The sequence below is a fragment of the Spea bombifrons genome, chromosome 13, assembly GCF_027358695.1.
Source record: "Spea bombifrons isolate aSpeBom1 chromosome 13, aSpeBom1.2.pri, whole genome shotgun sequence".
Taxonomy (NCBI): Eukaryota; Metazoa; Chordata; class Amphibia; order Anura; family Pelobatidae; genus Spea; species Spea bombifrons.
The window spans coordinates 20273077-20409825 of NC_071099.1; the positions used below are offsets into that span (position 1 = coordinate 20273077).

Consider the following 136749-nt stretch of genomic DNA (forward strand, 5'->3'; position numbering starts at 1 on the left):
TACACATCATCTCTCTCCCTCACACACCAGACATGTCTTCTCTCTGCCTGATACACCAGACACACTTCTTCTTGCTTCCTCATACACCAGACATGTCTTCTCGCTCCCTCATACACCAGACACATCTTCCCTCTCCCTTATACACCAGACACGTCTTCCCTCTCCCTCATACACCAGACACGGCTTCTCAGTCCTTCATACACCAGACACGTCTCCTGTCCCCCTCATACACCAGACAAGTCTTCTCTCCCCCTCATACAGCAGACATGTCTTCTCCCTCCCTTATACAATAGACTCGTAATCTCGCACCCTCATACATCAGTCACGTAATCTCGCTCCCTCATACACCAGACATCCCTTCTCCCTCTCTTATACAACACGTCATCCCACTCCCTCATACACCAGACGTGTCTTCTCTCTCCCTCATACACTAGACATGTCTTCTTGCTCTGTCATACACCAGACATGTCATCCCATTCCCTCATACACCAGAGATGTCTTCTCGCTTCCTCATACACCAGACACATCATCTCTCTCCCTCATACAGCAGACACGTCTTCTTGCTCCGTCATACACCAGACACGTCTTCTCTCTCCCTCATACACCAAACACATCTTTTCTCTCCCTCATACACCAGACACGTCTTCTCCCTCTCTTATACACCAGACATGTCTACTTCCTCTCTTATACAACATGTCCTCTCACTCTGTCATTTATCAGACACATCTATCTATCTATCCATCCACCTGAATGATCAAAGTCTGACATCTCAAACGCTTGTCATGACATAGAGTATTCCAATTTACCTCTGGATTGATGAATAAATATCCGTGAACTTCTCTGAGACCTCTTTAAGCAACTGGTCAGCCGCCGGCCGACATGGTCAACCTATAACCCATTGCGTGTCAATAGTGAAGTGCATTAATGACCGTGAAATGCGTGTGTTATTCGAGCAAATACTCACCTGGGTATTTTAGAGACGGCGGAATAGTGTTTTGTATCCCATTCATCTTCATCCAGCACAGCGACCTTCCCAATCTCTGCTGATGACCACCCGGCTGTTTTAAACAAGAAAAAATGGTAAGACATTCATAAGTATGTCTGCATTCGTGCCCATCTGTATTTTTAATAATTTGTCCTACATTCTGCTGTCAGGAACTGTACTATATACGATCAGCATGCCCTGCCGGAGAATTAACGAGGACTAATTTCCAATACGTCCCTCCTGTTTAGCTCAGTTAACCGCGGAATGAAAATAACTGACAGCCATTAACGTTGGCTAAAGATCATTCGTTCACTGTTGCTGCTCACTTTCACTTGGCGGCGTTTGCCAGGAGGGATATTTGGATGTAAATTCATTGTGCAGATTTAAAGCGATCTAATAAATATCAACTCTTATATTTTACATGTCATTAGCCTACTTAAAAAATGTAAAAAAAATAAGAGTGGGCCTGCGTGTCTGTCCTTGACAAGGAGATTCATTATTTTTTCCTTTGTTTCGATCTCTCGTATGCTTAAATTATTCATTCATTTTATGTACAAATATAAAATTCATATTTATAAATCTTCTAGCAAAAAATGACGTGTCTAGAACGACCTTTATCTTACAGCCACCATTCGCCGTGGGTCTCTATAATCAATTTAAAAACAAACATTATTCCTGCCTCTTTATCAAGAGAACGTACGTATAACCAAACTGATGTTCGGGGGGGGGATAGGAAGGGTTATTAAAGACTTGGAGCCAAAACATGTAAAATAATGCATCTGGGACAGAGAACGTAAAGATATAATTAATAGCTACAATACTGGTCACAACAGCAGAGAAGAGACTATTGAGGCTACTCACTTACAATGTTTTCCCAAACAATAGGTTTGTACAGAGCAGCCAATGCTGGCCCGTTGTCGTTAACATCCAGAAGGTCTAGAATGACAGTTGCGCTTCCTGTTTGAACTGGGATACCCCGGTCTGAAGCTACAATGACCAGGAGGTATTGGGAAGTCACCTCCCGGTCTAGGGCTTTCACCACTTTGACAGCCCCACTTTGGTCAACATAAAACTGACCGAAGACATCAGACTCCGCGTGAATGCCATAAACAAACTGTCCATTTAATTCGGATCAGGGAGTGGGAAACTGAAGAAAAATCACAGTCCCGGACCTCGATGGTAAGGTTAAATCTCCGTTCCTCAGGGATCTCATAATCCAGCTTCTTATTAAGTTTAATTATCGCGTGTTTCTCCTTTTGGTTGCTTTCAATAGTGAATGCGTGGCCTGGGTCTCCTCCAACGATGCTAAATGACAATAAAGCGTTTTCTCCGTCATCTTCATCTACTGCCACCACCTGAAGGACGTTATAGTTGATTTCACTTGTCTCCCAGACGGTAGCATGCCACGTATCCTGGGTGATCGTTTATATCTAGAACATGAATAGTTGCCGTACCGGTGGAACTCATTCCTCCGCCATCTTCAACTTCAATAAGAAGAAAGTAAGTATCTGTCTCTTCACCGTCTGGGTTCCCGAGGGCTGTGTAAATAACACCGGTGGTGGAGTCTATGCCGAAGATGCTTCGGTTAAGCAAATCCAGGGGATTGTTAACGATGGAGTAAGTCAGAATAGCATTGGAACCCTTGGTTCAACTGCACTCATCTCCATGACGGACGCGTTGGCAGGAGCGTTTTCCAGCACATCTCCACTGCAGGTGTTTCTCTCGCAGATGAAATGCGGTACGTGGTCATTCACATCATCTACATAAATGATCACATCGGCAAATCCTGTGAGGCTATCTCCTTCTTCATCTGTGGCAAGAACCACAAACCTCCAGAGAACGTGTTCCTCGCGATCCAGAGGCTTTTGGGCAAATATTCCTCCTGTCCTTTCATTTATGGTAAAAACATTACCTGCTCCGCTTCCATGCAGAGAATACTTCATGGTTCCTTGTTCTCGGTCATCTGGGTCTACAGCAGAAACCTTGACATACGTCAAAGAGTAAACACAGTAGTATTGTTATTATTGGCCAAGAACATTTGAAGAATACCCCTAACCCCCTTGTTCTGAGAGTTATAAGGAAGATGAAGTCAAACAAATTCTGGAAACATGTTCAAAGTACCAGTACCAAAACCGGTAAGTGTGACAGTTCTTCCATTATGTGACGTTGGTACTCGTTCTGCGAGAAAACCGGAGCCTCATCATTTTTGTTCAACACGTTGATCATGACCGTGGTATAATCTTCCCAATTCCCGTCCGACGCCAGCACAGTGAGTTCATAGACCGGCACCTCCTCGTAATTCAGTGGCTGGAAAATGAAGACAGCGCCGGTTTCTGGGTCTACATCCAGGGCTCCCCCGTTATTCCCAGCTGTGATCTGATAGCGGATCTTTGCATTCATCCCTGTAACATAAACAAACATTCCGAGAGCTTCTTCCAAACCAAACAGCTTCCCTTTAAACGGAATGACTTGTATGTCGAGTCAAATGAATGATCCGCGTTACTGATAAGCACAGGAATGAGATATTACTAGTTACTGATAATTCCTTTGCTCACCAAACTTCCGTAACATGGACTTTATGTAGATTAGCAATTTCTTCTTGGTGCAAAAAATCAGTTTATTACCATTCTTTCCTCTTTTGAGAACTAGGGGTGGAAACCCCTGGTCTAGGGGTATCAGTTGAACTATCCTTGGTCACATTCCTAGACCCAGTTGAACTATCCTTGGTCACATTCCTAGACCCAGCTGAACTATACTTGGTCACATTTCTACATTTATAACTCTTTGGGGGCAGAGCTCTGTAACTCTCTTACAACTCGGTCACACTTATTTCACCTTCGTCAAGATCAGTGGCACTGACAAGGGCAGCAATGGATCCCACGTCCTGGTCTTCCTGCACGTTAACGTGGTAAGCACGCTGAGCGAAGGCCGGCTGGTTATCATTAACATCGCTGATGAAAACGCGCACGTACGCCGAGTCTGCAGAGACGAGAGGCAGGAGATTAAAATACTTCACAGAGGCGCTTCTGTCAGCCGCAATTCCTTAAACTGTCCGCCCGCATGTTAAATATAAACTAATATGCAGACAATCTGCGGACAGACCCTGCGGCTCGGAAACAACTTATACAGCCGCGTTATTCCAAAGCTCTTGAAGATGAGATGAATGTGGACGGGAATTCAATGGATAACACGAGTATAACTGATGCCCCATGTCAATGGCTCATTTAAAAAAAAAAAATATTTCTGGCCCAATCGCCCCAATAACGCATTTTATTGGGGTTAATTTGTTCTCATTTGCAAACCGTGCTGCTCTTCAGAAGAGCGTTAGGACGTAGATCCTCCTGAACACCATTATAAATTCATGATATTAGTGAATTTCATTAGCATTGCATAAAAGAATACATTTCATTTTTTGCGCATAACTTAATTTAAATACACAAAAAGTGACATGATTTGCATAAGCTTTTGGCAGCTTAAAGTCATTTTATACGAACAGAACTGCATGAGTTAATCCCGGGGGTTTCTTTACATGTTGAAAGGTGTGCCCAACCCTAAATATTTAAAAGGTGAGGAGGTAACAGGGCTGAGTTACCAACGTAACAATTGACCATCCCTCTGGCACTGCAGCAGGATCAGACTTTGGGGTATCGCAGCAGGATCAGATGTTGGGGTAAAGAGGGTCATGGGCATCTCAGCAGGATCGGACCTTGGGGTATGGAGGGGTATGGGTATCTCAGCAGGATCAGACGTTGGGCTATGGAGGGGTATGGGTATCTCAGCAGGATCAGACGTTGGGGTATGAAGGGGTATAGGTATCTCAGCAGGATCAGACGTTGGGGTATGAAGGGCTATGGGCATCTCAGCAGGATCAGACGTTGGGGTATGGAGGGGTATGGATATCTCAGCAGGATCAGACGTTGGGGTATGAAGGGCTATGGGCATCTCAGCAGGATGAGGCATTGAGGTTTTATGGGCTATGGGCTATGGGCACTGCTTTGTGAACATACATTGGGGTGGTTTGTGGGCAACTTCGCAGGATCAGACCTTGGGGTAGGGAGGGCTATGGGTATCTCGGCAGGACCTTGGGGTGGGGATGGTTGTGGGCAACTATTTAGGAATAGATCTTGGGATGTATGCTGCATTTCGGTTGAGCAGTAAGGCCACTGTGCCAAAATAAACCCCATATTAGCCTCACCAGAATTGGAAAACCACTAATGCTCTTTGTTGCAAAGGCCTGGAAGCTTTTACTGAACATGCTCTGCCAGGACTACATATATTATTAACGTAACAGTAATGCCGGTGCGCAGGAAATGCTGCGATCCGATGAGCAAAAGGTCTGTCTGCTCTGCCGCGAACCAATTTAATTTCTCTTTATTATTTATTTGTGGCTTTAACTGACACGTGACCCCTCGACAATCAACAATCTGGCCCTAATACCAGACAGTGTTATCAGGCGAGAAAACCCCCCTATGTGGCATCAGTAACTCTAATTAACGTGCTGACCCCCTGATCTAGTGTAGATATTGGTATGGCCGTGTCCCACGGATCCGTATGGCCCTGTACTATGAACTGGTATACACCCCTCTCCTATGGATCGGTATGGTCCTGTGCTATGAATTGGTATACACCCCTGTCCTTTGAACCAGTATGGCCTGATCCTATGAATCAGTATTGCCCTGTCCCATGAATCGTAATGGCCCTGTGCTATAAACTGGTATGCACCCCTGTCCTCTTGATAGGTATGGCACTATGCTATGAAATGTTATGGCCTTGTCCCATGGATCGGTATGGCCCTGTCCTGCTGATTGGTATGGCCCTGTCCTGCTGATTGGTATGACCCTGTCCTGCTGATTGGTATGGCCCTGTCTTACAGCTTGGTATGCCCCTGTCCTACAGATTGGTATGGCCCTGTCTTACAGACTGGTATGGTCCTGTTTTACAGATTGGTATGGCCCTGTCTTACAGATTGATATGCCCCTCTCCTACAGATTGATATGCCCCTCTCCTACAGATTGATATGCCCCTCTCCTACAGATTGATATGCCCCTGTCCTACGGATTGGTATGGTCCTGTCCTACGGATTGGTATGGCCCTGCCCTACGGATTGGTATGGCCATAAAGCACATTGTTTTACATGTGCAAATTACAGGAATATATGCTATGGCTAGAAGGACCAGGGATATCTGAAGAACATGCGTCAATGGGTGCAGATTTTATAAGTTGGTACCGCATTTAGTATACCCAGGAGCACAGAGCTATAGGAGTCAGAGTGTGCGTGTGATGAGGTTTCACGTATGAACTCACCTCTCCATTCAGTCCGAGATCTTGGTCAGATGCAGACACCCGGAGCACAAATGTTCCCAATTCAAGGCCTTCTGTAACGGTGGCCTCATATATGGACGACGTAAAGAAGGGCACATTGTCATTCACATCTGCAATATAAACAAGTCCGGCTTCACATTTGCTCTTCTAGCAGCGCAGGCACAGAATCGATATCCGGAGATTCTACCTGTAATGTTAATGTACACCATAGTGAAGGCAGCCAATGGCACAGCAGCAACGGTCTGAGCTTGGATCCTCAGGATAAAAGTCCTGGTTGTTTCATGATCTAAAGGTTCAGCTACAAGAACGGAGGCAGAGCCTTCTTCTCGATTTACCGTCAGGTAGAAACGAACGGGCATGTTAGTCTCCGGTACCAATCCTTCCTCTAAATTGTACGTCACACGAGGGTCTCCCAGCAGTGAGGAAGCTTTAACGGTCTGTAGGAATGGCAGAACATTGTGTAATTAACAGTAAATTACAGTAAAAAGAAGCCCTCAACAGCAGGAAGTCCACTCGGAAATGACAGACATTAGAAGGGTGATTAAGGCTCCTTAGAGGTGATGTCTCCATACCCCGTTCCCTCTCACTAGCTTCATATCAGGCCTAACGGGAAGCAGATGTCTAGATGGTCACGACGTCAGAGGTCACGTCTTACCACAACAGGCGTATCTCTCATGGTATTTTCGGAATCACCAGGTCATATCTTTCTTTTTCCCAGACCGGATGCTGATTCTGAGCATCTTCGAACGGCTACTTCCACCTGCGTGCTTCTATTTCCTCCGTCCGCGGCCGTGACCTCTAGTGTTATTAATGATTTCTGATGGGAAAAAAAGGTTAAGACAAAAAAATTAATTACATTCACTTAAACCGTCTCCATTCAGCAACCTCCCCGACAAAAAAACAAACCCAAAAATGCTCTCCCAATTGATTTAAAAGCTGTGAGTGACAGATGGTTGAGGAGTTTCATGCACCACTCACATACTCTGGTACTCAAAGTGTTAATTAGTTGTATGGTACTTGTCCTAGAGGGTTTTTCATTCTATCACCCAACCGATTTCCAATTACAGAGCTAACCAGAGGCACGTAAAAAAAAAAAAGACAGTGGACGACTCCCAGCAAACAGCTGGCATTCTGCAATGGAGAGTCTCATTTAGCGGTAACCTCGGGGACTCACACGGGGGCCTTCCAATCAGTGTCCAGATGTCATCGTCTGGCCGTAGAGACTTTTGATTTCAGAAAAAGCAAACATGACAGCTTGACAATGCCTTAAAACTATCCAAAAAGCCCCGTTACGTCCCCACTTAAAAAGCCACCAGCTGTGTTTGCAAAGCAGAAAGTTGAAATATCCAAACACAAAGCTACTCGCTGTCATAAGAGATACATTGTAGTTTTGCAATATGTACATTAAACCGGTTACTTAATATTAGGAACAAAAGAGAGATACAAGTGCGCCATATCTTATTATTGCATTATATATATAGTGGCTTACAATCCTACTATAAGTCATATTGTATGAAGGGGTCTGGGGTCAGAAGGTGACCCCACGATATTTCCGCTTGTTGAAATGTAAGTTGGTTCTCTAAACACAGCATGTAAACGCTTGCTACGTTACCCGAGATATTGGCTGGCGAACATAAAGCCACCCCGTAGAGGTGTTAATGCTGAAGGCCACTGGTTCCTCTCCAGACACGGAGTACGTGATCGTTCCATTCACGCCATAATCGTCATCACGGGCCGCAACGCGGAGGAAGCAGCTTCCCACGGCAGCATCTTCTCTCAGGAAATCTGGGACAAGAATGGAAACATTTGAATTCTATGTTGTTCACTGGGGTCCCAAATACCCCATGGGCGTGCTGGCCAAGCTCTTGTGGACCAGCAGATCTAGGAAGACTCTTAACGCTGAATTCCACTTAAAGCTATAATTAGAAGAGGACAGAAGAACATGATGGGGACTTGGTGCTTGTAGACATCTCATACTCTACCCACGGAGACTCAATTACATTCGTAGTGGTTGTTCTCAAAGCTGGGGTCGTTGTCATTTTGGTCCTGGATCTGTAGGTTGATCTGGCACAGCCCTATGAGAGGCTCGGCCGCCTGGTCTGTGGCTTTGATGGCGACGGGGAACTCTTTCTGCTTCTCCCCATCAGAGCTCTTAAGGGTTGTCAGGACTCCTGCGTGGGAAACATGTTAAAGAAAGCACGGAGGCGATGTGACTGGCAATTCCTGCTATAACACGTGAAGAACATTTTCTCATAAGCTTTTGAGAAAAAAAGCTTGGCTGATTAACATGACCTACAACCATGGTTAAAACCTGCATCACCGAGCCTATCTGACCCACTGGTTTTAACAGAATCAAATGAAGCTCCATGATGTCACCTCTGTTGACCCTGGGGTAGAAGGCTAGAAGCGTATACACCAATCCAGCAAAAAGCATATTAAAAACCTGGAACACAAATACACCGGGAGGAAAGTGTGTCCTCGGTCTCCGTGCCGCAGCCCTTCTCTCCATGAAATGTTTAAAGGGCTTTAAGGTATAGGAGGCGGTGGCACCTGTGTGCGGATGGATGCTGAATGCAGGAAGAGAGCCCTCGCAATGAACGACCCCGTACTTCACTTGACCGTTGACGCCAACGTCTGCGTCTTTCGCCTCCACCTGCAGCACAAACGTTCCTGGGGGCTGCTTCTCCAGGACTACGGCGTGGTGACGGTACTGGGCACACTGGAAATAATGTTAAATCCACACATTTCTTTTAGGATCTGGCTACATCTTGGAGCCAAGGACAGTTCTAACACGGCTTTAGTTCGTTGGCGTTGAGTAAGGGATTATTCTCCTAAGTGGTTTTCTGGAGTTAATGTATGAGGTACCTGATGGAAGACGGGCTTGTTCTGGTTGACGTCATCGACTCTCACGGCGACCGTAGTCGTGCTGGTGAGGCTGTGAGGACCCCCCGAAGCATTGTCATCTGTGGTGGTCACATACAGAACATACTCGGCTCCATGATGCTTTGGAAGCAGGTTAGAACCAAGACGGATTATTCCTGTTAAATGGTTTGAGGATAAATCAGTTCCATTGTTACAAATCCTTAACCCAGGGTAAGCGATCCCCCTACTCAACTATTTAGGAACTTCAAGTTATAGTTACTGTGACGGAATTCTGGTGAGGAACTCGATTTTATCTCGATGACTAATTTTCTTCTTTATGTAGCAGAATATTTGAGAAATCGTCAGGTCTCTGTAAAAAGCATCGGTGGCATTGGGGGGGTAGTTATGGATGTATACAAAATATAGCTCTACGTACCTTTCTCGGAATCAATAATAAAGCTCCCTTCTTTATTTCCTTCCGGAATGCTGTAAGTCACATGATCTCCATCTGGATCAAAGGCATGTACGGTGGCAACCAGGGTGTTGGGAGCCGCTTCCTCCGATACAAACGTTCTGTATCTGGAAAACAGAGAAACGCTGCCAAGAGACCCATTCAGTGCTACCTCCTACCCCGAGGCTCGGCCAACACCAAACCTACTGGTCTTCTCACCGGCCCTGGCAAAGAAGTTATAGAATGAAGTCTATGCAGTCGCCTTTCATTTATGGATTGGGACAAACTCTCAAGCCTTCGTTGGGAGAGACCTGATGAACCGCAATGTATTACAATGTATTATAGGAACCTTTGGAAACATTAGCAGATATTTCTACGCAGAAACCTACTGGACACAACATTTTTTCCATTAAAATTATCAAAGGAAAGATCTGGAGGCCGGCTCTTAAAACTGTCAGTGTGAGAGATTCCGAGGAAGAGTGACATAGCCCGTCTGCTTCTATAGGAGCTTAACAAGATCTGTGAGCGTTTGGCTAAATAATGTGTGGCAAACGTAATGACTCGTAGAGCCGGAAGCCGCTTACGATGTCATTTGTACGATGCAGTCTTTGGTGTATGATACCCCGGGGAGTTATTCTCAAGCACTATTTATTGAGGGGCATTACAGTTTATTACCTCTCCGAATGGGCTACACATTGAGATTGGCTGCCAGCTTTTAGACCACAAATCAGGCTTTAGATAACCCTCATCTTTCCTCTGCGTGCAAATAGATCCGATGATATCTACGGCAATGAAATCTACAATCCCACTCGGCGAGGTCAACGTGGGGTATCCATGAAGACCTCAGAGCTCATGAAAACTCAAGCAGAACTGTCCGTCATCAACCATCCTCTTTGTAAAGCTCATAACTGCTGCAAATCCTGAGAAACCCGACTTGTAGTCCACTGCCGCCATCAACATCTTAGCTTCCAAAGAAGATCTGCAGCAGCTGTAGGGTTTGTCTGGTACAGCATTACAAACTCAACAGCCAGCAGGATAAATGCTTTAGAACCCAACATGTATGCGGTGGAACAATAGGAACCCTTAAGAACCCAAACTCGTAGCCCACTGCTGCCATCAACCTCTTCGCTTCCAAAGAAGATCTGCAGCAGCTTTAGGGGTTGTCTGGTTTGTGTAAACCATCACAGCGGGCCGGCATGCAGGGGCAGCGGCCCTGCAGGCAGGGGGACCGCGGGTAGGCGCGCAGGGGCAGCGGATCCGCGGGTAGGCGCGCAGGGGCAGCGGATCCGCGGGTAGGCGCGCAGGGTCCGCGGGATGGCGCGCAGGGGCGGCGGGTCCGCGGGTAGGCGCGCATGGGCGGCGGGTAGGCGCGCAGGGGCGGCGGGTAGGCGCGCAGGGGCGGCGGGTCCGCGGGCAGGCGCGCAGGGGCGGCGGGTCCGCGGGCAGGCGCGCAGGGGCGGCGGGTCCGCGGGCAGGCGCGCAGGGGCGGCGGGTCCGCGGGCAGGCGCGCAGGGGCGGCGGGTCCGCGGGTAGGCGCGCAGGGGCGGCGGGTCCGCGGGTCCGCGGGTAGGCGCGCAGGGGCGGCGGGTCCGCGGGTAGGCGCGCTGGGTAGGCGCGCAGGGGCGGCGGGTAGGCGCGCAGGGGCGGCGGGTCCGCGGGTAGGCGCGCAGGGGCGGCGGGTCCGCGGGTAGGCGCGCAGGGGCGGCGGGTCCGCGGGTAGGCGCGCATGGGCGGCGGGTCCGCGGGTAGGCGCGCAGGGGCGGCGGGTAGGCGCGCAGCAGGCGCGCAGGGGCAGCGGATCCGTGGGCAGCGAGTTGGCGCGCAGGGGCAGCGGGTTGGCAGGCGCGCAGGGGCAGCGGGTCGGCAGGCATGCACGCAATGGCAGTGGGTACGCGGGCAGGCGCGCAATGGCAGCGGGTACGCGGGCAGGCGCGCAATGGCAGCGGGTACGCGGGCAGGCGCGCAATGGCAGCGGGTACGCGGGCAGGCGGACCCCTTGTACGCTCCCAGTTTTTCCTCCCCGGTCCCTTTCCCTCCAATTACTCAATCAATTTATCAACATTCCAATGCGGATTTCTTGCATCCAGTATCGGCGCATTATTATACAGATCTGCAGATACAAAGTTATAATATAAAGAAACAGATCTGCAGATATAAAGTTATAATATAAAGACACAGATCTGCAGATATAAAGTTATAATATAAAGACGCAGATCTGCAGATATAAAGTTATAATATAAAGAAACAGATCTGCAGATATAAAGTTATAATATAAAGACACGGATCTGCAGATATAAAGTTATAATATAAAGACACAGATCTGCAGATATAAAGTTATAATATAAAGACACGGATCTGCAGATATAAAGTTATAATATAAAGACGCAGATCTGCAGATATAAAGTTATAATATAAAGACACGGATCTGCAGATATAAAGTTATAATATAAAGACACAGATCTGCAGATATAAAGTTATAATATAAAGACGCAGATCTGCAGATATAAAGTTACGATATAAAGAGCCACATCCAGTGAAAGTAACGCGTGGCCGAGCCAACTACCCACAGCCATTAATATCACATTCGTTGCACGAAGTCAGAATTATCCGGGCAATTAAACACGGAACGTCCAGAACACGGCAGAGAAACGAGGGGCATCTAGGGGCGTGTGGGAGGCTTTAAATAACACATAGCAAACAAAAATGGCAGACGGCGTTATTACTATTATTATTATTACTTATATACACAATATAAACAACGTATCAGCACCAAGAACTTGGAACGATCAGCTTTACACACATGAGAGGGTAACCGGCACGCCACGGCCCAGCGAGCGAATCAAACCCCAGAACATGGACATAAACTCTGCACAAAGAGTAAACAGCGCTACAGTATTAACCCTCTGTGTGCCACAGCGACGTGCGTCCCATCGCCAGGCAAACACAATCGTATCGTTAAAGACATATAAGCGAGCGGCAAACATCTCAGATGCTACATCACAACAGCATAAAACACAGGGTTTAACCCTTTCGGCCCAGTTTGTAAAAAAAAACAAAAAACTATTTATTGATAAATAAAACCACATGCTTGTCTTATAAACAAGCCACTAACCGGCCCTCCGTGTCCTTACTGTAACAGTTCAGCCGGAGTCCAAACAATCCCTCCAGGGGGTAGATTTTGGTGTAATAATCCAGACCCCAGAGCTCCGCCGATCTGCAACCAATATTATATTCCAGGGCCTTGGCCTGCTGCTTGATTGAGCAGATAATTCCCCAATTCACCCCAAACAGGCTTTTCTTGGGGGGGCAGAAAGTTGACAGCAGCCCCCCACGCAAACTTGTGGGGTCTTTTGGGTTTCCATTTCTTAATAGAAAGAGTGGATTAAGCGGAAACATCAAAGCAGCTCTTTGGAAATCACTGAACAGCCCAGCACTCCTGACCCAGGTGGATCAATCAGGGCCGCCCTCTACCTGCAAGATCCACCTCCATTCCTACCAGGAGATCCTGACAGCCTGCAGGGGGCAGACCTCGCAGTAACAATACGTGAATAAACCGTGATATTCATCGGAGGACAGCTACAGGAGCTGTAACAGGGCACCTACCGCATCGCAATATCTGCACTTTATGCTATAAGATTGGACTATAGTATGTGCTATATAAGGTTTCAGATATGGCGTCTGTTCATCCTCACCCCAGCCTCAGGGGGCACCGGAAAAATTATTATTATCGCCGCGGCCCAGCGAGCGAATCAAACCCCAGAACATGGACACTCTCTGATGCCATCTTCCTGTCTCCCGGCTCTCTGATGCCATCTTCTTGTCTCCCCAGACTCAACTGCCATTTTTCGATGCCTTCTGCCAGTCTCCCCACAGAAAGAGCGTGATAGAAATAAATATATAAAAAATATAGAGGAAATTCTCATTGTTTTCCCACAAATTACTGCTGCAAAAGGACTTAATTACTAATCCACCGGGGTATATGTGACCCTACTTATGTTAGGTATAGTGCGCTAACCCTGTATTATGAATAGTTTAGTCAGTAGGCAAGCACGGCCTTTTCCCCGTCTTTGTTTGGGGAAGCGAATGCATATTAAATTACTAAACTGCTCCTTTAAAAAATAACCCAGAGTGGGAAGTGTTAATGTGTTTAACCATTGCATTGTGTATTATTTCTGTGTAATCAGCTTTGGTCATTGTGGGGACTCCCTGATCCAGACGCCGTGCTAGATCACTGGAGACAGATCTGTTATCGCTCCTGATCGCGTGCGTTGCTGCGTAACTAGAAAATTCCTGGTTAAACTAAGCAGGTGAGCTCTTTATTGGGCAGACATGGCATGTTTGCTTTCCCGGGGTCTTGTAAACTAAGAGCTATTTCTCTACTCTCATGCTCTGCTGTCTCTGCTGCCATCTCTCAGTCTCCCCCTAGTCTCTGCTGCCATCTTCTAGTCTACCCCCAGTCTCTGCTGCCATCTCCCACTCTCTGCTGCCATCTCCCACTCTCTGCTGCCATCTCCCACTCTCCCCCCAGTCTCTGCTGCCGTCTCCCTAGACTTCTCTGCCATTTGCTTGTCTCCGCTGACGCCTGACAGTTTCCCAGGAGTTGCTGCCGCTTGACAGCCCCCTGTATCACCAGGACTGGCTTTTAAGTGTTCAAGCTACCTGTGCCATCCCCCTCAGTCCTTTTGTCCCCTCCATCACAGTGACGCACCTCTCTTTTCCTCCACCATATATTTGCAGGTATAAAGTCAGTAAATATCCCAAGGAAACACAGCATTGGAGGTACAGATCAACTGAAAAATCACACGCAGACGCAGTATTCAAGGTAAAGCTCAAAAAAATGTGCACTGCAGGCTGTATGTGTGATATGCTGTCACCCTGTGGACAAAAAGCAGAACCGACTGAGCGCGATATCAATCAGTAAATATAAAATTATAGAGGAATTTTTTGTTTTTGCACAAATTGTACCCTGTATGATGTATATTTCAATTACCCTAACCCTTTTTTCACACAAATTACTTTGCACAAAGGCTTTAATATGAATTCACTTGGGCCTATGTGTTTTATTTAATTTTCTAAACAAATTGTATGTGCGAGGTAATAAAATACACAAACACTTACACACATTGACACTTCCCTCTCTGGCAAGTGGCGGCCGAGCATGGGGGAGACTGGCGGCCGAGCGTGGGGGAGACTGGCGGCCGAGCGTGGGGGAGACTGGCGGCCGAGCGCGGGGGAGACTGGTGAGACTGGCGGCTGAGCGCGGGGGAGACTGGTGAGACTGGCGGCCGAGCGCGGGGGAGACTGGCGCTCGGCCGCCAGTCTCCCCCGCGCTCGGCCGCCAGTCTCCCCCAATCTCCCTCACGCTGTGTTTCCTGTCTCGGAGTGTACAGCGATGCGGAATGTTATGCAGATGAGTCCGCGACGTGCGTTTTGTAAATGCCAGCAGGTTGCTTCCGGGAGGATCAGGTTTACCTGGATGGAATTTTGCGCATCCTGCGGCATGGGCGCACCATTCATTTCCACCTTTTTGCTGATCTTGGAAAGGTAAGTGTTCTCAAGCTCAGTAAGCCTGGCCTCGCTCCTTGGTGTGTGAGAAGAGACTCGGAGCAGGCGCTCGGCTTCATTATGGAAATGTGTTCCACGCATGTCCTCCTACTTTAGGTGTCATACGAAGATGTAGAAGTTCTCAGGAAGTTTGCCGCCTTGGAGAACGTTCACATTGCCTCCTTCACACAGGACCTGCTTCGACACATCATGACCAACCGACCGAGTGAAGAGGGGCTGCAGCAAGTGATCCCAGCCTGAGTCGGAGGGAACGCTAGTAACAGCCTACGCCTGTGCTACCTGCACTGCGCCAACTACAAAATTGTTTGGATTGCTTGATGGAATAGGCACCGGGGCAGCCAATGAAAACTCGGACGGACACCAAAGAATCCTTCCTCTGCTGACAGCGTCGTCTCACACCACAATAATTACAATTAGCTGTTAATTAGCTTAGTGGCCCCAACTTAATTTCTAGGGGCTCGTGGCCCGCACCATGCAGTATTCATCAACGGATACTGGCGTAAAGTCCAACCACAGCAGGACTTGTTTCCAATGCCGTCTCGTGTCCCAAGCCTCAGCTTGCTGGCTGCCCAGTCCCATGTTTGCTGTGGACCACCCAGGGCATTTCCGTGCGCTGATCCTGCTGCACGTTCGTGTGGCCAATTCAGAAAGGGGTGGAGATTTTGCCTGTTTTTGTGTGTTTTTTTACAGAAATACTTTGATACATTGAATGGTCTCTTCGGTGTTTGTTGCCATCCCAAAATCCTCATCTAGAAGTTCTAAAACAAATCTTTTCCAACCTGATGACTTGTTTGCTCCGTTAGTGAGCTTTTTACACATTGAAGCCAAACCGTTTATTTCCACATAAAGAATGTTCACATTTCTGTCTGGCATTAAATAAATCATAAATATTATATGTAACTGTATGTCGTGAAAATGCTGACCCCTGCTGGTCACTGGTGCGCATGATGGTTCCATTAACAATATTAAGTAGGAATTTGCTGTACTTTGGCGCCGTCCTGTGGACATACTCTGTAATTGCATGTCAGGTTACATGGTGTGAAGTTAGGATTTGTTATCCTTTGGCATCATCATGTGGACTGAGCGTGAGTGAAGTACATGTCAGATATGATATTACACCATATACTGCATGATAACCTATGAATACATTGATATTTATTGGGTTCTGATTTACCCCGTGACGTCATTATTTCCATAATCTGTATGCTGCATGAAGAACACTCACTATTTATTTCATTTAGCAGCAGCTTCTCTAGGTGCAATGATCATCCATCCCCACCAGAGGGCAGCAAGGCCCAAATATATCTTATATAACTGTATGTCGTGAAAATGCTGACCCCTGCTGGTCACTTGTGCGCATGACAGTTCCATTTACAATATTAAGTTGGAATTTGTTATACTTTGGCGCCGTCCTGTGGACATACTATGTAATTACATGTCAGCTTTAATGGTGTGACTGTGATTTATCATTTGGCGTCATCGTGTGAAGTAAGTGTGAGTGAAGGGCAGTGAGTGGTACCCTTAAGAAGATGCTGAGTGCATGTAACAAAATCAACATGACAACAGGAGGGAGGAGTTTTGTGTGAGTGACATCACAATGTTGCAGGTGCGTGTGTGTAAATTATTCTTCATATTTTACGTTGTTTCCTAGCGGATCGCAATGTTTTGGTGAATCTAATTCTTTTTAGACCGTTTTTTCCTCATTCATTTTCCATCAAACCTGGATCTACCCCAACAGGGAGCAGCTGGACACCGGCAAGAACAGCTGCTAAATATCACACCATTTCCATTATCTGAATTTTGAGGGATTTCATCCCGTTTTGGGATATATAGGACGATGGCTTATGAGTCGGTAGCTGATAACCTGAAACCACGGCAACGCCGAGCGTGGTATTTAGCGGAGAATTTAGTGTGTGTGAAGATTGCCAATATTTCCATCTAGTAATAATATCCGGATAATCTGGAAATGTCGTGTCTTTATTAATTGCCGTTACTAGTAACATTAGAACGGACTAGTACAGGCCGTTTTTGGCTTCATTATTGCTGAGTAAGCGTTTGGTGAGTACACGTGGTGATGTCATTTTGAGGACATGTTTCTGCGCTGTGATGTAATGCTTGGAGCCATAAGCCAGCGATTTCTAGCTGATACTCGATGAATAATAGCCGGATTATGGGATCTTTTCATGTTGAGAAGGTAAATGCACATTTTCACTATAAAATCTCTCTCCATTACCTTCCGCCGTGATGTCATTTATCGGCTGGATTTTGGGGTGATTTGAAAGAAAGGAGATGTGGCACGCCAAAACCATTCCATTCCCTCTCACTGTCTTCATCCCTCCCTAACTAGATGCACAAGAGAACGTTGGAGCGGCTGCAGCGAGGAGGAGCAGGAGAGACGACGCAGAGTGACGGCGAAAGAGAGCGCACTTTGTCTGCAGAGCTGCCACAGCCTGGTGAATCCCGCGTGGTCTCTAAAACGTGGCTCGTATCCGAATGGCACTCTCCCCGCTGATGTGATGGCTCTTCCTAAAACCCTCTTTGGGAACTCTGCTCTCTTCTGGTTCTCCTCCCCTCTCTCTGATCTCCCCTTCAGACGGGGGCCCCAACGCTCAGTTCTAGGGCCCCTTCCCCCCTTACATGGCCTACCTGGTCAGACTCCTCTCATCCTTTGGCTTTCAGTCCCACCTGTAAGCTGATGAGGCTCTCACCCCTCGCTCTGTGCCTGCGGTCGGTGATCTTTACGTCATCAGTATTTACTCATACACTCGTGCACCCTAAATATTTGTACTCTTGTGTAATATCCCCTCACCTCCTTCTAGATTGTCAGCTCTTGTGCACAGGGCCCTCCTCACCGTTTGTTTATGGCTTATGAGCAGTTTACCCCATTGTACCAAATCCGAGGCTGACCTTTTCCGCACTGTATGTCTCTCCTGTGTTTGAGTCTCTACTCGAGTGCGCTCGCCTCAGCACTTGGAGGCGCATAACTACCTCTTTGGTGACTTGTAAGCGTTGCTGCTTTTCCATAAAAATAGTTTAGTATATGTTTTCTCGTAAATACATTAAACGTACGCACAGCCGCTATAACACTTACTAGAGAGTCACCCAGGATCAAACCAGCAGCGCTTCACATGGCAAGTCACGCAGCTACCCATTAGGCCAACAGAGAGATGGCTGCTTTCTCTCCCCATAGATATATAATGCCTGCCACTGCGTATATGTGAGTCAGGAACAGGCATTAAATAACCATGGTGAAGAACTCTATCTGTCTATCTCGTGGCGTAGAGGTTAGGTGCCTAACCTACAAACCGAATGGTTGCTGGTTCGGTCCCCGTGTCGGTTTGTAGCACTATAGGGGCTATGCGTGTTTTAGGTTTTAGAACTGCAGATTTGAGGATATCTATCACGGACGAGCTCATTCATGTTGCTGCTCTTGTGGCTCGGTGCTAGGCGCTTTGCCTACCATATAGTTGCTCCCTGGTTCTAATCTCCATGAGTCCTGGTGGGTAGGTAGGTGGGTAGATAGGCAGGTAGAGTAGGTGCGGGTCGGGGTGAATGGGACTTAGAACCAGGAAGTGGAGCACCTAGTTTTTTGTCCCCGAATGTAAATATAATTAATGTAAAAATATAACGTTTCAGTGTTTATTTATTTTAGGTAGCAGGTAAGGTGTTTCTAGTGGGAATCGAACCTGTGCTCCGCAGCACCATAGGTATCACAGGTACCCACTACGCCACCAGGTAGCTTGACCGTGTGGTTTCCCGCGTACATATTATGCCTGACCCGCGAAGACTTTAACTATACAGATAGCCTTTATAACGGCATCCAGCACTCAGCAGGAAATAGAGCCAACAACCTGCTGGATGTTAATTAACACAATTACCCTCTACGCCACCAGATAGCTAGACTGTGTGGTGCTGCTCAGGGGCGTAACTAGAAACCTCACGGCCCCGGTGCGAGAATCTGTGTTTTCAGTATTTGGCATCGTGTGATCTCCTTGAGCCGGACTTTGGAGACAGAACTCTTATCGCTCCTGATCGCTTGCGTTGCGCGAGTAAAAAATCCCTGGATAAACTGAGCTGATGAGCTCCTTCTCTGGCAGACTCGACCTGTTTGCTCTCTGAAAAACCCTAACCTTACATCCTTACATGGTGAAACTGTGCAAATACTAAAGATTACTCACCACAGAACCTGCACCGATGCCTTCAGAAGATGACGTCGCTGGTGACATCCACCTTGCCTACAGAATTTGATTTTCATCTAAAGAATGAAGATACGATGCTGCTGTCGGCTTTTTTTTCAAAGCACAAAATAATTGAAATTCTTAAACAAGTTTTAGGAAATTTTTATTTCATTTTGGGCCAAAATTTAAAACAATTCCAAACTCCCCATAATGTTTTAAATATCCAAAACCTTCATGAAATATTTCCTCCTGACCCCAAACAGCATCCTGGTAAACCCAAGCGGTACTGAAGGCCAGCTTTGGAAGCTACTTGGGGGACCGGTTTGGCTGAAACCTCGAAGAATGTAGGCTGCGGACATCGTTTCCGAAGCCCAAATAACACCTCTGATAAAGAACTGATTTGGCTGAAATTCCACCCGAAAAGATGATAACATCCCAGTTAAAAGGAAGGGTATGGGAGGCCTGCTTTAGAAGACACTTTCATCTTGAAAAAATACTTGGAAAATTCTAGACCGCAGACTTTACGATTTGACCCAAAAAACACTTTAGCATTCAGAGATTTGCAAATCCTCGTAAGAGTAGCATCTGCTGGCTGAAGGAGTTTTCTTACACAGAGTGCGAGATCGCCTGGGGCTCGGCTTCTTTTAACCCAGTTGCCCCATGGTGACGTTACAGTTTCAGAAGAAAAATATACATTTTATTTGTAAATGTTTTTTGTATTATTACATGTACAAGTATTTAAGGTTGAAATTATTAACCCTGCATTACATCTCATCTGCATTCGCTGCAAATGCTGTTCTGATTCCTTTACACAACGCAAAAAGATCATAACAAGTAAGTAAAAGAGCTATGGATGAAGGTGAACCCATCACACGGCTAACTCAATACCCCAGAAATCCACTAACCCATTAATCCACTAACCAATTACCCCATTAATCCATTACCCTATAACACAGCTAACCCACTACCTCAGTAATCCACTAACCCATTATCCCAGTAATCCACTAACCAATTACCCCATTACACCGCTAACCCACTACCCCATTACACCGCTAACCCACTACCCCGCTAACCCACTACCCCATTAATCCACTAACCAATTACCCCATCACACGTCTAACCCACTACCCCAGTAATCCACTAACCAATTACCCCATTAATCCATTACCCTATCACACAGCTAACCCACTACCTCAGTAATCCACTAACCCATTATCCCAGTAATCCACTAACCAATTACCCCATTACACCGCTAACCCACTACCCCATTACACCGCTAACCCACTACCCCATTAATCCACTAACCAATTACCCCATCACACGGCTAACCCACTACCCCAGTAATCCACTAACCAATTGCCCCATTAATCCATTACCCTATCACACGGCTAACCCACTACCCCAGTAATCCACTAACCAATTACCCCATTACACCGCTAACCCACTACCCCATTACACCGCTAACCCACTACCCCATTAATCCACTAACCCATTAATCCACTAACCAATTACCCCATCACACGGCTAACCCACTACCCCAGTAATCCATTAACCAATTACCCCATTAATCCATTACCCTATCACACGGCTAACCCACTACCTCTGTAATCCACTAACCCATTACCCCAGTAATCCACTAACCAATTACCCCATTACACCGCTAACCCACTACCGCATTACACCGCTAACCCACTACCCCATTAATCCACTAACTAATTACCCCATCACACGGCTAACCCACTACCCCAGTAATCCACTAACCAATTACCCCATTAATCCATTACCCAATCACACGGCTAACCCACTACCTCTGTAATCCAGTAACCCATTACCCCAGTAATCCACTAACCAATTACCCCATTACACCGCTAACCCACTACCCCATTACCCCATCACACGGCTAACCCACTACCCCAGTAATCCACTAACCAATTACCCCATTAATCCACTACCCCATCACACGGCTAACCCACTACCTCAGTAATCCACTACCCCAGAAATCCACTACCCCATTAATCCACTACCCCATTAATCCACTAACCAATTACCCCATCACCCCATTAATCCACTAGCCCCATTTATCCAGTAAGCCATTAGCCCAGTGTAAATCCCATTGAGAAGGCTGCACAGAGGACTCAGCTGGGGGAAGAAAGCACTAAACAAAGAGCCCACCGGAGGCTTAGACTGCACCCCGAAAAGCATTAATTGCAGCCAGATTAATTCTGCCGAATTCTGGCAAATTCTTCACATCATGGCAACCCATGGGACAATAACCACCCCACTTGCCCTAGTTGCCCTGTAGTTTTGGGAGCAAAACCATATTTTCCCACCATCAGGAACCAACTGGGACTTCATAGATCATGAAAGATCCGGGCACGTTCCAGGCAAACTCTCACAATGGATGTAAGCTCTTCGCGCCTGGGACCTCCTCTCGTCTATACCGCCCCATAATCTAAATGACCATCGACACCGCCGGCCTGAGCTGTAACAAACCACGTCACATACCGGAGAATGGCGTCTGGAGTCACTTGCGAGGTTATAAGCAGGTCGAGCCTCCGGTCTGAGCTACTCAACCCTGCAATACACGGGGCGCTGGGGGGGGGTGTCTGGGCGCTAAGGGGACCGGGACGGGGGGGGGCGATACGGGGACCGGGACGCGGACCCGACAAACCCAAAGACCTGTCTGCAGACTGGGGGAATCCAAGCCGGCTCCGGCTCGTCCACATCTGCCCACCCTGCGCAATCATTCATTTAAGGGGGTAACGGAGAGGGTCGTGTTGCTGGAAAACACCCAGAAAGCGGGATAAAGCGGCTCTGCGAATTGGGCGCGGAACCGGTAAATCTCGCGGAATTCGTCTGCGACAGAGAAAAAAGCGAGGAAGCCTTCGTCGTAATGGAGTAAGACGCCGACTCGGTGAATGTTGGCAGCGGCGAGGTCAGTCTGTCTATCAGCGTGCCAGGCCTGCAACTTCCCATTAAACCACTCAATGCACCAGGACTCCTTGTTCCGCCCCAGACGGCTTTCTACTCCGGTCCTGGCTATGTTCCTGTAGGCGACGCCAATTCCACTGAAGTTGCCGCCATGGACGCCGACCTCCCAGTAATGGATGCCGTGCGAGAGGCCGCGGGTGCACAGAACCTGGGAACAATGAGTGAAGCGCTCTGATGTCATGGCGTAGTCCTGCGGTTTGTCGCTGACCGTTACCGTGGTGAATCTGTCGGACAGGAGAACTCTCTTGTGCGCGGTGTTGATATCCAGGACCAGTCTTTCAGCATCTAAGAAAACAGAAACCGAATTGGAGAGTCTGCCACAGATCAGCCCCATCTAGGCTGTAATGACTCAAACCTCAAGCAGTCCTGGATTCGCCTCGCCCTCTACCACTTATGCTGGGAGGCTGTTCCACTCATCTACCACCAATCGCGCTAAAGGAAACCTCCTTCCATTCCACCTCAGCCTCTGATCCTCTAGTGCATCAATCTCTCTCTTCTTTCCCCCAAGCCGGACATATCGAGACCTCTCAGCCTTTTCTCATCATTTGTATCGCTTCCTCTGAACTCTCTCGGGAATGTCGATATCCTCCTGCAGATGGGTCCTCCAGAACTGTACCCACTACTCAAGGTGAGGGCTGACCTCCCTGTTCCTGCTGTCAATGCACCTCACTATACACCCAACACCCACTTTGTTTTTCCACCCCTCTGCTGCATTAATTTCCTTTACTTCTCTCTCGTGCCGCTCATACTATCTCCATAGCCATTTGGCCGATGTCATTAGCCCTGCAGGCTTTTGGGACATGCGCAGCTGCTGTATCGGGACTGCATGAGGAAACCCGGGGATATTTTCCGTGCAGGTGGTAAACGCCACTTACATTTCAGAAGCTCTTCTCTAGACCGGTTTGCAGCCGCCGCGGTGGGTGCCGACGGATGCTTTTTGGGCATCGCTATGGAAAAGGCAAGCGTGTTACTGAAGAGCTGACATTCTATCAGTGAAGAACAAAGACATTCCCACGAAGAACATTTCAATCCTAATCATGATTGTCATACTCTCCCGGGCCCTTTCCACAGACGCCGAGGGTCCCTAATCCGCCAACACCACCAAAGGTAACAATGAATCTGCTCATACACAGCCACCATATCACTGAATGCACGCTCCACGACAGCAATTTAACCATATGGGGAGGAATAAGGAACAGGAAGTTAGGACGGCAGCTCCCAGGAAAACACAAGAGTGGAGTTTCTTGTTTTAAGCTGTAAACTGCGTGATTTTGGTGCATTTAATGCGAGGAAACATTCACTCCAAAGCCCGTCTGCTCTTTTCTGGGGAATTTCAGGACCCGGCAGAGCGTGTGCCGGCAGAGCGTGTGCCGAGGGGTATCGGTCCCGTGTAATCATGGAACTTACTTTTGGGGGGCTGTTTCTTTTTTTCTCTTGGGGTCTTCTTTGGCATTTGAGGTTTCCTTTCAGACGATTCATCTATAAAGAAAGTGCGTTGTGAGAAGCCGCGGAAAGTGCTGGCGCCACCGAGACGGATCCAGGGGCAAGAGAGGCACCAGCTGCTGCAGGGGGCGCTTGCTTGGGGGTTACACCTCTGAACTTGCCCCAAGATCCCTGGTTACGGAGCTGCTGCGTGGGCGACCAGGAGCCGCATCTTCTATTACGTTTTAAAACGGTTTGTTTGTGGCCTTTTTGGGGCTTTAATGTGATATCCATGGTGCAGGGCAGAGTTTGGGGGGGGGGCAGCTTACCCTGTCGGTGTTCTTTTTCCGGAGATTCCTGCGGCACGGGGTGCGGACACTTCAGCTCCGATGGATCATCTGCAGGGGGATCAGCATCATAATTACTAGAACACGGACCTCGTTCCTCCACTGCGCCCCGCTGACCCCATTACCCCTCCATCTTGGCTCTCGTGGCCGGGGGCACTGCCGCCTTAGACGGGAGATTTCATTGCCCCAGGTACTTTAAGGCCAGTGGCGGATAAATGAAGAATGGCCGCTCACCACTCCCTTGTGCATGGATGTGAGAATCCAGCCGGTGGCCAGATGTGCCGCACAAGTGGCATTAAAGGTAAGTGCGCAGTGGCGCCAGGCATTTGCGGGTTTATCAGATGCCAGCAAACCTGCGCGGTGCCCCCTTACCCATCATCTGCATTGTAGGAAGGAGTGGAGCTGTTCATTCCCATTGAAGAGCACCTCGATATGATATCATAGCTCTGCCAACGGCAACAGCACGCGGGTGCCAGGTGCTAAGCGGCCCTCTGGTGGTGCTGCCCTAGGCCTAAATACCCCACTGCCCCTGGCACCATCTCCCCCTCCCGTGTCAGAGCTCACCTGGCTGCTGGAGGTTATGGCTGATTGAGTTCTTAAGCGATGCTGCCCTCCTGTAGATCTGGTGCAGAAGTTTCTCGTTGAACTCGATCTTGGGCTTGTAGGGCTCTTTCGACGGCACGTCCTGCATTTCCGCCGAGCGCTGCATTCCAGAAACAGAGAAACCGCATTAAAAACGGGTCCAAGGGGGGAGGGGCGGCCTCTACCGGTCAACAGCGGGTTACAGCATCAGAGCGTCAGCCTCTGGACCCGCTGGGGAATGGAGGATAGGAGCCTCCTTGCCTAAACAACATGGTGGTGTCAGGGTGCGAATTACCCAAACCCCCGCCCCCCCCCCGCTCTGGGGTGACAGGAGATCTCTCTATTACCCGTCGAGCGCTTTCCTCACCTTCAGGAACTGGAGCTCGTCCTCCTCCTGCAGCAGAGACTCCACTCTGACCTTTAACGCCTGGAACTCGCGCTGCTTCTTGCCCAGGACTTGGTGGGTGAAGCTGAACTTTCTGACGACCTTCTTCTCCTCCTCCTCGATGCTGCGCATGGCTTTCGCTTTTTCTCCCTCGATTAGAGCCTGAATTTCATTAAACTCTCCGAGCACCAGATCCTTCTTCTTCTGTGTAATATCCTAAGCAACGCACATCACACAAGAACAACATCACAATGAGGGTCCCTGCCACGTGCCATAAAGGACCCCCCAATGTGCCCATAAAGTTGTTGTAAGAGATCGAGTTCTGAACCTCAATACATCCCTAACCGGCCATCATCCATTCATAACGCCCACAACAGGGGTTCAGCTGGAACTTTCTTTCCACTCATTATATATAATTATATATATATGATATGTGTATGTGTATGTGTGTCCGTGCCTGTATTTGTGTGTGTGTGTATATATTTATATATGTATATACAGTATATGTGTGTGAGATTTTATTTATATATGATATATGATATACCGGTATGTGTGTGTAATTATATATATTGTGTATGTATGTGTGTGTATATATATGCATATATTTATATTATAGTGTATACGCACATATATATTATGTGTGTGTCTATATATATATTATATACGTGTATAAACATGTATAATACACACTTTTTTGTTATTAAACTTACCATGACTTTTCTCTGTTCAGTTATGACATCATCAGCTTTATTCGATGAGCTCTTTATTTTCTGCGTTAGCGACTGCAGCAGATTCCGGACCTCGAGCTGAAATCACATAAAGAGCAGAAATTGCGATTTTAGCGTTGGCAGCTCGATAGCGCGCCGCCTCAGTCAGTCATTCCGCCGCCTCAGTCAGTCATTCCGCCGCCTCAGTCAGTCATTCCGCCACGTGATGCTAAGCTGGGTCTATAAACCAAGGTCTGTAGGTGTAGATAAAGGGCAGTAAACACATCAGGGGGCAGCATTCCGCATCAGGGGCAGCCAAGTGGCACATGTAAAAAGCAGCCCAAAGATCTTTCGGCAGATAGGCTCGGTGCTCACCACCCAGAAAGCCTCTGCAGGGAGCAGGACATTTAACCCATAGGGGGGGCTCCCTGGGCCGAGGGGGGAAATTGGTGCGGAGTGTCCAAGGGGCGCAGCAGCTCACCTCTCTCCGCCGCTTCCCCTCCCGCAGGCTCAGGGTCTGGCACTGCCTATGGCCGGGGAGGCAGCTGCAGCACAGGCACCGGCCGTGCCCCCAACAGTAATAGTCCAGGAGTTTGCCGTGATCGGAGCACTTCCTGCGGGTCAGATCCTTCACAGGCTCCGTGAGCTCGTGGTCCTTGAATGCCGGACTCTCGTGGTGGGGCTGCAGGTGCTCGGGGCAGAAGGAGGCCATGCAGGTGAGGCAGGTCCGGGCAGCGGCTGCCTTCATGCAGTGATCACACAGCACGCATCCGGCAGGCAGCGGGTCCCCCCCGAGCAGATCCCGGGAGGGCAGCGGGTCCCCCCCGAGCAGATCTCGGGCAGGCAGCGGGTCCAGGGCAGGCAGCAGGTCCCCCCCGAGCAAATCCCCCCCGAGCAGGTCCCCCCCGAGCAGGTCCCCCCCGAGCAGGTCCTCCTGCTGCCCGGGGAAAGGGTTGCCTTTGGCCTCCATGATCCGATCCACCAGGCTGCTCAGCAGGGTGTTCTTCCTGAGCTCGGGCTTCTCAGGGAAAGGGTATCTGCACTGGGGGCAGGTGAAGCCCCTGTTATTTGCCCCCTTCCACGTCAGCCCCAGGCACTCGCTGCAGAAGTTGTGACCGCAAGGGGTGCTCACCGGGCTCTGGAAGGGGCCCAAGCAGATGGAACAACTGAGGTCCTCGGCTATGTCCCCCAGACACCCGGCCATGTTCCCCGGACACACGGCCGAAACTTCTCCGGACACCCAGCCGACAGTCCCTCGGACACCCAGCCGAAACGTCTCCGGACACCCAACCGAAACGTCTCCGGACACTCAGCCGACAGTCCCCCCGGGCACTCAGCCCCAAGCCCCGGTCGCCTCACTTTCGTTTCTCCGATCTGATGACGCGGGGGGGGGGGCGGGGCGGCCTGGACTTTTGACATCTTTCGTTTGCCTGACAGCCTTTGCATACCTCCCAAGTGTCACTGTTTAGCCAGGCCAGTCCCTCTTTCCTTCCATTATGTCCCCTTTTTTTTAGGACCTCGAAATGTTTGCTGCTCTGAATGTCCACAATACATACCAACCATCCCTGTTTAGTTTATTCGTTCCTTTTCCCAAATACTTAGTTCCCTGCAACTGATACTCTCATGATCCAGCCATGATCACATGTAATACGTCAAGGGACTCGAGACGGACGGAGATGGAGAGAAACGATCAGCAATTAACCGAGAGATTCCCCCAGGGAGAGAGCGTCGACGGGAAATACTGGACTAATAATCAGAGACGTCACCGCGTGTCACCATGAAGAACCCGCAGCGCAGAAGTCCAGCAGATCGAGTATTAATCAGGCCCTGCAGGCCCCCGACTGTGGGGGGCTTCCACATCGTTTCCGGGAACCTGCCCACCATCATCTTAATCCCTCCGTAGTAACAGAACATGCACAGATATGCGTTCCTCAGACGTTCTACGGAGGATCATCTTCAATACAGAAGCCTCAAACCTTAGGCGTTGGTCTCGTCTTGCCTATCCCATCCATGTTTACATTCCCTCACTGTATTAGCCTCTACCACTTCTGCTGGAAGGCTGTTCCACTTATCCACCACCCTCTCAGTAAAGTAAACCCTCCTTTCATTAAACGTGAAAATTGTCTTTATTAAAAACTTGAAACAAATGGAATTGGCGACATCCACTCAGTAAAAGTCAGTTTGCAGGAAATGGAGCAACAACATAACCGTTCCTAAAAGCACCATCATTCGTCACGATGGTTCAGCAATAAAAGCCCAGAGAAAAGCAAATATTTAATTTGGTGACGGCCGTGGAGGACTCGGCAGATTCGGCTCCACGCCTTCTTCCACGATAAGCCTGGGCTCAATCAGAGCACTCCAACTCTGCGTTATCTGCAAGGAAAGAGGCCATGAGAAAGAAATCCCCATCAACACCCCACGACCCGCTAGGCGGAGGCCATGATTCATGTCAGTATGCCCTAGAGCGCGACACGCGCCTTCGTGCCCAGAGGCAGCACATACCCTACAACATGTGACACTCTCTACAACGCGCGAGGCACCCCCCATAGCGCGCGTGGCATTCCCCCCCATAGCGCGCGAGGCATCCCCCCCCCATAGCGCGCGAGGCATCCCCCCCCATAGCGCGCGAGGCATCCCCCCCCATAGCGCGCGAGGCATCCCCCCCCATAGCGCGCGAGGCATCCCCCCCCATAGCGCGCGAGGCATCCCCCCCCATAGCGCGCGAGGCATCCCCCCCCATAGCGCGCGAGGCATCCCACCCCCCATAGCACGCAAGGCATACCTTAGTGTCCAGAGGCACCGCATACTCTACGATGTTCGTGCCATCCTCAGCTTCATACACGAGATCAAACTTCCCTGGCTCCTTTTCTTCTAAAAAGACAAAACAGGAAGCTTGGAGCTGCCCCCTGACGCGCGTATCGAGGGGCAAACGTATGAATCAAATTCCACAATAGTGGGGGGCTTCGGATGGGAGAGGCGGGTGTGCACGTTACCAGTTATTGCAACATCTGATATCTAAAGCAGACGTGTCATCGCCCTCGCTACGTGCGCCCACGTGATGAAAGCAGACATGCCAAGTGAGACGTGACCCCGGCAGCAGGCCGGCAGCAGCATCGCCCAACACTCCTCACTTACTGGTCGGATGCGAAAGAATTTCCAATTTCAGCTGTTCTGTTAAAGGATCATAACTCAGGACCCTTCCTTCCTACAGAGAACAGAAACATTTCTCTAGGAGGTGCATATACAAGGGGGCCTCCATACAGAGAGAGGGGAGAGGGAGAGAGAGAGAGAGAGAGAGAGAGAGAGAAAGAGGGAGAGGGAGAGAGAAAGAGGGAGAGGGAGAGGGAGAGAGAGGGGGGGGGAGAGGGGGGGGGGAGAGAGAGAGAGGGGGGGGGAGAGGGAGAGAGAGAGGGGGGGGAGAGGGAGAGAGAGAGGCCTCAATACAGAGAGAGGGGAGAGGGGAGAAGAGACGCCTCCACACAGAGGGCACATTAATAGATTTGTTAATAGCGTCTATGCACAAACACTACATTTTCACCAGAAGGAGGGATCTTTGTCTTAAAAGGACGAAGGGTTAAAAAGAAATACCTTGTAATCAGAGACTTCTGGGCTGTAATTCTCAGATAATTCAAGCAGCTGTAAAAAAAAAAAAAAAAAAAAAAAAAAAAAAGATTTCACCAAATAAGGTTTTTAAATAAGTAATTAGTAACAGAAACAAAATCTAAACCACTTATAGAAACTATTCTGCTCGTGTACAGAATTTTTAGTTCACATAGGGAGAGTGGTGGATGCATGGAGAAGTCTCTCAGCAGAAGCCGTAGAAAGCAATCATGTGAGGGAATTTAAACATGCACGAGACATACACGAGGCTCTCCAATAGACAGGCACTGAGTAACACATCTGGAAATAATGAGCAGATTCTGTGCATTTAATAACCGGAGTTTATGATAACAATGAATAAACGGGTTAGTCGAATGAATGAATGCGTCACGTGACATTGTTACAAGCACTTACTTTAAACGCGATGACTCTTCCAAGTTGCGGAGGAGCAGCTAGCAAAGGGAGCGAGCCGTAGTCCCGTGTCTTAACGGGCAGGGGATTCTGAAGAACAGAGAGACGGCTCAGGAAAACTGCCACGATTTAACCCTTTAAACATTATATGCATATGTATTCTAGGTACAGGCTAGCCCACCATAGAGAAGGAACGCCACCGGCAAGCTACACCTTATACCTCGTCACTATCATTTCTGCAGCTCAGAGTGGACTCATCTTCCACAAGCGGGAGCCACAGAGTCACACAATACACGTTCCGTGGGGGGTCTCTCTGATGTATGAAGCGACGTGGGCCTCGCGTATTGTTAGAGCTGGAGAGGCTGTAGATAGAGTGTTACGACTTACGTGTAAATGCACATTCCCAGATCACCTCTGCACAAGGCACGCTCCCCCCCTAAGTGTCACACGCGGGCTCCGGTACTCGTCCAGAAGCCGTTACACGTAAGACAATCACCTGGATGACGGTGGAGTGGTTTGACACAGACTCGTTCAGCTGTTGTTGCTTCTGGCCGTCTGCGTTGTAGCTGTAATAGTAGTTATTACCATCGCCTCTCCCTCTTCCATGGTTTCTGGAACCTCCTCTCAGCCTGAAAAAGTGTCCCCTCTGAGCCCTCCATGAAAAGTCACCTCTTCCTCTGGGAAGCCCCCGGCCCAGCGCTTGGGGATTAGCCAGCGGCCCCTCGTGTACCTTTTCCGATAGCAGACCTTTGTTTGGGGGATCAGCCCCGGGAAGTGCTTTTTTTATAACCAAAGTGTCAGAGTCCGAAGAATCGCTGCTCGAGGCGCAAAGTGTTCGCTGCGAAGGTAAATCAGGACCTTTCAAGGATGATGTTCTCCTGGAGTCTGTGTCGGGACCAGTCGAGGACACAGCGTTCACCTTTCCAGAAGCTGCTGCGTTAGCCACGCGAGGGGACACAGAAACACCAGTGGAAGGAGTGTCCCGTCCGGTGGCTGCTCTGTGACCCTTCTGGGACTCGTGGCTGCTCTCTGATGAAGCATCAGACCCTTCGCTGGAGGTTGTCCCCTCGGTCCTTTTATCTTCTGGTGCTTTCCATGTCGGTCTCTGGGTATCGTCTGCGCCTGTCTTTTCCTTCAGGTCTCTCTTCTGTCTTTTTTTGGGTCTCTTCGTAGAGCTGTTAGAATTTGTGCAGCCGTTTGAAGCTTTTTTTTTCTTACTCCTTTTCTCAGAGCCTGGATCCAGTAATGATTCCAGATCTTCCCGAAACGATGAACGTCGCCTCGGTTTCTTTGCTTTCCTTGTCACAGAGCCGCCACTTTCACCTTCTTCCTTGTCAGAATTCTCACAACTTCTTTTTTTGGACTTTTTTCTCTGACAAACAATCCTGGTAGTTGATCCGGTATCCTCTTCCCAGGGACTGGCATCCCATTTAACTCTAAATAAAGCAGAAAGACCCCAGTTAGAATCATCTGTACACGGGTCCTTTTCCATGACATTTAACAACACCCAACCCCAGGGTATGCCCCCCCCGACACCAGGGTACATCACCCCGACACCCAGGCATCAAGCCACCACGACCCCAGGGTACATCACCCTGACCCCCAGGCATCATGCCACCACGACCCCAGGGTACATCACCCTGACCCCCAGGCATCATGCCACCTCAACTCCAGGGTACATCACCCTGACATCATGCCACCTCAACTCCAGGGTACATCACCCTGACACCATGCCACCACAACCCCAAGGTACATCACATCACCCCAACCCCCATGCCTCATACCACCCCAACCCCAGGGTATGTCATCCCGACCCCCTGGCGTAATACTACCCCAAACCCCGGATTTGCGTGACCCCGAATGCCTGCAGGCCCCTCACTTAATGCAGTCGTTGTCCCGCACCACCAGGGCGCTCTCCCCGGGGGGCAGCAGACATTCCTCCACGTAGAGGCTGAGACCACCCCGCTGGCCGTAAAAGAACCGGTCTCGTATGACACTGGCGAGATCGGCAACCACCCGGTACCGGTTTCGATCCAGTAGGAACCAGAACATGCAGCTCTGGGGGATAGCGGGCGGCGGAAAATCAAACAGCAAACGGACCCGCACAGCACTGGGCGACGCCATCTTGCTCCTGACGTCAGACAGCCACCTGACCCAGGTAGCCCTTATCACGTGCCCTTGTTACCATAGAGACGACCAGCTGCCCCCGTCCGCTTTTACTTAATCCGCTAGTGTGGCACGGTGCTCGGTCCCACGTCACTGAGCTCCCGGTACTGAGCCAGGTTCAACCTTTCGGGGGAGAGAGTAAAGGCTTCTTTAGTCATGTGAACTGTCATGTTTTTTTGCGACAGGCTTTGAATGGTCCGTGCAAAGACGCTGCCTGGTCACGTGACCGCTCCGTGCAGCTGGTTGGCTGGTGCTCAGGCGCAACCTAGTCATATGACCGCCCGAGGAACGGAGGTTTCTGTGGTGTTAGAGATGCGGCTGCTGGCGAGTCTGGTACTCGGGGTTTTGCTCTCTGCAGGCCGAGGTGGGTCCGGGGGCCACGATGCCTTTACCGCTGCCGATAACTGGGGTGTTTCGGTATTTGCTGTTCATTCCCTTGTCTCTGTGTTCTAGGAATGGTGGTTAAGGCGCCACAGCAGGACTGGGGTTATGTCCCTGTGAGGAGCGGCGCCTACATGTTCTGGTGGCTGTACCTGGCAGACCACCCTACGAGCAACTACACGCAGCTCCCCCTGATCCTGTGGCTTCAGGTATCAACGGGGGGGGGGGGGCACACAGGGGGCCTTGCTCTTCTGGGGCCACAGTCCTCACAAAGGATATGTAGCCCCTGCTCCAACAAGGGATCTCTTTAAGGGGAGCCCAAAGGTTACCCCACCAAGCCTGTGGCACTGCCAGCTTCTGCAAGTTCCTGCCCCAGATGGCTGCTGTTATAAAAGCGTCTATGGGCCAGTCTGACTGCGGTGTGTGCCGGGTTCACCTCTCACTGAGAATGGGCAGAGTGCCCAGTGGGCTCCATAGGGATGCCCAGGGGTGTAACTAGAAGCCATAGAAACTTCAACAGCTAGCCTGTGCTGTCATTGGCCCCACACAATTGCGCACGTTTCCTCCTGTAAAGACTTAAACCTTAATCAGTCGTTCGTTTCATCTTAGATTCAGGAGCCATATGCCTATTCTATGCATGATTAAATTCCCTTGCTGTATTAGTCTCTACCGTTTCTGCCGGGAGGCTGTTCCACTTTTCTGCCGCCCTCTCATTAAGGTAAAACTGCCTTCCCTCTAAGCCTGTGAACCTGTAGCATGGAAACTCTGCGTGTATCCTGGAAACGTGGCAGATGTGGTCATCCTAATTCCCTTCAGGACTGCGTGGCTACAGCACTCTGGGGCCATGAAGAAGCCACACTTTGTGGATATCCCAGCATCTGCATGGGGCATCGCAACAAATATGTTTGTAGGTGGGGATGCGCATAATTTCCAGCCTGTCTGTGGCCCTCGGGGAGTGGCGTGGACCATTTCAGATACCTTTGCTGGCATTTACATGTAGTGCAGTGGATGGTATTCCGGCTGGCACCACGGTGGCAGTAACGCATGCGTGCCGCCGTTCCTAGCTGCACATCGTCTCGTGTTTTAATGTTTTACCCTGAATTCCAAAGGGCGGCCCTGGGGCTTCTGGATGTGGATATGGAAACTTTGAAGAAATCGGTCCTCTCGACACTTCCCTGAATCCGAGGAACACAAGCTGGGTAGGCGTCATTCCGTTCGAATGTCTATTTTCACAGTCCTTTTATTGCAGCAGCACTACGGACTCTGCTGGCGCTATATGAATAAATGTAATGGTGGAGTCATGTTACGTTTATACATTGTGTTATACGAGTGTTTGGTGCTGGGTGTCTATATATAGCGTGGGTGTGTGTGTGGGCGTGTGTATGATGCGTAGTTAATCCACCTGCCGCTGCCCTCACCTGTTCCCCATGTATCTGTTCCACAGGTAAAAGAGGCCAGTCTGCTGTTTGTGGACAATCCTGTGGGGACTGGCTTCAGCTACGTTACGGATGGTGGCGCCTATGCGAAGGACGTGGCCATGGTGGCTTCTGATATGATGGTTCTTTTAAAGCAGTTTTTAAACTCTAAACCTGAATTGCAGGTGATTCTTCCTAAAAGTCCTGATTGCGGCAGAGAGCGAGCTGCGCGGAGAAAAGGTGTTGGTTCTTGGGACCAAACGTCTAACTCTTACTTCTTTTCTTGTCCTAGTATACTCCGTTTTACATCTTCTCAGAGTCTTACGGGGGAAAGATGGCGGCTGCGATTTCTTTGGCGTTGTACAAGGTCTGGAATTTCCTGCCACTAAAATACTTGAAGGGAGCTTTACTTTAATAGTAAAACATCAGCCGGATGGGGATGGTTTGACCCTTAGTGTCACAATAACATGTCCTGCCTTCAGTCTTTAAAGGGTTTATTTACTTTCTGCGTTCAGGGGCCAGACAAGCGACCGCACATGTTTGAGGAGTTTGTGGTCTCCTAGAGGTACAGCGCAGGAACCGTGTCCTCCGAGCCGATACCGTGGTTGTGTGCTGTGGGTGGGCTGTGTGACCGAAGCTTTCCCCCCACCATCCATTAGCTTTTATTTCAGCGCCGGGTCATTCTTGCTTTCATCCCAACGCTGTGGTGTTTTTTGTGTTTTATATATATGTTTTAGGACATCCAGGCTGGAAGCATTAAGTGTAACTTCGGAGGTGTAGCGCTTGGTGACTCCTGGATTTCCCCTATAGGTGAGATCATAGCGTTTAACCCGTTTCTGTCCAGACACACAAGAGGCATGAAACATACCTTGAGCTGAAAGCTGAACGTGAAGCCAAAGCGCAAGCTCTGGGTCCCTGTAGCGGCTGGATTGACGTGACCCGTGTTTTCTGTTTGCAGATTCCGTGTTGAGCTGGGGACCTTACCTTTACAGTATTGTGAGTGCGCTTGGCCCTTCTGTGCCACTGAAATCTGGTGGTCTTCCTTGGCAGTGTTAATGAATGAACCAATTTATTTAAAGGAAGGACCTGTCTGACTACTTCCCGGGGGGAAAAACGGCCAAATATCAGACTTCATGTTATTGTGGAAGAGAACATTTTCAATCTTTTGCCCCAATAAACAAAGTGCAGTAATGGAGCCCTGCTTATTTAATGTTCCATGGCCCTCAAGCAATGTATTTGGACAGCCCTGTAGAAGGATGTTGATTAACTGGTTTATGGGATCATGGTCTCTTAAACCTAAACCCAAGTGTGCAGAGCTTTGTTCAATTGCATTTGGTGACTGATGATGAATGAAATGACCTTTTAAATCTGCAAAGATACGAGCAGCCATTTATTCTTAAATAATAAATGACTGCCACTAATATTACTAAAATATTACTAAAAACCAGCCGTAAATTATTTACTAATACTGTGGTGGTACTATTGTATAAATAAAGTCTCTGCTGTTATATTTAAGTCCCTGCTTGATGAACAAGGACTGAAGAGGGTCCAGGAGTCTGCGAATGACGTGCAGAATGCCATCAATAAAGGTCAATATGAGCTCGCCACCGATCTATGGAGTAAAGCAGAGAATGTGATTGAAGAGGTAGGATTTCAGAAGACAACGCGCAGACTCCATGTCCAGCCGAGTGATACTGCGCCATCGCAGCCGCCCCACAAGATGCTTGGGTTTCCTCTGCCATACGTTCAAGATTTTTCTTTGTTTTAGAATACGGACAATGTCAACTTTTACAACATTTTAACCAAAGATTCATTGATGGCTAAAAAACAGTTTATGGAAAATGAAAGATTTCCAAATCGTTTACTTGGTAAGTTGAGGGGGTCGTGTCAGACAGCCTTCTGGGACATGTTGTTCCTAGACCCGTATATACATGTGGACAGGGAATACATGGAGAAATCTGTCTAAGATGGTGGGGGGCCTCTGAAGGCTGGTCGGTGCGGTCTCCTGTGTGATGGGGAGGGGGCTCTGAAGGCTGGTCGGTGCGGTCTCCTGTGTGATGGTGGGGGCCCTCTGGCGGCTGGTCGGTGCGGTCTCTCTGACTGCTTGTCTTTGGGATTCTCACGTTCCTCACTATTCCCATTCCAGGACAGCTCTTCCAGCGTCACCTGCTACCTTTCAGGAAAGATCGCTTGTACGATCTGATGAATGGCCCCATCAGAAAGAAGCTGCAAATCATTCCTGATGACGTTACCTGGGGAGGTGAGGGACGTTTACATTTTGCTATAAACCCAACAGAAGCCAATTGAAAAACTTGATTACTGCATGCCTGGCCCTGCCAGTGCAATAATGCAGATCCAATAGCTAAACTGCCCATTGGCCACGTACTGTAGCAGTCTTGGCTCGAGCCCTTTAGTGGCCATAATCCTTTCTTTAGCCAGTCTGACGGTTTGGGGATTTTCTTTCACACCAGGTCAGTCTGGGGAAGTTTTTTCCAGCATGGCAGGCGATTTTATGAAGCCTGTAATTGACATCGTTGACGAACTCCTGTATGCAAATGTGAATGTCACCGTATATAACGGCCAGCTCGACCTTATCGTGGACACTGTGGGTAAGTATTAAATACTCTAGTGAATGTTTACATGTAAATAAGTGAAAAGTGCAGCCAAGAGAAATAACACTGGAGTCACCGGGATCTTGTATATACACACCTCAACTATGTTCTGGAGATAGGGGATACCCCCTGAATCTCTGTATGGGGGTATATGATATAGGGGGGGTTACCTCCATGGCTCTGTAGGCATATGGGTATATTGCATTTGTTCTTTGTATGAGATCATTATGGTTTGTATGATATTTCAGTCATGTATGTGAACTTAAATCCTTTTTTTATTGCTTTTTAGGTCAGGAGCGCTGGGTTGAAAAATTAAAATGGCCCAAGCTAAAGTACTTTAAGGACCTCAAATGGACACCACTCCATATGTGTGCCGAATGCACTGACACTATGGCTTTTTACAAGTCATATGAAAACTTCAACTTCTATTGGATCCTGAGGGCTGGGCACATGGTAAGATGGCTGTGCCCGGTGTGGGGATAGAGGGTCCTGTCTCCTGGATAAGGGTGGGCAGCTATGATAAGGGGGGTACCTGATGGCTCGCTTTACAGCTCCCATATAAGCTGATATAAAAGTCCCATGATGCGTGCAGACAGTGATGAGAGTTATAGTTAAACGCCTGCTTGGTCCTCTCTGCAGCTCCATATGTGTGACGTGAGGACCCATGTCGCAGGGCCCTGGGGACCCTAGAATTGGGTAGCATGCTAAAACACACACAACTAACCCCCCCCCCGTACTCTTGCTCACCTTTCTTCTTTGTACAGGTTCCCTCTGACCAGGGAGTTATGGCCCTGAAAATGCTCAAAATGATTATTGGTAAATGAAGAGAAAGCGGCGACCCTGCTGAGCGGGGAGGACCTGGGCGCTATGGACCGACTGCAGGGAATGAGCAAATTCCTAGCGGCTCCTAACACTTCTGCTTTTGTGCCTTTACTATCTGCGTGTGAGGGACATGTGCTGTTACTGGACTTACATGTAACCTTTCCTATTAACACGTGTGAAGGTGCATTCCCAATATGCACTGGCTATAAAGTCACCAGTTCTGCTTCGCGTTTGTTGATTTATTGGAAATTTTGATACTAAATAAAGAACTTGCTTGTAACTCCCAGGAACGGGCCAAAACAAATCTCACAAAGGGAAAAACTTGTTGGCATATCCGATAGCGGGGCATTAGATTGCCAGTGTGGCGTGATTTTTTTTTTGTTTGTTTTATAGACCGTGGCTGATTTTGCGCTGCTTACCTGATCTGTGCCTAGCCTGCTCCCTACATATCTGATAGCCCATCTTGTTTATAACTATTAGAGGAACTTCGAGCGAAGGAAGGGCCACACACCCTTTTCCATCCCACATGTCGGTAACGTTGCTCAATCTGTAATCTAGTACAGACAAGGTCTACGCTCGGGGGGAAAAGCAGACCTGTTCAGCCAGATCTTCTTTGTGTCACCAATCTCTCGTGCCCCTCTTTTCTAGGAGGTCAGAATGTTTGCTGGGTATGAGGATATCACAGGGTTGCACAGCCATAAAAGCCCCCACAATGTGTATAGAAACAGCTTTATAAATTAAATGGGGCAAATAAAACCCATTGATCTTTCAAATGCCCCACTCGATTACACCAATAGCCCCCCTATAGCCACACCCCCTTTAGACAATTGGCGCGACGGGGTGAGCATAGACAAGTAAACTCATTGGAACGCATGCATTGTGCGACTTACAGTGACCGGCGGCCTCGTAACTCCAAACTTCAAAAATAAAACCAGAACGTTCAAATGATCGAGGGAGCTAAGCGGGGATGTGCGCTCTGTAACGAGCCTCTAGGCATGTCCTGCTTGGGGGAATCCAGGGCCCCGATCATGCTTTACTTCGGTTACTGTGAATGTCGGGTCTGTTAAAACCGTGATAATGGTATCCTGGGGTGAAACCCTGCACGTCGGCACCTGTGTGTCTATAGGGAATGGGCTATTCCCCGGCCACTATGACACATCCTTGCAATTTAAATCATGGAAGCTTGTTTACCACAACAAGAATGGCGGTGGGGCAGCAAGCGATCTGCCATCTTCTGCCTGATTACAGGATCCGGTTAGTAAATGCGCAGGGGCAGAAATGATCTGAAGGAATATATGATGGGCAACCAGCACAGCGGGGGAAAGTGCCGGTAGGGGTGCTGCTTGGGGGCCGCAAAGACCCATCCTGCCCCAAAACTCTGCACAGTATGTAGCTGCATGTGATGCTAGACATAGTTTGCTTGTCTGGCACAAATTCCAATGGTTGTTCTTCAGACCCTCATAGGCTGAGTACAGGAGTTGGACTCCCTCAAACCAAACACAGACCCCACATTAGCCCCTCTATACCTCCATTCCCACATAGTCCCAATATCCCGGTTCTCTTACCTTTGTTCCTCCATCTTTGCTCCCCTCTGCAGCTTCTCCATGTGTCCCTTACCTGCCTCAGATCTTCATCCTATGGTTTCTCTATTCCTTTCCCTATATTTCCCACCAGTGTTTCGTTCCAGGTATCCCTCCTTCCATCCATGGCCTGCCATCCACTTCCTCATTGCCAGCATCCCACCCTTACACACTGCACTGAATTCAGCAGCCCCCCAGCTACACATTGCACTGAATTCGGCAGCCCCCCTCCCTACACATTGCACTGAATTCGGCAGCCCCCCCAGCTACACATTGCACTGAATTCGGCAGCCCCCCAGCTACACATTGCACTGAATTCAGCAGCCCCCCCTACACATTGCACTGAATTCGGCAGCCCCCCAGCTACACATTGCACTGAATTTGGCAGCCCCCCCCTTACACATTATACTGAATTCAGCAGCCCACCCCTACACATTGCACTGAATTCAGCAGCCAGCCCTAAATAACACTTGTATAGATAAAGCGCACTGTACGTTACAGTATATTCGGTGGCCCCTAGACAATGCACCAGACACAGCCCCCTCATATAATACAGCCCCCTTATACAGTGCACTAAATTCAGCAGCCCCCTTATACAGCGCACTAAATTCAGCAGCCCCCTTATACAGCACACTAAATTCAGCAGCCCCCTTATATGTTACACCGAATACAGCAGTCCCCGTATACGTTACACCGAATACAGCAGCCCCCCTTACACGTTATACCGAATACAGCAGCCCCTTATACGTTATACCGAATACAGCAGCCCCCTTATACGTTCCACCGAATACAGCAGCCCCCTTACACCGAATGCAACAGCCCCCTTATACGTTACACCGAATACAGCAGCCCCCTTATACATTCCACCGAATACAGCAGGCCCCTTATACGTTCCACCGAATACAGCAGGCCACTTATCCGTTCCACCGAATACAGCAGGCCCCTTATAAGTTCCACCGAATACAGCAGCCCCCTCATACGTTACACTGAATACAGCAGCCCCCTTTCACGTTCCACCGAATACAGCAGCCCCCTTACACGTTATACCGAATACAGCAGCCCCCTCATATGTTACACCGAATACAGCAGCCCCCTTATACGTTACACCGAATACAGCAGCCCCCTCATACGTTATACCGAATACAGCAGCCCCCTCATACGTTATACCGAATACAGCAGCCCCTTATACGTTGCACCGAATACAGCAGCCCCCTTATATGTTATACCGAATACAGCAGCCCCCTTATATGTTATACCGAATACAGCAGCCCCTTATACACTGCACTAAATTCAGCAGCCCCCTATTTTATACCGAATACAGCAGCTCCCTTATACGTTACACCGAATACAGCAGCCCCCTTATACGTTACACCGAATACAGCAGCCCCCTTACACCGAATACAGCAGCCCCCTTATACGTTACACTGAATACAGCAGCCCCCTTATACGTTATACCGAATACAGCAGCCCCTTATACACTGCACTAAATTCAGGAGCCCCCTCATATGTTATACCGAATACAGCAGCCCCCTTATACGTAACACCGAATACAGCAGCCCCTTATACGTTATACCGAATACAGCAGCCCCCTTACACGTTACACCAAATACAGCAGCCCCCTTACACCGAATACAGCAGCTCCCTTATACGTTACACCGAATACAGCAGCCCCCTTGTACGTTACACCGAATACAGCAGCCCCCTTACACCGAATACAGCAGCCCCCTTATACGTTACACCAAATACAGCAGCCCCCTTACACCGAATACAGCAGCCCCCTTATACGTTACACTGAATACAGCAGCCCCCGTATACGTTACACCAAATACAGCAGCCCCCTTACACCGAATACAGCAGCCCCCCTTACACCGAATACAGCAGCCCCCTTACACTGAATACAGCAGCCCCCTTACACGTTACACCAAATACAGCAGCCCCCTTACACGTTACACCGAATACAGCAGCCCCCTTATACGTTACACCAAATACAGCAGCCCCCTTACACCGAATACAGCAGCCCCCTTACACGTTACACCGAATACAGCAGCCCCCTTATACGTTACACCAAATACAGCAGCCCCCTTACACCGAATACAGCAGCCCCCTTGTACGTTACACCAAATACAGCAGCCCCCTTACACCGAATACAGCAGCCCCCTTACACGTTACACCGAATACAGCAGCCCCCTTATACGTTACACCAAATACAGCAGCCCCCTTACACTGAATACAGCAGCCCCCTTATACGTTACACCGAATTCTGCCCCTTCATTTAAACGTTGCTAGGTAAAGACGGCCGTATCCCCGGTGTCATTCTCTGCCTTTTCCTCTTTTTTGCCCTGTGCCATCCACCATCCTCACGCATCTTCATCTCTTCTCCTGCTTTCTCCCCTCCCGCTCCTTCTCTGGATCCCTCCATCCCTCCTCCCATGTCTGTCTCTCTCTCTCTCTTCCACTCCTCCCCGCTTCTCCCCGGCTCCAGCTCATGATGAAGTGATGATGGCGGCTGTGCCCAGGCTCCGCGTTCCAAGCTGCTGCTAGTCTCCCTGATGGAGTGTGCGGGCCTCGGCGCGGGGACCCAGCAGCATCTCCTGCACTTCCTCAGGAGGCTGAAGCAGGTCTTCGACGTGTGCGATGAAGATGCTGACGGCTTTATCAAGGTGGAACATTTCATGGATCTGGGGCTACAGTTTGCTCGGGGAGATGAGGTGAGGACACCGGGCTTTACCGGCTGCGCAGACCGGTGGCTATTCATCGCACATCTCCCCAAAAATCCCCCCGCTTTGGGAGGGGTCGGGGAGACCGGATTTTACGGCAGATCTGCCCATTTCTTTCCGGATTTAAAATCCTTATTTGGTCCTCCCGTCTTAATTCAGATTTGATTTTAGATTGAGTCATTCTAGCTCTAATGGCTCTAGGGTTTTCGGGGCCCTAGCTAGAAAGATGTAGGGCCCCTACTGCAAAGTGTTTTAATGAGCAATTAAATGCAATCACTGCAGCACAAATAACGAGTTTAATAAATCATGTTATTCATGATCGCCATTAAAATGGGCTGATTCTATTTTACCCCCGTACCCTCTGGGGGCCCTAAGCACCATCTCTGCCGCAAACGCACAGCAGCCGCCGAGACTCCGGAGGCGGGGGAGATCCGGGGCCACGACTGGCAAAGGGCTCCCTAATACGGGCACCAAAGGCTGCCGTCCGCACACTATGCAGGTCTATCCACAGCGCGCTTCCGGAAAACCCGCTCATGGAGCACAGGAAGGACCCGGTCATCATGCGAATGCTGCAGAAGGCTTTGTGACACTGCGTGTGTATGGGGGCGAATGTGGGAGTCTACATGTGTATGTGGGTGTCCGTGCGTGAATGCGGGCATCTGCGTGTGTATGGGTAGAATGTGGGCATCTGCGTGCGTTTGAGGGCCAATGTGCGGGAATGCGGGCATCTGCGTGTGTATGGGAGCGAATGCGGGCGTCTGTGTGTGTTTTGGGGCCAATGTGCGAGAATGTGGGCATCTGCGTGTGTATGGGAGCGAATGCGGGCGTCTGTGTGTGTTTTGGGGCCAATGTGCAGGAATGCGGGCATCTGCGTGTGTTTTGGGGCCAACGCGCTGGGATGTGGGCTACTGGGTGTGTATGCGAGCGTCTACGTGTGCATGTGGGCGAATGTGTGGGAATGTGGGAGTCTGCGTGTGTTTGGGGGCGAATGTGCGGGAATGCGGGTGTCTGCGTGTGTTTTGGGGCGAATGGGCGGGAATGGGGGCGTCTGCGTGTGTTTTGGGGCCAATGTGCAGGGATGCAGGCTTCTGGGTGTGTCTGCGGGCGTCTTCGCGGGGATTTGGAAAGACATTAAATCTTTTTCCCCCCAATAGGTGGAGAAACTTGTTAAATTCTTGGACCCAAATGACTTGGGAAGAATAAATTTCAAGGACTTTTGCCGCGGAGTGTTCGCGATTAAAGGTTGGGATTTCTTGTCACATCATACATGTAATCCGTGATGAAGGGGCTTGGGGCGGTTTCCTGTCCCCACGGAGGAGAAAATGGTGACAGATCCTTTTTCTTCCAGGGCGTGATGAGCTGGTGTATGGAGTGCTGGGGGTAAAACACGGAGAACGCCCTCAATATCACACGGGATATGTGGATTTCTACCACCAGGTAACAGAGTTCTACAACCCCAGCCAGACTTCTCGAGACGGCCCCCGAGCTGGGGAATTCCCGAGACGGCCCCCGAGCTGGGGAATTCCCGAGACGGCCCACCGAGCTGGGGACTTCCCGAGCACTAATAAGACCCCCAAGCACATGCGTAGAAAGCGCTCCCAGTTGTTTCCTTACACTAATTGGCTGCTTCAGCCAGTGGGCGAAGGGTCAGACCCCATGAGCTGCAGCTTCTCCCTAAGGTAGAAATATAAATGAATGGATATCCTTACAGAGTGCCGTCCGCCACATTATTTCATCGGTAGGAGGGCCGACTGGGGTTCCTTTAAAAGGAGAACGAGGAGACAATCACATTCCCCTTAACAACTATAGCTGCCAAGTGGCCCATTTTAAGAGGAACAGTACCAAATTCCAGGCAGGTGATAAGAGGCCTGTTCGGGAGACCCCCACAATTGCCCAGACCATGCAGGGATAATACTATTTACCGGTACACACTGCTGTTTTCATGTTATATACATGCTGTGAGAATCATGCAGCTTACATGTTATATAAATATTGTATAAGTCATGTTTTTTTACATGTTACACAAGCATGCCGTTTACATGTTATACGCATATTGTATGAGTCATGCTATTTACATGTTACACACGTCATACCGTTTACATGTGGCGCACGCGCAGCTCCTGTCTGTATCCAGGCGGAGTTAGGAGTGAGCGTGGCCAGTGAGACTGGCCCGAAACTCCTTCCTCTCCTGACACGCGACCTGATGACGTAATTGAGATGCGCAGCCCTAGAGACGCTTCTTGTCACCCAGCAACGGTGGCAATGGGCGGGTCCGATTCTGAGTCCCACAGAGTGATCGGAAGAGCTCATCCCGAGCGCAATACCCCCCAGAGGGACAAGGTGAGGGTGCTGTGCCAGCAATGCCCCCTACAGGGACAATGTGAGGGTGCTGCAAGGTGAGGGTGCTGTGCCAGCAATACCCCCCACAGGGACAAGGTGAGGGTGCTGTGCCAGCAATACCCCCCACAGGGACAAGGTGAGGGTGCTGTGCCAGCAATACCCCCCACAGGGACAAGGGGAGGGTGCTGTGCCAGCAATACACCCCCCTCCCCCCCAGGTTGGGGCAGAGGAGAACAGGCAATGAGCGGGGCAGAGGAGAACAGGCAATGAGCGGGGCAGGAGGAATGTAGAAAGCTGGATTTTGAAAGCTTCTTCATAATTCTGGGAGATGTACTGAGAGGAAGCCCCGGAAGAATAATATCAGGGTCACTGCCGGTTACCGTTTCTATGGAAGCTGCGTCCTGCATAACGGGGTAACTGGCGCCTTCTGCTTCTCAGGTTGTTAATAAGAGAAATTAGGGTGAGAAAGAGGGACCCTTTCAGCCCCTCAATCGTGTCCTAGAGCATGTAATTGAGAGGTAAGTAGTGTTTACTGTACGCGGTTCACCATCCGTAGCCAGAGCGGAGCTTCCTTTTGGCGTTCTCCGTGGTGAGGAAGTCCTCCTTACAGCAAACGCAGTCTATTTTATACACCTTAGCGCTTCTCAAGGTTGGGAATCATTGACGATAATGCCTATGATCCGAAGGTGTTCGCTCTGTGATGTTGCATTTGCAGCTGTAAGTTGCATGTTGTCTCCTTGTGTAGGAACAGAGCACTGAGCTGCCAGACGGGATCTCCATGGACCGGCAGAGCACGTACAGCGATTCCGAGTCGTATCCAGACGAAGACCGGATTACATTGCCGCAGTGTGGACTCCTCCATGAGTCCGATCCGGACAGCGCCATTGAGAGCACTCAGAGCTCGGAAACATCAGACGAGGGTCCGAGTGAAGACAAGACTGGAGAGCTGGATGGCCTCTACCTCCCTAGAGACCGGTAAGTGGGACCTGTATTGTTTCCGCTATATATGTGTGCGTGTGTGAATGTTTGTCCACGTATGTGCGTGTGCATTATATATATCGGCCTGAGCCAGATGTGGTTTGAGGGGGTTTTGGGGAATTAATAACGTCTTAACATTGACGATATTAAATGAAATGATATTTCCCTAGAATCCTCCTGAACCCGTCAGCTGATTTCTCAACGCACTCCACGGCCTCCTTAATCAGTAACGAGGAGCAGTTTGAAGACTACGGAGAAGGTGAAGATGCTGATTACCGCCCCAGCAGCCCGTGTCAGGACGACGAGAGCAAAACCAATGCCTACTCTGATCTGGGCTCGTCTGTCTCTTCTAGGTATTCACAAAGTAGAAGGACAGATCTAAATGCCATTCAGGGCTCCATGTTTTCTACACCCAATGAACTCTGGCCTCCATAAAACAAAATCATGCACGGGCACGTAGTCATGTTAATTAGCAAACAGGCTGCGTGTGAGTCAGTGGGGTTAGAAAGCGTTACAGACATCTTGATCATTTTACACATCGTCTGCGATGTCTGGGAACGTTTCTAGTGCTGCAGACGTAATACAACATATCGGAAGCATGAGCTTTTTCCTGGGGTTGGACCCTTAGCCCAGGGAGGGTAAACACTCAGTGATACCTGGACTCAGACTGTGTAATTCGCATTACATTACATATACATCTTGTAAAGAAAGCATAGGTGGAAGGAATATCCAATCTGGAGACAAATGAGAGGAACCCCCACCTCTGCCACCTTACCCATGACTTCCTGTTTATACAGGAAGTGTTGTAATAAACCATTTGTTATGTCAAACAGTGCGGGACAAACGCCGCAGAAGATGAGACGCACGTACAACGACGACTTACTAGACATGTACTGCTCCCAGTGCTGCAAAAAAATTACCCTTCTGAACGACCTGGAAGCCAGGCTAAAAAGCCTGAAAGCCAACAGGTGAGGTGTTTACAGCCTGATCTATCGGAGGTAAGAGAGGAAGAAACATCTAGAATAAGCGTTGTGATTATTGAGCCTGAATATGTATGACTGTCAGTGTCATGGCCTCTCATCAGCCTCATGCTAACACACCACAGGTTGCCGGCGTCACGGCCTCCGCTGTGTTATGGATATTGATTCTGATGCAAAATCAGGTAGAAATCAGTGGCTCGATTACAATATATGAATTCTATGCCAACAGCTTGTGTTTCCTCCCTTCGCAGCCCTAACAGGAAGATCTCCAGCACGGCGTTTGGCAGGTACAGTATTTCTGGGAGGTCGGAGTCTGTAGCACTTAAGAAAAGTATGAGGGTCCTTTATTCTCCAATGCCCAAGGGGTTGTATCTGACGACATGGCTGCCTATGTGACAAGTGCATGCAAATTGGGGATAACGGTCTGTCCTCTCCGGTCTTGTAGCTTTTGTGCACATCATCGAGAATGTTGCGTATGTAGAACGGATTTTTATAAAATAGCCTGAGGGATACGTACTAAGTAAATATGCTATTGATAATGAATCTTTCATAATGAATGATGGGCCGCAGTCCACGGATGGTCTTGGGATAATTTCATTATGCTGATCATGGTGACCAATGACCTCTGGTGTCCTCAGGCAACTTCTCCACAACAGCAACCTGAGCAGCAGTAACGGCAGCACCGAGGATCTGTTCCGGGACAGCATTGACTCATGTGACAATGACATCACCGAAAAGGTAGGAAGGGCACGTGTCAGGCTATTTTTATTTGAGTCAAAGTGTGTGATAATGACATCACTGAAAGGGTTATTATTATTTATTTCTTATATAGCGCCATCATATTCCACAGCACTGTACACTGTTTAATCAGGACAGAACAAGGAGCAAAAGTCAAAACAGTTTGACTCCCCGAAACAATAGTTGAGGAGGGCCTGCTCTAACGAGTGCGTATATACAGCGATCAGCCATAACATTATGACCACCTGGCTAATGCTGTGTAGGTCCCCCTTTTGACCCGTCGAGGCACCGACTCACTAGACCTCTGAAGGTGTGCTGCGGTATCCAGCACCGAGACATTAGCAGCAGGTCCTTTAAGTTGCGAGGTGCGGCCTCCATGGATGCGTCCCGTTGCCCCGTGTTCTCCAGGTAAGCGACGCACCCGGCCATCAGACCGCCCACCTTCTTCCATCGCTCCGTGATCCAGTTCTTAGGCTCACATGCCCGTTTTAGGTGCATTCAGCAGCGGTCAGCATGGACATCCTGACTGGTGTGCGGCTACGCTGCCCCATGCGCAGCAAACTGTGATGCGCTGTGTGCGACACACAATATAATGCAGGTAGACATGGGTCGTAATCTGGGATTTGCTGACATCTCCTTTTGCTTTGGCAGGTGAGCTTCCTAGAGAAGAAGGTGACAGAGCTGGAAAATGAGAACTTAACTTGCGGGGATGTCAAAAGCAAACTGAAACATGAAAACACGCAGCTGGTCCATCGGTAAGACGCGCCAGCCTGGGGCAGTTACAAGGTGCAACGCATACAAGGAGAGACTAAGGCTAAGCTGCCATACGTGGGAATGATAGTGGGTATAAAGAAACGTATTATATCGTGACTCACAAAATAGAGGACAGAGACCATGGGTGTAAGTGGCGGGGGAGCTGCTGTTGGTCAGACCTAGGATATTGCCCATTCAAAATATACCAATGCTTAACATATAGATTGTAGTCCATATGTAACCATTTCCATCTATTATACAGTATATAGGTGAATATATATATATATATATATATATATATATATATATATATATATATATATATATATATATATATACCATAATGTATGGCCTGTATGGATGAAGGTGGGCCGAATATATTATCCTGGGTAGGTGATGGCCTTGTCATACCCTGGAAAATTCCATTGTTTCCCTTTTCAGCTTGTGATAACAGTCTCACAATATTCACATCCTTTCAGAGTCCATGAATTAGAGGAGCTTTTAAAAGATCAGGAGATGCGATCAGACCAGGTCATGGATGAGGAACTCAAACGGCACAGAGAAATGTTTGGCAAGCTCCAGAAAGAGAAAAACACAGAGATTGAACTACTGAGTGGCAGGTAATGGCCAAAGCATTTGTGTCTCAGAGACCTTCACATGTCTCATTTCAGGATGAACTTTAATATGTTCAGCACTGACCCCGGGTGGTATATTCCGTTCTGCGCGTACCAGCAGCAGTCCTTCTCAGGGCACAGATAAGGAACGGCACGAGTTTACTGCAGGGAGATCGCATCAAACCAACTAATTTTTTTTTTGACTGGGTAACTAAAATAATACCCCCTGGAGGGGTAGTTGATATTATCTATCTGGATTTCAGTAAGAAATAATACTTCAGGGAGGGGCAGTATATGTCACAGTGATATATCTGACTGTCCCCCACAGAGGACTTTTAAATAAACTGCAGAGTTTGGGTTTTAATGGTAAATAGTTGAATGGATAAGGCAATGGCTGAGCGACAGGAGGCAGACGTTTGTGGTTACTGGCTTGTTACTAGTGTGTGTCCCCCCCCCCAGGGATTAGTCATAGACCCAAACTTTCTAATAATATCAGTAGGGATATTACAAAGGAGATATAGACAGTCCTAGACAAATGTATACAGTGCAAAGCGAGGAGTACGTAAGGCCTGGGCTCTGATAGCAGCTGGAAAGGGCAAGATAGATGATACCAGCAGCTCAAAAGTGCTGCAAAAATTCCAAGTATTTCCAAGGAATTTGCAGGCATCGGTGCAGCCATTTTATTGTGATTTATTTTTCAGGGTTCAGGAACTGGAGGAGGAAAATGAGGAATTAATAACGTCCATAACCAGACTGAAATCGCAGACAGAGAAGATAGACGAGGTGAGCCTCCCAGGGCCTCAGATGAGACATGCCGAGTTCACCGATCTGCTTTCAGAGTCTAGGTTTCTCTGACTTCAGAGTTGTCTGAAATACCAAAATTCTGCCACCCTCTCGTAAACCTTTAAACTCCCTTTAAACGGTGGGGCCAGAGTCTCTGCAGCCCGGGGTCTTCCCCCAGACTGCCATTTACAGCATACCTGCGGTGCTTGTCAGTCCAAACTTTGTATACTGAGCCCACAATGAGGTTAAAAAGGTACATCTCCTAGGTCTTGGCTCGACACATCTCACTCCGGCAGCTTAGTGGCCGAGTTCCTGTGAAATTCCTCTTTTACATTTTAATTGGATTTTCTAGAACTCTCACAATACCAGACATCTATAAATGAATGAGGCATGAGCTCTATTGATTCATTTGCTATTGATTAACTTGAAAGTGAAAATGTAATCTTTGCTGCTGCAGGAAAGGCAGCGGATGTCAGACAAGTTGGAAGACACCAGTCTGCGGCTTAAAGATGAGATGGATCTGTACAAGAAAATGATGGATAAACTGAGACAGAGCCGGCTGCACTTCCAGAAGGAAAGGGAAGCCACTCAGGATGTGAGTCCGCTCTTTGGGCTTTGGGGAATGGGCATTCAGCTCATTTGGTATTTACAGAGTATTTAAGAGTTGGGAAGTAGCTACTCCCACGACCCTTGCTATACCATGAATGTAAATCTGTAGAAGTCACACCGTGTGTCTTCCTGCTTATCATTCGGTTCTCTGACATGTCCTCCATCTCTTTAATCAATAAACTACTATTTTTTAGCTCATTGAAGACTTGAGGAAGGAGCTGGACCATTTGCAGATGAGCAGAGGACGGAGCTTGTCTTCTGGGCAGTGTGAACTCAACGCCAAGACCAGGGAAGCAGAACTGGAGCAAGAAATCAGGAAGCTCAAACTGGTGATTACCTCTGACACTGTGGTCTCCAGAACAAAGGAACTTTGGAGGCCTCAGAATTTCACAGCTTATTCCCATGCAACATCATTAATGTCTGCCATAGGTGCAGGTTGATTACCATGAGCTTGAGTTCATAATATCGCCAATGTTATTTATGTGTGAAGTTGCACACGGGTGTTACGCTGATTCACACGTGTCCATCACTGACCGTCCCTTCTGTCTGCAGGATAACCAGAAGCTCCGGGATCAGAACGACGACTTAAATGGCCAAATCCTCAGCCTCAGTCTGTATGAGGCAAAAAGTCTGTTTTCCACCCAGACCAAGGCTCAGTCTTTGGCCGCTGAAATAGACTCTGCCTCCAGGGATGAGGTAAGAGACACATTCTCCCCCCAGGGATGAGGTAAGAGACACGTTCTTCCCCCAGGGATGAGGTAAGAGACACGTTCTCCCCACAGAAATTTTACACGTGTTTCTCAGGGGCCACAGTCTGCGATTTAATACTGCGACTCCCCAAGAGACAGATATTGGGAGAGCCCAGTCTATCCACAATCCCTCGCTACCATTTTTATTATTTGTTTGCAGCTCGTGGAGGCCTTAAAAGAACAAGAAGAGATCAACTACCGACTACGGCAATACATGGACAAAATCATCCTGGCCATTCTGGATCATAACCCCTCCATACTGGAAATAAAAAACTAATCTCCCCTCTGTCGAAAGCAAGAATCGGAGGAGAAGACGCTTTTACCGCACAGAACATGATCTGATGGGAATATGGTGACACACTTTTAAATATCTGTCTGTAGAAGTCATGCCCGTGGCCATCACCGGAATTCTGCCGTTTTGGTAAAATGTGAATATGACATTTGCATTTATGATCCCCTCGTTTTCTGAGGCATGTAAATTGTGTCTGCTGCAGATGGATAGAGCTCGACAGGCTGGATACGTGTGACTCTCACATGAATGCTCTTCTTTTAAGCCACATTTATGCCAAGCGGCTCTGTCATGTCTGTTTACAGACCATAGACTGTTTGGGACAGCATACTAGAGACTTCTAGAGGCCTCCAGGTCCCATTTGAAGCAGGATTAGAGCACGTTCCAGTCTACACATATGTTTACATGTGAGTGTAATTTTGTAAACACAACTTCAAAAGAGACGATGCCTGCCCCGGGTCGTTCTGGAGATACCAAGCGGTGGGAGATGTATAGCGTCTGTAAATAAACCAATGGGTTGCTGACCCATAAAGGGTTAACATTAGCCCATTTTGGGGTATGTACTATGAAAAGCAAGCCCCCCTGCCCATCAGAGTGTGCACTCTGTTGAAGGCTTATCATTTTCTGTATGATGGCAGGGTGCGTACATACAGGGGGTATGTACCGGGGCAGTAACTGGATCACTTGCATGGGTTTCTGGGTTTGTGCCTTCATCCTACTCCATACATTCCCATGGACCATTTCTTTACTGTTTTCCACACCTTGTAAATATGTAAATAAAGTAGAGATTTGTACGTTTTGTCTCAAAGTTGAGTGAAGATCTGCGCTGGTTCTTAAAGTGTGGCGCCGGCTCTGTCTGTCTGCGCACCTTTGCTGTATTCTTCATTAAATTGTATCGCTAGTAATAGTGCGAGGAGCTTTGCGCCAAACATTAGAACAATCGCTTCGCGTGATCCATGCGATCGTGTAAATTGTAGCCGTTTGCTAAAGGCCGGAGATGGATGCAGACTGTGTGCGCGGCACCACCGGGCACCGAGTCATTGTGGAGAGCCCCGATTCCTGTTCCCTCTCATTAGCCCAGGCACTGGCTCCTTCTTATTAGCCCAGGTGCTGTCGCTCTCTCTCTCTCTCTAGCCACGGTTCTCTCTTGTTAGGCCCAAATCTGGATGCCATACTGACCTCTTCCCCATGAGCCCTTTCGGGGGTAGTGGGGGTGGCTGAATTCTTAGATACTGGGGGTAAAGCTGCCCCCATGAATTTGCGTTATAATAAAAATGCATGCGTGAGAACTTCATTCCACTTGCATTACGGCAGCCAGGGTACGTATACAAGAGGTAGGGGGGACCCCGGCATATGATAGGTAACAGGCAGAGGCAACCACAGTGATGCTGTCCTCCAAGGGCCACACAATAACAATGACAGCTCTGCCCTAGACCCAGGTACATACACAATAGGTAGGGGGGACCCCACCATTTGACAGGTAACAGGCGGAAGCAACCACAGTGATGCTGTCCTCAGGGGGCCACACAATAACAGTCACAGCTCTGCCCTGGACCCCAGGGAGCCCACATTCTACCCTAAACCTGTAGACACATCCATGGGGTTGATCACTTCCCTAGCTCCCCCCATGCACTGACTCCCTAATAAATGCAGCGTACGGCTAAATACAGAACGTGAAGACATCATGGAGGGAGGCTGCTCTTATATAAACAGATGAAGTGTAGAGCGAATACATGCATAGAGTCTATACTATATTATAGAGACACGGCACCTATATTAAAAGGATCAGTTATAGAGACACGGCACCTATATACAGAGCTGTAGCTAGCTCCTTTTGCCCCCATGGCAAGAATGGAAAATTGTTGCCCCCAGCTATTTTTTTTTTACAGAGGTTATTTTATTTACACTGCCCTTACACACACCTGTCCATAAACACACATACACGCTGCCTTTACCCCCACCTGCCCATAAACACACATATACGCATACACTGTCTTTACACACACCTGCCCATTAATACGCATACACTGCCACTACCCATAAACACGCATATACACATATACTGCACTTACACACCTGCCTATACGCACTGCCTTTACACACATGCCCACAAACACACATACACTGCCCTTACACAAGCCTGTCCATACACACGTGTATACACATACACTGCCCTCACACTCCTGTCTTTAGACACACACCAGCTTACAAATACCTACACTGCCCACACATAAATAATAAGGAATAATTATAGACACGGCACCTATAGAAAAAGGATCTATTAAAAACAACTTTATATAAAAAGGATTGATTGTAGAGACAGCACCTATATAAAATGCATCCAGCAATGCATCCAGCATAAGGAAGACCCGAGTGATAGAGATCAGCATTTTGTACATACAGAGTCCGGGGCTACTCCTAAGAGGGCGTCTCGGTATAGGGCGAGCTACGAGTTCTATTTTTAACACCCCAGCTCGGCGCGGTGGCCAAGTGGTAAGGCGTCGGTCTCGTAAACCGAAGATCACGGGTTCGAACCCCGTCCGTGCCTGTTGGCTTTTGCGCCCGCAATAAGTTTCTCTGTGGTTAGTGTTCCTGCTCATTGCTTTGATAGGTCGCCCGGAGGCGCTTTTGTTATGAAACAGAGGGAATCCGTTATTTGTTTACCGAACGCAGTCTCGTTCCCCCCATCGGTACCAACTGCAAAGTCACCTGCACCGACCCCCTGTAACGGCCACACGAGGGAGACATTCGCCAGAAACACGGCATGGCGTGGTGGCCTAGCGGTAAGGCGTTGGCTTCGTAAACCAAAGTTAAAAATGGGCTTGATCCCCGTCGGTGCCTGCCGCGTAGTATTATTATAAAGACGCCCTCCCACGGACAGCACAGATAAATCCTCTATTCACATCACCTCCAGCCATCCCATTAAAATATATATCCGCTTCTTGCACCCGCAGTGCTATATTTTCCTTTTTAATGTCCCGAATAATCTCTGATCTCACGCATGTAAATGGAGAGTCTGGCTGGGGAACCGTCCCATAAACTAAAATGGTCCCGTGAAACTGGGTGAGGGTGCATCCCCGCCTGCCTCCAGCAGAGGGAGCGCTGGGAATTGGTTGATGGTGCATTCCCGCCTGGCTCCACCAGAGGGAGCTCTGTGCCCATTGTGTAGGGCTTTGGAATACGATGGCACTACATCAAACAGTGATAGTGTTTTGCTAACAGCAGGCGAATGATGCCGATGGATGCTAGGAAGGCATGTGATGGGTTAAATATTCTACATACACAATCTACGTGTCTGAAATTCACATCTTTATTCCAAGCTCCTTTGTTTTCTAAAGGAACAGGAAATAAACCACAAACCTACTGAACTAGGAACAAGAAACCAGCAGCGTAACATGGGTGCCGTCCGACCCAAAAACCTGGCCTTTCAGAGGAAAGCAGGATAAGGTTTACGAGCCACGTCCTGCAAAAAAAACAATCCCTCCCCTGTGGCTACAGCCAGAACATTTCCACATAGTAGATTAAAGTAAAAATACAGAACTACAGAAAAATGATTAACATTTAACTTGTGGAATATGTCACAACGAGGAATCCAAGAAGTAGATTTTCCGGCGCAGGCGCTTCCTGGTTCTGGCAGCGACGAGACGGTAATGTCAGATTCCAGCAGAGAGAACAGTTCTGGGGTAGATAAAGCTCCAGAGAGGAAATAGATCACTACATCAATAGAGAAATAAATACATAAACTAATTGTCCTGAACAATGACCTAACACCAGCCGAGCGGGTCAAGTACCATATACACGGCCCCTACTTCTACTGGCCAGCCCAGCGGGTCGAGCACCGGGTGGAGGTTTGCATTTTGCAATCCCTATCCTCCCATAATCAATGAAAACCACCTGTCATTCGTTTTGCCCACAGGCCAGAAAAGTGGATTTTCTTTGGACCCCAAAGATTACCTTTCGGACAGATTCTTCTAAGGAAAATGACTTGGGCAAAAGATGCAAACAAGAAGTTCTTTGCAACCTGACCTTCTGGCCCAGTCCTCAGTTCCAGTTCGTGGTGGGGATCAAGTTTAAAATGTAAATTCCAATAAGAAGCAGCTGTTCTCAAACTCTCCTCCTTTCATGGTTCTGCATCCTCAAACTGCCCCTCCACTGCAGCGTTAGACACACAGCGCCACCCCATGGAGGGAGTGTGACATACACTCGGGATGAAAGGCATCTCGTCTGCCCATGGGTTTGCAGAGACCACTAAAGGCTTAAAGCAAAAGACGTCATCCAGCGCGGCCTGGTCTGCAGGTAACGAGAACCGATTAGTACATAGGGGCGGCTTCAGAATTACCCCGACCGGCATTCATGTGCAATCACCTCCAAAAATCCGCCAAACATCCTGGGTGTGAACGCAGGAGACCACACCTGGATCCGCCAGAAACGGGAGCCCCCGATGTTATAACAATAATGTGTTACAGACCACATACCGTAAACAGGACTGTCACACATACAACACAGTAACACTCAGTGGAATGTCCTACCGTACGGGTGGTCTTCAAGGGCAAGCATCTCTGCGTCCCAGTCTTCCTTCTCGTAAGTACAGCCTGACATATTCCCGGTTTGGGGGGAACCTTCATCGCATTTCTCGCCCTCCTCCTGAAAAAACCCGGTGTAAAGATGTCCACCTTCCACCCAGGCCTCGCAGGATGAATCAGAGCCAACACTCTCAGAATCAGAGGTCTGCAGCATGTGATTCTCTGAAACATAGAACAAGACTATGGTTAGACAAAGACACATCTGCTGGTGAAACCCACCACACCTCTGTGGGATCCGACAGCGGCGCAGAGACGACGCGCTGCGCCCAGTAATGGAACGAATGATCCTAGTGAGATGATAAAAAGGAAGAGTTAAAATAATCCACCTTCAGCAAAATCTTCCCTCTCGGAGTCGGGGCTTTCATCGGGTTCCATGTTCTCAGTAACATCATCTCCCGAGTTGGTTGAAGCTCCTTTCCACGGAAGCCCACCGGCCACCGACCACGGAGCCCAGCCGCAGTTGTGTGTTTTTCCGTCAGATCGCCCGTAGAGATCCTCATCTTCAAGGCCACAGATATTTAAAGCGACATCCGCTGAGGAAATAGCAAATATGGAGGATCCTATGATGTCATTCTGTGATTAGAGCAACAGCAGAGAAGGACCCGGCAGCTCTGCTCCAGAGAGCCTATCGCTCAATTCATCTGGCAAACGGCCCCAAGTTACGCTGTTTAACGGCCACCATGGGATTTCAGAGTCCAACGGCCGAAGAGGAGTCCAACAGGGTCAAAGATCTCTGCTGTAAATTCGGGGGGGGGGGGGAGTTGAATCTATGCTATAAATTCTGCGCGAGACTCTAGAGACCGTAACCGGAAGATTTCGTTCTTACCTCTGTCAGAGTCTAGAAGAAGAATGGAGACGGGCGACGCACCACATGCTCCGCGGGCGCAGAGCGACCTCGCATCATGCGCCTGCGCAGAGAATGAAACTCCAGCTTAATGTCCATTCAAAGTCCACAACTTTACCACCACCCCCCCAGGTCACCGGCACCAACCTCTGCCACTCACAATAACCCCAGCAGCCAGTGGACAAAAACCACCGAATAAACTGTGCCCAAGGGGCTCTGCACCGGGACACACCCACTCTCTGAGGGGCTTCCTTCCCCACTCACACTCGGCTCCCACTGCTGCTGTTACCCACGATTAACTCTCCCTACTGCCACTCACTACCCCTCACTCAATTACTTACCCTCGGCTCTTCCCTTTTCTCCATTAACCCAGCCGTCACCACAGTCCGCACGTGACGTCACCACGTTCCGCGGAGACACGTAACCCTACTTCCGCTCAGACCACGCCCCTGCCGTCTTCTAGATCCGCCCCTCAAAAAGCTATGCTTGGTGACCACGCCCCCACGAACGGGTTTAGGAGGAGAGATCGTTTTGAGCGGCGAGAAATCTGGCCTTGATACATTCCAAGTGTCCCTGTCCAGTCTGCCCAGTCCCTCTTTGTTCCTCAGATCTCTGATGCCTCGTTTTCTAGGAGTGCAGAGCTGGTTATGAGGGTAACACAGGGTTCTACAGCCTTAAAGCCCCAATAATGGTGAATGCAAACCCTGCAAACGCACACTTCTCTGTCCCGTTGCCAGTAACTGTGGCTTTTTCCCCATTTTAGGGGCGATTGTTTGTGGTTGTAGATTAATAAAGATTTAACAAAACGGGGGGGGCTGCTAACCCTTCGGCTTTACTATTCCATAGCCCCAATGAGTCGTCGTCTGAATTGTACCTCCTTTTAGGTGTGGCCAGAGCACTGTTGGGGGGGGGATTTATTATGTATGTATGTATGTATGTATGTATGTATGTATGTATGATATACACGTGAGCTGGCGTGTGCGTGCACGTAAAGCGGTTGAGGCTGTTTTACAGAGATTTCTTTATTCCCCAGGAAAGGTTAAACAGCAAAAACACAACAAAGAAATAATTGTGAATGGGGCCCCCGGGGAAGCACAATGAGAAACGTTTGATAAAAAGCAGTCAGACATGCCCTGCTTGTAACAAGGTGTACTGGCTAATAAATAGCTCCACATTGTCTCCTTCAAGCGTCTTCATGGCTCTCCAGTGGAGGGCGCTGCAATTCTCTGGTCTGCCTTCGGGATGACGGAGTTCCTCCTTTATATAATCCAACCACAGACCTGCAACAAGAACATTAAATGAGAGGCGCGGGCGGGCGCGCAAAAAAAAAAAAAAAAAAAAAAAGCGGCGCAGACGGGCGCGTGAGAAAAAAACCGGCGCGGGCGGGCGCGTGACAAAAAAACCGGCGCGGGCGGGCGCGTGAGAAAAAAACGGCGCGGGCGGGCGCGTGACAAAAAAACCGGCGCGGGCGGGCGTGTGAGAAAAAAATGGCGCGGGCGGGCGCGTGACAAAAAAAACCAGCGCGGGCGGGCGCGTGACAAAAAACCCGGCGCGGGCGGGCGCGTGAGAAAAAAAAACGGCGCGGGCGGGCGCGTGAGAAAAAAACCGGCGCGGGCGGGCGGGCGCGCGAAAAAAAGACGGCGCGGGCGGGCGGGCGCGCAAAAAAAAAAAAAGCGGCGCGGGCGGCACAGACCAGGCTTTACGGCTCCAAACTCCCTCAGGGCTCGCTCGTAATACTCCCGCAAATTCTGCATCTCACAGGATTCCTAAAAAGGGGGGGTGGGGGGGGGAGATTACATAGTGTGTGAGCGTTGAACTTATTGTACAGCGCTGCGGAATAGGACGGCGCTATACAAATAATATTAACAGACACACTGTACAGCGCTATATAAATGGACATGAATTATATCTGCATGCAAACGGCCGGGGTAGTAGATATCCGCCCTGGAACCAGTATCTGCCCCGTCAAACAAACAAACACTCACCTGCCCCTTCTCAATTTCAATCATGTTTTGGAAAAACTCCTCGGAGAATGGGCGGCACTCGTGCAAACTGTAAGACGACACAGAGAGAGCGTCAGAGACGGCGGGCGAGAGGTCCACGCAGAGAGCAAGATGCCAGTGAGATCATGTAGAGGGCAAATATACATAAAACATTATTCCTCCCCACTGTAGCACAGCGGATGGGCGGCTTACCTGCTGAAGACTTTTTTTGCTTTCTTGTATCCCTTTGTCCTGAACGCCCAGTCCAAGTATTTCTCTTTCATAGTCTTTGATACAGTTTGAACTGGGGCCAAGATGGCTTTCTGCAAAGCGTTAGCACACCGTTAACATGGCCTCGGCCAGAGACCCCCACGACCTTCAGACATGGAGACAGAGCGCGGCTGAGAGTGTTCAGAGTGCGGTAGATGGGTTTACCTGGTAAAGAGCTTCGGTCGCGTCTGGATGATCGCCGCGTTTCTCGCTCCATTCAACTCTCAATGTCCACAGAGGTAAAAGGTCCTGCGCAAGACACAGAAAGTGGCCTTATTCCCCCAATTACCCCCCGCAGCCTGCACGCCCCCCCAGGACCAGGACAGCACCAGCCCGGCCCCCCAGCCGGTCAATTGTTCTGGCAAACAAACAAAGGTGGACGTACCCGGCCCCCGACATCTCTAAATGCCTCCTCAAACACTTCTGCCACGACACTTCTCTTCTCCTGGATGAGAAGCTCCAGGCGGAGCAGCCACAGAGCTACGGAGCCACTAAATCGCTTGGTGGCCGCTGCGGCAACGTCCACCGCAGACGCAGATTCGCCGGAAGCCACGAGTCGGGATATCTGCAAAAACATGCCGCCAGCAAAGTTAACGCTTTAACTGCCGTGCAAGGTGTTAGAACAATACTTCTCACTCGTTACGGTGGAAGAACCTAGGAAGCAGCGCCACAGCCGGGGGGGGGTATAGTTTATAAAATTTTAAACCATTTGGGGTTTCCCGGGTACACAAGAAGGGATTACAAATAATAAAAACTAGCAAAATAAAAAGAAAGGGGGGGGGGATTCACAGGGATCATCAGCGCGTGAACACAACAGCCTCTTACCCACTCTGCGCATTTCTCCTCAGACAGCAAACGGGCTTCGTCTGCTCCACGAAACGCAGAAAACAATCTCTCCCGTCTCTGGAAAACGATTCACCCGGGTCACCGATACAGTAATCACTCATCAGACTGTCAGATCCTGGGGACGCCCCCCCCACTACACCCGTCAGCTCCTGGGGACGCCCCACCCCCCCCGCTACACCCACTCAAGCATCAGCTCCTGGGGAACGGCCCCCCACACACCTGTCAGATCCTGGGGACGGCCCCCCCACCCACTACACCCGTCAGCTCCCGGGGACAGGCCCCCCCGCTACACCTGTCAGCTCCTGGGGACGGGCCCCCCGCTACACCTGTCAGCTCCTGGGGACGGGCCCCCCCCACTACACCTGTCAGCTCCTGGGGACGGGCCCCCCCCACTACACCCACTCAAGCATCAGCTCCTGGGGACAGGGCATCCCATTATACCTCTAGACTGTAAGCACCTCAGATTCAACTACCTTGGAGACCAACCTACCACTTGGACAGCATGGAGGCAACACGCTGCAGAGGGCCGATCTATAAAGCGCCATCGAGAAAGGGTCACACGTGACGCCGATCTACATTCAGCACTAACCTGTTGCTGCAGCTCCTTGCTGTTCGTCTTGCGCTTGAATCGCTCCAGGCAGAAGTTTATGTATAAATCCCACATGGTCGCTGCAGCAAGAAATACGAGTCGGTCAGCGGCCGACGTCACCGGGAATCATTTCCACAAAGCTGCCGCTCAATGCGCTATTAATGCAACCTGATGGCAAACGCCTGCTCTAACATCGAAGTCCTAATCTAAAGTATTATCCGATAGCATATTGGTCTGCGCCGTAATATAAACCACGTAAACGAAAACATAAACAAAAATATCAAGGGAGAAAAGATGTAATAGAGGAACTGCCACAACACCTCCAGCTGGTAAAGTTAGAGCAAAAAGAAAAATATATACAAAATCGATACATTCCGGAGCGTGCGGCAAAACAAAAAAACAACATTAAATACATGCTTGTTGCATCAATGTTTAAAATGCAGAATTGAACAAACAGAAAACAAGTGATATAAAATACAATCTATTTGCAAAACAAGTGTCAGCGACCTGAAGCGTTTCGCCCTCAAGCGGCTCCAGACGTCTGACCCTACAATCCAGGCAGACGTCCGCGATCGCCCCACTTCTGAAATCCGAATTGAAGCTGGTGAGGGATTCACGCGGGCCTTAAAGCTTACAGCGTCCGTATTAAGCCAGTTCTACACACGAGAAGCCCCTTGAGGGCGAAACGCGTCGGATCGCTGGCACTTGTGTATTTGTTTAGAAAATTGTATAATATATGAATTGTTTTCTAGATGTCCGTTTGGCGCATGCACCGCAATTGATAGATTTTGTTATTCCTGCAATAACCCCAACATATTACTCTCTCGCCCTCTCTAAACAGTCCGCTAGACATTCTGCGCACAACGACCACTTCATAACCCAGCCTGTGTAAAAGCGGGGAGAGGAACCCGGCAGCGGAATAAAGTCTTTCCGAGACCTGTTTGCACGGCCTCGAGCGCCGCTTCATAGACCGCCCCGCAGCGCTGCTCCTTGCGTCCCACGTCCAGAGCTTTTCCTTGCTTGGAAGTGTATTCTGACGAAGATGGGGATTCCGTCTCCAGCTCCTGGCGGGCCATGAAGTCCCACATGAGAGGATCCTGCGCATGGACGGCTTGCAGACTGACACAAAGACAGGAGTCCGATTAATTGTCTCAAAGCATGCTAATTAAAAACAGAAGCCACCGCATCTACCCTGGAGATCAGGGGCCCGTCTCTCACACTCACTCGTCAAGGATTTCCTTCTGCAGGTCCTGGGTGAAGTCAAACATTTTGGCGATGGACAGAAGACTGAGATGGAACGCGGCACCTGCAGGAGGAAAATACACCCACTGACGTCGGGCGAAGGACAAACAATGGAGGAGGAAACGCAGCATTGTGCCCACCGTGACTCCCCGAGCACAGAACCCAAGGAAAGCGCTTCCCAACACGCTGCCAGGAACTGGAAATCAAGACGTTTGCCCCTCATTTTATGGCACCTCTGTACAAAATACAAACGTCATCTCTTTGCCTCTAAACGAATCGTATTTTTCTGGAGACACTTCACACGCGGCTCGTGGAGTAAAAGGAGTTGCATGGAACGGCCTCCCGGGGGGTCAGACTGCCGCCACCAACAAGGGGGAGAACAGAAGGCCAAAATGTGGCGTTTTGGTTTTAAAATCTGCCATCAAATTATTAAGAAGAATTCCGCTTCTTACCTTTTATTTTCTGGATTGCAGATTTATAAACGACTCTGGCGAGGCCACCGCTAAGGATTTCTTCAGAATACTCCGCTTCACCCTGCCGTATAAACACATTCATAATCGGTAAATGTAAAATAGAGACCACCCAGCAGGGGGGATAACAGCCCACCGCAGCAGCAAAGACCCCCCCCCCCCATTGACTCTACAATCAGGATTATGTAAAGATTTCTGGACCTGGACCCAACAAGCTCGAGTCGCTTAATGAAGTAATGAATGAGGTGTCCCAGACGAGGTCCCCAATGAGCATTTAGTAAAGAACGCTAAAATTGCTTACGATATCCATTTTGGCCTTTTCTAGATCGGCTTTTTCTTTTCTCTGTTTTTCTGCATTCATCAGCTCCATTCGAAAATACTAAAAAACAAAAGTCCCATTCCACATCAACGACGCGCACCCACAGCTAGAAAAATCACACCCACTCCACCCAATGAATATACGCTGCTGTCCAACCGGTGCCCTGGGGGGCCAAGACCGGCACAGCCATGTTAGCGACACCTCAGGGCTCACCTCTTCGTACACTTTGGGTGACTCTGGGTGGAAGCGCAAACCTCGGAGGAAGAGGAGTCTCGCACTTTCAGACGAAAGCTGATCCTCCATCTCCCACTTGGCTGCCATGATCCACAAACCTGAGAAGAAAAAAAAGCATTTTAGGGGGACGCGGCATTTCATAAACCAGATTTCTGTGACATCACCCCCCCTCCCCCAAACAGGACAGACCCTGAATCTGGTACAAAACGCTCTCACCTGGTTTGTCCGCGTGGACGGCCAGCAGAGAGGAGAAGGTCTTGCTGAGCTCCAGTTTGCAATTCTAGAAAGAAAAAAACATGAGGTGGGCGAGACGTTCTGCGTGCAGCTGGAGCAGAGCATTACACCGGCGCTCGCTAGCAGGGCCAGTCAGCGACATACTGATGCCAAGTGACGCCGAGCGCATTCCAAGACTCACCCATTTCTTACAAAATGCCACGTGGGACATCCAGAGCTGCAGATCATCCTGAAAAAGAGAACGAACAGCTAAAGAAAAACCTGGCGAACACACGACTTCGTCCACTGAATTCCAATACAAAACGTAGCGTACGGGAGCGCCGGGAAACGCGCGCCAGCCTCGCCGCTCCCGCCCCGGAACCGCGCGCCAGCCTCACCCACCCCCCCTCCCGCCGGGAAACACGCGCCAGCCTCACCCCCCCCCTCCTGCCGGGAAACACGCGCCAGCCTCGCCCCTTGCCGGGAAAGGCACGCCAGCACACGGGGCATTTCTCCAGAACGATTCTATGGGGCAGGGGCCGTCTGCGTTACCGGAACGCCTGCAACCATGCGCTATTTAATGCTTCCAGTGTCTCCAAGGGGCGAGAAGTAAAACAGTCCAGCTAGACGGCCTCCGGAAGCAACAAGCAGCTCGGTACTCACCTTCCACTTATTGGTGGCACGATAAAAGAGGCCGTGGATTCTCTGCACGATGGAATAATCGATTTCTCCTTTCTTGAAGGAATATCCGATTCTCTGCAAAGAGAACAGCAGCATAAAAGCACCTGGAAACATGGAGTTAAAAGACCCCGCAGAAGAACGAGATGACGCTCCCCGGACCCCTTTCACATCACACTCACCGTCCGTCTCCTCTTCAGCAGCTCCAGAAAGTTTATTTCATACTAAAAGCAGCAAAGATAACAGCGATTAAAAAACCGGCGGAAAGGGACGTTTCACCCGACGCGTTCCCAGCGATGGCGACCCGCGCCTCGTTTTACCCAACCGCCCATCCCGTCGTTATGCAACAATTAAGATTCTGCGCGCATCAGACGACGACACAACATCCCCCGGCCAGGATCAAAGCCGGAGAAGGAGACGTTTACCTGGACGTAGTTGATAAAATCTGCTTTAGTAACCGATCGCCGCTTTATTTTGTATTCTAGAGCTGTTACTTTCTTGATGACCGATCTGGAAAAAGACACAAAGTAAATCCCAAATCTTGCCTGTAGTTGTAACCCACGGGGCCGAACCGGCAGGAGATGTTTTTACCCCGCTCCCTCAGCCTAACCACTGGAGCCAAAGCAGGGAGAACGGGGCCGTAGGGTGAGGGACCCGACTCACTTGATCTCCTTGGGGGTGAAAAGCCCCACTCTCTCCAACTGCTGTAACTCAGGAATCCTGTCTTCAATCCGCCGCTGTACAAACTCAGCCATTCCTACTAATCACACGTGAACAGTATCCACTTCCTGTGTGCGCTTCCCCGGCGCTCGCACTATAGTTCCGCCCGCACTATAGTTCCGCCCGCACTATGGTTCCGCCCGTTCCGGGCTTCACTGTCCTGCATTCGTTTACTAAGCGCCGGACAGAGGATTAGCCGATTAGCCCACCGGTGATGGCAGCTTGGGTAATGTGGTAGTTATGCGGGGAGCAGACACCCAGGTGGAGGAGCTCCCAGATGAGAGTGTCTGCTGAGTCCATTCAGTCTCCATAGCTGCCAAGCCCCTGTTTACTATGGCATAAGTCCCAAACGTCCCTTTTTGGGGAGGGCCAGTCCCTCTTTGGGCCCCAACCCCACGGGTATAAAACCAGCAGGAAATTAGGTTATAAATTCTTGTAACTAGTGGCAGGCTCAATTAAATATAATGCGCAAGTACACCATACTCCTCCCACACTCCACTCGTTCCAGATCCACACTCCACTCGTTCCAGATCCATACTCCACTCATTCCAGATAAATACTCCTCCCACACCCCACTCATCCCTGATCCATACAACTCCCACACTCCACTCATTCCGGATAAATACTCCTTCCACACCCCCACTCATTCCGGATAAATATACCTCCCACATCCCACTCATTCCGGATAAATACTCCTCCCATACCCCACTCATCCCTGATCCATACTCCTCCCACACCCCACTCGTTCCAGATCCATACAACTCCCACACTCCACTCACTCTGGATAAATACTCCTCCCACACTCCACTCAGTCCTGATCCATACTCCTCCCAATTGTTCCAGATCCATACTCCTCCCACACTCCACTCGTTCCAGATCCATACAACTCCCACACTCCACTCATTCCAGATAAATACTCCCCCCACACTCCACTCACTCTGGATAAATACTCCTCCCACTCTCCACTCATTCCAGATAAACACTCCACTCATTCATGATCCATATTCCTGCCACACGTCACTCGTTCTGGAACCATACAATTCCGACACATCACTCGTTCCGGATCCATACTCCTCCCACACGTCACTCGTTCCGGATCCAAACTCCTCCCACACGTCACTCGTTCCGGATCCATACTCCTCCCACACGTCACTCGTTCCGGATCCATACTCCTCCCACACGTCACTCGTTCCTGATTCACACTCCCCCCACACGTCACTCGTTCCGGATCCATACTCCCCCCACACGTCACTCGTTCCGGATCCATACTCCCCCCACACGTCACTCGTTCCGGATCCATACTCCCCCCACACGTCACTCGTTCCGGATCCATACTCCTCCCACACGTCACTCGTTCCGGATCCATACTCCTCCCACACATCTCTCGTTCCGGATCCATACTCCTATGTGGTTGACGGATCATATAATTCATTAGTTTGTATGAAAGGCCTTGGGCTCTCAGGCACCGCATAGTGATTCGGGGGCTGTAAAGACAAAAGAGAGCCCAGAGTGCCCCCTGGGACCCCTCCCACTGTGCACAACTTCCCCCTTTCCGCGCCTCCCATTACGCACCGGATCGGCCCAGAATGCACCACGCCGGCTTCCCGCGATTTCACTTGAATGGAGGTGGCGCGCGCACAGACCAACCAGGCCTTCTAGCAACCCTCCTCTGAGTGACGGAAGCGCCAGCCAATTAGCACGAGCCTTATCGCACGCCCACGGGTAGAGCCCGCCAATGACTATGTAGGAGGGCGGGGCTGGGTGCGTGCACTGAGAGACGCTGAGGGAATCGGTAGGGTGTCCGCGCGGGCTTTGCGCGCATGGCCCCCGAATAACTGGATGGCACCCCAAAAACAGGGCGGCTCAGCTCCTAGCAACGGAGCACCCCCCGCCTCACTGCCCCAGCCCATTCGCAAAGCCAAGATGGAGCAGATCCAGGCGGACCACGAGCTCTTCCTACAGGCCTTCGAGAGTGAGTCACTCGGAGACCGCGCGGCCCGAGCCCCCATTCTGTTAATCGTCACGGGGATCCGGAGGGAAGGCAAAACGATAAAGACCGCAGGGGCGATTCATTGTGCCGGGTGCCCAGACTGGGAAGCCCTCGGCGTAGTGTCTGTGGGGTATAGGCTGGTACCCCTTAAGGAGTCCTTCCTGTGAAGCGGAAGAAGCTCCCCGCCCCTCCCGTGGGGTATAAAGCTCTGCCCCCCCCATTGCCCTGTGGGATGCAAGATATTCTCCAGGGGGGGGGTATGGGGTCCTGCCCACGTCCATTCTCTTCTCCCGTGGGGTTTGGGGTCCAGCCCCCCCCCCCCCTCCATTCTCTTCTCCCGTGGGGTATCGGGTCCTGCCCTCTCCTCCATTCTCTTCTCCCGAGGGGTATGGGGTCCTGCCCCCCCCATTCTCTTCTCCCGTGGGGTATCGGGTCCTGCCCTCTCCTCCATTCTCTTCTCCCGTGGGGTATGGGGTCCTCCCCCCCCTCCATTCTCTTCTCCCGTGGGGTATCGGGTCCTGCCCTCTCCTCCATTCTCTTCTCCCGAGGGGTATGGGGTCCTGCCCCCCCCATTCTCTTCTCCCGTGGGGTATGGGGTCCTGCCCCCGTCCATTTACTTCTCACGTGGGATTTGGAGTCCTGCCCCCCCCCCTTCTTGTTATGGTCTGATTGCTGTCCCTATGCTTGTGTGTTGAGCCAGACCGTAACATTCAGCTGTCGTCCCGGTTACCGCAGAGATGCTCACCGCTTCTTCTTCCTTTCACAGAACCCACCCAGATTTACCGCTTTCTGCGCACCAGGAACCTTATCGCGGTGAGTCTTGGGGCCGTGGGGGCCGGACGCTTCCTGCTGCGGCTTCAATAACCGCTCTTTTCCCCCCTTTGCAGCCAATATTTCTGCACAGAACGCTCACGTACATGTCTCACCGGAACTCGAGGTCCAACGGCAGAAGGTAAGGACGCAGCGTGCCTGCAGGATAAGGGTGATGAGAGTGATTAGACTTTGTAGAAATTACGTTTCAACGAGTGCAAGCGATCAGTGCCTGTCGTCCGTAAGGGCCTCGTGCCGCTCCCTTTTTCTCGAGGTGCGCGGCTGCGTGTGAGGGTCTCGTGTTACCCGGTAATCCGGTGATCAGCGGGAATTAAAGGCTATCGGCCTCAGTGCGACTATTTCGAGGTAACTTGAGACGTTTGGAAGATGTGGAATGAGCCGATACTGATGGCTGGAAGTTATGGAGGGGCCGCGGGCCCCCGCGGCGGATTCTCTGGCTCTCCACCGAGTGTGAATGAACCGCACCTTCCGGTGGCAGAACGCGGCGGCGGCAGCAGCTTCGCGCCCGCCGGTCGGTTACAGTAACCCTATCCTGTCTGCTCTAATTAAATGAAAATTTCCGTGGCTCGTATTTTGAGCCTCTAGGATTTCTCTGTTAGTCACGTGGCTTTGCTTTTGGAGATGGATCCGGAGGAACTGCTCCTGACTCGGACGCTGTAAACGAGCGGTTCCATGCATCCACTACCCTCTGAGTAAAGTACCCTTCCTTCCGCCACCCGTCAGCGGCTGCGTGTAGATGACGGGGTTGTGCTGGCGTGTAAGCAGTGTGCATGTCCCCGGCTGCCGGTTACTCATCCGCACACGTCTGTTTTTACGCAGGAAGTCCTTTAAGGTGGATGGCATGTTGCTGAAAGTGGAGAAGATGAAGGGCGATCAGGAGTCTCACAGGTAACGGCGAGTTGCTTCTGCTGCATCGGGTGATAAATGGGGGGGGTCATGGAAATAATCGGCATTGCCCTGACGCGAGGAGACGTCTGTTCACGCTAACCCCACGCCGCAGAGCCGGCTGCGGAAACGTCAGCGTGGCTAACGGGGGTGGGGTGTTTGCAAATGTAAAAACGCTATCAGATTCCGCCTCTGAAGGTCTTTCGTGTCCCGCTTTCATTCTAGTTTATCTGCTCACCTGCAGCTCACGTTCACTGGTTTCTTCCATAAAAACGGTGAGTACGGCCGACGCCAAAATGGCCACAATTTATTTCCGGACCTCTGGGGGCTCCTCGTTTTGACGCTGCGCATGTTTCCCTTTCCAGATAAGCCGTCCCAAAACTCTGAAAATGAACAAAGCTGCGTGACTTTAGAAGTCCTGCTTGTGAAAGTCTGCCACAAGAAACGGAAGGTGGGTCCCGGAGCGCGAGCGGCGGGTCGAGTGACGGATCTGCCACGTCGGTGGCTTCTAGATCGAGCAGAATGTTTGTGTGCTTCGCGCTCTGCTTCAGACTGGCAGCGGACACCTTGTCAGGCGAAGCCGTGGCCATAACCTGGTGGCAGGTGGCCTTGCGCAGGTTTGCACTCTAACCCGTGGAGCTTTTTTTTTTTCTCCCCGTTCACGCAGGATGTGAGCTGTCCCATAAGACAGGTTCCTACAGGGAAGAAGCAGGTGCCTTTAAATCCAGACATCAACCCGGTGAAGCCGGGGAATTTGCCGTCACTCGCCGTTTCCAGCAATGAGTTTGAGCCGAGCAACAGTCACACGGTGAAATCCTATTCGCTGCTCTTCAGAGTGACCTGCCCCGGGAGGCGGGAATTCAGCTCCGTGACCAATGGAGAGGCGAACGAAAACATTGGTATGATGTGATGTATGAACTCCTGTAAAGTGTGATGCGTACGTCTGGGTCTGTCCGGGTCGTTCTCTCCACGTCAGCCGTAGTCACTTACTTTGTTTCCGATTAGATGTCTCGGAGGAGCCGCCTGCTCGCAGGAAAAGAAACTCGTCGAATCGGGAGGATGGGGAGAAGACGTTCGTGGCACAAATGACTGTATTTGATAAGAACAGGTGAGTGTCTGAGCTCTTCTAATAAATGCAGCTTCTGGGAGTCTCTTCATTTCACTAAACGGAGCCGATGTTTGTGGCTTAAGGCGTTTGCAGTTACTGGATGGAGAATACGAAGTGGCCATGCAGGAGATGGAGGAGTGTCCCGTGAGCAAGAAAAGGGCCACCTGGGAAACCATCCTCGACGGGAAGGTAAATGCCCCTGGCTCTCCTGATCGGGTATGTTGGTGTTGCCGCCCCGGGGTGTATAATTTACGGCCGATGTTTATCTGCAGAGGCTGCCTCCGTTTGAAACCTTTTCTCAGGGACCAACTCTTCAGTTTTCCCTTCGATGGACGAGCGATACAAATGATAAATCCACTGCCCCGATCGCCAAGCCTCTCGCCACTCGGAACTCCGACAGTCTCTCTCCGGACCTGAAACCTGCATCTGTCAAACCCGCTCACGCCGTGGGTAAGAGATGGAAGGGAAGCTGCGTCTAAACGACTCGCTGCCCGCTAATTGGGACCTAAATAAAAAGTGTAAGCGGGACCTAGCGGTGGCAATAAGGGTGCGAATGAATGAAGTGAGAGCCTGTGGGCAGGGGTGGCTGCGCTGGCTGGAAGTGCTAATGGGTTCCGAGGGGAACAATCGAACCACAGCCGTACCTTTATTTCAGGGGTGTCCAACCTGCGGCCCTCCAGCTGCTGCGGGACTACATCTCCCATAATGCTCTTTCAGCTAAGGGGCTGGCTGAGCGGTATGGGAGATGTAGTCCTGCAGCAGCTGGAGGGCCGCAGGTTGAACAACCCTGCTCTATTTGATAGCCGGGGGTCGCTTTTAACCGTGTAATAAAGCAATTTGTGATCTTGGTGAAATGAGAAGCGCTCAGAACCTGACGGCCTCCCTTTTTCGCAGCTGTGAAGGAATCCTTATCTGATCTGCAGACGAGGAAGGAGAAGGACCTTTCCTGTGAACCGCGCCAGAAACTGCGGATATTTTATCAGGTAGTGTGTTTGGTGTGAAGGGGGAAGTAATAAACTGGGACGCATTCTGAAGGCTTTGGGACCCGTCGTATACTTTCTTCCTTTTGCCCCTCAGTTCCTCTACAATAACAACACGAGACAGCAGACCGAGGCCAGGGACGACCTGCATTGCCCGTGGTGTACGCTGAATTGCCGGAAGCTGTACAGTTTACTCAAACACCTGAAGCTGTGCCACAGCCGATTCGTCTTTAACTACGTGGTAACGGAAAGAATTTCTTGCCCTGGAGTGCAGAATGGTTCTTATCTGCCATCGCTTTCTGTTTCTCATGTGTATATTATATATATAAGTGTATAATTTAGAGACAGACAGCTTCTGCTAATTTACTAACGTGGCCACCAGCTGGCATCATCTCCCTGCTAATGCTGACTGCCATGTAACCTGCGGCCCTCCAGCTGCTGCAGGATTACATCTCCTGTTATGCTTTTTCAGCGAAGGACCTGGCAGAGGAGTATGGGAGATGTAGTCCTGCAGCAGCTGGATGGGTGCAGGTTGGATACCCCTAATGTAGGGGGTACCACGGGATTTCTGGCATCCAGACAGAGCCGCATTTACTTTGCTCCTGACTCTTAATTTCAGATTCATTGGAGGAACAACGGGGACATTTGATTTATATCGGCCTTTTGTGGGGTTTCTTGTTAGAAAATGATTAAAATCGACACTTTTTTTTTTCAGTATCACCCAAAAGGTGCTAGAATCGACGTGTCCATCAATGAGTGCTACGACGGCTCGTACGCAGGAAACCCCCAGGACATACATCGCCAGCCAGGCTTTGCGTTTAGCCGAAATGGCCCAGTCAAAAGGACCCCCATTACTCACATCCTGGTGTGCAGGTAGTAATCCTCACTATATAGAGATCTCGGTGCGAGTTGGATGGCGCCATCATATTCCGAAGCACTGTATAACTTCATAGGCAACTTAATTCCACCTGTGGTTTATAAATCACGTTACCGGATGGAGAGAGATGACCTTTTCGCTCACCCTGATAACTGTTTTTCTTTTTTTTTATATTTTAAGACCAAAACGCACGAAGGCCAGTATGTCTGAGTTTCTGGAGTCCGAGGATGGAGAGGTGCAGCAGCAGAGGACATACAGCAGCGGCCATAACAGACTGTACTTCCACAGCGATACCTGCCTCCCTCTACGGCCCCAGGAGATGGATGTGGACAGTGAGGATGAGAAGGATCCCGAGTGGTTAAGGGAGAAAACGATTACTGTAAGATTCCCAGCCTTGCTCCTTAATTGGAAGCTTAGGCTAACAGGAGATCAGGCTTAAGGTGGATCTGTTGCTTTTGCCTGCGTATTCCAGTTACCGGGGCCCCGGTCTTGCCAGCCTGCCGGTTACTGTGGGTCAGGGTCGGTGGGATGAGGCTGGGAGTAGCGGCCATGGTCTGTTGGCGGAGTTGAGGCATGTGCTTATAATAGGTTTCTCTAATTGCTCTCTCCCTCCATTTAGCAAATTGAGGAATTCTCAGATGTCAATGAAGGAGAGAAAGAAGTTATGAAACTCTGGAACCTGCACATCATGAAACACGGGTAATTAATTCTTACCGGACACAGGATGGCTCCAAAACATCCGTCAGGGACTTAAACGGGACGTGTGGCGTAATGACGTGTGGCAGGCCCTATGCTGGTGTCCACGGGTGGTGGGAGACTGGCTTTGTTTGTCTGACCTTCTCCTTGCTATGCAGGTTCATCGCAGACAATCAGATGAATCACGCTTGCATGCTGTTTGTGGAAAACTTTGGCTCCAAAATAATTGAGAAGAACCTGTGTCGAAATTTCATGCTTCATCTTGTGAGTATGCACGACTTCAACCTCATCAACATATCTACTATAGACAAAGCGGTTTCCAAACTGCGGGAGCTGCAGAGCAAGCTGGACAGAGGAGAGTCTGCCTCCTGCGCCACGGAGGAACCGTGTCACCAAGCACCCACCGCGACAAATGGGTTTTGTGAGACCAACGGCAGAGACAAAGCTCTGGAAAACGACAGTGTCTCAGGGATACCAAAACAGAGCAAAAAAGCAAAGCTGTGAAGGCCGGGCAACCCTTGTCCTCTGAGAAATGGTCGTCTGGGGGGGGGTCTCGCGTGGCCTAACCAACCCCGCAGCTGATTACAGAGGTGGGGAGGGACTGGATTTCTCGTTCTCTGGTGTCTCGTACAGAACGTGCAGCTCTCCTGTGTTTCGGATGGCGGGCTGCACACAGAACTGCGTGTGTTTGTCTCGCTCCTATTTTGCTTCCACGCGATTTCTTTTTCTTCCCTTTTTAAGATATTTGTATGAGATGCAGCTCCCAGCGTGGCTGTTGTAGGATCACGTAGCACTTTGTCGTGTGCCTAGAGCTGCCATTCTGTCTCATACTACTCATGTAGTTCACGGTCCCTTTCTGTTGGGGGGGAATGAAATGGCGTCTCGTTTCCCGCGGTCCCGTCTTTTCAGTTGGACATTCTTTGGAATTAAATGCAAAGAATTTTTACATATGAACTGCAATAAAGACTTTGATTATTATTTATTCCTGTGAGGCGGACAGGAGCCGATCATCACGAGCTGCTGGTTTTGGGTGTAAAACCTGTCATCTTTGTTAGCGTGAAACGTGTTCTGCACTGAATTCTGTGTATTTTAAAGGGATCTATCGTGCACCTTTCAGCCCAACGGCCAGGTTCCCGCTTTTAAAAATAGCCCCTTTGGCCCTTCGATCATGTGACGATATGTGGATTCCCCCCCCCCGAGGCATTTAAATCCAAACAGACTTAACGCGACAGCCCTATTTAACACTGTGCCCTTTGGGGTAATAAAATCCAGAATTGGTTTTAGGTGTGCGGTTTCTGCTCGGACGAGGATGGTTTTCTCCTCTTATCATCTTTTTCTAGGTGTGTAAAGCCGTTGGCGTTCCTTTCGTGCTTTCTGTGACGCGTGTAGAGCCGGATGCTCTGGAAGATAAGTCTGCTGCGCGCTTCTCCTTTCGTGGATATTTCTCATCCGTCACTTGATTCGTGTAACAATAGGAAAGGGTTCTTGACTCGACACGCTGGCTTTAGGATGAATTTTCATTTGCTTAATGTTGTAGATCAGAGTTTTTTTGCGCTTGGCTTCCATTTCGCTTTAGTCTCTGCGTGTAAAACCGAATTTACTTGTAGTTAGAGATCCTGGCAATGTTTGCACAAGGTATGGTGACGGCGCGCTCCCTCCTCGTACGGAAACAGTCATGAAATATCTTGTCCTGTTCGTTTCTAATAAATAATGAAAATAACGGGTGTGTGCGCGCTTTCTTCTTCTACACCATCCTGTTTCCATGGGGGGGTCATCTGATGCAGGGGCCACAGCCATATCTTCTGCTACTAAAGGTATTTTAGAATGTGTGCTGCCCCTGCAAGCCTACACTTACTACCCCAGCAGGATCAGCGCTGCGCATGGTTACAAAAATCCCGTTTATCAGACTTTGTAGAGAAGAGAAACGAGCAAGGTTTTGCATCAAAGCATTTCCATGAAATGTAACATTTTAATGACTTCTCTGCTGTTACAAAAAACATTAAATCATAGGCATGATTCAGACCCCCTATTACGTCGTGAACATCGCGTACCTATCACAGGGCACGCCGGGTCCCACTATTCCAACGTGTGGCTCGCGCATGAACACAGGCATAGCCCAAAATCAACATTTAACACTCGCTGTTAATCTGCGCACACACGCTAAAGTTACAGCGAAGAAAAGGAAAAAGCAAGCGTTACCATAATCCTCGGACCAAACAGACCCAGCGAACGTAACGCAAGCGGAGTATTCCAAGCCGCAGAATAATACAGAAAACGCCCTGAGTGGTGACGTGTAAACGTTCGAGGAGAGGCCGCTAATACTGAAAGGCACTCCGAAAAACAGCAGTCGGGCAAAAAGGCCACAGAATCCTACTATGCAGCAGCAACCAGGGCAGACGCAGCTCGTTCTCAAATACAACAATGGCTGCTATTAAAGGGCCTGAGAAGCACCCAGCGATGGACGCCCTCCCAACATTCGCTGAGACGCTGGTGAATGTGCGCTGTGTGCATATTAACACGACGCAATAACAAAATAAAATCGATTCCCTGGTTATTGGGCCCGAACCCCGCCTGGTACAAAATTAGGCTCAGGGCAGCAGCCAACACCGGAGACGTAGCGGCCCCCCAAACTCTTAATACATCCTTCCGCTAAAACACCAGGATTTTCCAGCCGGGGTGAATAAATGAACAACCAAAATAGAGAGAGTCACATGACTGATCCAGCAGCCAATCAAAGACCACTTCCCGATTGCTTGAACCAATAGTCACTCTTCTTTTATAGTTTGGCCCCTCGCTTACAACTTCCATGTCAAAGGTGACCGTGGCCCCCGGACACACTGGAGGCAGCTGGTTAGTCATTTCTTTACCATTTACATAGACAGCACCTGCAAGAGACAATCTATGTGATGAATACCGACCGCTGTCACACGTCACAAGCATCAAACAGTATAGGCGATGGTACTTACAGAGAGCGTGAGTGAGCATGTGCAAGTACCCACATGGTTCACCTGCTCTGCATTTCATCAACGACTGCTACTCCTGGCGGAGCCTCATCGCACACGCATGCACGCACGCACGCTTAAACACACACGCCATGAATCCAACCACGTCACTACCCCGGGGCTCTGAGGCCAACCTACCGCTTGTACTGATGCAAACAGCCTGATCCCGCTGCAAAGATTCACACTCCAGCTGCCGCTCTGCACAGACACCAATGCTGTCTCGCTTGTCCGTCGGCCCGACAGCCTCCACCCTGCACAAAGCACAAACTACCGTGACTTATCTGACTGCGGAGGGAGCCGATTGTTTCCAGTAATCAATTAGCCCAGGAAAACCTCTATATTTCCCTTCTGCGTGCATAAGGAAGGGTTAACGATAAAGACAGCCATGTGACATTCTGTCACAGGAAGTGAGCTCCTGGCAATAAAATGATGATTGAAACAAATAAAAAAGGATTTCTGGGAAAGATTTGAGGAGTGATGGGACGAGGTAGGATTTTTCCGACAATGTTTAGTTACAAACGTGTTAAATTCTGCAGCGTGGGTGGAACAGCAGCTTTAAAATCAAGAAACTGAGCACAGGGTTTGTCCTACGTGTTCGAAGCGCAGCTCCCGCCACAAAGACACATTAACACGCGACCGTCGCTCCACAGACACATTAACACGCGACCGTCGCTCCACAGACACATTAACACGCGACCGTCGCTCCACAGACACATTAACACGCGACCGTCGCTCCACAGACACATTAACACGCGACCCTCGCTCCACAAAGACACATTAACACGCGACCCTCGCTCCACAAAGACATTAACACGCGGCCCTCGCGCCACAAAGACACATTAACACGCGGCCCTCGCGCCACAAAGACACAAACACGCGGCCCTCGCGCCACAAAGACACATTAACACGCGACCGACGCTCCACAGACACATTAACACGCGACCGACGCTCCACAGACACATTAACACGCGACCGACGCTCCACAGACACATTAACACGCGACCGTCGCTCCACAGACACATTAACACGCGACCGTCGCTCCACAGACACATTAACACGCGACCGTCGCTCCACAGGCACATTAACACGCGACCGTCGCTCCACAGGCACATTAACACGCGACCGTCGCTCCACAGGCACATTAACACGCGACCGTCGCTCCACAGACACATTAACACGCGACCCTCGCTCCACAGACACATTAACACGCGACCCTCGCTCCACAGACACATTAACACGCGACCCTCGCTCCACAAAGACACATTAACACGCGACCCTCGCTCCACAAAGACACATTAACACGCGACCGACGCTCCACAGACACATTAACACGCGACCGTCGCTCCACAGACACATTAACACGCGACCGTCGCTCCACAGGCACATTAACACGCGACCGTCGCTCCACAGACACATTAACACGCGACCGTCGCTCCACAGACACATTAACACGCGACCGTCGCTCCACAGACACATTAACACGCGACCCTCGCTCCACAGACACATTAACACGCGACCCTCGCTCCACAGACACATTAACACGCGACCCTCGCTCCACAGACACATTAACACGCGACCCTCGCTCCACAGACACATTAACACGCGACCCTCGCTCCACAAAGACACATTAACACGCGACCCTCGCTCCACAAAGACACATTAACACGCGACCGACGCTCCACAGACACATTAACACGCGACCGTCGCTCCACAGACACATTAACACGCGACCGTCGCTCCACAAAGAAACATTAACACGCGACCCTCGTTCCACAAAGACACATTAACACGCGACCCTCGCTCCACAAAGACACATTAACACGCGACCGTCGCTCCACAAAGACACATTAACACGCGACCCTCGCTCCACAAAGACATTAACACGCGACCCTCGCTCCACAAAGACATTAAACCGCGACCCTCGCTCCACAAAGACACATTAACACGCGACCGTCGCTCCACAGACACATTAACACGCGACCGTCGCTCCACAGACACATTAACACGCGACCGTCGCTCCACAGACACATTAACACGCGACCGTCGCTCCACAGACACATTAACACGCGACCGTCGCTCCACAGACACATTAACACGCGACCGTCGCTCCACAGACACATTAACACGCGACCGTCGCTCCACAGACACATTAACACGCGACCGTCGCTCCACAGACACATTAACACGCGACCGTCGCTCCACAGACACATTAACACGCGACCCTCGCTCCACCGACACATTAACACGCGACCCTCGCTCCACAGACACATTAACACGCGACCATCGCTCCACAAAGACACATTAACACGCGACCGTCGCTCCACAGACAAATTAACACGCGACCGTCGCTCCACAAAGACACATTAACACGCGACCGTCGCTCCACGATGACACATTAACACGCGACCGTCGCTCCACGATGACACATTAACACGCGACCCTCGCTCCACAAAGACACATTAACACGCAACCCTCGCTCCACCAAGACATTAGCACGCGACCATCGCTCCACAATGACACATTAACACGCGACCCTCGCTCCACAAAGACATTAACACGCGACCCTCGCTCCACAAAGACACATTAACACGCGACCCTCGCTCCACAGACATTAACACGAGACACCAGATATTCTTCACGGAGCGCCGCCGCAGCGCAGGCCGGATAAAGGGACCAGGATGCGCCCCGACGTCACGCCCGTGACTAATTCCTCGGTTCCGGTGCGAAGGGAGACAAAGGTCGAGCTTCTCACCTGAACGTCAGCGTTTGCCCAAAAGAGTAAGTGGCAGCTTTAGAGTAGAGGACTCCGCGGCCAACGCAATCATTTCGAAGGGCGATGTTCCTTCTGCTACTCAGACTGTACCCTTCAAAGCCGCCACTCCACTCTGTCAAAAAGAAAAGGGGGCAAACGTGAGCACGGTGGGGTGAGTGGCCGCTCCACGCTCATAATCTCTTTACTGCTGTGATCCGGAATATTAAAATCGTGTTCAAATGAAGGTTCTGAAGGAAACTTTGCGCTGGTGTAACAGCCGAGCAGCCGTGAAGTGTTCACTTCCGGAGCCATAGAACATAAATCCACCCGTATGGACACACAGGCTGGGCCCCACCACACGATGACCCCCCCATCCACCGGAATCACACAATAAAGCGCATGGCCTGGCCCCGTTCCCCCGTGATGAGCCTGAAACCGGCAGCACAAACATACCGTTCTCAGAAACGCAAATGATTTTGCTAAACGTAACCCAAAATGTTTTTTACGGCCACGGCGTTAACATTAAACCGGTTCTAATGCTGCAATCTACCGTGCGGGAGCAGGCCGGTCCGCCCCAGCTGGGGAACACTCCACGGACTCCACTCCTGTCTCCCATCAGCCCGGCCGCACACCCTGAACTGATAATCGGTATTGGGGGCGACGTGCAGCACAATGAACTCCGGCTCCGAGCCCACGTACACGTCTTCAAAGTGATTGGATGAATTCTTGCGATACTGAAGACGATAATCCTGCGCCAAAAAATCGTCGTCAACCTGCAGGCAGAAAACAGGTTAATAAGCAGGGGCCCTGAGAATGGCGCAGACAGACATACATATATATGATATACACATACTATATGTGCCAACAGACAGATTTCAGGGTTAATAACGTTCTTCCCATTGGGGACATAATACCCAGAATCCCCGGTACAGATATCTAACTCTCCTTACAACATAATAAGACGGCATAGGGGTCCCCAACGGCACCAGGGCATTAATGCTCCTTACTACATTATAACATGGCACCAGGGCCCTCTGGGTATTAATGCTCCTTACTACATAATAACATGGCACCAGGGCCCCCTGGGTATTAATGCTCCTTACTACATAACATGGCACCAGGGCCCCCTGGGTATTAATGCTCCTTACTACATAATAACATGGCACCAGGGCCCCCTGGGTATTAATGCTCCTTACTACATAATAACATGGCACCAGGGCCCCCTGGGTATTAATGCTCCTTACTACATAATAACATGGCACCAGGGCCCCCTGGGTATTAATGCTCCTTACTACATAATAACATGGCACCAGGCCCCCCTGGGTATTAATGCTCCCTACTACATAATAACATGGCACCAGGGCACTCTGGGTATTAATGCTCCTTACTACATAACAACATGGCACCAGGCCCCCCTGGGTATTAATGCTCCTTACTACATAATAACATGGCACCAGGGAACTCTGCAGGAGAGCCGGGAATATTGAATATTCCCAGCTCTGCATTACGAAGGGTTAACCCCAGCAAGTTTCTTCTGCCCACAGTTTAGTGAATAAATGCCATGATCGGAGTCACTTACCTTGCACCACCTCACCAGGATACCCCCAGGCCTCTCAATCAGCTCATCAATTTGCACAGGAGGCCTGGATGCCACCGCTCCATGTTTAGAGATGTGATTTCGAGCTACTGACAGGAAGGAATCATCCAGCTGGGCAGAGAGACAGGGGGCTTCCACCAAAGATGGAACCTCCGGCAAACTAAAAATAAGTGAACAGATCAGCAAGTGAAGGGTTAAAGCAGGGGCATCCTCGTCTGCCAGGGAGATTGAGAATCCGCTGCTAGGCGAGTCTGGCCTCGGTAGGGGGGGGTCGCCGGCGCCATCAGCGCAGCAAATCCACAAATCACTGGCGATAACTGCCATTTGCGGCAACTGGGGAGGACCCAAGAGAGACTTCTCTACAAAGCTCTTGGGGGAACAACTAGGCAAAAGGGTCAACAGAATCCATCCACAAGGGTACCCCCAGGCTGCTAAACCCAGGGTTTAAAACGGGGATCGACCCAGCTAATATCCTGCATGTGTGTTCAACTAGCAGGTGCCTGGCCATAGAAACACAGAAATGGGCGACAGACGAATCCACTTGGCCCTTGTGATCTGCACCGCTATATAAACACGATCACATATACACACACTGGCATTCAGATACGGAACACACACACAGGTACACGTATAAGAGCGGCCGGGACTCACCTGTCCAGCTGGATGCGAAGAGCTTTATTTGTAAAACGATACAGGCTCTCGCGTTTACCGGCCGGGCAGGACACGGCAAGCTCTCCTGAATAGGGAAGCAAAGACATTTTAAACATGGGACAACAGAACGGATGAGATAGGTCTGTGCCATAACTATCCGGCCCAGAGCCAGCTCTGCCAACGAGCACCCACCTTCCTTCAGGAGATCATCCGCCGTGCGGACTCCGTGTTCCAAGAGCTTCTGACAGTCATCCAGCGGCTTGATGTTTTCTTCCTCTACGGCATCCACCTGTTGCAGCAGCGTCAGCAGACGCTCGTCCAGAAGCTTTGTGACGGCTCCTTTAAGATCCAGGAAGTGCTGCTGCAGAGCCCCCCGAGTCTGGGCTGCACTATCTTTGATCTGTTGGGGGGGGGCATGCACAGGTGTAATTAACCCTTCATGTAATAAAAGGCAGTCAGGCAAACGTAGCCTGCTACCCTCATCAGTTCCACCGAGCCCCCTCAAACTCCAGCGTCCCCGCTCACTTCCGCCAAGCCCCTGTAGCCCCAGCTCAATACCACCGGCCCCTACTAAACCCAGCAGCCCCGCTCACCTGTTTCCGGACCTGGGTGAGGCCCAGTAACCGGTGCAGCAGCTCCCTCTTGTAGTTACTGGCAGCCTCGATACTCTCTCCAGCCTCCTGCAAGAGAACCTCCACATCGGCTGCCTCCATCCTCACCGCCCAGGGACAGTCCGGTACAGGATACGGAAGTGACTCGAACTACAAATCCCAGCACCCTCTGCGTCGGCAATTGCAAGCGAGGCCAGCGAACCAACCCCGTGTGGTTGCTCTGTTAAAGGATATGGGGCAATAACAGCCGGTGCAGGGTTACTACAGGGGTAATAATACGGGAAGCAGGATTCCAAGTCGCATATTTGGGCAATAATAATAAGTTCTGTAATAACGCAGAGCATGATGTGAAAGCAGGGGCGGGGCGGACCGATGTCATGTGTGGTGTGTCATGTATGTGCTGTGCTGCTTCCCCTTTAGGCGCCAAACTCCTCACACATTTTCCCACAGATAGCTCCGCCCCCATAAGTGACGTCGCTGCTTTAGCGTCGTCTTGTCTAATGGAAAGCGTTTTAGTTTGGCGCCGACCAATCAGTAGACTCCGTCGCGCAGTTTTGCGGTCACGTGATGCGACCTCGCGCGGGAAGTTTCATTCGGTTCCCGTTGAGGTGACTGGGGGGTAAATTGAGGGTAACCGGGAGTGAGTGGCGGCGCCTGCCCCTGCTGTATGAGCAAACCAGGCAGGAGCTGCGGCCATGGCTGGGATACTTACCGTGTCATCCCCCATCGGGGACTATAACGTCCAGGTGAGCCCTTGACTGGACCGGGTGCTGCTTTCTCTTTCTCTCTCTCTGTCTGTCTGTCTGTCTGTCTGTCTGCGCGGCGCCCCTTTCTCTACACGGCGCCCCTTTCTCTACACGGCGCCCCTTTCTCTGCGTGCTCTCTCTGCACGGCGCCCCTCTCTCTGCTGTCACTTTGTAGACACCGTATTGGTTTTTTTTCTTTTTGGGGTCCGCTTTTCCTTTTTCTGTATAACTGGCTGCTGTTCTTTTTAGCCATCCAAGAAGCAGCGAAAGGAAGATGACCCGCCGGTGAAAACCATAACCAATTACTTCCCGCCCGTGTCTCGCCTCCCAGAGAAGGAGCTCCCATCACCTCGATCCAACAACATCGCAGACTACTTCAAAAGTAGCTCGCCTGCAAACGAGACGGAGCAAATGTTGAGCACGCACACATCCAGCCCTCGCCAGGACGGCACCCGCGTGGCAGCAGTAAACGTTCGCACGCCTCCCTCTGGGGACCCGGGCAGACCTGGGAAGCACAGCCAGAGGACACGTTTATGCAGGAGTCTTAACGTCACAAAGCCAAAGGAAGAGTTTGGGGACAGTGCGGAAGCCGTTTGCGGGGGGACTGGTTTCATGGGCAGTGACACTGCAGCTTTACTCGCCGAGATCTGCAACAACAGCGACAATCTCCTCCATAATAAATTATGTTCCTCGACAGCCCCAAAAGCCGATTCCCCAAATAATAAACAGTCCGTACAAAACAAACAAGACCGAGAGACTGCGTGTTACCCCCCCGAGAAGCACTCTGCTGGAGAGAGACCCCCGCAGACGCCGGGAGACGCAAGCCTTGGCGCCACTGCCGGGGACGTGTCACCGGACAGCCGCAGCACGGTAACGGTTTTATTTGAGGACTTCCTAAGAAGTCAGGAGGAAAAGGATTCTAAACACGAGACTCCCGTCAGGGCAGCAAGTCCAACTGAGCGCAGGGAGCCATCCCCTAATACTGTGACCATCCATGCGCAGGTCCATCTGTCTCCCCCGCTCAATGATTCCTGTCCCAAAAGCAAGGCCACAAAGAAGATTGCAGCAATTTTCCTACGCAAAGGAAACGGCGAACCGGGGAAAAGAGCCTACCAGACTTCGCCCGAACACGCTGATCCTCAGCTCCAGAAAAGAAAGTCCAACGTGGTCATAGCGGAGGAGGATCTGGAATTGGCTGTCATCGAAGCTGATCATGAACCCGCTAAGCAGAAAAGCACCGCGGCAGAAAGACACCAATTTCTGAAAGCTTTTCGACAGCCGGGGGATACGGTAAAAAGTACTGGAAAGAAAAACCCTCTGAAGGGAAAAGATTCCAGTGAGATATCTGCACCAGCAGCAAATAACTGCAGCAGTAACCCTGACATGACAGCCGGTGATGGAGCAACCGTAGACCAACCCGATGAAACAAAGTCAGGAGAAGCAACTTCAAAATCAATTAAATGTACGAATAAAGCCCGGAAAAATAATGAAGCAAACACGGCAACAATCAACAGGAAGAAAGCAAAAGAGAAAGTGGCACGGGCCGCGGGGGCTGAAGCTTCACAGTTGCCCACTGGTGCCGCCGGTTTACGACGGAGCTCAAGACGCCGGAAATCCAATCTGACGCCCTTAAAGTCCCCTGTGAAAAGACCTGTGGAGTCAGGCGGTTTGCTGGCTTCAACTCCAAAAGTGCATAGAATGTGCCGGAAAAGCGACATTTACAAAGCAGAGGTTATAACCGAACTCTCTGATGCGGAGTCACCGATCCGGTAAGCGCTCGGGGCGGCGGGGAAACAGCATTCAAGTAGTTTGTGAAACATGTTTAGCACAGGACAGGATCTTCTCATTACGTTCACGTAATTGTTAAATATGTTGGCGCGCTCCACGTTTAATCTGTATTTTTGTTTTTCACCTTAGAATGAAGTTTACGAGGCTCAGCACCAGGCGAAACCGGTCACAGTCAGTGGCAGATGAAGATGTATTTACCCCAAGAAGTAAAAAGGTTAGTAAAAACTGATTTGTGCGCTCAGGCTCGTACAAATCGCAAATGTACAGAATTTTGGTAGATTCAGGGATTCGTACGAGGCCAGACCCCCCCCCCCCGGAAAGAAATTCATCCGAAACTCATGAGCCCACATTCACTCTCACCCTCTCTAAACGTTTCCCTTACGACCGCTTCTGCCTCTTCATCTTCAGTCTTCTCTCGGTGAGCATATCGGGGCGAAGCGGTGGCGCTTGCGGTGATGTCCGCTGAGATGCAGGCGAAGATGGCAGATTGAAGTGAGAGGAGAAGATGGAGATACGGAAGTGGTCGACAGAAGTTGGGAAAACACTTGGAGAGGGGAGAGTGAATGCGGGCAAAGAGCTTAACATAACGAATTAAAAATGCCCCTGAATTTTCAGCCGAGCCGAATGGGCAGGGAACGTAATTAAGTTTCCAAGAATGAATGGCCCAAAAACGAACTGAAAAATGAGTCCCGTTTTCGGCCCGTTTGCACACAGCTGCTGCACAGTTGTAGTTTACGCGACGCTGTGAAGGGATAAAGCCGAGGTATTTGTGACGGGAAATCTCTGGCCTCCTGTAAGAAGACGATGCACGTTTAGTTGAATTTACTGTTTCTTGACTCAGGTTTCTGGCGGCTTGAAAAAAATGACCAAAGCAAAAGAGCTGCTTGAGAAAGCAAAGGCAATTCAGCAAAATATGGCCAAGAATGAGACTCCTCAGAGGTGCTCAGTGAGACGGGCGCGCTCTAAAAGGAAACCTGCTCTAGAGGTGAGTTTTCTTGTATTGTGCATTCATCCTGTATTTACTTTCTATGAATTGATGTCTTGGGACGGCTGCCTCTCTCCCCGGGCCGGGGCTGCCTCTCTCCCCGGGCCGGGGCTGCCTCTCTCCCCGGGCCGGGGCTGCCTCTCTCCCCGGGCCGGGGCTGCCTCTCTCCCCGGGCCGGGGCTGCCTCTCTCCCCGGGCCGGGGCTGCCTCTCTCCCCGGGCCGGGGCTCCCTCTCTCCCCGGGCCGGGGCTCCCTCTCTCCCCGGGCCGGGGCTCCCTCTCTCCCCGGGCCGGGGCTCCCTCTCTCCCCGGGCCGGGGCTCCCTCTCTCCCCGGGCCGGGGCTCCCTCTCTCCCCGGGCCGGGGCTCCCTCTCCCCGGGCCGGGGCTCCCTCTCTGGCTGCCGCTTTCTTTTAGACAGGGGACACTGAGATCTGTTGTGTTGATTGGATTGCAGGACTCTGTTGTCTTCATTGACATCACTGGTGATATTGATGCAAAAATAACAAAGAATAAAAATCTCAGAAGCTTAAATGATGTGCTGGGGAAGAAGGCAAAGAAGCAGAAGCCTCGTAATATTTCTTCTGGTAAGAACTGGATGCCTTATCTGCAAGGCTTTGGCAGAAGGAGTTTCCCCATCACGCATGATGTCAAAGCGCTTATGGTTTGACTTATCTATAGTAAACAGAGGTACCGCGTGTTGGGGTGACCGTGAGAGCACATGGTTAACACACTGCGCTCAGTCCGCGCTTAGCCTGGTTTGTTTGCCCCAGCACGGAGCTGGCGGATGTAGATCTAACACAGGGGTTGACACACAATCACGTCTCCGAAAACCTGCACTCCACAACCCCGAGAGCGTTCCTGCCGCATCTGTCAGTAATGGATGATGCAAAATCCTTAATGCAGAGTCCGCTGTGCAGTGCTGCGTAAACTCGTCTCGTGCCTCTGAGCCTGGAACAACGCCGCTTGCTCTATAAGTCTTTTTATTTTTTTCCTGACAGACGAAAATAATTCTGCCGGTACGCCGCCTGCCCCCATTATGGTTATCGATGATAGGTAAGTGCCCACACAACGGACATGGCATTGGCAGCTGTACGGAGGACGCGGCTTAAAATGTTTCTTTTATAGTTCAGAGGCCTCTGAAAATTCCCAAGATGATCGTCAATTCAAAGCGAAACGTGAATTTCTCAAGAGTGGCTTACCGGACTCATTGAAGAGGCACATTTCTAAGACGGCGGCGTTTATGGAAGCATACTCTCTGTCGAGTTCTTTCTTCCAGAGTGTTGGTCACGTGCAGCAGAAAGATGGCAAGTGTTTTCCACCTTTAATTTAATGGCTCCCATCCAAGGTTGAGGGATCATTAGCCCCATTAAGTATTACTACTGCGTGGCTTCTTCCATCGTCCCAGCGGTACCGTGGTAGTCGCGGGTTACACATCGTGTGCCGCTACGTAAAGAATCTATTTTTTTTCTCTCCAGGCTCTTTGATGTGGAGTCTGAGTTTGCCAACGTGCCCACAGCTAGCCAGGCTGTGCCGTGTGAGCGCAGACGCACCCAATGTGGCAAACCTTCGCCTTTCACTCGGTGACTTGACTGTTATAAGGAACAGGCTGGCTATTCAGCTGTACTCGAGTGCGGTTAGTATGTCCGTGCAAGTGTGCTATGTCCCATTGTTTCCATTAATTAACTTGGCATCGCTTTCCCAGAACGTAAAGCTATAGAAAACCAATATTTTCCTTTGCAACTGTCAATGAGTATTTGTGGGAGCTACTGGCACATGTGCTCAACGTGATCCTGCCATTCATTTATTATTCATTCTAAACCAACTTCATGTGTTTTCATGTGCATAGAAATGGTTAATGGTTCCGCTGTCTTATTGCATATATATCTGTTGTAACGGGGAACTGGTTAAACGTATCATCTGGCCTGTATTCTCTGCTTCCCTGCAGGTTAAAGGCCACCCTGCGCTGTCGAACGGAGTTCGTGATTGTCTTTTAGAAGAAATCTCTGCCTCTAATCCCCTTTTTCCTGTAAAAAGATTTTTCAAACAGCTTCTGAAAAAGCAAAATGACCAACTTTCCCTTCAAGAGCCGAGTCAGACAGGTTTGTTTGTCCTGCGCTTTGTAGTAATCCAGGCTGTATTTTCCGATATCCCAACGAGTCGAAAATCTTTGAATGTCTTCTGTTGAGTGGGTTCCTGGGTGTCTGGCTTATGCAGAAGTGCTGTGTCCCCCTGGGATTATTTGTCTGTGATGGCGTGTAACGCACGAGCATAACAATTTACCCTTCTAACCATGCAGATAACCAGCCGCTAGAAAAAAGCAAAGTGACCTTGGTGGAAGATTGTAGGGCAACCGAGACCAGTAACAGGACTAAGAGGAAGAGGACGCACACCCCCGTCACAGCATCCAAAAGACTGAAGGCTGAAACCCAGCATGACTGCAGTACAAAGCCTCCCACCCCGCAAGGGCCCGTCTGTGGCCCACTTTCCACAAGTGGCAGAAGGAACCACGCACAGGGTGAAGAGAGAGCCAGCCAGCCACCTGGAGAAAGACAGCCCCTTCCACACGACGCCATCTCTGGTAACTAGAAAGCTACTGAGCAAAACGCGGTCCCAAGTGCGATCCCACTCGCCAAACCCGAGTGACGGCTATCGTTCTATTCAGCCGATAGATGGTAAAGGATCCAGCGTTGGGGCACTGCTGGGATTCAGCCGCACTGTGTGCAGCTGGCGATGGGGGTTAATAGCCGTCTTCCGCACGTGGAGACATTTGGGCTGGTGGTCGTACATTGAAATTCACACTTACGGAGAACTTTATAGCCCTTCAGGCGAGCGCGTGCGCTTTCTATGTAACGGAGACGGATGTCTCTGCCTGGGAAGGGGTCGCTAGTGGGTTACACTTGTCGGAGTACACCTCAGTGAAACGTTCTGCTTTTTCTCTGCAGCTGATCTCGTTATTGAGGATGTTCTTTGGACAGAGAAATATCAGCCCTCTGAGTCCTCCGAGCTGGTTGGGAATTCTGCGGCAGTTAAACGTCTCCATGGGTAATCTGTGCTTGTGGCGCATGAGTGTGAGTGGGGTCGTTGGCATCTACTCACATTCTCCTGTTTACCCCCTAGCTGGCTGAAGGACTGGAAAGTCCGAGCTGAAAAAGAAGAAAAACGGAATCGGATGAATCAGACTGAGAAAGATAAAAACGGTATTTAAGATGGTGAAACGTATAATTTTCTGTCTGAATTTTTACTGCATAATATGAGGCCTTTTCCTGTTCGCAGACACCTGGGAGCAAAGCGACTTTATTGACAGCTCTGAGAGTGAAGAGGATTCCCTGTGTAACACTGTGCTGATCACGGGCCCTCCCGGCGTGGGCAAGACGGCCGCTGTGTATGCGTGTGCCCAGGAGCTTGGGTTCAAGGTGTGTGCGCGGTTCCAGGTCCGTGTCCGTGTGCTGCCTCTGGGACGTGTGCGATGAATCTGTCATTTCCCTTCTAGGTCTTTGAAGTGAACGCTTCTTGTCAGCGTAACGGGAGACAGATTCTAGCTCAGCTCAAGGAGGCCACACAGTCTCACCAGGTGGATCAGCAGGGTGTGAATGCCCACAGGCCCTGCTTCTTCAACAGTTACGGTTCCACCAAGTCTCCAAGTAAGTCGCAGGAATCGGAACGAATGTAAGCGAGGTGCGTCTGTGGGATCGTTACCTGCTCCTCCTCCTATCATGAATATTATGCAGAGCCAAGAGGTTTAGGTGTTTGGGGCCGCTGTAAGTGATGATTCCGTGTGGAAATGCTGTCCATGCAGCCGTCTGACATCCCTGACATCAGGGATGACATCACTCGAGAGCTCCTGCATACACTTGATGGCAAATGATGGCATCTACATGGAGGCTTGTCTGTTTTACTTTGTAATGCGATTTCAGTGTGTAGGAATATGAAACCCGGAATAAATATCACGGGGTTCAGCTTTAGGACCCTCGTCTCCTGCGTGTGCAGAGACTCCATTGGTGGGGATTAGAGGTTAAGCTTTGGCTGAGGCCTCCATCGCGCTTGCCCTGCTGCAGGAGGAGCGTCTGACCGTTCTCAGAGCTATCCATTTATTTTAGGAAAGTTAAACTCTCCCAAGAACGTTGTTTCATCTCCAAGAAAACCTCCCCTGTCTCCCCGAGGAGTGGGACTCAGGAAAGCGTTGGCTCCTAAATCTCTGGCAAACTATTTTAGAGTTCCTCCCAAGCAAAGAAATGAGGATGCAAAGACCCCCGAGGCGCCTAAAGGTCAGCTGCTTTGCTCTCTTTGTTTAATCTGTAGCGTGCGCAGGGGTCCAGCAGATCACACCTCTCGTCTTTTCTTCAAGGTCCAGCGAATGGGAAAATGACAAAAAGTCAAGTTCCGTCTATAGAGAGAGGGCAGGGTCCCAATGAGCCCCCCAGAAGAACTGCAACCTCGCTGATTCTTTTTGAGGAGGTAACTTTTTTTTTCCCCCCAAACATTTAGTAAGTGGGATACACTGTGGGGGGGCAGAGCGAGTGGGAGGGGCTACAGTGTGGCTGGCGGGGCCATAGCGTGGCTAGCGGTTTGTCTGTACAGCTTGTGATGCTCTGTATGGTGCTTTGTGCGGATAACGGGGGGCCTCAATGTCTTCTCCCCTCAGCGCTTCTATCGCAGTATTTCTGCCGTTTGCAGGTCGATGTGATATTTGATGATGACTCCGGCTTTTTAAGCGCAATCAAGACTTTTATGACCACTACAAAGCGGCCGGTGATTCTCACTACCAGCGGTGAGTCTGTAGCCAGCGGTTACTGGTGATACTTAGGGCAGGGATCGCCTCTGTGCTTCCTGCTAGTACCCAGAATCTGATTGGTTGCTCCCCACTTCCCCGAATTTCTCTGCTGCGAGTTCTCGTGTAATTACACCGTCCCTGTCTGGTGACATTATCTCACTGGTATGTTCTCAGCGGGAATATGCACCCCGGAGGCTTTTTAGGCCTGGTATTGGGGGCTAGTTGCCCTGGGCCCCGATATTTGACCTTCTGAATGTTTGGGGTGCGCTGCTTGTTTGCGTTATTTACTGTAGGTCGTAAAGTAATTCTTTGTCTAATTGCTGTATTTATCGCCCACAGATCCGCAATCACAAGTAGTTTGTGTTCCATTCACACTTTCCCTCGCTTTTTTCCTTGCAGATCCCACATTTGGTTTGATTTTTGATGGTGTTTTTGAAGAAATTAAATTCTGTACTCCCTCCGTGGTAAGTATACGTGGGATGGTGTTCTGGAGACCGGCACTTAAAGGATGAGCCCTTCTTCATGCTTTTATGTTTCAGGCTGATGTCGCCAGCTTTCTCCAAGTGCTTTGTCTGGCAGAGAATCTCAGGACAGACCCCCGAGACTTTGCTACGTTTTTAACGTCCAATAAATGCGACGTCCGGCAGAGTCTTCTCCATTTGCAGTTTTGGGCTAAAAGTGGAGGATGTGTGAGAGAAAAGCAGGCGGCTGGTTGTGGTAAGTAAGCCGCGTTCACATCATCCGAGTTATGCGGGTGCAGAGACCGGGTGCCGCTTGCCTCTCAGCCAACGCTTTGCTTCTGGGTGGACAGCTCTTGCCATGATGTCAGGTTAACCCTCCAGGTGCTTTCAGCATTTCGGTATTAACGCCGTCTGCTTTCTGCCAGGTAAACACAGCTCTGGTTCCAAAGGGGAAGGAGCTGCACTTAAACTCAATCCGGAAGATCTTCCAAGATGTAACTCCGGCTACGCCGAGCACACGGCAGGGCTTCATAACGTCGTCTCTCCGGCCGAGGGTTTGATACGCTTTGTAAAGGTGAGTCTGAACCCCTGGACCATGGAGATGTTTCTTTCGCGCTCTTGTGTGAATTTAACATTTTTCATTTCCAGAACAACATCGTCCAGGCAGAAGAATGGAGCCGGATCGTGCAGCTGCTCACAGAATTTCAAATGAAGAACATAGATTTTATATCTAGCAATTTAGAGTTGTTGCTACCGTTGCCTGTGCGCGTGGAGGGGTCGGACGACTGCGAACCTTCAGGTACATCAGCCAAGAGGGAAAAGCTTGCTGAGGCCAAGCCAGAAAACCCAACAAAGCGCAGGAGGAACGTGATGGTTCTGGACGATAGTGATTTGTTTGAAAGTAACACTAATTCCATGGACGAAATCCTCACGATCCCTTCAGGGAAGTCGTGCCAAGAAGAGGGTAAAGAGAAGAGTGGACTGAGCCGTGAGCCACATCTTACGTTCCCAAAGCAGAAACTCACAGAAGCCGAGAAGACGTGTTCGCGTTTAGTGCGTCGGTGTCTGGGGTCACTGGCTGAGTTTGTGGATAACATGTCCCATTTGGATTGTTTTACATATAAATCCTCCAGCCAAGCCGAGCTCTGCAGCTACCGCTGGACAGAAGGCAGAATAAAAAATGGTCTGTGTGATGAACTCCGGGTGGAAAGCAGGGACTGGTGGAGCGAGCAGAGCTCCGGGGAACTCAAAGCCACGGTGGAGGCTCTTGCTTTCCGGAAGTGTTCTTCAGACATTTCCAGATACGTAAACTCTTCGTTGGAACTGTGCAAGGAACGTGGGAAGGACCCAAGCGAAGATCTTACTCTGCGTGTGTCTAAGGATTGGGATGCGGTGTCCTTCAATCAGTCCGCAGCTAACCCTGAGTAAGTCAATAAGTCCTAATTATCGGCTTCATTCTGCGGAGTTTGTCCCCCTCTGCACGGCTGGCCCACCTGCTTTTGGGGATTGCTGCTGTGTAACGACACCGCCACCCGCGGTCTCTGCCGGTGACAGTCCTGCGGTACCCTGTCTAATTATTTGTTTTATATAGTGCCATCAAGTTCTGTAGCGCTGTACAATGGTTGTATAATGCATCATTTAAACAGTGAGCTGCCGTTAAACAGACACAAAAGTGTAAATGCCCACATAAACATTTTATAAACTAAGCAAAAGGCCAAAGTCTGTCTCCTTAACAAGGTACTTTTTCTGGGTATATGTGGGGTATACGTGGCGTCCTGCTATTTGATTTGGGGGGCTTTTCGTGTCACCTGTAGATGATGGTTTCTGCTGTCTTGTTACAGAGTGGCTGACAGGCGTTTATCCGTCGTGAGAAATGTGTTATCCAACCGAGCTTTTATAAACCTGGGCAACCGGCAATCCAACGTGACGGAGTATCTGCCGGCCCTTCGCGCTATGTGTCGAACTCAGAAACTGAAGGAGCGAGAGAAAGCCAAACGGAGGTAAGTGGCCCTTTCCGTCCCCCAGCATTGCTGCTCTCGCCGTGTCTAGAATGGGCTTTCTCGTTAAAGGGACGGCTTTCTCGTTAAAGGGACGGTTTTCCAACCCGTTAGCCAAGTGAAAAACTGAGTCCCTCCAAAGAAGCCGCTTTATCCTCAAGGTGGGGGGCCTCGTGGACACACACCACGTTTCACGTGTAGCTGCCCCGATTGTATCTTGGGTGCTGCGTAAATACGATGATGATGTCATTCTGAATGCTTTCTCTTTGCAGGTTTCTTCATTACTTCGAAGGGATTCATCTCGAGTTGCCCAAGGCCACGCTGAGTAGTTTAGCGGCTGACTTTCCCTAGGATGTGACGTGTTCCTGCATGCATTTTCTACGATGAACCAATCGCCTGGCGCTTATCCGGGGCCAGATCTGCCTCCCAAAGCCATGGGATCTGCGCATGCTGGGGGTAGTTACCCGTCCGAGAAGGTCCAGCCGCACCTCCGTTAACGCAGCCGGATCCGCTGTTTTTCCTACCTCTTCATACACCACTTGTAAGCGGCTGTTTGGGTCGCGCCGCTGTCCTGCACTAGACATTGTACAGATTTGTAAAGTTATGTCCTTTGTATAGGTTTGTAAACAATAAGTGAATATCAATTTCTGTAAAGTTTTTTAAAATGCATTTTAATGTCTTTGATAATTATGCCCTTCTGGAATATTAAAGGAGGTTTTAAATAAACAAAGCTCCCTTTAACTATTTCCTGTATAATCCTTTAACTTTTTTCCTGTCGGGACTCGTACAGTGTGGGGTCCGACCACCATGTGACCTGGGGGGGGGGAAGCTGTCCAGATCTCAGGGAGAAGGTGGCAAGTTTGCCAATCAGACACGTTCATGAGGACACGATTCCCACAGAAGTTCTGTTGAGAACATGTGGCCCTTTGTCCCAGCTGCTGCTCAGACCCCGCACGCTCCTATGCACACGCATGCTCCTTGGGCCCATTCCCTATGCGCACACACCCATGCTCCTTAGACCTGTACCCAACCCCCCCCCCCGGTCCCTCTGTGGCTCTGTTTACAGTTTAAAATATTTCCTGTTTGCAGGATCTACATGGTTATTCCTCCCCAGGCGGCTGCCAATTAGTGTCAGTTTGTTCAGACAGCCTTTGTCAGGGTGAAGGAAAAAGTTGTGAACTGCAACAGAAACTTGCCTAATGTTGGTTCTGCCAGACTGCCTTAATTTTAGGCTGCCGGTTTACATTTTTTTAATAACAATTACTCTGCTTCACATACAAAAAGCTCACAGGAGACTTCAGCTAACAAACAGACTGACCGTACGAGCCGTGGCGGCAGCCGTTCCTTCCGCTGCTCCAAACAGCCGGCTCGCACTAACTCATTAAACGCTGGGAACATCCTCGCTTCCTCTCTGTGGGGTTAAGCGAATGAATGAAATGTTCTTAAGACATTCTAACTGATTACTGTCTGGGAGAAATCCCTGAGCGCTTGGCGTAACGCGGGAACGCCGCTGTATTAAACCACTTTGTCCAATTTATTTAACACCGATCTGATGACAAAAACAAAGCACGTTATTCAGCTTTAAGTCACAAGGTCGTAGAAGGTGATGGCCTGTAACAAGGCATCGCACATCTCCTCGTTTCTCTTCTGGCTCCGTGTCTGGAACTGGTGGCGATAGCGCAGGATAAGCTCCTGGGAAAAGGTCACCCACGGCTTTCCCGGGGAGACGGATGCATTAATGAGCTGTTTCACTGTGTCCACGCCGCTAGTGCGGGATTCACCCACCATCAGCCCAAAGTGTTTTCCCACTGTGGTTCGAGCCATGCTGACGACGCAGTGATCCCCATCTGCTGCGTAGCGCATGTTCAGCAGGGCATAGAGCGTGGCTTCTACCATGTGCAGGTGCAGCGTGACCGGGAACAGGCTGCTGTTCTGAACGGGGATCCCGGGTTTCTCCAGAACATAAAAATCTGCTCTTGGGATCTTAGACACAACAGGAGAGATCTACAAAGGGGGCAAAGGAGCCTTGATTAACGTGGAAGCGAACGAATCACGCGATTCTCATTCTGGTAACTGACACTTACGTCTTCCAGGTAGACGTGGCCGTGGTAGGTCCCTTTCATGAATCGGTAAAACTCTTCTTGCTGCCAATCGCACACGTTCATGTTCCGCTCCATGTGCGCCCAGGCTATTTTTTGGGTACCAAATACAATGGAAACAATGCTTTCTGCAGCCTAGAATGAAATACACGCCACACGTAATCAAGTCACCTCCGTGATAAACCCACATCCACGTTTCAACGCATGTTCTTTTAGGTGTTCCTGAGATACTGAATCTCTACTCCCCATTTGCTCAGAACAGATCTGCCAGGGGTAATTCCTTCAAAAGCGAGGCAGTTTATTAAGCGCCTGGGCAAAAAGCTCAATACATCCCATGTCCTTCACCGAGACACCCACAAAATCTATTCTACGCAAACCTGTGGAAATTCATATTAATATCTTTCAGAACGTTTCACAGATTCACTCGGTCTGTGGCAGGCGAAAGGGCCGTTCCTTTCTAATCAATTGTTAATTTTGTGGTTCCTTCACAGACCCGGATTAAACGTATTTGCTCTGCTGGGCCACGGCGCCTGCTTTCGTTATGTGCGTGCGCAGATGGCACTCACCTCCAGCCGCTCTGCAGGAATGCTGGGTTTCACGAGTCTCGATGGGGCTCTTCCCTCGGGTTTTCGCTCCTTTCTTTGCTCTCTGGAAGCCGCATTAAGAATGGAGTCAAACACTTTGACGGCAATTTTGGATTGGAAGTAAGGGACTTGAACCAAACTGTCCAGGTCGAGGAAGGGGCCGTGCTGCTTCCTGTACTGCACCAGACTGGAGGACTTCTTCCCCCGTAAGAGTTTGATGCTGGAAAGCTCGCCCTCTGAAGCATTGTTCAGGGTGTCCAGGATGGCATCTCGCTCTCCCTCCGTATACGCCTCGTTCAGCCCAACTCTTGCATCCTCTGTTCGGTGCTCGGCCGGGGTGCTCCTCACTTCCAGGCTCCCCTGGGCCTTCGCCAGACATCTGGCACAGTGAACAAGTCTGAGTGCCTGAGCCGCAGTTTGCCACGAAAGGCCTCTGCCTGGAAACCCCAAGCAAGGAAGATGTGAGAATAGGAAGGGAGACTCCCCCCCCCGCAAGTACTATACTCTCATCAGTCACAGGCAGCTCCCATCAACTGCATAATATTCTTACCATAAACATCATTCTATTCTCTACACTATAATCCCATCACACTGTGTCCTGTTCTTACCATAGACATCATCTATTCGCTACATACACTGTGTCCTACTCCCATCACACACAGCCCAAACCACACGACCCCCCCCCGGCGAGCTGTCCTGAGTATAATTTAAGTATAGTTTAAGGTTACCTGCACTAAGCGCAATTTGTACGGATCTGATCATCTCTAAACCATGTGACCTTCCTCCAATTCGCTGGGTAGCAACAAACCAAAGCTTCCCTCCTCAACAAAGAGCTCGGAAGGAAGGTTCCGCCTGCAATCCACACACAGCACATTGTGAACTAACATTAATCCCCGCCCCTTATCGCCCATAAACCAAACTCCACCTCTAAATATCACCCACTATACATAAACCCCACTCCCTAATGTTGGGGTAAATACAAAGTATGTATATCTGTAATTAATAAGTGCTTGATTAAGTTTGTGTGTATATATGTATGTATGATAGCTGCAAGCTACTTAGGGGGGAAGTAACAGGAAAGACAGCTGTAAGAAGATATCACACCTATACACTATGTAGAGAAGGAAGGAAATGCATCACCTGGAGATAGGCATGGGAAACATAGCAAGTCAATAACATCACACGGTGGGGTCTTGGGAACACAGGACAGGGACCTCATTTACACATCAATAGAGAAATCCCTTAAAAAGACATTGTAGAAACACACAGAAAGGGAGACTGGATTGGAGAGTCTCACCCTTGGCACATCACCCACACAGCATACACACTTAGCAGCAGATATTAGATAGATGGGATGTTTGTGAGAGGTATGAATGATTGACATCTGTATATCACTGTAACTCTGGTTTTGTCTTTGCTGTAACATTAATCTGGGCAGATTCTAATTAAAGCTCTCTCTCTGGTAAGAATCTTGGGTTGGCTGTTTTATTGTAATATCGGGTAGAAAACCTTAGTAGAACTAGACATATATATTATCTGGAAAAGGGGATACGGTTATATGTTAGTTCTTGGAGGAGGTAACAAGGGGTATTACATTTATCATTAATACACAACGCAGAGCGGATTATTCTCCACGCATATCAATTGGTGGTATTGGTTTGAGAGAGGAGAAGGATATACAACATATTGGTGCCGTGACCCTTGGCCAGAAGAACTTTACAGAGTCTGCCTGGAGTGTGGTGAGTATAATTGTTATTATATTCTATTGCTGTGATTTGTTCGTTTGATATGGCATGCAACATGGAGGGTGCAAAAGTTACTTATTCTGAAAATGTTAAGAAATGGCTTCTGAATTATATTAAGAGACATGGTGGTCCTTATGAAATCCCACAGGACTGTAAACAGTCATGGGAGATGTTGCAGAAGTTTTTGGGAGAGACATTATTTGAAAAAAAGGTGTCAGAGAGTAAAAGAAAAGGTTGCATTGTGCAAGGACTACTCTCTTGTTGTTTAAGATTGGAAGAAATTGTGAAAGCAAATGAGGATAAGTTGGCAGAGCTGAATGCTTCAATTAAAGTAAAATCTGAAAAGCATGATGAGATGTATAATGAATTAAATAATAAGATTGTTGATCTTAGAGTATATGCAGTAGCAACTGGAGAAGCTTTAATTGAAAAGGCCAAAGTGTGTGAGGAGCTTAAAGAGGAGAATGAAAGGGTGAATGAGAAAATGTTGGATTTGCAGAGAGAATTGGATGAATGCAGACATGCTACCAATATGGCTTTTAATAAAATGGCAGAAAGTATGGCACCTTCTAGTATGTCTCCTGCACCTGAAATTCCTGGGTCCGTTAACTCAGGGATTAGAGATATAGGATATAAATCTATTTACCCATGGGATGATCTGAAACAAAAGCCAGTGAGTATCCCTGCTGCCCCAACTACAGCAACTACAGTGTTAAATCCTGATAATACTGGTGGGATACAGCTTGTTACTAAACATTTAAAGCCACAAGAAATGGATGCCATTGTTAAAGAAATAGGTCTGGTCCCCCAGCATGACATTAACCGTTTTTTGCAATGGTTTTGTGGGTTTCAAAGAGTAAAAGAGATGTATAGCTTGACAAGAGAGGATATTGAAAGAGTTCTGCAGAGAGTTGCTGGAAATGGATTGTGGGTTAGGATTGTACAGACATGTGGTCAGCAGTGTAGAACTAGGGATATGTTGAAAGAGATTTTAAGAGCATTGTATGGAATTACATCTGGTATGTCGTTGTCTGGCAAAATTAAACAACTGAAACAAGAATCTCCTTATGAATTGTCGGCTAGAATATCTACAGTTATGGAACAATTGGTTGTCAGTAATCCTGGTTTTGAACAGGGAGGGCTGATGCATAGATCAATGTTTTTAGATGCATTAGAGCAAGAGGTTAGAGAGGAGATTTTATCAGTAACCCCAGATCCATCAGAAATGTGTGACATATTATTAAGAGCTGATAATTTGTGGAGAAGAAAGATTAAAAATGAGAGTTTTGCTGTTGATGCTGCAAGAATTTTTAGGGTAGAGGGGCAAGAGAGAAGAGACAGGTCTGGCATGTATTCTCAGAGGGGGAATAGATTTCAGAATATGGGAGGTTATAGAACTGATAACGACTCAGATAGAGGAAGGAGGGTAAAGAGTGATAAACCGTTAAAACCATGGGTACCTTTTCATGAAATTAAAAATGAAAGAGATCGCTTACAGGAAGAACTAGACAATGTGAAATATGAATTGGATAAGATCAAGAATGCAGAAACAAGGGTAGCTACTGTGGAAGACAACAAGGTAGTTCACCCTAAAGAAAAAGGTGATTGTTAGGAATTCCGAGCCCCCCGAGCCCCTTCTTGTCATTTTCTCACGAATTTGATCTTAGATCCCTGGGGGCGGCCCACTGTTGATGTTTCATTAGGGGGAACTCGAGTACAAGCGCTGCTAGATAGTGGGGCAGCTGTAAGTTTTAGCAAGCATGTTAATCCAGGAAATGAGAAAATTAGAATTACAGGTATTACGGGGCATTCCATTGAAGCTCCTTTTGTACGTGATGTGGAAATGCAAATTGGACAGGAAAGATGGGTGTGTGATGTTGTATGTGAAAATCAAGATATTATTGGAGCAGATGTTTGTTTGGAACAAGGACTGGTTGTTGATTTGGCTAATTTAAAATTGTGGAAAATGGAAGGAAAAGGAAATACAGGCCATGTATGGCACCCTCCGATGGAACTAGCAACAGCGACAGTGAAACCAGTGGGGGAAGCAAGGGGGTGTTGGGACCCCAAATGGAATGATATTATGAATGAGTATCAGGATGTCATTGCAGAACATAAACAGGACTGTGGTAAAATGCAAACAATGGTGTTGCTGGAAGGCAGTGATCCACCAGCCCAAAAACAATATCCAATACCCAGAGAAGCTTTCCATTCCATTACAGGAGTAATTAAGCAATTAGAAGCCCAGGGCACATTGGTAAGAGGTGCGTCTATATGTAACAGCCCGGCATGGCCAGTGTCTAAGCCCGATGGAACGTATAGATTAACGATTGATTACCGAGTTTTGAATAGACATTCAAAAAGCATGGCCCCTATTGTTGCTGCTTATCCAGAAATTATTGGTAAGATAACTCCAGACATGAAAGTGTTTTCTGTGGTTGATATTAGTAATGGTTTTTGGAGTTTAAGTCTTGATCCCAGGTGCCAATACAGGACTGCTTTTACTTGGGAAGGAATCCAGTATATGTGGACAGTTCTACCGCAGGGTTACAAAGATAGCCCAGCCATTTTTCATGCTCACATGAAAGAAGTGGTAGATAAATTTTCAAAGTCAGAAAGGATTGTTCAGTATGTGGATGATATTCTTATTGGGTCTCCCTCAATGGAGGAACATAAAAATGATATCCAGGAATTGTTACAGCTTTTGAGAGAGGCAGGCTTAAAACTGAATCCAAAAAAAATACAGCTTGGAAGAGAGCAGGTTCAGTTTCTTGGTGTGACCATAGGGAAGTCTGGGCGCAGTATTAATGAACAGAGAGTGGAGCTGATTGGAAAAATTCCCTTACCTACAGATGAAAGGTGCCTAAGACAGTTTCTGGGAATGACTGGATTTTGCAGAGATTTTGTTCCACAATATGCCGAGTTAACAGAGCCACTGTATGATTTATTAAAGCAGGATCAGTGGAAGTGGCAGCTTGAACATACACGAGCAGTGGAAGATCTTAAAAAGGCCCTTGGTAATGCTCCAACCCTAGCTGTCCCTAATCCTAACCTAGAATTTCGGATGTATCCCTATGTGGGCCCCAATTCTCTAGCAGTTGTACTTACCCAGGAGTGTCTTGGCAAACAAAGACCTATAGCATATGCATCCAGGTTGCTTACTGCAGTGGAACAAAAATATCCTCTGTGTACACGTATGGTTTTGTGTTGTTACTGGGCAATAAATAAATTCCGATACTTGACGGGAACACAAACTGTTGTTATAGCAAGCCACCATACCCCTATTGTGTTGTTGGCAAATGGCAAATGGAAAGAAAGTGATGTAAACAGTAAAAGGTTAGCTAGATGGACTACTGCTTTGTTGTCAGAGAACATAAAAGGGATGCTACTGAAAGAACCTAGTGTTCTTGCAGGTGGATTGGTTATAGAAGGTGAACCTCATGAATGCCAGATATTAGGAACAAATTTGCAGCATTCAGTTTTTAGAACGATGCAACAACCTTTTGACTGCAGTCATGAATGTTGGTATATTGATGGTTCCTCATTTTATCAGGATGGACATAGGATAGCAGGCTTTGCTGGTATTTTGGTAAAAGATGAGCAAATTGAAAAACAGTTTATGTATTCCTGTAAATCGGTTTCTGCACAGTATGTTGAGATAGCTGCACTTCTCCAGGTACTCAATGAAATGAAAAATTTCAGCAATGAGGTCAATGTTGTTTCTGATTCAGACCAGGTGTGTAAAGGAGCTGTTGTGTACCTTCCATGGTGGAATGTGATGAGGTTTAAAGGAACAGATGGAGGCAGAGTAAAATATGATTCCTTGTGGCAAGCTATTGAAGAGGAATCACATAATTTCCATAGAATTAATATCAGAAAGGTACAGGCTCATAGGAAGGCAACACGAGAACACCAGTGGAATAACAAAGTAGACAAATTGGCAAAGGAGGCAGCTAGTGTGGCACATGAGTGGCCATTGTTAACAGCTGTTATGTCAATGCCTGTAGCTGTCTTGACACGAGCAAAGGCGAAATATCTTTATGAACGAGCAAGTGAATTAGCTAAACTACAAGAAAAAGATGAGGAGCTAGGCCCATTAAAACTAGCTTGTGAAACAGGTCCTATCCAGTATGAGGGCCAGAACCTATATTTGAGGGAAGGGTTACTTGTAACCACTAAGGATGAGGTACCAATATGGGTGGCCCCAAAAGGAGTGAGAAAAGATATTCTCACTTGGATACATGGCTCTCCGGTAGGAGGACACCCGAAGCTCCCATTAGCAATGGAAAGATTAGACCAGGTAGCTTGGTGGCCCCAAAATTCTTTACATATGGAGGATCACATATTATCATGCCTGGAATGTGCTAGACATGATCCTACTAACAGAAGACGGAGGGGAGCTTTGATGAGACAGGCACCCATGGGACCATGGGAACGTATCCAAATCGATTACACTGGTGAATTACCAAATACTGCCCACCGAAATAAATATATTCTTGTGGTAGTAGATTCATTTAGTCACTGGGTAGAGGCGTTTTCAACAAAAAATTGTACTGCAATCAACACAGCCAGAATACTTGTAAAAGAAATTTTCAGTAGGTGGGGAATTCCAAAGGTTATGGACAGTGATAGTGGACCAGCCTTCATTGGTAATGTTATAGAGGAAACCTGTAGTTTACTAGGAATTAATCACAAATTCCATATATACTACCATCCAGAATCCTCTGGTCAGGTTGAAAGAATGAACAGGACAATAAAGGATGCTTTAAAAAAGGTTGTGAATGTGCAAGGAACTGATTGGGATGAGAAATTGCCATTTGTTTTGTCAACTATTCGTTCCAGAGTGTGCAGATCAACAGGTTTTGCCCCTTATGAAGCTTTATTAGGGAGAAACATGAGAACGTGGGAACATTTACTGAATCCTCTCCCACCTGCCCTAGACACAGTAGCCTTATCAGAAGCCTGGGTTGAGAATCTTAAAGAACATATTTTGACAGTGCATAAATCTATCTGCGCTACTGATGAATGCACTCACAAATATACCCAAAAGTGGTTTAATGCCAAAGGAGATTTAACAGAACATGAGATTGGTGACAGAGTAATGTTGCAAGATTTTGCTCCCTATCATCCATTTCCTAAACCAAAATGGAAAGGTCCATATGGTGTAATAGACAAAATTGGTCCTTCTGTGTACTTACTAGATGTGGGGGAAGAGAATTTTAGATGGACACATGCGTGTCAGATAAAAGCCTTTAAAGGGAAAAACGATGTGCAGAAGTAATGTATATTAACATGTTCTCTTAGTTCTCTTTTCCAGATAATAGAAAATGGAGAAGACCCCTGGAAGAACATCTCAACTAGGAAATGTGAAATGCCAAAATACAGCAGCAGTGATATGGTGGTTGATTGTATCAGGCTTAATGTATATACTGTATATAAAAGGAGAAAGGACTAGCACTCTGATGGACAATAGTCATAAATGGGAAATAAGGGTACATCAGAGCAATTTAGGTGAAAAAAATTCAGGAGATGCAGGTATTCTAGTAGATAGGCATAAGAGGGAGGAAAGACGTCCAGAAGAAAAAGGAGAAATCAGAGTAACTTTAAGAGTAAAGGGGCAATCGCCAGAAGTTACATTTAAGGATAAGCATACCGTGGTTGGGGCTATAGGGGGATGGATAGTGGTACAGTGTAATATTTCAATGCCTAAGTCTAACCTTCCCTCTGAATTTGCAGTTTGGAGCTATCCAGGAGGGAGTGATATGCATAAGAGTACCAGTACATTTTGGGCCAATACCACAAAGGAAGTGAGAATAAAGATGCTGCTGGAAAGAAATTTTACATTAACCCAGGATGGTTCTGTGACATGCAACCCAAATCACAGTGGACTGCATACTATAGTAGACTCAGCAATTAAAGTACAACTTACTAACTCACAGGACTGCCCAACAACCACCCCCTGGCCAGAGCATGGATTATTCATACAACCAACACAAACGGTCGCTTATACAGATGTGTCTTATGTAACATTACCTTTATTGTTAAATTTTTCTTTATTTAATATACCAGAGAGCTGCCCAGAAATGTTGAAAGAATGGTTTAAAAAGGTGTTTCAAGCACATATTAATCTATTCTGGGATGCTACACAAGGGCTTCGTTTTAGAGAGAGAGAAAAAAGGGATCTGGGTACTGATATAATATCAGGATTCAGTTTGGGGACCTCAATTTGGAATAGAGGAGACATAGAGGATCTAAACTTAAAGAGGGACGTGTGGAATTTAACACTCTAGCCGAAACTGATCTATCAATACAGAACATTCACACAGTTGCTGCAGATTTGCAATGGATTAATATATCTGTGAATGCTCTGAGAGAATCAGTTGAGAATAATGATGTGTCCAAGGCTATGGTATGTGGTATAGTCGGAAATCTACTAGTTGAACACCTAAATTTAGGCCTCCAAGAAATAAAACAAGGGGAATGGCCCAGAATTGTGAATTCTACCCTAGTTTTTGATCTGGTTAGGGAATTTGGCATAGATTGCCAGAATGTAGTCCTTTCCAAAATTCAATAAGTGTAAAGTAGGGAAAAAGGTAATTCCTTTACTAATTGACATTCCAGTTTGGACAGAACAGCCTGTACCTGTTTATAAGATGACTATGCTGGGTGAGTTAGACGTGGCTAATGGCACTAATGTTTTTAAACAACTCCTGCCACAAACCCGCTTGGTGGTAAAAGAAAACCAGTTATGGAAGATTATTAACCCCAGTTGCTGTGACAGACGTAAAAATGCTTGGCTTTGTTCCTGTGTACTAGAACCCCTAGTCCGCTCAGATGGATGCATAATGGAGAGCTCAGGGAGCTGCCCAGTTCACCTTCACAGAACTGTAAATGGATGGAAAAGGGTGGTACATGGGCAGGGCCCTACGATCTGTGCACTGGGTGTATCTAAAATTCTCTGGCAACAAACTGTACCTTGTAATGTACCTGCTACAGGATGGTGTGTTAATCTCACCTATGGCTCCATGAAAGTGGGTAAGGAGGTCATAAGAGCTAACGTTCAACTCACACAGGTATCTGTGAACATGGTACAGGAGGAGCTGGGAAATTGGAATAAGATGATTCCCTCACTATTTAAAACAATCCCGCCACTTAACATAGATTTGGATACATTATTTAAAAGAAATAATAGAAGGGTTGTGCAATTACAGGATCTGGTGAAAGAAAATTTAGCCAGCACTAAAGAAATTACACATAGCTTTCAAGAGCCCTGGTGGAGCATCCCCTACAATGTATACACACACCCAGGATTAAGAACTGCTTCTGTAATATTTGTATTCCTGCAATTTGTATTCAGGAACGATTAGAGCTAGCATCAATTGTAGGGATATAAAATACCAGTATATTGGTTCTTGTAATACTGTTTGGGTTTGAGTTGGTATATGTCTTTATGAATAAGTTCCTATATGGATCTTATTCAAGTGGGGGAGTGTTGGGGTAAATACAAAGTATGTATATCTGTAATTAATAAGTGCTTGATTAAGTTTGTGTGTATATATGTATGTATGATAGCTGCAAGCTACTTAGGGGGGAAGTAACAGGAAAGACAGCTGTAAGAAGATATCACACCTATACACTATGTAGAGAAGGAAGGAAATGCATCACCTGGAGATAGGCATGGGAAACATAGCAAGTCAATAACATCACACGGTGGGGTCTTGGGAACACAGGACAGGGACCTCATTTACACATCAATAGAGAAATCCCTTAAAAAGACATTGTAGAAACACACAGAAAGGGAGACTGGATTGGAGAGTCTCACCCTTGGCACATCACCCACACAGCATACACACTTAGCAGCAGATATTAGATAGATGGGATGTTTGTGAGAGGTATGAATGATTGACATCTGTATATCACTGTAACTCTGGTTTTGTCTTTGCTGTAACATTAATCTGGGCAGATTCTAATTAAAGCTCTCTCTCTGGTAAGAATCTTGGGTTGGCTGTTTTATTGTAATATCGGGTAGAAAACCTTAGTAGAACTAGACATATATATTATCTGGAAAAGGGGATACGGTTATATGTTAGTTCTTGGAGGAGGTAACAAGGGGTATTACATTTATCATTAATACACAACGCAGAGCGGATTATTCTCCACGCATATCAATTGGTGGTATTGGTTTGAGAGAGGAGAAGGATATACAACACCTAAGTATCACCCAAAGTCCTAACTCCACCTCTAAATAGTACCCCTATACTGTTTAGTTTGTCCAATCCCTCTCTCCTCCTCTCCTGATATCTCTCTATCCCCTCCCCTGATGCCCCTGTCTTCTCTCCTGTTATCTCTCTCTCTCTCTCCTCCCCTGATGCCCCTGTCTTCTCTCCTGTTATCTCTCTCTCTCTCTCCTCCCCTGATGCCCCTGTCTCCTCTCCTGTTATCTCTCTCCTCCCCTGATGCCCCTGTCTTCTCTCCTGATATCTCTCTCTCCCCTCCCCTGATGTCCCTGTCTTCTCCCGTTATCTCTCTCTCTCCTCCCCTGATGCCCCTGTCTTCTCTCCTGTTATCTCTCTCTCTCTCTCTCTCTCTCTCCTCCCCTGATGCCCCTGTCTTCTCTCCTGTTATCTCTCTCTCTCTCTCCTCCCCTGATGCCCCTGTCTTCTCTCCTGTTATCTCTCTCTCTCTCTCTCCTCCCCTGATGCCCCTGTCTTCTCTCCTGTTATCTCTCTCTCTCCTCCCCTGATGCCCCTGTCTCCTCTCCTGTTATCTCTCTCTCTCCTCCCCCGATGCCCCTGTCTCCTCTCCTGTTATCTCTCTCTCTCCTCCCCTGATGCCCCTGTCTTCTCTCCTGTTATCTCTCTCCTCCCCTGATGCCCCTGTCTTCTCTCCTGTTATCTCTCTCTCTCTCTCCTCCCCTGATGCCCCTGTCTTCTCTCCTGTTATCTCTCTCTCTCTCTCTCTCCTCCCCTGATGCCCCTGTCTTCTCTCCTGTTATCTCTCTCTCTCCTCCCCTGATGCCCCTGTCTCCTCTCCTGTTATCTCTCTCTCTCCTCCCCCGATGCCCCTGTCTCCTCTCCTGTTATCTCTCTCTCTCCTCCCCTGATGCCCCTGTCTCCTCTCCTGTTATCTCTCTCCTCCCCTGATATCTCTCTCTCTCCTCCCCTGATGTCCCTGTCTCCTCTCCTGTTATCTCTCTCTCTCCTCCCCTGATGTCCCTGTCTTCTCTCCTGTTATCGCTCTCTCTCCTCCCCTGATGCCCCTGTCTCCTCTCCTGTTATCTCTCTCTCTCCTCCCCTGATGCCCCTGTCTTCTCTCCTGTTATCTCTCTCCTCCCCTGATGCCCCTGTCTCCTCTCCTGTTATCTCTCTCTCCTCCTCTGATGCCGCTGTCTCCTCTCCTGTTATCTCTCTCCTCCCCTGATGCCCCTCTTTTCTAGGAGGTCAGAGTGTTTGCTGGGTATGAGGGAATCACAGGGGTCTACAGCCCTATTTGCCCCGATAATGTGTATAGAAACAGCAGGGAATGACTTTATAAATTAAACGAGGCAAATAAAACCCATTATAAATCCTGACCTCCTGCTGTGGGGTGGAATGTAAGTGAAGGTGACCCGGAGAGGGGTTAACCAGGCTGTTTAACTCTTCAGTGGGAGCTGTGCCACACGAAGCCACTGGCGGCTAACCAGCAGCATATAACCCATGCAGGAAGCTGCACTCCTCGTCCTGGAGGCAGATTCGGCCTCAGGTACAGACATAGTGGCCGAGTGCCTGGTTCAGGGTTACAGTCTGGTGAACCCCCTGTCCAGCTCACCGTCACTCACATTCCACCCCGCAGCAGGCACCCGGGCAGCAGGGACGTGAGTGAAGCCTTCCTGAAAAAAAGGGGAATTTGCAGTTATTGTGGTTGGGTGGGAGTGGCTGTGTCAGGCTGAGAGGGGATTGGCTGTGTCAGGCTCAGCAGGGTGTGGCTGTAAAATATATGGAGACTATAACTTCTAGTCTGTAGCTGCGAAACGTCACTGAAATACACCGCAGCAACAAGCTCTGCACTCTGACTCTGCACTCCTACTCTGTACTCTCATCCAGCACCGCACTCCCACTCTGTACTCAGGCCAGCACCGGACTCTGCATTCCTACTCTGTACTCTCATCCAGCACCGCACTCCCACTCTGTACTCTCAGCCAGCACCGGACTCTGCATTCCTACTCTGTACTCTCATCCAGCACCGCACTCCCACTCTGTACTCTCAGCCAGCACCGGACTCTGCATTCCTACTCTGTACTCTCAGCCAGCACCTCACTCCCACTCTGTACTCAGGCCAGCACCGGACTCTGCATTCCTACTCTGTACTCTCATCCAGCACCGCACTCCCACTCTGTACTCTCAGCCAGCACCGGACTCTGCATTCCTACTCTGTACTCTCAGCCAGCACCTCACTCCCACTCTGTACTCTCAGCCAGCACCGGACTCTGCATTCCTACTCTGTACTCTCAGCCAGCACCGCACTCCCACTCTGTACTCTCAGCCAGCACCGCACTCTGCACGTATTACTCCCTCGCAGGAAAACGATGGCAAACACCAGGAAGCAGCTTCTGGATTTACTAAAACTGCCGGAGAACTCTGAGTGTGCGGACTGCGGAGAGCCAGGTAAGAGCAGCCTATTACTCAGAGCCTGCTGAGAGGTGATCCTGTCAATTTACAGGACTGCACTTGGCCCTGTCGCTTTAAGACCAATGGCCAAGCAAAGTTTGTGCTGCTGCCAGACACGGCTGGGCACTATGCCCCTACACACTTGCACCGTTTGGCCACGCGAGAGGCAATAAACGTAAATGAATGGGCATTTGCCAGACGGCCAGTATACGGAGGTTTAGTCGCTTCCGAGATTTTTTCCATAACATGCAAATTAATGTGACGCCACATAATCTCTGCAGCCTTTGACGAGCCGTGTCCCTGCACTGTGATTGTGCACTCGTGCAAGGCACTCGCTGCTCACACGACATCATTTGTGTTGACTTCCCATAAACATTTGTCTTAAGCTAAAATGCATCTCGACCTCAGCCTGAGCATTTCATGCGCTTCCTTTTTACGAGAAACCCTCCTAACATCAAGTGGTTTAATACAGGGAGGGCTAATATTTCAGAGTCTTCTGTTATATTCCACGCTCGTTCCTTCTACATGCAGCGAAGACACTATGGAACTTTTCTCCATGAGTTGGTATTCAGCGGAGAATGTAGGAAGCAGTAAAGGTTTAGGGATTAGCGTTAAATATCTGTAGACGTGAACATGCGTGTAAGCTCGGTGCCCAGATGGCGCATGTTGTGGTCTCACAGTTCCTTCTACCACTTGTGCAAGACGAAGGGGCAGAGAGGCTTCCTGAATAGAAACTGCTGATCCAGCAGAAAGTGGAGAAAACTCTCCAATTGCACAAGATACACGGATCGCATCCGGCCATAACAGGGCTGAAAGGGCAGAATAACAGGAGCCCAATGGCAGTAACCTTAGGGCCGGAATCAGGGCTCCGCACAGTAACCACATTTCCTTGGGGCAGCCTCGTAACACCTGCCCTAGCCTGCCCCAAACCTTCTGCTACGTACCCTGCACTTCAAAAATGGAGTGATGGTGGATACTGGACGAGAGAGAACGCCTTGGAGGGGATGCTGATCAGCGCTTTCTTCTCTTTCAGATCCGGAGTGGGTATCGTGCACGCTCGGGGTTTTCATCTGCTTGCAGTGCTCTGGAATTCACAGAAGCCCGTCAATTGGAAAAGTGAAGTCTGTGCAGTTAGATAACTGGGAAGACGACACCGTTCAGGTAAAAATAAATCTGTTGTGTTTCCCCCTTTCCTTAAAAGCACAGAATAGTACATGAGGTTGCCAGCAGGCCAGCGTTAAGGGTACGTTTAGCATCCTTCCCGCAGAAATCAGGCCGGTCTTTGGAGAGAGTTCTGTGCCCAAAGTCCCAAATGTAATTATTGCCACCAAACCTTTCACCTGTTCCAAAGCATATAGAGCACCAAAACCTCTTCTTTGCCTCTGTGGAAGAGTCCCAGGACCTCGGAAAGTACTAGAACATTTTATTCCCCCTGGAGACCTTTTCTCCCTCCGTTGTGAGGAGAGCGCCGGAGACCTTTTCTCCCTCCGTTGTGAGGAGAGCGCCGGAGACCTTTTCTCCCTTCGGTGTGAGGAGAGCGCCGGAGACCTTTTCTCCCTCCAGTGTGAGGAGAGCGCCGGAAACCTTTTCTCCCTCCGGTGCGAGGAGAGCGCCCGAGACCTTTTCTCCCTCCGGTGCGAGGAGAGCGCCGGAAACTTTTTCTCCCTCCGGTGTGAGGAGAGCGCCGGAAACCTTTTCTCCCTCCGGTGTGAGGAGAGCCCCGGAAACCTTTTCTCCCTTCGTTGTGAGGAGAGCGCCGGAGACCTTTTCTCCATTCGGTGGGAGGAGAGCGGCGAAGACCTTTTCTCCCTCCGGTGTGAGGAGAGTGCCGGAAACCTTTTCTCCTTTCGGTGTGAGGACAGCGCTGGAGACCTTTTCTCCCTTCGGTGTGAGGAGAGCGGCGAAGACCTTTTCTCCCTTCGGTGTGAGGAGAGCGGCAAAGACCTTTTCTCCCTCCGGTGTGAGGAGAGCGCCGGAAACCTTTTCTCCCTCTGGTGTGAGGAGAGCGCCGGAAACCTTTTCTCCCTTCGTTGTGAGGAGAGCGCCGGAGACCTTTTCTCCCTCCGGTGTGAGGAGAGCGCCAGAAACCTTTTCTCCCTTCGGTCTGAGGAGAGCGCCGGAGACCTTTTCTCCTTCCGGTGCGAGGAGAGCGCCGGAAACCTTTTCTCCCTTCGTTGTGAGGAGAGCGCGGGAAACCTTTTCTCCTTTCGGTGTGAGGAGAGCGCGGGAAACCTTTTCTCCTTTCGGTGTGAGGACAGCGCCGGAGACCTTTTCTCCCTTCGGTGTGAGGAGAGCGGCGAAGACCTTTTCTCCCTCCGGTGTGAGGAGAGCGCCGGAAACCTTTTCTCCCTCTGGTGTGAGGAGAGCGCCGGAAACCTTTTCTCCCTTCGTTGTGAGGAGAGCGCCGGAGACCTTTTCTCCCTCCGGTATGAGGAGAGCGCCGGAAACCTTTTCTCCCTTCGTTGTGAAGAGAGCGTCGGAGAGGTTGGTGCTGGGAACCTCTCCTGTAGTCTGGGGGTTGGGGCCAAATATGTTTGTGAATTTGCAATAGCTGCATCATGTAATATCATATGGGGCATGAAGTCATTTAAAGGTCCAAATCTGTGATTTACTTTGTTCCAGTTTCTGAAAGAGCATGGGAATAAGAAAGCAAAAGAAAAGTACGAAGCCTTTGTGCCTCCTTTTTACTACAGGCCACGAGCCAGGGATTGCATGTAAGTTGGGACATATAACACACAGCGTGAGACGGCAGCTAGAGGTGGAGAGTCTGATGGGCAGGGGCCACCAATTTCAGACATCGGTGTCTCGAAGCTGAGAGGGAGCAGCCATATGACACCTGGTCTCCACTAGTGACTCCTTTCAATGATTATCTTTTATTCTGCTCAGGGTCTTGAAGGAACAGTGGATAAAAGCAAAATATGAACGCGAAGAATTCACATCCGACGAAGAGTCTCCCTATACGACAGGTAAAATCCAACATTTCATCAGCAAGTAATCAAAGTATTCCCAGGCCTCACAAGGCCGTGTTAATATATATTATTACACCCACATCATGCGTGAACACGTTCATTCTGTCTTTTGTATTTGCGCACGTGTGTTCCAGTAGTTTTCACTTTCTATTGTTTCGGGGACCGGCTAACTAACGTTCTGTTTTGATTCACACGATACTTTAAACCGGAGGGTTGAGGTTTGTAAATATGGTGGGAAGTCTATCCTGGGTCAGCGTGATGTATTCCGGCTGCCTGCTCTCGGCTTTGTCTATCACTGTGCCAACGAAACACGTCACCTTCTTTAAGTGGACTCTCTGCTTACCCATGTTTCCCTTAAGGACATAAAGAGGGAAACCTGTGGAAGAAAGGGCGCGATCGTAAACAGTTTCTGGAGCGGCGTTTTGTCTTCTCCGGGAGAGAAAAAGTCCTTAAATATTACATTAATAACGTGAGTATTAAGATTGTGGACTTATACCATGACGAAGGTCACTCTGTATCCTAACAAAGTTTGCTTTTTAAAATCTACACTATTTTGTTTTTCAGCATGCAGACCCTAAAGGAACAATTCCTATCCAGAGCCTAAATGCCACATTTCAGGCTGAGAAGATCGGACATGCCCATGGACTGGAGATCACATATATAAAGGACGAGCAGACCAGGAACTTATTTGTGTACCATGATGAAGGACAGGTGAGCGACTGCTGTTTGATCCAGCTTCAATATAAATGTAATCTAAGCAGGAATGTTAAGTTACTTGTTACATAAAATACCACTGTGGGATAAGTCTGTGGAGATCTCCTGCGCTCGGTGTCGGGAGATGAAGAGCTGCGGTTGTGGGATAAGTCTGTGGAGATCTCCTGCGCTCGGTGTCCGGAGATGAAGAGCTGCGGTTCTGGGATTGGTCTGTGCAGATCTCCTGCGCTCGGTGTCGGGAGATGAAGAGCTGCGGTTGTGGGATAAGTCTGTGGAGATCTCCTGCGCTCGGTGTCCGGAGATGAAGAGCTGCGGTTCTGGGATTGGTCTGTGGAGATCTCCTGCGCTCGGTGTCGGGAGATGAAGAGCTGCGGTTCTGGGATAAGTCTGTGGAGATCTCCTGCGCTCGGTGTCGGGAGATGAAGAGCTGCGGTTCTGGGATTGGTCTGTGCAGATCTCCTGCGCTCGGTGTCCGGAGATGAAGAGCTGTGGTTCTGGGATTGGTCTGTGCAGATCTCCTGCGCTCGGTGTCCGGAGATGAAGAGCTGCGGTTCTGGGATTGGTCTGTGCAGATCTCCTGCGCTCGGTGTCGGGAGATGAAGAGCTGCGGTTCTGGGATTGGTCTGTGCAGATCTCCTGCGCTCGGTGTCCGGAGATGAAGAGCTGCGGTTCTGGGATTGGTCTGTGCAGATCTCCTGCGCTCGGTGTCGGGAGATGAAGAGCTGCGGTTCTGGGATTGGTCTGTGCAGATCTCCCGCGCTCGGTGTCGGGAGATGAAGAGCTGCGGTTCTGGGATTGGTCTGTGGAGATCTCCTGCGCTCGGTGTCCGGAGATGAAGAGCTGCGGTTCTGGGATTGGTCTGTGCAGATCTCCCGCGCTCGGTGTCCGGAGATGAAGAGCTGCGGTTCTGGGATTGGTCTGTGCAGATCTCCTGCGCTCGGTGTCGGGAGATGAAGAGCTGCGGTTCTGGGATTGGTCTGTGCAGATCTCCCGCGCTCGGTGTCCGGAGATGAAGAGCTGCGGTTCTGGGATTGGTCTGTGCAGATCTCCCGCGCTCGGTGTCCGGAGATGAAGAGCTGCGGTTCTGGGATTGGTCTGTGCAGATCTCCTGCGCTCGGTGTCGGGAGATGAAGAGCTGCGGTTCTGGGATTGGTCTGTGCAGATCTCCCGCGCTCGGTGTCCGGAGATGAAGAGCTGCGGTTCTGGGATTGGTCTGTGCAGATCTCCCGCGCTCGGTGTCGGGAGATGAAGAGCTGCGGTTGTGGGATAGGTCTGTGCAGATCTCCTGCGCTCGGTGTCAGATTCCCTCACCCTGTTAGCCTCCACCACTTCTGCTGGCAGATGAAGGCACGCTACAAACTGTAGGGTTTATCAGCTGGAGTTTCCAGTTGATTTGTCGCGTCGGCTGCAATCCAAGACTGTCAGGAAATGTTTGTCTGAACAGTGTCTTTATCGTGATGCAGGAAATAGTGACCTGGTTCAACGTGCTACGGGCGGCTCGATTCACTTACCTGAAGGGAGCGTTTCCGGCAGTCCCAGAGGAAGAGGTAAAGGCAGAGTACTGAATGCTTTGCACGAGTTTACGTGGTGGTATGCTTCTTTCTTCTATTATCTGTATAACCTGATATTTATAGAAACCCAAAGCTGCACCACATATTGAGTCAGTTGTAGTCTACAGACCTTCTGATCGGGTACAACAGGTATGAATATTTGAGGGATGGAGGTCATATATAAACATATGTATACGTTTATATATTACGCTATGCCCGTGACCCGGGTGAAAGGGCCCTACACATTTCCCATGCACAGAAGCTGATTGTTCACATTTTACAAGACCTACGATGTTGCCAGACTGAGCCGGTCGCCCAGCATTCTTTCCCGTCTCTCAGCGCCTTGCACACTTCCTTCTACTGAATCGAGTGAAGTCCCTGTGCTGATGTGCGGACAGACAAGCACGAGACAAAGCCCTGGCGGGACTGCAAAGAGACTCCATTAGCACAGCAGCGAGGGGAACTCGGGGCCTGGTATATGAACAGAGACTAGTGCCCCTCCATTGGCGTAACAGGCTGCTCACGTACGGAAGAGCTTTAAACTTGAGAGAGCCTTACAGTAGTTGGGGTAGGATCGACTTTCACTCTTGGTGAAGGAAGGATACTTTGACACAAAAGATACATAGAGGTATCCCCAGGGGTAAGGAATGGTTCTGGTGTAGGGATCTACTCAAGGTGGTTGTATCTACATACTAATTATTCATTTAGGTCAGCGCGCTACACAGTGCTAAGTAGATTATTACTACATATGTATGTTTTACACGCATAGAATAGAGGAAATGTGAACACGCTAATTTCCCTTTCAGCTCATCCCGCGGATTACACGAAATTATTCCAAAGCTGGATACATGGAGAAAACCGGTCCCAGGGTAAGATCTGTTACGTTGATCGGCAGCAGCATGGCCCCGTATGTGAACCTGCATTTAATGATGCCAGGAATTGCACTTTAATTGGTAACAAGCATCCCGTGGTATTTCCGGAGACCCTAGTAACCTGCAGGTGTCACGGAGCCTATTTAACAAATGAGTACACGTTTAGCTTTGAGCAAATGAACCAATTCGGAATACATTGTAAATCCCTCTCGGTTTCTTACAGCAAAGGGAAGCTTTCAGGAAGCGATGGTTTAACTTGGATTCTGAGGAGCGAAAACTGCTTTACTACAAGAAACCTTTGGTAACGGCAACGCTTTCCACATTATTATGGGAATAAAACGAGTAACGGCTGCAGATACGGGTTCTGGGTAATGGCCCTCCTTATACCGTTATCACACGACACACAGATCTTCTGCGCAGCTGGGGATTCTGGGTAATAACCCCCCGTTAACCCATAATCACCCAGCATACAGAGCACCGCTGCAGCCGGGGATTTGGGGTAATAACCCCCCCCTTACCCCATAATCACCCGGCACATAGAGCTCTCCCTGCAGTGGGTTTCCAAATATAATTTAGCGTTCGGTGTCGTGTTATTGGTTTTTTAGGATGCCTTTCCACAAGGAGGAATCTTTTTAGGAAGTAAGGAACAAGGATACCGGGTCTTAGAAGGTTTACCTGAAGGTACAAAGGGAAATAAGAGGGATGCTGTGATCATCATCAAAACACCAGACAGGGAATTTAAATTGACTTGCGAGAACACCACAGATCAGAAAGAGTGGCTGAAGGCTCTGACCCAAGTCATATCCCGGCCAACGACCGCACAGGACATGGATGGTAATTCCACGACCTCACGACTCACGTTATGCGAGTGTTAGCGGCTTGTTCAGCGAACACAAACCAGCACCGAGCAAAGTGCCACCAGAAATGGTCACTCCCTTGGCATAATCCTTTTAACAATAACTTGGTATCTTGAAATATGATTTTAAACAATTTACATACAACACGCTTAAATATCAAGTTTTTTTCTTACAGAGGAGAAACGCTTCCGAAAAACGCATCACAAATAGATTAGATGGGAAACTTCAGACAAGAAATCTAAGGTTCCCGTGTAAATTAGGCCTTTATTTAACAATTAACAGCTGCATGGACTGGGCCGATATATACTGGAGAGAAGACGTTTACACCACATGGAGCAATAATCACCGAGCCTGCCCAAAGGCACAGAACTAGGAATACCCGGCCACGGCAGAGACTGTGTAATTCCGCATAGCATCGAGACACTAAACGTGGCCTTACAGGTTGGGCTCTCTTAACGGGACGGCACTGTGAGCCCAGCAGCTGGAAGAGCCCAGAGGATGCGTGTGCAGCTGTCCGTGGCATTCAGATGGCTCTCAGGACTGTAGAGGAACTTATTTACAAAACCAGCCCCATGGAGGCCAGGGACGACATCTGCAGCCTTTCAGTAACACTATTTGGGTCACTAATTCAGACACATGAAGCGTGTCCTTATATAATATATATATATAATATACGTTGCGGAAACACGGAAAGCCTCTGGCAGGAAAGTAGAGTGTGATATATAGATTTTGTTGGTTTTAAAGGATAGAACTATCACAAATCGAAAGATACTCTACACCACTATACAACGGCAAACACCTTGTCACATAACTTAAGCAAAAGGTGATGAAAGGCTGGCTCACAGAAGCTTACAGTCTAAATATACATGTGGAAGGACAGGTAAGACGGGCCCTTCCAATCAGCTTACATCATAATTTTACTTCCATGTTTCAGGTCATGGTCCTGCTGTGCTTCAGCTGGCGGACGGCACCCTGACATTATCCTGTATGATGTGTCGATAAAGTTGGGAATTCATTGTCCCCTCGATGATGGGAAGCTGTCCAACCCAGAGGCAGCAAAGCAGCCCCAAATGTTACTTCCTTCTTCTTACACCATATATCGTGTAAGAAGGTGGTGTGGGAGAAGCCTTAGTTTTCAGCCTTAGTTTTTTCTGTCCACAAAACATTTTCCTGACAGTGCTGTGGAGTCAAGCTGCTCTTTGGCAAACTTCAGGCACGCAACATTGTTTTTTTTTTGGAGAGCAGCGACTTTCTCCGAGGTGTCCCACCGCGGACTCCATGCCTGTTTAATGTTTTGCGTACGGGAGACTCATAAACAGAGATGTTAACTGGTTCCAATGATTCCTTTGAGGCTTTTGCGGTTACTGCCGGGTTCTTTTTTTACCCCATTGAGCATTCTGTGCCGTGCCCTTGGAGTCACCTTGGCTGGGCGTCCACTTCTGGGGAGAGGAGGCAGAGCACTAAATCTCCTCCATTTACACACAATTTGTATAACTGCAGACTGATGAATATATAAACTCTTTGTAACCCTTTCCAGCCTTTTTTTTGCAAGGTATGGTTCACATCAGCAGATGCTTCTAGAGAAGAGCAAACCCAAAATGTTTGTGACAAAGTATCTCTAAATCTCACCTCCGATCCCATTTCATTGATTGGACTCCAGGTTTGATAACCCGACTCCAAATAGCTTTTGTTGAAGTGATTAGCCTTGGGGTTCACTCACTTTTTCCAAGCCACGCTGTGAATGTGTAATTGATGTGTTCAATATGAACAAGAACAATAATTTGTGTTATTAGTTGAAACGTGTGTTTTATATTACTAGAGTTACAATTAGTGTCCCAGAATGATATCTGACACGAGAAGCTGCCTTTCTTCTGTACAGAACTGTTCTTAGACACACTTCGCAAAGTGCTTGTGTAATAGTCTCAGCTCACTGGAGCACGTGTGCCGTTTACTGCTTAGGTTACAAGGGAGTGTAGCAATGTAGGTGAAATTTCATCATGTATTCCCTCACTGGATTAGCTTCTATCACCTCTGCTGGAAAGCTGTTCCACTCTTCTACTAACCTCTCAGTAAAGTATAACTTCCTGTCATTCCATTTAAGCCTCTGGCCCTCTAGTGTTAGATTACCGCCTATTGTTGTAACATTTAGCCTCTTTTGAAATAAAGGTCCCTCCTTTGTTACATCCCTTTATGTATGTAAATGTCTCTTTACCATCCCCTTTTAGTCGCCTCCTCTGAACTCTCTCCAGAATATCAATATCCTTCTGGGGTCTCCAGACCGATACATAATACTCTAGGTGAGGCTGGACAGGAGATCTGGAAACGGGGGCAGATCGGCCTCCCTCTTTTTGCTTCCAATGCCCTCGCTATACACCAGCACTCTGCTTGCTTTATCCGCCTCCCTTTGGCACTCCCCTCCACTTGCTTTCAGTTTCGTTTATTTAATCTACGATGGCGGAGGACAGGCAGTTGCTGCTCAGGCTGCAGCCCAATGACCTGACCTGCTCTATCTGTATAAGCCACTATACTTTCCCAACCACACTGCCATGTGGGCATACCTTCTGCAAAAACTGCATTGAGAGATACTGGCAAGAGAAAACCAGACTCATCTGCCCAATGTGCCAGACATCATTTGAAAAGAAGCCGGAGCTCAACAAGAACACAGACATTGCCTCTCTACTGGAGATTCTACGCAAACCAAATAACAGGACCCACAAGGACTGCCAGTCCTGCACCGGCCGAGGAGCACTAAAACTGTGTTTACCATGCATGGCCCCTCTGTGCAAAGACCACCTCCTGCTCCACAGTGAGGATACGCTAGGACAGCGACACCTGCTGGTGAATCCGTTAACTGGCGGCTCCACCTGGCTGTGCAGGGACCATGAAGAAGGGCTGCAGTATTTCTGCGAGCCTCACTGCTCCCCCTTGTGTCCAGCCTGTGTAGTGCAGCATAAGGCTTGTAAACCTGAGCTCTTGCTGCATCGCTACAGGGCCAATAAGGTGAGCGGTGTGGGGGGGGAGGTTACTGGCGTTAGTTTCTCACGCATTCCCAAATATCTTTGTATGTATTTAATTCAAAGTGATGACATCAGAATCTAAGGCATACAGTTCCAAGAGGCTTAATGCTGTGTCTAACCCTAACCCACACTACTCCTAACCCCGGCCAAACCCCACGCCGCTCCTAACTCCGACCGACCCCAGGCCGCTCCTAACTCCGGTCGACCCCACGGCGCTCCTAACCCCGGTCGACCCCACGGCGCTCCTAACCCTGGTCGACCCCACGCCGCTCCTAACTCCGGCCGACCCCACGCCGTTCCTAACCCCGGCCGACCCCACGCCGTTCCTAACCCCGGCCGACCCCACGCCGTTCCTAACCCCGGCCGACCCCACGCCGCTCCTAACCCCGGTCGACCCCACGCCGCTCCTAACCCCAGGCTGACCCCACACCGCTCCTAACCCCAGGCCGACCCCACGCCGCTCCTAACCCACGCCGCTCCTAACCCCAGGCCGACCCCACGCCGCTCCTAACCCCAGGCCGACCCCACGCCGCTCCTAACCCAGGCCGACCCCACGCCGCTCCTAACCCCTGGCCGACTCCACGCCGCTCAACGTATTTCATTGTGCTTTTATGTGTGAAGGAAAAAATCCAAGAGAGGATTGCTGAAGTGAACAAAGATATCACAATTAAAGAGCACGAGATAATGGATTTGAAAAACGCTTATCAGGAATTCCAGGCAAGTAAAGGCAATATACAGATCAAAAAGAGGTAAAAAAAAAATAAAAAAAAAATAAAAGGCTGCGCTTAAAATAACAGATATAAGATAACCAATAATAGTTAATAAGCTGCTATGGTGAGAAGCTCTTAAAAGTGCATGTAAAAACTCCCCCAACTAAATATGCAATAGTACAAATGTAAAACAAACAAACAAACAAACAAAAGAGTATTTCTCTAACCAAGCGCTTATAAAATATTAAATCTATAGATTATAAAGTAAACTTAAAATACTTAAATTCAAGCGTGCATAGGTCGGTCAGCGCTTTTCAATCGATGTCTCTCAAATGCAGATATTGTATGAAATATAAAAGGCAAAGAGAGACATCATAGTGCAAAAAAACCCATCACTGTATAAAATTAAAATGTTAAAACCTATACACAGTCTGCTCACCGTATTATTATTGAAAAGCGCTGACCGACCTATGCACGCTTGAATTTAAGTTTTTTTAGGTTACTTTATAATCTATAGATTTAATATTTTATAAGCGCTTGGTTAGAGAAATACGCTTTTTTATTGTTTTACAAGTAAAGGCAATAACTATGAAGCCGCGATCACAGCACGTGTCTGTGTGCGTGTCTGTCTCTGTCTGTGCCTGCGTCTGTGTGTGTATCTCTGTGCGTGTTTGTGTGGACAGCCAGGTACGATTGCAGCGGGTGACAGCGGGACGCGAGCCGGATCTGAACTCTTCTCTTCAGAAAAGTTTTTTTGTACAGAACATTCACAGAGTGGCTGCTGGAAGTGTCCGGGTCTCTACTAAACATGCATTGCGTGCTTTTAGATCCTAGTCTGTGATATTAAAGATAATCTCACCCGAGACTTCAGAGAGATGAGGGATTATATCGAGAAGCAGGAGCGGGCATCCTTTTGGAGAATTCAGATGGAGCGAGACAGAGCACAGAAGGGCATTCTGGGAGCTATCCAGCCCCTCACTGTCCAGATTGAGGAACTGAAGAAACTCAAAGCAGATCTGGAGGACAATCTACAAAATAACTGGATGGAAGTGCTGACGGTAACGGCACAGAATGCAGAACACACAGGGCAGATACCAGGGCCCGGGGAATCCTACTGCGCCCCTGGGACCCTTACCCTTTCTTTCTCTCTCTCCGTGGTCCTGCTTTTCGTATAGCGCATGGTCTCTTCATGGTCCTTCTTTCTGTAGAGTGCATGGTCTCTCCGTGGTCCTGCCTTTCGTAGAGTGCATGGTCTCTCCGTGGTCCTTTTTGTAGAGTTCATGGTCTCGCCGTGGTCCTTTTTGTAGAGTTCATGGTCTCGCCGTGGTCCTGCCTTCCGTAGAGTGCATGGTCTCTCCATGGTCCTTCTTTCCGTAGAGTGCATGCTCTCTCCGTGGTCTTGCTTTCTGTAAAGGGCATGGTCTCTCCGTGGTCTTGCTTTCTGTAAAGGGCATGGTCTCTCCGTGGTCTTGCTTTCTGTAGAGTGCATGCTCTCTCCGTGGTTTTGCTTTCTGTAGAGTGCATGCTCTCTCCGTGGTTTTGCTTTCTGTAGAGTGCATGCTCTCTCCGTGGTCTTGCTTTCTGTAAAGGGCATGGTCTCTCCGTGGTCCTGCCTTCCGTAGAGTGCACGCTCTCTCCGTGGTCTTGCTTTCTGTAGAGTGCATGGTCTCTCCGTTGTCCTTTCTGTAGAGTGCATGCTCTCTCCGTGGTTTTGCTTTCTGTAGAGTGCATGCTCTCTCCGTGGTCCTGCTTTCTGTAGAGTGCATGCTCTCTCCGTGGGCCTGCTTTCTGTAGAGTGCATGCTCTCTCCGTGGTCCTTCTGTCTGTGGACAGCACTGTCTCTCTGTGGCCTTTCTGTATCAGCCGGATAGTGTCTCTAACTTTTTATTCCGTTGTTTTCAGGACACAAAGGAAAGCGATATCAGCCAAAGAGCATCTCCTGCAACTTGGCATACATCGATATTTGATGAAAACAGGATTATAGACACGACCCTTGTGATATCGGAAATTAAACAAAGTCTCCTTGCTCACGGTCTTCTAGAACAACGTCCCTGTCCACCAAAACAAGGTTTCTTGCCAACAAAATAAATAAGCAGACAAAAGTGAAGTCTCTTTAGGCTTATATCCATGTAATCTGTATGAATCTGTAATTATGGAGTAAGGTATGTTTTACTCTGGTGCGATGGGAGCTAAGGATGTAATTTGATTATGGGGTAGTGTGTCTATGCTTTATTGTCATGCATATTATTAGTAAGTTAGATGGGTACCCAGAATCCTCTGGTGTAGCAGCATTCTATGCGATATTATTATGCATATTATTAGTAACTTAAATGGGTACCCAGAAGGCCCTGGTGCCAGTCCGTGTCAACGCCATGCGGTTATGGGGTAAGGGAGGGGAATCAGTATTTGGTATCCCTTGGTGCAGCTGGAGGATGCCATATAATTAGGGTTAGGTAAGGTTGTTACTTTGCAGATGCAAATATTTGTATGAAGAGTAAATCTGCTGATGTGGCATGTAAGGTGTATCTTGTGGAAAACTAGATTATTCTGTCTGCACTCTGCTTTTAGTGTTTGAAGAAACAATTGGATCCCAGACAGTTCCATCTACTGGGACAGGGCACCCGGCAGTAAACGCGCCACCGGAGACGGGGGACCAGGCAGTAAATGCGCCACTGGTCACGGGGGACCCGGCAGTAAACGCGCCACTGGAGACGGGGGACCCGGCAGTAAACGCGCCACTGGTCACGGGGGACCCGGCAGTAAACGCGCCACTGGAGACGGGGGACCCGGCAGTAAACACGCCACTGGAGACGGGGGACCCGGCAGTAAACGCGCCACTGGAGACGGGGTACCCGGCAGTAAACGCGCCACTGGAGACGGGGGACTTGGCAGTAAACGCGCCACTGGACACAGGGTACCGTAACCTTCTGCAGTGTAAGTAACATCTTTTAAAAGCAAACTCAACCTACATGCTCAATGCGAGTGTGAGGCTTGGGAGGTCTCAGCATCACAGTAGCGCCCCCATGAGACAGGGGATGTCGTACAATGCAGATACTAGGGGGAGCCAGTGAGTTGTGATGGAGGTAAGAGGGCACGCAGGCCGGAGCATCAGTCTGTGACTGTCTCACTGTGAGCTCTGAATACAGAGATATTGCCTGCTTACCCATATTTGCCCTCGTTTTATGAATTACTTTGTCGGCTATTGGAACATTCCAGTAAATCTGTCTCCTGGGCTCACATACAGAGTAAAGCAACACGTATGGAAAGTGGTAAATACACACTTCAGTTACGTCACCTTTCCTACAATGTCCTCGCCATATGTATAAAGTATGTGTGTATGAAGCCACAACGTGAGGTTTTCTGTAATTTCAGGGGCACAGAACTTATCCTTTGATCGCGAGACTGTCCATAACCGCTTGTCTCTGTTACAAAATTCCAAGACGGTGATTGTGACCGGCACGGTGAATAAGCACCCCAAACACTCCCGGAGATTTACCTGCAGTCAGGTGCTGTGCTGTGAAGGCTTCTCTGCCGGCTGCCACTACTGGGAGATTAACACCAAGGACAGCAACTCCTGGGCCATCGCGGCTGCAGCCAAAGAGATGGGCATTGAAGACAAATTGGGTCGAAATGGCTGCTCGTGGTGTGTGGAATGGAACAAGGAGCACCTGTCCACGTGGCACGCTAACGAGGCTATCATTATCCCCCATGGAAAGCCGGACACAGTGGGAGTCTTCCTCGACTGTGGAGAGAGGGTGATCACGTTTTATTCGGTGCAGGAGGCGGCCGTGACTCTGCTTCACTCTTACAGACTGGATTTCCAGACCGAAATCTTCCCCGCCGTTTGGCTGTTTGGCTTAAAAGCAGGAAATTCTTTAACGATAAAAGATTTAAGAAGGCTTTAGATTGTTAGCTCTTTGGTTCAGGGTTGTCATTTAACACATATATGTTATCCTCTACTTTTCTTTATGAATAAAGTCATTATCTACTCCCTAGACAATGCAATCTTGTACCCCAGTGAAAAATTCACAAGGAGGCCTGGGATAACGCAGTCCCAAAAAGACAGGCAAGACACGAACGCAGTGTAAAGAAACCCTAAAACAGAGGAATATGGCCTATAGCCACGAGACACCCCCCCCCCCCCCCCGACATCATGATGGCTATAAGTGGAAAGTAATGTAAAGGAGGTTCAACCTCACTGAGAGTGTGAACACAAGGCAACGGCTGCATACATTTATCTCATATACATGGTATATACCCAAGGGCTGAATATAATTACCTCATATACACAGTAAATACCCAGAGGTTGCATATATTTACCTCATATACACGGTATATACCCAGGGGCTGCATACATTTACCTCATATACACAGTAAATACCCAGGGGCTGCATATATTTACCTCATATACACAGTATATACCCAGGGGCTGCATATATTTACCTCATATACACAGTATATACCCAGGGGCTGCATATATTTACCTTATATAAACAGTATATAGCCAGGGGCTGCATATATTCACCACATATACATGGCATTTACCCAGGGGGTGCATATATTCACCTCATATACACGGTATATACCTAGATGCTGCATATATTCATCTCATATACACTGTATATACCAAGGGACTGCATATATTTACCTCATATACATGGCATTTACCCAGGGGCTGCAATTCATCCCATATACACGACATATACCGAAGGGCTGCATATATTCAGCCCCTAAAAAACAAAAAAATCTCGTCGGATTCATTAAACTTCCCTGCTCCACACTGCGTAATATCACTCAAAGCGCAGGCGGGCCTGTCCTGGACAGCCCCTGCACACCAACCGCACCAGTCACATGATCTGCTATGCTGCTGTCACTTGGCTGGGCGGGAACTATCTGACGTCACGAAGCTGCGCGCATTCTCTTTGGTTGGGTCTGTTGGCTGTCCCTGGCCGGCACCCGTCCGTGTCTTCTGCCCGGGCCGCGCTGTGAGGTGACTCTGGGGTCCTGCCGCACCGGCAGCATGAAGAAGGACGTGCGGATCCTGCTGGTGGGCGAACGTGAGTGGACGGTACCAGGGGAGGCCGGCTGTCCAAAGGGTGCCGGGGAGGACAACTGTCCCAGGGGTGCCAGTGGGGGACGGCTGTCCAACGTGTGCCAGGGGAGGGCGACTGTCCCATGGGTGCCAGTGGGGGACGGCTGTCCCAGGGGTGCCTGGGGAGGGCGGCTGTCCCAGGGGTGCCTGGGGAGGGCGGCTGTCCCAGGGGTTCCTGGGGAGGGCGGCTGTCCAAAGGGTGCCAGGGAAAAGAGGCTGCATCAGGGGGCGGGGGGCTTAACAGGTAGGTATTTTTCTGCATAATATGTAAAAGGCATGAGGTGCAAACACAGAGGCGCAGATGAATAAACCCAAATTCATGGTTAGGGAGATGGACACCACGAGGGGCCGAGGACACAACTCGCATCACTTTGTTTCCTTCTTTTACAGCCCGGGTTGGGAAGACTTCGCTCATTATGTCGCTGGTCGGTGAGGAGTTCCCTGAGGAGGTGAGAATATAATGAAAATTAAACTCCAAGCGCCACGTTACGTTTGAGAATGTTAAGTGATACTTTGCAAATTGACGCTTAATGTTGGAACAGGAAGATCTGAATCCTCATCCTTTTGCTTCCAGGTCCCTGCCCGAGCTGAGGAAATCACTATCCCTGGGGATGTTACCCCCGAGAGGGTCCCGACTCACATTGTGGATTACTCTGGTAATAAATATAGATAGATAGATAGATATACAATTGTGCTTGCAGACTTGGGCCCGAATTGCTCAGCTAAATCTTTTATGGATCCCATGCAGGGATCTCCCGGCTCGGTCACCAGAGATAGGGTGGGATCTCCCGGCTCGGTCACCAGAGATAGGGTGGGATCTCCCAGCTCGGTCACCAGAGATGAGGTGGGATCACCCGGCTCGGTCACCAGAGATGGGGTGGGATCTCCCGGCTCGGTCACCAGAGATGGGGTGGGATCTCCCGGCTCGGTCACCAGAGATGGGGTGGGATCTCCCGGCTCGGTCACCACAGGTTGGGTGGGATCTCCCGGCTCGGTCACCACAGGTTGGGTGGGATCTCCTGGCTCGGTCACCACAGGTTGGGTGGGATCTCCCGGCTCGGTCACCACAGGTTGGGTGGGATCTCCCGGCTCGGTCACCACAGATGGGGTGGGATCTCCCGGCTCGGTCACCTCAGATGGGGTGGGATTTCCATCATGAAGACGTGACAATGTTTCAATTTAAATACTAACTCCTTGTCTCCTTGTTCCTGGCAGAGGCAGAGCAAACAGACGAGCAGCTGTATCACGAGATCTCACGGGTAAAGAGTATTATCTGTTTTATCATGCTTGCCATGGGGCTGGCAGATCTATAGATGTAATTAACGTATTTTCTGGGTTTACAGAGACAGCGCTCCTGCCAACTGTTCACATTTCTGTCTATTTTGCATGGTAGAACCGCCACCCGTAAGCATAAAAAGGGAGTTTTACCCATATTGTCTGGTTTAAATTTGCCCAGCACAGCGCGTGGATGCTGTTTGGTGTCAATGCGTACTTTTTTTGTTCACACGCATGTATTGTAACAGGAGAATCTGTGTTAGGTAGAATATATTTGGTTATTTTAAGGCTAAATATTTGAAATCTTCAGATATTAAATAATGGCTGTTATCTAAAAAAACAGAAACACCTGTTTTTTCTTTTATTGTAAATTAAGTATATTTGTGCCATAAAATATATTTAAATTTCTTTTAGGCGAATGTTATCTGCATTGTGTATGCCGTCAACAACAAGAACTCTATAGACAAGGTAGGACCATCTCGTCACCTACGCAGTAACCAATATCTCCAGTAAATGAATGATTTCTCGTTCCCTGACATGCTCCCAGTACATCAGGAGTTAGTGTGAAAATTGGTGTTATCACTATAGCAACCAAGGTTTACCCTGATGCACTTATTTTTTTTATCTCCGTCAGAGAAGAGCAACCCCTACCTATTCCTTCCCTTAATATACAATTTTGCTGCTGTACATAGATTGCAAGGTTTGGGAATGCTATTTTTACTCATTTAAACTGCTGTTCGCAGGTCACTAATCACTGGATTCCTCTAATCAATGAGCGGACGGACAAAGACAGCAGGTAGGGCTGTTCCAGGACGTTTATTTCTTGGCCAGACCGGGCACAGCTTTCTAGGCTCCTGTGTGCATTGGGCAGCCTTAGTTTTACCCGAGTAATTATGATTATGTGTTTATTAATAAAATTGCGCCCGATGAGAGTGGAAGTGATTCCGGCACATAAAGTTTCTTAGTGATCTTTTGGGAAATACTCGATTTTCCAATGGTTTGTCGGTGGATGCTGTGCTATTCTCATTAAGAGCATCCCACTGTGGCTAATCCTGGGCACTTTTTAGCGAGACGTCTGTTATCGCCTGTAAAAGTGAGGGGTATTTGGGGTAAGTTATTTGTTTCTGTTGTCACTTCGCAGGGTACCGTTGATTCTAGTGGGGAACAAATCTGATTTATTGGATTCCAGCAGCATGGAAACGGTCCTGCCCATTATGAACCAATACTCGGAGATTGAGACCTGTGTGGAGGTATGTCTGACGTTAAAGAGCGCTGCCACAGGCACGGATTTTAGAACCATTAAATTAGGGTAATTACTTTGGTTTAAAGGTGAGGGGCTAATTCGAATCCAGCGGAAATTAGTTCAGGGGCAGGTGAGGCAAAACCTGCATGACTAATTACTTTCATGAACTCATCTACCTTTTCCTGACTCCACCTTGTAAGGCTGCTAGAGCCAATCAGCTTCCACCAAAGGGGAGGAGTCAGTGGGGATAGTAACCCTTGGAATCGCATGAAATGCAGATAAGGGGATTTCTAATACTAATAAAGTGTTTTAATGGCGTATGTGGCGCCTCCCATTTAAACCCGGTAGTTCAGTATTCAGACTGGAAAATGACATTTTTTATCCAATTATCTGGATTGATGGGAAGCGTAATTTGTCTGGTTTGCCGTGTCATTGCTTTGTCTCTGGAGCACTATTTACTTTTGCATGTGTATTTTCTACTTACAAATCGTTGTGTACTGACTCTGATTCTGTCTTTGGGTTTCAGTGTTCCGCTAAAAACTTGAAAAACATATCTGAGCTGTTTTATTATGCACAGAAAGCCGTGCTACACCCAACTGGGCCGCTCTACTGCCCTGAAGAGAAGGAGGTAGTATGTGCTTCATTAGTAAAGTAATAAGTACCTTGTGCGTTCCTCTTATAATAGTCCCCCCTCTCCCTGTGCTTTCTGGGCAGCTGAAGCCGGCTTGTATTAAAGCTCTGACTCGCATCTTCAAGATATCAGATTTGGATAATGACAGGATCCTAAATGATGCTGAACTCAACTTCTTCCAGGTAATATTCCATCACTGTTCCGGGAGGTGACCACCTGCACTCCTTTGTCGTCTGTATGATGGAGTGTCGACTTGTGATCTAGTTTACGAGAGCTCCGTGTGTTAATAGGTCAGGCGTTATTTGTGATGTCTTGCAGAGGACCTGTTTTCACATACCACTAGCACCACAGGCTCTAGAAGATGTTAAGAATGTTGTGCGCAAGAATGTCCACGATGGCGTGTCAAGAAATGGGCTGACGCTGAAAGGTAAGTGCTCCTGTGTCCCATGACACCGATCCCAACTGGTGTTTCATTCAGAGATCGTGGCAAGTCTGGGGGCAGCTGTAGCTTTGGACAGACCCCTATGTCGCTTCTCTTACTCAAACTGATGCTGCCAAGAGTGTTATGCCTTGAAGCCAGTTGTGCCGACATATTGTGAAATACTTGAAAGGGTACCTATCTCTGTTTCCAGGATTCCTGTTTTTACATACACTTTTCATTGAGAGGGGAAGGCACGAGACCACCTGGACCGTGCTGCGACGCTTCGGATACGATGATGACCTCGAACTGACTCCAGAGTATTTATTTCCGCTGTAAGTCTTGTATCCGAATATTGACAAATTGCTGAAACTCATTTCTATTTTTATGGTGTAGAAGGCGGCACCTGGTTAGGACAGAGTGTTTAATGCCGGGGTGTCCAACCTGTGGCCCTCCAGCTTCTGCAGGACTACATCTCCCATACTCCTCAGCCAGCCCCTTAGCTGAAAGAGCATTATGGGAGATGTAGTCCTGCAGCACCTGGAGGGCCGCAGGTTGGACACCCCTGGTTTAATGTGTCTGCACCCTGTGTGCGGCTCACTACAGACTGGAGGCCACTTCAGTCTGTATTAGAATTGGGTTTTTGCGCTGCGATCCCAGACAAAGTCTGTAATATAGTTTTGACTTGTAGGCATTTTGGAAACGCGTATATGCACATGCTAGATTTCTGGCCGCTCGCCGTATTTATAACCTTGGAAGTTCTGTGTTCAGCTTGTAAACTGGCAGTTAGTACAGATGCAAGCTTTGTAGAATAGAATCTCTTCTTATTATAAACATTACTGTAGACTTAAGATTTATATCGGCATTTAATATGAAGACATGACGTTATTTATTTAACAGGTTAAAAGTGCCCGTGGACTGTACGACAGAACTTAACCACCATGCGTACCTCTTTCTTCAGAGCGTGTTTGATAAACACGATCAGGTGTGTGGCATTCCGGCACTTATCACCAGCTCTTCATTATTCTGTACGTTTACGGGAGTCACACGTTAACAGGGCATTATCAGTATAAAGCAAGGGTGTTCAACCTGCGGCCCTCCAGCTTCTGCAGGACTACATCTCCCGTAATGCTCTTTCAGCTTAGGGGCTGGCTGAGGAGTATGGGAGATGTAGTCCTGCAGCAGCTGGAGGGCTGCATAAAGGGTTCCTCTCATATCCTAATGACGCTGTGCATAGCCCTCAGTGGCTCCTCGGTGTGGATGTATCACAGACTCGTGGCTCCTGTGTTGCAGGACAGAGACTGTGCCCTATCTCCTGAAGAGCTCCGAGATTTATTCAAAGTCTTTCCTTACATGCCATGGGGACCTGATGTCAACAACACGGTTTGCACCAATGACAAGGGATGGATCACATACCAGGGCTTCCTCTCCCAGTGGACGTGAGTGTAACTGATAGAGTGCCGCGTCAAATATTGCAGAGCATATCGCTTTTACAACATGTGACGGCTCCCTGCTATTTTCATTTTGGCTTTCCAGGGGTAGGGTGCTGGAAATGAACTGCGGATGACTCCATTGTAGGGAAATTATTATTGAATAAGTTAATGATGTAATCCATTTCCTTCTTTCAGATTGACAACCTACTTGGATGTACAGCGGTGCTTGGAATATCTTGGTTATTTAGGGTATTCTATATTAACAGAACAAGAGTCTCAGGCCATGGCAGTGACAGGTACCCAAAGACCTGTTTGTACTTGTCATAGCTGTATATGTAGAGCTGACTTCCATCATCGAGGGTTGCAGACAGACCAGGAATTAGGTTTAATGAATTTAAATTAAGAGCTTCTGCTCACGACGTGGCATCCCAAAAAATTGTTGCCTGTTGTAGCCCTCCACTAGAGAATGACCCTGGGGGGAGTTGACAGACACGCAGAGAGCCATCTTATAGGTACTTTGGATGTATAAAGACCGCAGTGTGACTTATATGATGTTGGTTATTTATGTCTGGACGTTTGTTCAGGAGACGTTTATTAGGAAGGCAAGCTGCTGTTTGAGTGTCAATGCCAGCCCGTACGTTGAGTGTCCATGTCAGCTATGGAGCTCCTGGAAACCTCTCTAAAAATGTTTTTTGCTTTAGTTACCCGAGATAAAAAAATTGACCTGCACAAGCGACAGACGCAGAGGAACGTGTTCCGGTGCAATGTCATTGGCTCAAAGGGATGTGGGAAAAGTGGCATTCTCCAGTCACATTTAGGACGAAATCTCATGGTAAATTGTAGGGTGATAAGTACCTTCGTGTTTCTCTCTACTTGGTCCTGGGGTGGTTGGGTCAGGGAGGTCCATGACTAAATTACCTGGTCAGGGGGTTGTTCATGTACAGGGCTCAGCTAAATGTGCCACCTTCATGCTTTGCAGAGACAAAAACAAATTCGAGAGGAACACAGATCGTTCTACGCCATCAACGCTGTGTATGTGTATGGCCAGGAAAAGTATCTGCTGGTGAGTTTTAATGGGAGTTATTTGTTTACTGTTGGTTCGTTTACTTCCTTGAGGACATCAAATCCCTTTTCCACATAAAAAGAGACCTCCAGGGTTAATATATAGAATTCTTGCTCTGCACTTATCTCCAGTACATCTGGATGAATGAATGGATGGTGCTCAGATTTTATACATTTAATTTTGCAGCTGCATCACATCCCCGAGTGTGAATCCTTGTCTCCTGCTGACACCGTGTGTGATGTCGTCTGCTTGGCCTATGACATAACTAATCCCAAATCGTTTGAATACTGTGCCAGGATATTCAAGGTTAGTTCGGCTGTTACCATGTCCTTGGTCTATGGGTGCAAGGACTCAGACCTTCACCCACCCTTTTTATTGTTATCATGGGCACGTTTTAAGGCTATTGAAGTTGCCCCAAAATTCAGAAGTGTGGAAAGAAAGCGTAATTGGGGATGGGGAAAACACAGCTCTGCAGCTTGTTCTTGATTTGAAATGCTTCTTCTTTCTAAAGAATCGGGCATTTCCACTATGGACAGACTCTGCATGCAGTTCAGTTCCGTGAAGAGGCTTCTGCAATCCCTTTTAATGTGACTCTTGTCTGTACAGCAACACTTTATGGACAGCAGGATGCCTTGTCTCATAGTGGCAGCCAAATCTGACCTCCACGAGGTGAGGCAGGAGAGCAGCGTCTCCCCGGCAGACTTCTGCAAGAAGCACAAGATGCCTCCGCCACAAGCCTTCACCTGCGACATGGCCGACAGCCCGAGCCGAGACATTTTCATCAAAATGACCATGATGGCCATGTATCCGTGAGTAACAGCTGCCCCCTCGTCAGGTGGCAGTCATGATGAGAGCCCCCTTCAGGGGATGTTTAAAGAAGTTCAGTGCCGACTGATGTGATATAGTAGAGCTCACCTGGACACCCTGTTTACCTTGTCTGGGATGCCTTTCTTACCCCTTGTGGCTGGCTGTATTGGAAAGGTACCATTTAATGGTAGTAATGGTTTATTTGCACCTTCCGCTCGCTGCATAACCCTCCTGCTGCCGACAGAGCAAGGCCCCGGCCCTCTGTAAAACCTGTGAGTACAGGCACCCTTGGGAGCGTAAAGACCTGTTTGGGCTTTTTCTTGTTTGTTTTACCCGACTTGTGAACTAATGTCTTATAGCGATGCTTCGCAGACTCTTTAATAATCAGCAAATGCTCTTCCCTTGCCTGCAATAGCCCAACACTCCCCTCTGTCTTGGCATCTCCTATAAGTCCCGCTGTTCCCCTGTATCTGTATAGAGCCATATGTTTCTCTGGATTGCCTGCGTACGATGATGATTTCCAGGGGGATATGGTAGGTTGGTGGCTGCCGCGTGATGCATGACCCTTCTTCTGCTAGCAGTGTAACCTCACGGATATCGCACGGCCGACAGCGCTATCCCGTTTCAGAAAGGTGAAATCATTTTAACCGTTCAGTCCCACGCTGGCCAGTCGCATAATCCGCTACTGGAAAGCTCCCGTCTGGCACGGCGTTCCTGGTAATATTGTTTCTCCCGTACGCTGTAATAGAAGGAAGAATAGACACTTTCCTCAGTAACTAAACCACACAGCGAGGCTGTGGGTGGGTGGACTTTATTCAAATGAATGTGCCTCAAAACATGGCATAACTTTTTAAATAAAACTGTAAATAATAATAAAAAACATTTCTGTAGATAATTAGGGGGGAAACATGCATGTGTCAGAAAAAAGCAATGGGCACTGCCAGACGCAGCGTGAAACTGTTAGGGGACTCTGAGTCCTATTTGCGGGTAGCGGGATGTATGACAAATGCATTGCCCCCTGAACCCTGCCAGGTGGGCTCCGCTTTACTTAACCCATCAGACGGTAGGCAGGAATTTCTGGAAGTCGGCGCTGGCTGCAGGTAATGTTTTTGCGCACGCACACACACACACCTCTACGTGAAAGCTTGCTGCATCTGAACCTGTCGTTCTGTGTGTTTCTGCAGTCATGCCCGGCTACGCTGTCTGTGTACCTGCAATAGATGCACATTCTGCATCTGTCAGAACCTCCTCAGCTCAGACCTGCTGCAGTCTGTAAAGGACAAACTCTTCACTGCCGTTGTGAACAGGTCTTTCATTTTATTATTCGCCGTCCCCGTCCCCCCCGAGTGCCCTAACCCACTAATACTTAGAGAGAGCGCAGCCGTTCACAGCAAAGCCCCCGCGAGTCCCCGGCCCGGTCCGTGTCAAACAATAGGGTACAACCTGTCAGAAAACCTGCGTTCATTTTTATATGAAGCCTTAATAAAAATGGGAGAACTCCACATGCTTCTCCGATAAGCAGGCTGTAGAGCCCCTGTGTGCGACGGCCTGGGTACCTGGGTGCTGCGGTGTTTCTGCGCGCTCGTGGTTAGAGGAGACAGGCCTTGATATGTCTGAATACCGTATTACTGCTAACACGCTAACCTTTTCTGTGTGTCCCCGTGTGGTTGTCAGAATGCGAATGTTTCACATGCAGAAGGTTGTCTTCTGGTTGTCAGAGTTTTTCAGGGGTGGCCGAGTAGCGTGAGCGGCACCGGCTTTCCGTCCGGCTCTTGTGATATACTTGAAGCTGGCCGGTGTTAAGCATGGAAATAATGTACATTTATCCTCCGCTGCTGGTTCCTGCGCTGCGTCCCGGAATCCCCTTCTCGTAATCGCGCTGCCTTTCTCTTGTTTTCATTACTTCTCTCTTTTTTTCTCGTCTTTCCATAGGTGTTCATTTAAGATTATTTGGATGGTTCTCACTCTGTTTGTGCTGCATCGTTTTTCCCTGTTAACTTATTAAAATCACTTCCCCTTCTGTTATTGTGAGAAGTGCAAAAAGATATATTAATCGTTATTTCTGCTCTATATTTCTACTCACCCAAAATCCCAATTAATGGAAAATTGATTTAGTCTATGGAGGCAGCATGGCGCGCATGCTCTGTCCCCTGGCATTGCTTTTTGGTTGTGTATCTTCTCACTATACTGACACGGGGTAATTCCTCTTTACCTCTGTGAGGGGAGCCGATATTATTTTTCCCATATTTAATGATGCTGGACGTATATAGGTACATGCAAAGGAGTTTATTCACTAAGAGGTGGTTTCCACTCCCTGCCTTCACTGTTCGTTATAAGGGTTCGGAACTGACAGGCTTCTCCAGCTGACCATATAAAATGGGGAAACCTCACTCGTATAACTATACATTACACAGGGTGCCCTCACTGGTTGAACTATACATTATACAGGGCCCACCAAACTTTCTTTCTCACTAATTGGCTCTTCATAATGAATCATGAAGTCAAGGAGATCGAACTCTCCAGCCAACTCTCCTTGAATGAAATCCAAATGAACAATAGCTAGTTGCGGATTCCCTCTGGGTTTCCGTCCCAGCTGGGTGATGGCGGATTCCCTCTGCGTTTCCGTCCCGCTGGGTGATGGCGGATTCCCTCTGCGTTTCCGTCCCCGCTGGGTGATGGCGGATTCCCGCTGGGTGATGGCGGATTCCCTCTGGGTAATGGCGGATTCCCTCTGGGTTTCCGTCCCGCTGGGTGATGGCGGATTCCCTCTGGGTAATGGCGGATTCCCTCTGGGTTTCCGTCCCGCTGGGTGATGGCGGATTCCCTCTGGGTGATGGCGGATTCCCTCTGGGTTTCCGTCCCTGCTGGGTGATGGTGGATTCCCTCTGCCTTTCCGTCCCGCTGGGTGATGGCGGATTCCCTCTGGGTTTCCGTCCCGCTGGGTGATGGCGGATTCCCTCTGCGTTTCCGTCCCGCTGGGTGATGGCGGATTCCCTCTGCGTTTCCGTCCCCGCTGGGTGATGGCGGATTCCCTCTGGGTTTCCGTCCCGCTGGGTGATGGCGGATTCCCTCTGGGTTTCCGTCCCTGCTGGGTGATGGCGGATTCCCTCTGCGTTTCCGTCCCGCTGGGTGATGGCGGATTCCCTCTGCGTTTCTGCCCCGCTGGGTGATGGCGGATTCCCTCTGCGTTTCCGTCCCGCTGGGTGATGGCGGATTCCCTCTGCGTTTCTGCCCTGCTGGGTGATGGCGGATTCCCTCTGGGTTTCCGTCCCGCTGGGTGATGGCGGATTCCCTCTGGGTGATGGCGGATTCCCTCTGGGTTTCCGTCCCGCTGGGTGATGGCGGATTCCCTCTGGGTGATGGCGGATTCCCTCTGGGTGATGGCGGATTCCCTCTGCGTTTCTGCCCCGCTGGGTGATGGCGGATTCCCTCTGGATTTCCGTCCCGCTGGGTGATGGCGGATTCCCTCTGGGTTTCCGTCCCGCTGGGTGATGGCGGATTCCCTCTGGGTGATGGCGGATTCCCTCTGCGTTTCTGCCCCGCTGGGTGATGGCGGATTCCCTCTGCGTTTCCGTCCCGCTGGGTGATGGCGGATTCCCTCTGCGTTTCCGTCCCGCTGGGTGATGGCGGATTCCCTCTGCGTTTCCGTCCCGCTGGGTGATGGCGGATTCCCTCTGGGTTTCCGTCCCGCTGGGTGATGGCGGATTCCCTCTGCGTTTCTGCCCCGCTGGGTGATGGCGGATTGTTACAGGCCTTTAAAGTGTGGGGGATGCGTGTGATTATTATTATTTATTATTATTACTATTATAATTACTATTATTATAATTGGTTACTAAACATGTCTTCCTTCACGTGTTTACGGTTTGCTTGCTGTGGTGACGGCTGCAATAAACTAATGCTTGAGTCCTTTACTCTCTATTGAGCCAGCGGCTATTCTTTCCGGACTTTTCCGCTATGAGCCATGTTGTTTGCATGTGTGTATAAGGTTGCGAGTCGGGGTAGATGTGTTGGGAGAGTCGTTGCTGACAGACACGGGGACAAGCCTAGGACATCAAGTCCACCCCGTTACCTACGTGGAAAGCTCCACTTTCATGGAGTCCTCTTCCCAGCGTCCTGAAGACCCTACCAGGTATTAATATTGTGTCTAGCCCCCTATCCACCCGCCGGCCTCGTAGACCCCGGCGCGTTACCGGCTGCGATTAGCTGGTGCTGAGAATATCGCGTGTCTCCAGGGTGTCGGAGAAATCACTTCTTCTTGCTAAGGGTTAGGGTACGACCAGCGGGGGCTGCGGTTTAAATGTCTGCTGCCATAAATAGGAAATATTTGTGCTCTTCCGTGTAAAACTTCTCTGGCTTCATACCTGTATCATGTGTAGTTAAATCAACAAGCCGGCCCCTATAGAACGCACGGCAAACCTGAGCGCCTGGTCGCCATGGTGACTTGAAACCTCTATTAGGGTTTTGCAGGGTCACATAATACACACTACACGACCCCGTTGGGTGCCTCGCATTATCCGCTTCATGGCGCGCCTGCGGGAAGGCATAGTGTGCCGGATTCACAATGGCGGAAGATATGCAGCGGAGTGAGAGGGGAGTAGTGTATGTGCGTGTGTACTATGGTGTCCGAGTCGGTGTGGATGGAATGTATAGTGCCAGATTCGCTGTGTATGTGCCCATAGTGTTATATGTTTAGTGTTAGCCAGTGTATGTACAAGAGTGTGCTGCTAGCGTGTATGCTGGTGCTAGCGTGTATGCTGGTGCTAGCGTGTAAGTCAGCATATTGTGTTAATGTGTGTGTATTAGTGTATGGTGTTATCATGTGCGTACGTGAGCGTGGAAAATAAAAAAAACATGATTGGGGAAGGAAAACAATAAGCTGTCTCCTGACTTTTTATTGGCTGGCTCTTAGATCCAAATTTGTCGACCCCCCCCCCCCGAGATAATGTAAATTCAACCCCCCCATCGCCCAAACTGCCGAGCTGCGAGAAAGGGCTTTCACCACCAAGATCAGCATCCACGGTGGCAGCGTCCACGGGGGCTTTCACTCTCCCGAACACAAAGTAATCTTTTCTATTGTGTTTTTTTTTTTTTTGGAACCCAGGCACATGTCGCAGGCGGAGCTGAAAAGTTCCACGTTCTGGCTGCGGGCGAGTTTTGGGGCCACCATCTTCGCCGTTCTGGGGTTTGCGATGTACAAGGCTCTCCTGAAGCAGCGATGATCCCGATGGAGCTGCCGTCCCGTCAGATCCCCGCCACATCTCTCCAGCGTACCCGACACGAGCTTTCCACTCCGCGAGCCAAGCTGACTACGTGACTTTCATCGTGGTACCGCTCCTGACACGTGGCTCTAAAACTTCATCAGTGTTCTGTAAACTTCCACAAAGACCCTTCAGTGAGGATCTGCATTGCTGGTGTGGGTTTAGCACCGAGTATCCTCAGTGGACCCGGCTCTCCCCAGTGACCCTTTGGAGGACCGGCCCGTGGCGTCCCAAGCCGTGGATCGCTTTCTCCCACGTCCAGCTTTTTTCAGGCAGGGAGGTAGATTTAATGCTGGTCGCGATACTTGGATGCACCCAAATTTCCTTTCCCGGGAAGACGGTGCTGGAGACGGTGCGGAGCGCGATTACCGAGCGGTGATGAGACTCGCGGCGGGCTCTGGCGTGGCGAAGCAGCGTTCTCTGTGTGCCGTGGTCAGTGATATAATGTATAAAGTGTGCCGCCACGGGGGGCTCTCCTTACCGCGGTGCCACAAAAAGACATGCCAGCTATATATTTTTTTTTAAATGTGCATGTACCACGTGAGAGATTAGAAAGCTATTTAATGTTTGGGGAGAGGGGATAAAACCAACTCTGCCGGGTATTCTGAAAATGTCTGGAAGTTTTTGCGGTTTCATTTTTTTCTCAAACATGTCATTTTATGCCCAATTAGTGGTATTCCGTTTATTAGATGTAGCCTGTCCGCAGCGGGCAGTGAACGTGGCACTTTTACTTAGCACGGTCCTATAGTCCTTTAATCTGGAAACGTACACCGCTTTTTATTTGCCTCTTGCAGCGAGATGTCACGCCTTAGATAATAATTCCCACTTAGCACGTTTTGTAAGGACAGAGGAAGACGGATGGGATATTGACTCGTACAAAACCTATATTTTTCATCACTGGCCTTTTCTTTTTTTTTTGTGGTTTTCATTAAAAACAGAAACCCAAATCTTGCGTGCCGTGAGTTTTGTGTCCCGCTTTGTTTAGAAACAAGTATTTTGGTTCTTTGTTTGAAATCTTTGCGTAGGAAATTGGAGGAGCGCAGGGAGCCTGATTCACTAAGCTGTGAGTCTAGGAGAGGTAAGAAATGTGTAAGCGTGCATTGCAGCGCTCCGTCCGCCTGCTTATCTGGTATGGAGTACTGGCCCTGTACCCTGCATCGTTATGTGATGTGTTACCACGCTCCTGCCACGTTGGCAAACCATCTTGGAGGAAGACTCTCAGGGACTGGCATCGGCTAACGCGGAATATTTCATGTGATTATCGGCAGCTTTGAGTTACGGTGAACGTTTTCATAACGGTGTAATACTGTGTTTAATGGGAGCTGTAGGGGTTACGGTGCCACGTATTGCCCTTCGTCAGCACCTCTCCCTGCCACGCGGCTGTTACTTCGGTATATAAACCGTTTTTCGGCCGGCTGTTACTCCGGTATATAAACCGTTTCTCTGCCGGCTGTTACTCCGGTATATAAATCGTTTCTCGGCCGGCTGTTACTCCGGTATATAAATCGTTTCTCGGCCGGCTGTTACTCCGGTATATAAATCGTTTCTCTGCCGGCTGTTACTCCGGTATATAAATCGTTTCTCGGCCGGCTGTTACTCCGGTATATAAATCGTTTCTCGGCCGGCTGTTACTCCGGTATATGAACCGTTTCTCGGCCGGCTGTTACTCCGGTATATAAATCGTTTCCCGTCCGGCTGTTACTCCGGTATATAAACCGTTTCTCGGCCGGCTGTTACTCCGGTATATAAATCGTTTCTCGGCCGGCTGTTACTCCGGTATATAAACCGTTTCTCGGCCGGCTGTTACTCCGGTATATAAACCGTTTCCCGTCCGGCTGTTACTCCGGTATATAAATCTTTTCCCGTCCGGCTGTTACTCCGGTATATAAATCGTTTCTCGTCCAGCGGTTACTCCGGTATATAAATCGTTTCTCGGCCGGCTGTTACTCCGGTATATAAACCGTTTCCCGTCCGGCTGTTACTCCGGTATATAAATCTTTTCCCGTCCGGCTGTTACTCCGGTATATAAATCGTTTCTCGGCCGGCTGTTACTCCGGTATATAAACCGTTTCTCGGCCGGCTGTTACTCCGGTATATAAACCGTTTCTCGACCGGCTGTTACTCCGGTATATAAACCGTTTCTCGGCCGGCTGTTACTCCGGTATATAAACCGTTTCTCGGCCGGCTGTTACTCCGGTATATAAATCGTTTCTCGTCCGGCTGTTACTCCGGTATATAAACCGTTTCCCGTCCGGCTGTTACTCCGGTATATAAACCGTTTCCCGTCCGGCTGTTACTCCGGTATGTAAATCGTTTCCCGTCCAGCTGTTACTCCGGTATATAAATCGTTTCTCGTCCAGCGGTTACTCCGGTATATAAATCGTTTCTGGCCGTCTGTTACTCCGGTATATAAATCGTTTCCTGTCCGGCTGTTACTCCGGTATATAAATCGTTTCTCGGCCGGCTGTTACTCCGGTATATAAATCGTTTCTCGGCCGGCTGTTACTCCGATATATAAACCGTTTCTCGGCCGGCTGTTACTCCGGTATATAAACCGTTTCCCGGCCGGCTGTTACTCCGGTATATAAATCGTTTCTCGGCCGGCTGTTACTCCGGTATATAAATCGTTTCTCGTCCGGCTGTTACTCCGGTATATAAATCGTTTCTCGGCCGGCTGTTACTCCGGTATATAAACCGTTTCCCGGCCGGCTGTTACTCCGGTATATAAATCGTTTCCCTTCCAGCTGTTACTCCGGTATATAAATCGTTTCCCGTCCGGCTGTTACTCCGGTATATAAATCGTTTCCCGTCCGGCTGTTACTCCGGTATATAAATCGTTTCTCGGCCGGCTGTTACTCCGGTATATAAATCGTTTCCCTTCCGGCTGTTACTCCGGTATATAAATCGTTTCCCGTCCGGCTGTTACTCCGGTATATGAATCGTTTCCCGTCCGGCTGTTACTCCGGTATATAAATCGTTTCTCGGCCGGCTGTTACTCCGGTATATAAATCGTTTCTCGGCCGCACATGCAGATGACGTCCGTGGTTCTGGCGTTGTAAATGATCGTTGTGCTCTGCCTCGGTGCTGCTAGCGAAAGATATTCCATAGAAGCGCTCAGGGGCCGACGGGTGACAAGTTACTCCCCAGCGAGGGTAACAAAGTCCAAAGCGTCTGTTATGATGTCATTATTCGGTTAAATAGCTGCTACTGATGCTTCCATGAACTCGGCAGGGGAGCTATAGGTGAAAGGTACCTGAGAACGGACACGTGACACGTGGTTCCTCCCAGCGCCGTCACAGAAGGGGAAGTACAGACGAGGAAGTTTTTTGCTTTTAATGGCGCTTTATAGACTGCAGCGGGACGGCGCGCTTCAGCCCCAAATCATGGAGTCTGAGAAGGAGGACCTGATGTTTGAAGGGTTTCTACAGAAAAGAAAAGACACGATGGTGAGTGGCTGCTCAAGGGAAGTGTGTCGCCTGTGTCTGAGCGCGCGTGTCACCTGTGTCTGAGCGCGCGTCTGCATGCGTCACCTGTGTCTGGGTGCGTGTCTGCATGTGTCACCTGTGTCTGGGCGTGTGTCACCTGTGTTTGGGCGCATGTGTCTGCATGTGTCACCTGTGTCTGGGCATGTGTGTCACCTGTGTCTGCGTGTGTCACCTTTATCTGCGTGTCACCTGTGTCTGGGCGCGCGTGTCTGCGTGTGCCACCTGTGTC

The 136749-nt window shown here is 49.2% G+C and overlaps 14 protein-coding genes and 1 non-coding gene across 20 annotated transcripts in view; 10 read left to right on the forward strand and 5 right to left on the reverse strand.

The window, feature by feature from the left end:
• Positions 1-22023: 22023 nt before the first annotated feature.
• Positions 22024-27079, reverse strand: LOC128470939 (E3 ubiquitin/ISG15 ligase TRIM25-like). Its single transcript, XM_053452789.1, has 8 exons — positions 26279-27079; positions 25801-25896; positions 25073-25306; positions 24688-24826; positions 24106-24174; positions 23762-23833; positions 23230-23301; positions 22024-22639 (listed from the first exon to the last, which is right to left on the reverse strand). Exons 1-8 carry the CDS (start codon positions 26999-27001, stop codon positions 22107-22109), a joined length of 1938 nt encoding a protein of 645 aa, XP_053308764.1. The 5' UTR covers positions 27002-27079; the 3' UTR covers positions 22024-22106.
• Positions 27080-27905: 826 nt separating this feature from the next.
• On the reverse strand, positions 27906-32013 carry COIL (coilin). The gene is made up of 7 exons (XM_053453099.1): positions 31688-32013; positions 30305-31244; positions 29812-29898; positions 29386-29433; positions 28933-29002; positions 28580-28668; positions 27906-28170 (listed from the first exon to the last, which is right to left on the reverse strand). The coding sequence occupies exons 1-7, from the start codon at positions 31930-31932 to the stop codon at positions 28072-28074; spliced, it is 1578 nt and encodes a 525-aa protein (XP_053309074.1). The 5' UTR covers positions 31933-32013; the 3' UTR covers positions 27906-28071.
• Positions 32014-32429: 416 nt separating this feature from the next.
• On the forward strand, positions 32430-37484 carry SCPEP1 (serine carboxypeptidase 1). The gene is made up of 12 exons (XM_053453027.1): positions 32430-32564; positions 33465-33554; positions 33800-33955; positions 34063-34137; positions 34508-34580; positions 34729-34766; positions 35287-35415; positions 35539-35638; positions 35917-36030; positions 36242-36379; positions 36672-36835; positions 37147-37484. Exons 1-12 carry the CDS (start codon positions 32430-32432, stop codon positions 37204-37206), a joined length of 1272 nt encoding a protein of 423 aa, XP_053309002.1. The 3' UTR covers positions 37207-37484.
• Positions 37485-41241: 3757 nt separating this feature from the next.
• Positions 41242-50331, forward strand: RAB11FIP4 (RAB11 family interacting protein 4). The gene is made up of 15 exons (XM_053453411.1): positions 41242-41492; positions 42656-42743; positions 42850-42938; positions 44587-44816; positions 44990-45172; positions 45653-45787; positions 46051-46086; positions 46438-46537; positions 47189-47292; positions 47770-47910; positions 48606-48687; positions 49145-49282; positions 49491-49625; positions 49849-49992; positions 50206-50331. Exons 1-15 carry the CDS (start codon positions 41334-41336, stop codon positions 50320-50322), a joined length of 1881 nt encoding a protein of 626 aa, XP_053309386.1. The 5' UTR covers positions 41242-41333; the 3' UTR covers positions 50323-50331.
• A 2479-nt stretch (positions 50332-52810) lies between these two features.
• Positions 52811-52882, forward strand: TRNAT-CGU (transfer RNA threonine (anticodon CGU)). Its single transcript has one exon. It is a non-coding gene; the product is annotated as a tRNA-Thr (tRNA).
• Positions 52883-56767: 3885 nt separating this feature from the next.
• UTP6 (UTP6 small subunit processome component) lies at positions 56768-63649 on the reverse strand. The gene is made up of 19 exons (XM_053452950.1): positions 63268-63649; positions 63030-63114; positions 62787-62828; positions 62590-62682; positions 62129-62176; positions 61930-61993; positions 61693-61811; positions 61462-61539; positions 61143-61224; positions 60673-60754; positions 60386-60567; positions 59449-59528; positions 58839-58916; positions 58399-58578; positions 58179-58262; positions 57957-58066; positions 57747-57813; positions 57455-57527; positions 56768-57041 (listed from the first exon to the last, which is right to left on the reverse strand). The coding sequence occupies exons 1-19, from the start codon at positions 63357-63359 to the stop codon at positions 56884-56886; spliced, it is 1797 nt and encodes a 598-aa protein (XP_053308925.1). The 5' UTR covers positions 63360-63649; the 3' UTR covers positions 56768-56883.
• A 1420-nt stretch (positions 63650-65069) lies between these two features.
• On the forward strand, positions 65070-72411 carry SUZ12 (SUZ12 polycomb repressive complex 2 subunit). Its single transcript, XM_053453406.1, has 16 exons — positions 65070-65296; positions 66081-66127; positions 66202-66266; positions 66965-67033; positions 67256-67305; positions 67396-67481; positions 67698-67929; positions 68036-68138; positions 68222-68327; positions 68411-68588; positions 69033-69121; positions 69216-69359; positions 69834-69991; positions 70176-70374; positions 70615-70694; positions 70850-72411. Exons 1-16 carry the CDS (start codon positions 65164-65166, stop codon positions 71193-71195), a joined length of 2085 nt encoding a protein of 694 aa, XP_053309381.1. The 5' UTR covers positions 65070-65163; the 3' UTR covers positions 71196-72411.
• A 912-nt stretch (positions 72412-73323) lies between these two features.
• Positions 73324-79638, reverse strand: CRLF3 (cytokine receptor like factor 3). The gene is made up of 8 exons (XM_053453510.1): positions 79287-79638; positions 78886-79093; positions 78694-78778; positions 78025-78202; positions 76996-77218; positions 76446-76578; positions 73832-73944; positions 73324-73576 (listed from the first exon to the last, which is right to left on the reverse strand). Exons 1-8 carry the CDS (start codon positions 79404-79406, stop codon positions 73341-73343), a joined length of 1296 nt encoding a protein of 431 aa, XP_053309485.1. The 5' UTR covers positions 79407-79638; the 3' UTR covers positions 73324-73340.
• A 187-nt stretch (positions 79639-79825) lies between these two features.
• On the forward strand, positions 79826-90797 carry ATAD5 (ATPase family AAA domain containing 5). The gene is made up of 23 exons (XM_053452790.1): positions 79826-80050; positions 80300-81819; positions 81968-82052; positions 82680-82823; positions 83278-83407; positions 83822-83876; positions 83949-84127; positions 84299-84456; positions 84769-84922; positions 85120-85401; positions 85766-85865; positions 85941-86020; positions 86097-86236; positions 86314-86464; positions 86921-87088; positions 87169-87278; positions 87498-87591; positions 87994-88058; positions 88134-88311; positions 88481-88629; positions 88704-89479; positions 89897-90055; positions 90325-90797. Exons 1-23 carry the CDS (start codon positions 80000-80002, stop codon positions 90401-90403), a joined length of 5007 nt encoding a protein of 1668 aa, XP_053308765.1. The 5' UTR covers positions 79826-79999; the 3' UTR covers positions 90404-90797.
• A 766-nt stretch (positions 90798-91563) lies between these two features.
• TEFM (transcription elongation factor, mitochondrial) lies at positions 91564-93592 on the reverse strand. The gene is made up of 4 exons (XM_053453263.1): positions 93464-93592; positions 92718-93172; positions 92137-92286; positions 91564-92056 (listed from the first exon to the last, which is right to left on the reverse strand). Exons 1-4 carry the CDS (start codon positions 93495-93497, stop codon positions 91634-91636), a joined length of 1062 nt encoding a protein of 353 aa, XP_053309238.1. The 5' UTR covers positions 93498-93592; the 3' UTR covers positions 91564-91633.
• A 798-nt stretch (positions 93593-94390) lies between these two features.
• Positions 94391-96092, forward strand: LOC128470941 (uncharacterized). The gene has a single exon (XM_053452791.1). It carries the CDS (start codon positions 94524-94526, stop codon positions 96090-96092), a length of 1569 nt encoding a protein of 522 aa, XP_053308766.1. The 5' UTR covers positions 94391-94523.
• Positions 96093-104979: 8887 nt separating this feature from the next.
• ADAP2 (ArfGAP with dual PH domains 2) lies at positions 104980-112560 on the forward strand. 2 transcript variants are annotated; one of them, XM_053453214.1, is made up of 11 exons: positions 104980-105123; positions 106160-106287; positions 107749-107840; positions 108013-108092; positions 108455-108564; positions 108660-108806; positions 110273-110356; positions 111166-111228; positions 111455-111532; positions 111837-112065; positions 112264-112560. In XM_053453214.1, the coding sequence occupies exons 1-11, from the start codon at positions 105045-105047 to the stop codon at positions 112296-112298; spliced, it is 1125 nt and encodes a 374-aa protein (XP_053309189.1). In that variant the 5' UTR covers positions 104980-105044; the 3' UTR covers positions 112299-112560. The 2 variants fall into 2 exon arrangements, with proteins under 2 accessions (XP_053309189.1, XP_053309188.1); XM_053453213.1 differs by lacking the exon at positions 112264-112560 and having other exon boundaries at positions 111837-112248.
• Positions 112561-114419: 1859 nt separating this feature from the next.
• Positions 114420-119815, forward strand: LOC128471845 (E3 ubiquitin/ISG15 ligase TRIM25-like). The gene is made up of 6 exons (XM_053453824.1): positions 114420-115088; positions 115727-115822; positions 116643-116873; positions 117718-117883; positions 118384-118749; positions 119188-119815. Exons 1-6 carry the CDS (start codon positions 114540-114542, stop codon positions 119718-119720), a joined length of 1941 nt encoding a protein of 646 aa, XP_053309799.1. The 5' UTR covers positions 114420-114539; the 3' UTR covers positions 119721-119815.
• A 928-nt stretch (positions 119816-120743) lies between these two features.
• Positions 120744-133036, forward strand: RHOT1 (ras homolog family member T1). 4 transcript variants are annotated; one of them, XM_053453477.1, is made up of 21 exons: positions 120744-120872; positions 121298-121356; positions 121482-121563; positions 122123-122166; positions 122597-122650; positions 122926-122978; positions 123324-123432; positions 123952-124053; positions 124140-124238; positions 124375-124483; positions 124689-124809; positions 125375-125459; positions 125768-125913; positions 126103-126203; positions 126609-126739; positions 126887-126970; positions 127157-127276; positions 127577-127779; positions 128962-129084; positions 131763-131906; positions 132879-133032. In XM_053453477.1, exons 1-21 carry the CDS (start codon positions 120836-120838, stop codon positions 132994-132996), a joined length of 2124 nt encoding a protein of 707 aa, XP_053309452.1. In that variant the 5' UTR covers positions 120744-120835; the 3' UTR covers positions 132997-133032. The 4 variants fall into 4 exon arrangements, with proteins under 4 accessions (XP_053309452.1, XP_053309453.1, XP_053309454.1 ...); XM_053453478.1 differs by lacking the exon at positions 131763-131906 and having other exon boundaries at positions 132879-133019; XM_053453479.1 differs by lacking the exons at positions 131763-131906; positions 132879-133032 and adding an exon at positions 129710-129824.
• Positions 133037-136095: 3059 nt separating this feature from the next.
• The window catches only part of LOC128471631 (uncharacterized), a 4287-nt gene continuing 3633 nt past the window's right edge, over positions 136096-136749 (forward strand). The window contains exon 1 of one of the 2 annotated variants that reach the window (XM_053453595.1): positions 136096-136481. In XM_053453595.1, the coding sequence (XP_053309570.1) occupies positions 136371-136481 (111 nt within the window). In that variant the 5' untranslated portion in view covers positions 136096-136370. The remainder of the gene's footprint in view (positions 136482-136749) is intronic. The other variant, XM_053453596.1, reaches the window with a different exon arrangement.

Coding starts and splice junctions, on each gene's coding strand:
- LOC128470939 (XM_053452789.1), bottom strand. CDS start 27,001: ATGGCCGGGTGTCTGGGGGACATAGCCGAGGACCTCAGTTGTTCCATC. Junction 24,827..25,072: donor ACGAGCTCCAGTTCCTGAAG/GTGAGGAAAGCG, acceptor TCTGGAATGCAG/CGCTCGGCGGAAATGCAGGA. Junction 23,834..24,105: donor GGAAAAAGAACACCGACAGG/GTAAGCTGCCCC, acceptor CTTTCTTTATAG/ATGAATCGTCTGAAAGGAAA.
- COIL (XM_053453099.1), bottom strand. CDS start 31,932: ATGGCGTCGCCCAGTGCTGTGCGGGTCCGTTTGCTGTTTGATTTTCCG. Junction 29,434..29,811: donor GAAGAGTCATCGCGTTTAAA/GTAAGTGCTTGT, acceptor TTTTTTTTACAG/CTGCTTGAATTATCTGAGAA. Junction 29,003..29,385: donor CAGAAGTCTCTGATTACAAG/GTATTTCTTTTT, acceptor TGTTCTCTGTAG/GAAGGAAGGGTCCTGAGTTA.
- SCPEP1 (XM_053453027.1), top strand. CDS start 32,430: ATGGTGGTTAAGGCGCCACAGCAGGACTGGGGTTATGTCCCTGTGAGG. Junction 32,565..33,464: donor CCCTGATCCTGTGGCTTCAG/GTATCAACGGGG, acceptor TGAATTCCAAAG/GGCGGCCCTGGGGCTTCTGG. Junction 33,956..34,062: donor ACTCTAAACCTGAATTGCAG/GTGATTCTTCCT, acceptor TTCTTGTCCTAG/TATACTCCGTTTTACATCTT.
- RAB11FIP4 (XM_053453411.1), top strand. CDS start 41,334: ATGGAGTGTGCGGGCCTCGGCGCGGGGACCCAGCAGCATCTCCTGCAC. Junction 47,911..48,605: donor ATTGAACTACTGAGTGGCAG/GTAATGGCCAAA, acceptor TTTATTTTTCAG/GGTTCAGGAACTGGAGGAGG. Junction 48,688..49,144: donor AGACAGAGAAGATAGACGAG/GTGAGCCTCCCA, acceptor TTGCTGCTGCAG/GAAAGGCAGCGGATGTCAGA.
- UTP6 (XM_053452950.1), bottom strand. CDS start 63,359: ATGGCTGAGTTTGTACAGCGGCGGATTGAAGACAGGATTCCTGAGTTA. Junction 63,115..63,267: donor TTCACCCCCAAGGAGATCAA/GTGAGTCGGGTC, acceptor GTCTTTTTCCAG/ATCGGTCATCAAGAAAGTAA. Junction 61,994..62,128: donor TGGCATTTTGTAAGAAATGG/GTGAGTCTTGGA, acceptor TTTTCTTTCTAG/AATTGCAAACTGGAGCTCAG.
- SUZ12 (XM_053453406.1), top strand. CDS start 65,164: ATGGCACCCCAAAAACAGGGCGGCTCAGCTCCTAGCAACGGAGCACCC. Junction 66,128..66,201: donor GCACCAGGAACCTTATCGCG/GTGAGTCTTGGG, acceptor CCCCCTTTGCAG/CCAATATTTCTGCACAGAAC. Junction 70,375..70,614: donor TAAGGGAGAAAACGATTACT/GTAAGATTCCCA, acceptor CCCTCCATTTAG/CAAATTGAGGAATTCTCAGA.
- CRLF3 (XM_053453510.1), bottom strand. CDS start 79,406: ATGGAGGCAGCCGATGTGGAGGTTCTCTTGCAGGAGGCTGGAGAGAGT. Junction 78,779..78,885: donor GGATGATCTCCTGAAGGAAG/GTGGGTGCTCGT, acceptor TTCCCTATTCAG/GAGAGCTTGCCGTGTCCTGC. Junction 76,579..76,995: donor GACCGGCCTGCTCCCGCACG/GTAGATTGCAGC, acceptor TCTTTTTGACAG/AGTGGAGTGGCGGCTTTGAA.
- ATAD5 (XM_053452790.1), top strand. CDS start 80,000: ATGGCTGGGATACTTACCGTGTCATCCCCCATCGGGGACTATAACGTC. Junction 82,053..82,679: donor TTACCCCAAGAAGTAAAAAG/GTTAGTAAAAAC, acceptor TTCTTGACTCAG/GTTTCTGGCGGCTTGAAAAA. Junction 86,465..86,920: donor CGGTTCCACCAAGTCTCCAA/GTAAGTCGCAGG, acceptor CATTTATTTTAG/GAAAGTTAAACTCTCCCAAG.
- TEFM (XM_053453263.1), bottom strand. CDS start 93,497: ATGATCAGATCCGTACAAATTGCGCTTAGTGCAG. Junction 93,173..93,463: donor ACAAATTGCGCTTAGTGCAG/GTAACCTTAAAC, acceptor TGGGGTTTCCAG/GCAGAGGCCTTTCGTGGCAA. Junction 92,057..92,136: donor GCCACGTCTACCTGGAAGAC/GTAAGTGTCAGT, acceptor CCCCCTTTGTAG/ATCTCTCCTGTTGTGTCTAA.
- LOC128470941 (XM_053452791.1), top strand. CDS start 94,524: ATGGCATGCAACATGGAGGGTGCAAAAGTTACTTATTCTGAAAATGTT.
- ADAP2 (XM_053453213.1), top strand. CDS start 105,045: ATGGCAAACACCAGGAAGCAGCTTCTGGATTTACTAAAACTGCCGGAG. Junction 107,841..108,012: donor CCACGAGCCAGGGATTGCAT/GTAAGTTGGGAC, acceptor TATTCTGCTCAG/GGTCTTGAAGGAACAGTGGA. Junction 110,357..111,165: donor CGGCAGTCCCAGAGGAAGAG/GTAAAGGCAGAG, acceptor TTTCCCTTTCAG/CTCATCCCGCGGATTACACG.
- LOC128471845 (XM_053453824.1), top strand. CDS start 114,540: ATGGCGGAGGACAGGCAGTTGCTGCTCAGGCTGCAGCCCAATGACCTG. Junction 115,823..116,642: donor ACGCTTATCAGGAATTCCAG/GCAAGTAAAGGC, acceptor GCGTGCTTTTAG/ATCCTAGTCTGTGATATTAA. Junction 117,884..118,383: donor TCCCTGTCCACCAAAACAAG/GTTTCTTGCCAA, acceptor CTCTGCTTTTAG/TGTTTGAAGAAACAATTGGA.
- RHOT1 (XM_053453477.1), top strand. CDS start 120,836: ATGAAGAAGGACGTGCGGATCCTGCTGGTGGGCGAAC. Junction 121,564..122,122: donor TCACATTGTGGATTACTCTG/GTAATAAATATA, acceptor TGTTCCTGGCAG/AGGCAGAGCAAACAGACGAG. Junction 126,971..127,156: donor GCCAGGAAAAGTATCTGCTG/GTGAGTTTTAAT, acceptor TTAATTTTGCAG/CTGCATCACATCCCCGAGTG.